Genomic DNA, 126,466 nt, shown 5'->3' on the forward strand with positions numbered 1-126,466 from the left:
TGGATGGGTATTCCAGCATGACAATGACCCAAAACACACAGCCAAGGCAACAAAGGAGTGGCTCAAGAAGAAGCACATTAAGGTCCTGGAGTGGCCTAGCCAGTCTCCAGACCTTAATCCCATAGAAAATCTGTGGAGGGAGCTGAAGTCATATTTTGCAGAGGGGTCAAATACTTATTTCCCTCATTAAAATGCAAATCAATTTCTAACATTTTTGACGTGCATTTTTCTGGATTTTTGTTGTTGTTATTCTCTCTCACTGTTCATATAAACCTACCATTAACATTATAGACTGATCATTTCTTTGTAAGTGGGCAAACGTACAAAATCAGCAGGGGATCAAATACTTTTTCCTCCCACTGTATGTATGTATGTATGTATGTATATAAGTTGAAGTCGGAAGTTTACATACACCTTAGCCAAATACATTTAAACTCAGTTTTTCACAATTCCTGACATTTAATCCCAGTAAAAATTCCCTGTCTTAGGTCAGATAGGATCACCACTTTATTTTAAGAATGTGAAATGTCAGAATAATAGTAGACAGAATGATTTATTTCAGCTTTTATTTCTTTCATCACATTCCCAGTCGGTCAGAAGTTTACATACACTCAAATAGTATTTGGTAGCATTGCCTTAAACAATTTCAACTTGGGTCAAACGTTTTGGGTAGCCTTCCACAAGCTTCCCACAATAAGTTGGGCGAATTTTGGCCCATTCCTCCTGACAGAGCTGGTTTAACTGCTCGCGCACACTTTTTCAGTTCTGCCCACAGATTTTCTATAGGGTTGAGGTCAGGGCTTTGTGATGGCCACTCCAATACCTTGACTTTGTTGTCTTAAGCCATTTTGCCACAACTTTGGAAGTATGCTTGGAGGTCATTGTCCATTTGGAAGAACAAGCTTTAACTTCCTGACTGATGTCTTGATGTTGCTTCAATATATCCACATAATTTTCCTCCCTCATTGATGCCATCTATTTTGTGACGTGCACCAGTCCCTCCTGCAGCAAAGCACCCCCACAACATGATGCTGCCACCCCCGTGCTTCACGGTTGGGATGGTGTTATTCGGCTTGCAAGCCTCCCCCTTTTTCCTCCAAACATAGCGATGGTCATTATGGCCAAACAGTTCTATTTTGTTTCATCAGACCAGAGCTTTAACTTCCAAGCTTTAACTTCCTGACTGATGTCTTGATGTTGCTTCAATATATCCACATAATTTTCCTCCCTCATGATGCCATCTATTTTGTGACGTGCACCAGTCCCTCTTGCAGCAAAGCACCCCCACAACATGATGCTGCCACCCCCGTGATTCACAGTTGGGATGGTGTTATTCGGCTTGCAAGCCTCCCCCTTTTTCCTCCAAACATAACGATGGTCATTATGGCCAAACAGTTCTATTTTGTTTCAATATGACCAGAGGACATTTCTCCAAAAAGTACAATCTTTGTCCCCATGTGCAGTTGTAAACCGTAGTCTGGCTTTTTTATGGCAGTTTTGGAGCAGTGGCTTCTTCCTTGCTGAGCGGCCTTTCAGGTTATGTCGATATAGGACTCGTTTTACTGTGGATATAGATACTTTTGTACCCGTTTCCTCCAGCATCTTCACAAGGTCCTTTGCTGCTGTTCTGGGTTTGATTTGCACTTTTCGCACCGAAGTACGTCTCCTTCCTGAGCGGTATGACGGCTGCGTGGTCCTATGGTGTTTATACTTGCATACTATTGTTTGTACAGATGAACGTGGTACCTTTAGGCGTTTGGAAATTGCTCCCAAGGATGAACCAGACTTGTGGAGGTCTACAATTTTGTTTCTGAAGTCTTGGCTGATTTCTTTAGATTTTCCCATGATGTCAAGCAAAGTTTGAAGGTAGACCTTGAAATATATCCACAGGTACACCTCCAATTGACTCAAATGATGTCAATTAGCCAATCAGAAGCTTCTAAAGCCATGACATCATTTTCGAGAATTTTCCAAGCTGTTTAAACTTAGTGTATGTACACTTATATATGTGTAATATATGTGTAATATATATATATGTGTAATATATATATATATATTATTTTTCCCAAAGTTTTTTTTATGATTATACAGATAACAGATCGAACAGGTAGAAGGCAGAACCCACATGGATCACCTACCAAATCAAACCCACCCCAACTCCCCCATACTCTAACAGAACACACACGGATCCCCTACCAAATCAAACCCACCCCAACTCCCCCATACTCTAACAGAACACACACGGATCCCCTACCAAATCAAACCCGCCCTATGATCTAACAGAGACCCACCCCAAAACCAGACTTAAAGCAGGTATGATATACAATGAGTAATATAATCAAATAGTTAAAAACAATACAACGCTATTATAAATCAAAAAGTGAAAGAGTAAAAATAATTATACAATTTCTAATTTGGTTTGGTTTATGGAGTTGTGAAATTAGCTGGGTCCATGTCTTCTACAAAGCATAGGAAAGGTTGCCAGATATTATAAAATGTAATTGCAGATCCCCTAACGGAGTGGCATATTTTCTCTAGCTTGAGCTGTTGCATAACTTCCTTTATTCAATGGTTAAAGTAGGAGGAAACCGATCCTTCTACTTAAAGAGTATAAGACGTCTAGCTAGAAGAGTAGTTAATGCCATCATTTTGCCCATAGAACTGTTTAGAGGGGCCTCCTGTCGTGCCACTCCATAGAACTGTTTAGAGGGGCCTCCTGTCGTGGCCTTCCCTGTAGCTCAGTTGGTAGAGCATGGTGTTTGCAACGCCAGGGTTGTGGGTTCGATTCCCACGGGGGGGCAGCACTGGAAAAAAAATGTATGAAATGTATGCATTCACTACTGTAAGTCGCTCTGGATAAGAGCGTCTGCTAAAATGACTAAAATGTAAATGTAAATGTCGTGCCACTCCATAGAACTGTTTAGAGGGGCCTCCTGTCGTGCCACTCCATAGAACTGTTTAGAGGGGCCTCCTGTCGTGCCACTCCATAGAACTGTTTAGAGGGGCCTCCTGTTGTGCCACTCCGAATAATAAAAAAAAAAAGGAAGAAGGTTCTATAGGTCTCTCCAGTATCTTAAAAAAGGTCTCAAAGTGATATCCAGAAATCTGTCAATTGCAGGCATGTCCAAAACATGTGTAATAAAGTAGCAGGAGCCTGCTTACATCGATCACAAGTGGGATATATTTATGGTCTAATCTTGGATAGTTTTGGCTTTGACCAATGCAGCCGATTAACTATTTTAAATTGAACTACAGCATGTCTTAGACGTATAGATGAAGAATGTATTCTCTGAAGCATACTCTGCCAAGTTTAGTCTGAAAGTTGTTCACCTAAATCCTCTTCCCATTGGTTCTTAAGAGAGTTCAGGGAATCCAGATTGTGCGAGTTGAATAATGTATAGATCAAGCTGATGCCCTTTGTTATAAGGGTTCACTTTAGGGAATTTAATATTTTTGACTGATATGAAAGACAGACAATCATATTGGCAAAGTAGTTCAAATGCTGTCAGTTCCACTTTAACTGTTCTCTACACAACTGTGCTCTTGAGTCTCACCTGCCGTGAGTACTGTTGAGGTTAAGTGTTTTAGTAGTAGTGTGTTTTACTGTGTGTGTGTGTGTGTGTGTGTGTGTTGTTACCAGGTGTGTTGTCAGTAACCCTTGGGAAGAGCTCCAGGTCATGTGGCCCGATACAGGCAGCCTCACAGAAACGCAGCTGACGGAGGAAGTCATGGTTGTACTGCAGGTTCCCTACACAGGAATAACAAATATAAAGTCCAGAGTCAGATCACACAACACTTAAATGGAGACACGCTGTCTGTGAGAAGAGGAATCGACCCATTGTCATAATGGGAACTTGAAATCCCTCTATATACTTGCCTGCCACGTCTGTATATGCCATCTGTAGTATTCACAACCGATAATCCACCCTGACATGGTCCAAACAGACTGACACAAACATACCTGGTTCTGGACTCTGGGTTGTTGTGTACTGGCAGTTGTCATCGATGCCCACGGTGCTTGGCCAAAGGGGGGCAAACACCCTCCTATCATGGATATTGTAGGACAGGTCCTCTTGACCTGATATCTGCCATACAGAGGAAACAAAACATAAAACACAAGTAACTTACAATGTGTTTTATGACAACAACAAGCCATTTTCCATAGAAGCAGTGGTGGAAAAAGTACCCAATCGTCATACTAGAGTAAAAGTAAAGATATCTTAATAGAAAATGACTCAAGTGAATGTCACCCAGTAAAATACTGCTTGAGTAAAAGTAAAAGTATTTGGTTTTAAATATACTTAAGTATCAATAGTAAATGTAATTACTAAAATATACTGAAGTATCAAAAATAAAAGTATAAATCCTTTCAAATTCCTTATATTAGGCAAACCAGACGGCACAATTTTCTTGTTTATTTATTTATTTATGGATAGCCAGGGGCACACTTCAACACTCAGCCACATTTAATGAACGAAGCATGTGTGTTTAGTGAGTCCACCAGATCAGAAGCATTAGGTATGACCAGAGGTGTTCTCTTGATAAGAATTAAAAAATGTAACTAGTACTTTTTGTTGTCAGGGAAAATGTATGTAGTAAAAAGTATATTATTTTCTTTAGGAATGTAGTGAAGTAAAAGTTTAAGTGAATTGGGGAGAGGAAGAATAAAAAACAAAGAGTGCTGAGGAAGAATAAAGAACAAAAAAAGTGCTGTAAACTGCTGTTACATGTGCTGACATGATTAAAAGTGAAGTAAACTGTACCTTTCGCGTTGTAGTTTATATTATAAACTCATAGAAAGGGTAACAAATTTGGAGGCACTGCTGAGATTTATTTTCATGTGAGCACCGGCCCATATTCCTGGAACGGACAACGAGTGAGAGACATTGGGAGAGTAGCTAGCTAGCTAACGTTAGCGGGCTAACCACCTAACGGGTTGTAGCTATCTTACCATTGCCTGCATTGTCGTTGTTGCCACATGAGTAGGACAATATGAGTCGAGAGAGGGAAACGTTGTTGGATGAAATCGAGGACAATTTATGGCACTTGTGTGTACTTTGTGGAATAGGAGGTGTAGATGACTGAAGTAAAAGGAAAGAGCCATCGAGCTTTGCGGCCGCACATTGATGGAAGATTACTGTGAGAAGGAGGATTTAATGTAATCAGAGGATGAGGGGATGTCTTGGCTGCTTCAACTGAAAGATGAAATCAAAGGAATATCGGACTCTGAGGATACTGTGAAAAGTCTGCCTACGAGTCCCAGCAAGTCGGTGCCAACGATACAAGTGGACAGCGAACCCAGCGGAGACTGGAGCTCCGGCAGAACGAAAAGAAGAGGGAGGGGCTCCTCAGCCCAGCAGAGAAGTGGTCTCAGCTCCTGAAAGGCACCCACCGCAGAGAGAGAATGGAGTGAGTGTGTCCAGTTATAAAGACTTTAAAATCCATGGACAGATAGGAGATCAGAATCAGAAAGATAAGCTCAGCTTCAGCAGCCTAGAACATCAGATTGAAAATGGACGGAGACAAGGGTACCATGAATTAGAAATGATAGAAGCAGTAATCTGAGCTGTGAGCCCAGGGCTTAAGATGAGGAGTTAACTGGAGGGAAAACAGACATGACACTCTACACACTAAGGCAAATCTTGAGGACACATTATGTAGAGAAGGATGCTACTGAACTGTATCACAAGTTGACTAAAGCAACACAAGAGCCGGGAGAGTCTGCCTTGGACTTCCTAGTCCGAGTCTTTGACCTGAGACAGAAAGTGTTATCAGCCTCAGCTCGTACCCAATCGGGACTGAAATATGGCACATAGTTAGTCAAGAGCCAATGCCTGCAGGCCATTGTTACAGGATTAACAAATGATAATGTCAGGGCAGAGATGAGTGCATCTCCAGAATATTAACACCAGTGATGAACTGTTGCTTGAGAAAATGCTAATTGCCCAGGGCAATGAAAGCAAACGCATGCAAAAGGCCAGGATATCACATAAGTTCACACCCACACGAGTGAACGCAGTACAGAGTGAGGATAACGGGGATAGAGGAGAGGAATGTGCACAGGCAGAGCCCTCACAGATCACAGTCCGAAAACAAAAGAAATACAATCCTCTCCTGAGTAAAATTGATGCGAGCAATGAAGCAATCAAAGAACTGACCTGTCAGGTAACCTCATTAGTACAGTCGCTCCAACAGAAAACCAAGTCCAACCAACAGGGAGAAAAGAAAATGCAAAAGTTGTTATGAGACTGGTAAACAGACTTGCCATCATTGCTACAAATGTGGCAGTGATAGCCATTGGGCAGTAGGATGTAGGATCAGGGGCAACGCACATCCATCTGATAACACCTGCGGGGTCACAACCATGGAATGGGGAGTGACCTCCGATACATCTAGTTCCATCCAGTGTTGCAGTGGCTGCAGTGCAAAGGTAGAGAGAACCTCAGAGTTTAAGTTGTGTTCATTGTGTCATAAAGCTGCCTATTGTTCCAAAGTGTGCCAACAGGATCATTGGAAACAGCACCAACCTACATGTAAGACTGACCACAACTCCCCTTGTCCCATGACACAGAGAGAGTGGGGGCCAACTACCCCAGGACATTGTATTATAGCACAGCTCATTGGTAAAAAATGTAAAGTGTGGTGTTATATGGAGGGTGTAAAGACCCTAGCACTATTGGACACAGGGGCTCAGGTATCCATCTAAGTGAGGAATGGAGGAAACGTAATTTGCCACGCACACAAATTAGACCACTGGCAGAAATCATGGGAAATACAGAGAAACTGGATCTGAGGGCAGCACTGAAATTCCCTTTCTGGGTTGGATGGACATGTGTTTTAGTTTGCTTGATCCCAAAGCTGAGGTCATTGCAGGAAAACAGTTGAGGGTTCCGATATTAGTCACAAATGAAAGACTGGAGAAACCAATATTTTAATGTAATTGAAGAAATAGTTCAAACAAAAAGTAACAAGCGCTCAGCGCTGATGTATACAGTAAAGATGCTTAGAAATGTACTTAAGCTAGGACAGGGAAAGGCAAAGAGTCTACTCACTCTGCTTCAGCACTCAGAGTACATGGAGGAATGCTTGCTTACAGCAGGCAGACGTGACGTTGTCATTCCAGGTGGACAAACAAAATGGATTCATCCCTGTATCCCAAGAGAGGCCCCCTTCAATGATGAAATTATGTTATTTGAACCGGACGTGAGAGTGATCTGTGGCCTGGACCTACAAAGTTGACATTGCAGTAGTGAATACTACCAAACATGACATTACCAAGACAAACAGTGATAGGGACATTACAGAGAGTAGTAGCGTGTCACCTGTTTCCTGTGCCCAGTGGAGAAAAGGTTACTGTAGCACAGGTTCAGGACAGATCCCCACAGGAGCCTGGCCCTGACAACAGTCACATGGAGTGGTGGGACCCACCTGAACAACAAGAATTAGTCAAACAGATGCTCAGAGAGGAATCAGCTGTTTTCACCAAAGATGACATGGACATAGGGTGTATTGAAAATCTCAGAATGGAGATAACTGTGACTGATAACATACCAGTGGCAAAGAGATATAACGGTGTGCCACGCCCCTTGTATGCTGAGGTGAAAAGCCACCTTCAGGGGCTCCTGAACAAAAACTTCATCAGCAAGTCAACTTCATCATACGTATCACCTCTAGTCGGTGTACGGAAAAAGGACGGGAGTTTAAGACTTTGTGTTGATTACAGGGGATTGAACAAGACTGTTCTGGACAGGCATCCCATACCCTGTAATACAGGAAATACTTGATGGTTTGGGAGGAAACTCATGGTTTACAGTTTTAGATCAAGGAAAGGCATACCACCAAGACTTTGTGGGAGAGGAGTCCAGAAAATACACTTCCTCACCCCTTGGGCCTTATATGAATGGAATAGAATTCCCTTTGGCTTATCAAACAGTCCCTCTGCCTTCCAACGAAGCATGGAGGAAAGTTTAGGGGGTATAAAAGAGAGAATCTGTCTACCATATTTGGATGATGTTCTTGTTTTTAGTCAGTCATTTGAACAACATGTGGAAGATGTCCGTCAGGTACTTAGGCAGCAAAATAAATGGGGTATTAAACTCAGGGCTGATAAGTGCGACCTATTCAAGAATGAGGTCCGTTATTTAGGAAAAATCATTTCTGCTGAGGGTTACAGAATGGATGTTAAAGAAATTGTAGCAGTGCAAGAACTGGTAAACAGGCCACCAAATGTGAGAGAGCTGAGGAAACTACTGGAGTTCTAGGGCACTATAGGGGTTATGTTCAGAACTTCTCACAACATGCTAAATGTCTCTATGACTTACTAGCAGTGAAGTCGGAGACCCCAGCATCCGGGAAGCGAAGGATCAAAGTAGCTGTGTAGTCGGGACATGCTCTGCCCCACCAGAAAGTTATATGGGAGGATGCTCACCAGAGAGCATTAGAACACTTGGTGAGTGTGTTGACTAATCCACCTGTGCTTGCTTACCCAGATTTCAAGGAGCCTTTTATCCTGCATGTTGATGCCTCTGAAGAGGGATTGGGAGGTGTGTTATACCAACGACAAAGTGTAAAACTGAGAGTCATTGGATATGGCTCCCACACCCTGACTCGAGCAGAGAGAAACTATCACCTTCACTCTGGGAAACTGGAATTCTTGGCCCTCAAATGGGCAGTGACTATGCTCCATCTGTGACAGTGTACAGTGATAATAATCCCTTGATATATGTACTAACTACAGCAAGACTGAATGCCACCGGTCATCGCTGGGTGGCGGAGCTGTCTGACTTTAATCTCACACTGAAGTATCGTCCTGGAAAGGTAAACACTGACGCAGACTTTCTGTAACGCTCTTCTTTGCATGCTGAATATTACATGGAAGAATGCACAGAGAAACACTCACTTGAGATGGTTAAAGCAACACTCAATAATGTTCAGACACAACAGAAGGACTGTGTAACTTGGATATCCGCGGTCACACTAAGGCCATCAGTGCAAGATGAGCTGTCGTGGGGGGGGGGGGGGGCAGTTACAGACCGACTGTCTCCACACAATCTCATGCAGGCTCAGTTAAAGGATGCAGCTGTATCGAGAATCTTGGAACTGAAAAGTCAAAGGACTAAGCCTAAACCAACAGAATGTCAACAAGAGTCATACAAAGTCAAACAGTTACTGCAAGAGTGGAACAGGCTCCATGTCTCACCAGATGGATTATTACAACGGAAAACAGCAAAAAGGACACAAGTTGTGGTACCAAGTCAGTATAGAACACTGATTTACAGTACTTACACACTGAAATGTCCCATCTAGGAACAGGAAGAGTGTTGAACTTAGCACAAGAATGATTTTATTGGCCGCGCATGCAACATGACATTGAACACTATCACTAAAGTGTGTAAGTGTATCAAACAAAAGAAACCCAGTGTAATAACTAGGGCCCCAATGCAACATGTATAAGCTACAGCTCCTATCCAGAGGATTTCAATTGACCATGTGCATTTGGAGAAAAGCAGAGGTGGCTACGAGTACATTTTTGTTATTTTAGATAACTTTACAAAATTTGCACAAGCCTACCCCACCAGAAATAAGTCAGGGAAAACTGCAACAAAAAAGCTTTTCGATTATTTTTTCCTAAAGTTTGGCTTTGTGTCAAAAATCCATCATGATCAGGGAAGAGAGTTTGAAAATCAGTTATTCAGAGCCTTGCAGAACTGTACAGGAATAGCCAATTCCAGAACCTCTCCATATCATCCACAGGAGAATCCGGTGGTGTCACGTCCTGACCAGTAAAGGGGTTATTTGTTATTATAGTTTGGTCAGGACGTGGCAGGGGGTATTTGTTTTATATGGTTCGGGGTGTGTGTGTATGTAGAGGGGTGTTTGATTTATGTATTCCGGGGTTTTGGTCATTGTTCTATGTTTGTATATTTCTATGTCTGTTCTAGGGTGTTTAGATCTGTGTTTAGGTAATTGGGATTGGGGCCTTCATTTGGAGGCAGCTGTCTATCATTGCCTCTGATTGAAGGTCCTATAATTAGGAATGTGTTTGTCATGGGAATTGTGGGAGGTTGTTCTTTGCATAGCTGTGTGTTGCCTGCAAGACTGTTTGTCATCCGTTCATTGTTTTCGTGTTTTATTTTGTAAAATAAACATGAGCATTCACGTACCCGCTGCGCCTTGGTCCATTCACTACGACGGCCGTTACAGAACCTCCCGCCAACCACGGACCAAGCAGCGGGCCCAGGAGGAGGAAGGATCCTGGGCCAGGGAGAAAAGGGAGTGGAGGACATCTTGGACATGGGAGGAGATAATGGCAGGGGACAAGACGCTGCCATGGAGACAGGTGGAGACAGCAAGAGGGGAACGGCGAAGATGGAACGAACACCGGGACTGTTACAAGGGTACACGGTTGGCATTTAAGCCTGAGAGGCAACCCCAATAATGTTTTTTGGGGGGGCACACGGGTAGTTTGGCTGGGCCAGGATTAAGCCACAAGCCAGCTCCCCGTGCTTATTGGAGGCAGCATGTTACTGGTCAGGTCCCGTGCTTTGGAGTGATGCGCACTGCGTCGAGGCCAAGTATTCACAGGCTGGTGTGCGCGGTGCCAGCGCCCCGCATTTGCCAGGGGGAAGCGGGCATCCAGCCAGTAAGGGTGGAGCCAGTACTGCGCTCGAGACCGCCAGTGCGCCTTCACGGTCCAGTGTATCCTGTTCCCGCTCCTCGCACTAGCCGTGAGGTGCGTCTCCAGTCTGATACCTCCCATACCAGCCCCACGCACTAGGCCTCCAGTGCGTCAGCCCAATCCAGTAAGTCCTGTTCCTGCTCCTCGCACTAGCCTTGGGGTGCGTGTCTCCAGTCTGATACCTCCAGTACCAGCCCCACGCACCAGGCTTCCAGTGCGTCAGCCCAGTCCAACTCGTCCTGTTCCTGCTCCCCGCACTAGCCCTGAGGTGCATGTCTCCAGTCTGGTACCTCCACTACCAGCCCCACGCATCAGGCTTCCAGTGCGTCAGCCCAGTCCCGAGCTTCCGGCGACAGTACCTCGTCCAGAGCTTCCGGCGACAGTGCCCCGTCCAGAGCTTCCGGCGACAGTGCCCCGTCCAGAGCTTCCGGCAACAGTGCCCCGTCCAGAGCTTCCGGCAACAGTGCCCCGTCCAGAGCTTCCGGCAACAGTGCCCCGTCCAGAGCTTCCGGCAACAGTGCCCCGTCCAGAGCTTCCGGCAACAGTGCCCCGTCCAGAGCTTCCGGCAACAGTGCCCCGTCCAGAGCTTCCGGCAACAGTGCCCCGTCCAGAGCTTCCGGCAACAGTGCCCCGTCCAGAGCTTCCGGCAACAGTGCCCCGTCCAGAGTGTCCGGCAACAGTGCCCCGTCTAGAGATGGCCTACAGTCTGGAACCGAGTGAGACGGCCTACAGTCCGGAACCGAGTGAGAGGGCCTACAGTCCGGAACCGAGTGAGACGGCCTACAGTCAGGAACCGAGTGAGACGGCCTACAGTCCGGAACCGAGTGAGACGGCCTACAGTCCGGAACCGAGTGAGACGGCCTACAGTCCGGAACCGAGTGAGACGGCCTACAGTCCGGAACCGAGTGAATCGGCCTACAGTCCGGAGCTCCCAGAGTCGGCCTACAGTCCGGAGCTCCCAGAGTCGCCCTACAGTTCGGAGCTCCCAGAGTACAGTCCAGGGTCTACAGTGACACGCTTCAGGCCGAGGTATTCAGTAGGGGTGGACTGGTCAGGTAGGGGACTAAGGCCTGAGCCTAAGCCATCTCCACTGTAGGAGGTTTGGGGAGGGGGGGTGTAGCACGGGAGCCTCCCTTCCCTCCCTTTAGTTGAAGGGGTTTATTTTTGTAGATATTTTTTGTTGTCAGGTGCATCCGGGGTCTGCACCTTTTGGGGGGGGTACTGTCACGTCCTGACCAGTAAAGGGGTTATTTGTTATTATAGTTTGGTCAGGACGTGGCAGGGGGTATTTGTTTTATATGGTTCGGGGTGTGTGTGTATGTAGAGGGGTGTTTGATTTATGTATTGGTCATTGTTCTATGTTTGTATATTTCTATGTCTGTTCTAGGGTGTTTAGATCTGTGTTTAGGTAATTGGGATCGGGGCCTTCAATTGGAGGCAGCTGTCTATCGTTGCCTCTGATTGAAGGTCCTATAATTAGGAATGTGTTTGTCATGGGAATTGTGGGAGGTTGTTCTTTGCATAGCTGTGTGTTGCCTGCAAGACTGTTTGTCATCCGTTCATTGTTTTCGTGTTTTATTTTGTAAAATAAACATGAGCATTCACGTACCCGCTGCGCCTTGGTCCATTCACTATGACGGCCATTACTGGTGGAGAGATTTAACCGTACACTGTTGTCAATGTTGCGCACACTAGATGAAGAGAAAAAGGCCAACTGGGGTGATTATCTGAACAAGGTCATTCATGCATATAATTGTACCACCAGTGATGCTACTGGGTTCTCACTGTATTTCCTGCTATTTGGAAGGGCTCAACTGCTACCTGTTGACCTTGTCTTTGGGTCACAGATAAATTAACAGGATAAATCATACCAGGATTATGCTAAGAAGTGGCAGTAACAGATTGTGGAAGCCTATGACATCGCCATTAGAAACATGGAGAAATCAACAGCAAAGGGAAAAGCCTACTACGATCAGAAAAAAATGGTTCTGGTCTCAGGGGATCGTGTACTGGTGAGGAACATGTCAGAACGTGGGGGGCCGGAAAAGCTAAGGTCACACTGGGAGGACCAAATACACATGGTGGTAACCAGGAAAGGTGATGCTAGCCCTGTCTGAGGTCAAACCCAAGAGGGGTACAGGGTGGGCCCGGGTTCTGCATCGCAATATGCTCATGTCATGTAATTCTCTACCATTTGAGGAACCTGTTGAAACACCCAGTAGAGGTCTGTGGAGAAGGGAACCACCCCAGCAAAAGCAGCAAAATGGGGAGAGCGCTGAGTCTGAGAGCTCAGACTTCCCTGTGGCTCAGTTGGTAGAGCATGGTGTTTGCAACGCCAGCATGGTGTGTGCAACGCCAGGGTTGTGGGTTCGATTCCCACGGGGGGCCAGTACAAAAAAAATGCATGAAATGAAATGTGTGCATTCACTACTGTAAGTCGCTCTGGATAAGAGCGTCTGCTAAATGACTCAAATGTAAAATGATTCTTATCCAGTATTCATCAACAGGCCACGTAGGGATGAAGAGAGCAGACAGAGTAGCACACAGCTAGTATCAGATAATAGTGAGGAACAGGGTCAGACTGATAGAAACTTCACTGTGAAGGAGTGCCAGCCAGTCCTCAGAGAGATCCCGGAGAGGACGGGGGTAAATATTAAAACAGCTGAGGGCTCAGAGACTCAATCATCTCATGATGAAGTGTACACTGATTCATTGGGGTCACCCATGACCTTGCCCCGCCGTTTAGCCCAGCAGAGGAGGCCCAGAGACATTCTAACCTATAACACTTTAGGGCTGCCAGGCTCTTATCAGGATACCAACTAGAGATGTTCTGATGTGTATATATTTTCTAGTTTAACTTTACTAATCACAGTGTGATAATGTTTAGTGGGGGTTGCGTCTTCGCCCATAAAGGTAGACTGGACATGTCTAGATAGTTATATGGCTGTTAGGCCAGTTCTCTCAGTTGTTTTCATGACCAGTACTTACATGTTCTGTTTTGAGGCCAGTGAAATGTTTGGGAAAACATATAGTTTTTGCATGGGGGTGTTGTAAGGGGCATAATACAGTTGTATTACAGCCACTAGGGGGTACTCTGGTGAAGCCCATGGGAAATAAAGAAATATAGTTCAAGTGAATTGGGGAGAGGAAGAATAAACAAAAAAGTGCTGTAAATTGTTGTTACATGTGCTGACATGATTAAAAGTGAAGTAAACTGTACCTTTCGCGTTGTAGTTTATATAATATGCTCATAGAAAGGGTAATACATGGCCAGGTGGGCCAGTTTCACGTCACCCCTCCTGGGGTTGAACAGCAGGTGGGTGGTGTCCACACAGAGGGGCGGGCTTTTGGCAGTGACTTTTGACCTCTATGTGATGATTGGCTGGAGCATTAAGACAATGCCCATGTTTCCTCGGTCCAGCAGCTCTCACTCTGGCCTGTAGAACCCCAGCAGGCTCTCTGACACCTGGGTGGAAGTGGTCGCGACGGAAACAAACCACACAGATGTCCGTCTTGGTGCTGGTGCCCCGATTGTGAGTACAGGTGTAGTTTTGAAGGTTTGAACCACAAAATTACAAATACGGATATACAAACAGCTATTACATGTATTTTACCAACTGTAGCCTATGATTCTTGTATCATTTTGCAATGGCCTTAAGTGTACCATAAACGGATGCTGAGGGGGGCCTTGGGCCTACCCATGTCACAAACGGTGGAGATGGAATTGCTCTGTAAAGTGGTTCTCCTGGACCTCCTGCACACATGATCTACACATGGTGAAAAACATACAGCTCAATTCACAACAACAAGAGACTCAGACATCATTTACAAACAAAGCATTTGTGTTTAGTGAGTCCACCAAATCAGAGGCAGTATGTCCAGGGATGTTCTCTTGATAAGTGAGTGAATTGGACAGTTTTCCTGTCCTGCTAAGCATTAGAAATGTAACGGGTACTTTTGGGTGTCAGGGAAAATGTATGGAGTAAAAAGTACATTATTTTCTTTAGGAATGTAGTGGAGTAAAAGTTGTCAAAAATATAAACAGTAAAGTACAGATACCCATAAAAACTAGTTAAGTTGTACTTCAAAGTATTTTTACTTAAGTACTTTACACCACTGGCTAAATATACAGGCTATAATGACAATGTCTCAAATGGTGCTCTACAAATTCAAAATTCCACTGAAATGCTTGTTTGCATGTGGTTTACCTAAAACGCAGTTTCTAAGCTGTGTTAACAAGTAAAGTCCGTAAAATGTCAGGCTCCCGAACATGCTCTGCTCTAAAGACTGCTCCAATGTTGCCAACTATTTTCCAGAGAGTTCCGCTATTGGCTGCTTGATTTGTCGGTATATGACGTTTTGCCGTTGCCGCGAAGACGTCACAGCATCAATTTCCCTTGTTGCGGCACACATGCAGTCCCCTTTCCTAGCGTTTTGCCCCCTCCCGCTGCACATTCCTTCCCTTTTACGCCTGTGTGTGGGCTGTTGCTGTAACTTCTGTTTTTGGCAGAATAGAGTGGGAAAAGTTGCTAAATGATATCAAAATCATATAAACGCCAAAGGCAGTCTAAAAAGTAGATGAATTTGTCGCTAGAATCATTTACCAATAAAAACTCGCTGGAGGGGTCTGAAAACTCGATAAATATTAGATAAATAAACTCGATAAATATTAAATTAGCTGGTCTGCTAGCTATGATTGTCTTTAAATTCACTCATAATGCAACAATAATCATACCCCAATGCAATGTCCTTGCTACATGGAATTCTTGCAATGTCCCAAATTGACATTTTTGAAATGGTTAGGTAAGGGTTATGGTTTAGGATAAAAACATCCCAAGGATTCCAGGTAGAACTAACCGTGACTTCCAGGTAGAACTAACCGTGACTTCCAGGTAGAACTAACCGTGACTTCCAGGTAGAACTAACCGTGACTTCCAGGTAGAACTAACCGTGACTTCCAGGTAGAACTAACCGTGACTTCCAGGTAGAACTAACCACCTCAGTGCCAGATTATCATTTTACTGTAGATTTCAAGATGATAGTGATAACAAATAAAACAAGTTTAACAACAAGAAAGCTGCTCATGTTGGAATATTTGTAGAAAATTGTCATGGTCTGGAACTGGGAATGCAGCATTTTGTTTGTGTGTTGCAGGTAGAAATCTACTAAAAATGATAATACTCAATAGGCCTTCTCTTAGCCTTTCCCTGTGAGTGGTGAATTTTTTATGACACACCATAGTCTCTAGGATTGAATTTCAGTTTGGGACAACTCAGGTGGGTATTTGATTTCACTGTTGCAACAACAGTTACTCAGCCCTCAGATACCAGTGCATAATGTGGGAAGAGCCAAAGTCATAACGGGAAGTAAAATACAAATTCAACAAACATGTTTTAGACCTGGAGTATGTGACTGTTAGGACAGAGGAGATGTCTGTCCTATCTCTCGAGTCCCTCTGCCTAGCAGATAATGACAGTCCATCCTCTGCAGAAGACCTAGACCTGGAGGATAAGTGGGATACAGACCTGGAGGTTGATGGTGAGTAGGCCATTATATTGACATTTTATGGATAATAACACATCAGCTCACTGTTGTTATTACAATGTATCATTGTTTGTATTGTAAATGGATTTGTTTGATGCATATCTCACACTGATGGTTGTCGGATAGTGACACCACTTCTTGTCATTGTTAGAGGTGAAAAAGACCAGTAAAGACACATCGACTGCTGAGATATACCTGCAGGCCTGCAAGCTGGTCGGGGTGGTTCCTGTCTCCTACTTCCTCCGGAACCTGGGCACCTCCACCATGAACCTCAACCACCACGGCCTGGGACCTCCGGGGGGCAAGGCACTAGCCATCGCCCTGGTGGTAAGTCTATTAACATAATATCAACTTCAAGGAATGCTCTTTATGTTCAAGGAACGCTCTTTATGTTCCAATGTTTCTTCTCAGACTGACATGCACATCACCAACCTGGAGTTGGCAGACAACTACCTGCTGGCTGAGGGAGCCAGATACCTTCTAGAGATGTTAAAGGCAAATTTCACCATTCAGCATCTGGTAAGTTTGTATGAGATGGTCTTTAGGCAGCTCTTTGTAAGAAGGTAAAGTAATTGTATCTGGTATCTCGATAACATGTTTATTCAGAAGTGGAATAAGTATGACGTGATATGTCCCACAATCTTTGATTTGATTTGAATCTGCCACAAGAGGGCATAAGAGTCTTGTGGGTCATGCTTTCATGATGGAATTATAGCTCTGTGTTAACATGCCCACTGTTTGTCTCGTAGGATTTGTCCAACAATCACCTACAGTCTGAAGGGGCTGAGTGCATAGCAAAAATGTTGCTCGATAACATTTCCATCAAATCCATCAAACTTTCAGGTAGTACACACAGATTTGAAAATGGAAACAAAAAGAATGGTCTGTTAGATACTATATTTCTCTACTCTATTTCTGAATCTTTTTATATAAACAATTTCTTCACAGGGAATGGATTCATAGAGGACGATGCTAAAAGTTTTGCAGATGCCCTGGCAGTAAGTGAAAAGAAATGACATTCAAACATGCAGGCATATTGATGATATTACTGCCATTGGAGTCTATAGCTAGCTACTTGCAATATATCTCCCTTTAGAACAACTATAGAGTAAAGGAGCTGGACTTGAGCCACAATCAGTTCTGTGGGAGAGGTGGAGAGCATCTGGGCCAGATGTTAGGTAGAGACCATTTCATTTTATGTCTGCATCTCACATCATTACGGCTGAGCAGTCTCATGGAGTATACAGGCAAATGGAGTCATTAGGGTTAGAATCATGTTTTGAGTGTTTTGCATCTGCTGTCACTAATGTAATCCTACAGCAAACAATGAAGCGCTGGAGGTACTAGACTTAAGCTGGAACCATCTGAGAATGAAAGGAGCTGTGGCTTTCTGTGCCGGCCTCAAGGTTTGGATAAACATACTCAACCCAATTCCCACATTTAAGGTGTAAGTTCGTAAAAAAAAGAGAAAAAAAAGAGTAAAACAGTGTGTGATCAAAATACCTACCATTCACATAGGTGAACGTGACCCTGAAACACCTGGACCTGTCCTGGAATGGCTTTGGGAATGAGGGGGCCTTGGCTTTAGGAGAGGCACTGAAATTCAACAACACTCTAGTGTACCTGGACCTCAACAACAACCGCATCACCAACGAGGGGGTGGGCATGCTGTGCAAGGGGCTGGAGGCCAACGACACTCTCAGATCACTGATGGTAGGTGCTTGATGGACAGGGCACACACCCATTGACCTGTGTGGTATGAAACTAGGGTGACTTTCTATGTTTTGTGTCCATGCAGCTGGCTTATAACTCTCTGACAGTGGAGGGGGCGCTGGCTCTTGTTACTGTGGTCAAGAACACCCCCAAAGCTGCTCTGGAAGAGATCAACATATCTGTGAGCGTTGTTGTTCTCTTCTTAATGTACAGAAGTGTTTTAGTCCCTGCATTTGAACTTAATATTTTGTGTTTGTGTGTAGAATGTGTTGGTGAATGAGAACTTTGTGCAGCTGTTGGATCTGACATGCCAGGAGCATCCATCTCTAGAGGTGCAGTATGGAGGGGTCGGGGGCTTTATCGCTAAGAAACCACCCAAACGCCTTGACCCAATGAAAGTCATCCAGGTACTGTGGTAGGCTACTATTACTCATAAAACAATTTTAGTCATGTAGAAATGTAGTAATCACAAGTGATATCATTGCATACCAGTGTAGTGTATTTTTTGGGTTTACGGCTAATAATACAACTAGGACCTATTTTATGGCTGTTATTAAAGACAGTGCAAGATTTGAAATAGGGAGGAATTTTTTAAGACAAAAAACCCCCGTCCCAACTGCTCTATTCTTTTCTTTGAAGGATTATCTGGATGAACGGAAGCTGCGTCTTTGGGACTTCTTTCGGAAAATTGATAAAGATGGGACAATGCGAGTGCCTGTGGCAGACTTCAGGAAGGCTGTGCAGGTCTCAAACTAATTGCTCATTCCATAGTCCCTGACATTTGCAAGGTCTGTTGAGCTAATGCATTTCCAATGCTCCAAGATGTACTTTATATTGAAGTTAGTGGCCAGCTAGCTTATAGTCTTTATTTGTTTACCCTTATGTCTTATGGAACCATTACAGCAATCCAACATCCCCTTGGATCGATACCAGATTGAGGAGTTGATTCAGAGACTGGATCGTGAAAGGACAGGGATGGTAGACTACAGGTGGGCTTTTATCATAAGAACAAACTGCCAGAGTGGGGAGACCATTATGGGTGTGTAAAGAAAACACCTAACATCAGCAATAACCTGAGAACTGAACAGAAACTTGTCATAAGCTGTCTACACCTGTTTACCCTACAAACAAAACATGAGCAGACCTTTATGGTCAGAGTGTTGAAGTAGGTGCTGTCTTATCTATGTGTAATTGCTTGTAGTGCCATGCCAATGTTTTACCCATTCAAAAGCTGAGAAAGTCCAGTTTACATCTGACTTGAAATTAAATGAGTTTAAGTGAATCATCACATTAAATACATTCTTTGGTGTCTCCTCAGGGGTCTGGCCGACACCAGGAAGCAGATGATGCGGGACCACCGGTGGCAGCTGCGTAAGGTGGAGTCCCGTCAGAAGAAAGAGAAGCAGAAGAGCGAGCGCATCCTGAAGACCTTCCAGAGCGCCGTGGAGGCCAACACCCCCCGCAGCTCCATGGTCATGTCCCCAGGGGGCACCAAGGAGGACTCCAGTGGCCCCCAGCACTTCTCTGCCACCCCACTCAGCTCCTGGCACCACATTGTCATGTCCAACAGCAGCCGCTACTCTGTCACAAACCTGAGCAGTGAGCACATCCACCTCCCCATGCTAGGGGGCAGCACCCACCAACGGCCCACCAGTTCCCCCACCATGCGCTCCTACTCCCAGCCCAACCTGATGGATGACTCCCCACGATACCCCCAATCCAAACCCTCCTCGGCCCAGGGGATGCTCTCTGACTCCAACCCTGATGTTGACCACACCAAGCTGAGCCCCACTGCCAACCATCTGACCAGGTCCAGTCCAGCACTGAACTCCAAGCAGCCAGACACTAAAACAAAAACCACCAAAGTGAAGAAAAAGAAGAAACGCGTGGATAAAACTCCACATGAACAGAATCAAACACGATCATCAAAGTGACTGATGCTGCTGTGTCTTACTATGCAGTAACAGCTCCACTGACCCATCATTATATATTTTTACTGGAAATATTAATAATAAGTATTAATAATAATAATTACATACAGTCCATGTATTACACATAAAACCACAAAATAAATATTATTCCAGTATACATGGCCACGTTTCATGCAAACCTTATTCTTACCCAGCTAAATTAGATGGTATGATTATCTTTAAATGTATCGGGTTAGTTGTTGAATTGATGTGGCTTAGCTCAATACTATGAACTCTTTTATTTAAGATACCATTTAGTACCAGGGTTGGCAAAGATCCTGCTCAGACCATAGCACTTTTCATTATGTCTGGGAAAGTTCCCGAGTGTAGATGTTAAGGGCACACCCATGAATTATCTGTGAAAATTCTAATACCCACAACATTATATGACATCCCTGCACTAAAAACATCCTAGCAGATAGAATCTGTTTGTCAAAGATCACTGACATCCACAGTTGTTAAAGATGTCTAGATACTCTGACGTGTGTCTTTGATGGTGACAGTGTTGGTGTGAAGGCCAATCACTCTCTGATGTACACCATAGATTCTGCAATGAGCAATGGTTCTGATAACTATATTTCCTTAATAATAGTTCAGTTTGCCTACGATATCTGACTAAGTTACTTACTGTCTATAGAATATCCTTCCCTCCAGTTTGAGACGTATGAGAATAAGCTGACAGTGTGTGCAGAGAATATAGTGACCCTGACGGTGTTGGTGGAGCTGATGTAGAAGAATCTTGATGCGTACAGCGAGGCCTAATGCAGGAGGTGAAGGTGCAGATCAAGCAGGTGGAGACTCTGGTGCAGGAGCTCCTGGGCTCCATACAGACCTCCACTACTGTCTTTAAGTCTTTATACCAGCAGGTAACTACCCAAGACTGTTCCTAACAGCTCATATGGTCATGATACAGCTATGGTCAATGACCGTTTCAACTTTTCACTTGAGATTTTTCTCTTTTGTAAGATTTAAAACTTTTGGTCTTGTGATTGCTCATCTGTGTTCTCTCTTAGATCTCCTCCATGCTGGTGGTCCTGACCAAGCCGGAGAGGTACGATGAGAACCTGCTGCTGGTGACCCGTCGTGAGTACATCAAGATACAGCTCAAACTGCAGGAGTGTGATAGGCACCACAACCAGATCTTCAACCCCTATATTGGTAAGTCAAAGACCACTTTTAAAATGATACACACCCTTGTCTTAAGACTCTTGCACGTTTGATGTCACTGACTGTACCCTCTTTTCTCGGTCCTGGGAGCACGGAGGTATAACCACAATTAGCAAGCCCATCGTCAGTCAACTGAATGCCCACTTGAATGGTGGCTACAAATTGGGGAGGGTAGGGGAATGATTCTTAGCCTCTGCATGGTTCTGAATCTCAATAATGGTACTCTGGGCAGTGTCTCAATTGTTGACATGAGATTTTACAGAAAATAGAAAAATCTTATTTTGAGAACTCCATTTAAACACCAAAGCTTGTCAAGTAGCTGGTATGGAACTGGCAACAACTTCATTGTTCGTAATAACACCCTGTATTATCAATTTAACAACCCATTTAGCCTGGCCAAACTGAATTTTACTGCTATAAAATATGAGCACAGGGTGATTGCAAAGGCTAGCACCAGATTCTTATACAGTCACTCACCCAATCAGAACCTAGTCTTTGCTGCTGATGAGAATGGGCTGTGGGTGACCTATGCCACAGAGGAATCCAAGGGTAAAATGATAATTGCTCAAGTCCATAAACCATCATTTGGTATAGAGGAGTTCTGGGAAACCAGTGTGTGCAAACCATCTGTGAGCAATGCCTTCATGGCATGTGGGGTTTTCTATGCTGTCAGAACAGTTGACATTCACTGTGATGAGATATTTTACACTTATGAATACAAGAGAGCTACATGAGCATTACATTTGAGTGGTTCAAGGACAAGTATGTCAACCTCGACTTCAACCCACTGAACAGAAACTTGACATGTACAACGATGACTATGTCAACTATCATCTCTGGTTTGACAACTAGGCCACTGTAAACACAACACAACTCTTGGTCTGATAAAAGGCCTATTGCGGCATCTCATTGAAACTCATTATACTCAAATCAGATTTAATCTCTTTTGTAGTTGCTCTGATTATGTAGAACACCCTGTTCTATGCTCATTGATTTAAAATACATATCTGACTAAGCATTAGTGTTCAAGTGTTTACTTTTGACATCTGAAATAGTACTGTCTTCAATGTATTTAAGTATTATGATTCCTTCAGTCTTTAGGCTGAATCAGCTGCTATGTAATGTGGTGTATTAGTACTTATATAATGATGTGTATCAGTCAAATTAAGGTCAGTTGTGGCTAATAAGCATGACTATATCTTATATAAAATACTTTAACTGTGTTTTCTCCATGCTGATAACAGTCCCTTATGCTGATAGCAAATTCAGTTCCAAACTTAAAGTTAGAGGAAATGTAGTTTTGGGCTGTAGACTTTGTTAATCTTCATGTACTGTAGGTATCAAACAGTGTCACCAACATTAAAGTGGGGTATTGTGATACTGTATTAGGGGATAATCTCTCTCAATATGCAGCACATTGTTAAGAATGAATTAACAATAACCCCCTTCATTCCTGAGTATACTTAGTCTGCTCATTATTGATATCTAACCACATAGAAAATAAAACGTGTTCAATTTCATTTGAAAGTTTACATGGGTGGACTACAGCAAAGTCTTGAAAAAACACATTTTCTTTGTTCCCTTTCATTATCTAAAAAAGACTACGATAAAACTATGTTGAACATAGACCTAATCCGCTTTGGCCATCATTTCCTGTAAATTAAAGAATAATTTACAAAGGCCATTTATTATATTAGCAATTTATTATTATTCAAACATGCATAACAGTATTGATCGGACTATGGAACTCTGCTTGAGTGAATTAACTACTAAAATGTGGTTCATGGAAAAACTAGGGCAGAATCAAACATATAAACTAGTACTATACTTCTTACCAACGTACAATCAATCTAAAGTCCCATGAGGAGAAATAAAGTAATATTTGTGTGCTGGAACTTGCTAGGCTATATAATTGGAATAAGGATGAAAATTCTTTATTATACTATCATATGCTTATGTCAACATACGATATCCTGCCACATTGCTGATGACTGATAGTAAGGTTATGCCGTTGATAATATCAGGTACCATCTATAACATGACGTCATCATATGTCCATATGGCCTGTTTCTCATGAACTCTATGTCCACATCATCATTGTGATCAATAAAAGCATAAGAGACAGGTTTCAGAAAATTGTATTTGAGTATTTTATCACAAGCAAACAAGGATGTCTGCATATATTGTGTCAAGAATTGAAGGGAGTCTATTACGCAACAGCAGTAACTTTGGGAAGAAGCAAGATGTTTCTGATGAGTTGATAGGAGGGTCTTTAAAAATACAAAGCGAACAGACAGGAGACTCACCAGAACAACACTGGAGACAAGATGGCTCCATTTCTACTGCTCCTGACTTTCCTTTGCCCTGCGGTGGCTTGGCTGGTAAGGGACTTTCATTTTCTCCTTCCACTAAAACTTAACAACTAGAGATACTTCCAAATAGAGTTCCAGTTTACTACTATTGTGAAGTATCACTGTGAAGTTTACTCTGAACTTGTATTTTCCTCCAGCCAATGGAGGACTGGGACTCTGGCAATGTGACTGCATCTGTAGGGGAGTCGGGGAACTGCCTTTGTCATGTGTTTCTACCTGACACCACCTTCCCTGCCGACCGTGTGGAACACATGCAGCAAGTTACCAAGGATCTGATGCTGGAAGTGGGAATCCAGATAAATAAGGTACTGTACTGAACACCATGAGGTGTGAGCCCCCTGAACAGGATTACATTCATATTGCATTTACACACCAGGTTTTAGAGTGATGTTAAACGTTGCCTACTCCAGTCAATGGAACGTCTTGTAAACCTCAGAGGAGATGCATGTGTATATTTAACTGAGACCTCATTCACAGTATGGCCTACTAGATATCTTACACCGGGACAACTACCTGTGTCTCTCTTGTAGCTGGACAGTTACAAGGGCAAGCTTGTGATCTTTTTGGCTGAGCTGAGGAACCTGACTATGAGAGTTGAGATTGTGGAGAGCGGCCCTGACAAATACATCCGACTGGACTTCGAGCTTCTCAGGATCGAGCTGAGAGAGTTTGAATTGTTGGTGACACAGCTGAAGGATTCCCTCAACTCCTCCTCGCCTATGTTCGACAGCCTGTACACAGAGGTAAATGTGTGATAGATAGACAATATATCGGAATGACTATTAATGACTGGCAGTGGCATAATAAATAAGTGACAGGCAATATGATGCAGGAGCAAGAGGAATGTTGCTGTGTGGAACAAATTACTTATTTGTCCTTTGTACACATGCATCCATAGATTCGCAACATGAGCCTGATTGTGAACCAGTTGGAGAGCTATGACAAGAGTAACCTGGAGGTGATCCGTATTGAGTTTGGAAAACTGCAGAAGAAGCTGGAGGAGTGACAGAAGAACCAAGAGGAGGGCATAAACCCAGATATTGGTAAGGAGCCTCTGTTATGGTAGCATTGTTGACATATTGTATCATTACATCAAAGCAGTAGTTTGTGGATTTGTTTGTCATACATATTATTAATAGCTATTTATATTTCCCCCCAGGCTCCTGCAACCACAAAGGCATCGCCAGTGTAGGGAAGCCAGTGGTCAGCCAGCTGAATGCCAACTTGAATGCAGGCTACAGATTTGGGGGGTGGGGGAAAGACTCAAAACCCAATCGTGGCTTTGAATCAATGTATTGGTATGGTGCAGTGCCTCAGTGAATACATTTTATCTTTACTCCAACTATCAAAATCTGGTTTTAAGGAATTCATTTAAACAACATACCTTACCAAATGGATGGCAGAGTACTGGCAACAATTACATTGTTCATGATAACACCCTGTATTACCAGAAAAACAGCCCATTCAGCATGGCTAAACTGAATTTGACCACAACCAAATATGACTACAGAGTAATTGAAAAGGCCAGTGCAACGTTCTCATACAGTTTCTCAGCCAATCAGAACATGGATTTCTCAGCCGATGAGAATGGACTGTGGGTAACATATGCCACATATGAATCCAAAGGTAAAATGGTCATTGCCAAAGTAAACAAGGTTGAATTTGGTGTAGAGGATGTATGGAGCACCGGTGTGTACAAATCATTGGTAGGTAATGCCTTCATGGTGTGTGGTGTTCTCTATGCTACTAGACCAGTCGATGTTCACACAGAGGAGATATTCTACTCCTATGACACCAAAACAGAGCAGGAGAACTACCTAAGCATTCCATTTGAGAAGTTCCAGGATGAATATTTAAACCTGCACTACAACCCTATTGATCAGAAAATCTACATGTACAACAAGGGCTACTATGTGTCCTATAGTGTCAAGTTTAACAAAGGCTAGATTCCCCCTCTGGTCTATCGTATCTTGATTGATGCGACTGATAGGACTTTCTGACAGCATGGGGCTTCGCTGAATAGATAGATATTCATTACTTTGTCTGATGCATTGACATGCAGTTTAAAATCATGTCTCTTGATTTCCTGAAATAAAACCAAACTGAAGCATTGAAATAACTGTATGTGTTCTATTTTGGTTCATTTGAAATTGGATTGAAAAATAAAATGTGCATTTTTATCATTACTAAAAATACCCAGCCACTGCGTCAGATTCCCTCCCATTACCTAGGCAGTCCAATGTTAAGAGTATAGGGGTGCAGTATCCCACCCCTTAATTTTCAGTCGAATTTGAGTCAATCTGTATAAGTAGCACCTCAATATGACTCATCCCCAGTATGATATCAGACCCCTCCCACCCTAGCTTAGGGCTGATGGGCTGGGCCTCTCCTTTCCTCCCCTCCTTTGGCTCAGGCTGGAGCTTCCACCCGGCTCCTCTGTAAGCAAGCCCTCCCCTGGGTTTGTTCTTTGTGCTCCAGTGAGAAGCTGGCTCCATCTGGTACTGAGGACCAAGTCAGAGCTGATTAGACTAACCAGGCAGGGTGAGCCCACATAGCAGCCACCCACTGCATATACAACAATGAACCATGCACATTATTTTATTTTTACGGTTTCAGGTAATTGTTGTACAAATCCATTGACTCATTCACATTTTCATACAAAACTACACGATAGCATACTGTAACATATTGCAAAATCTATCTGAAATTGAAAAAAAGGTCTGGAGACAGAGCAAGACAAAAATAGCACTGTCTTTTTAAATCTTGCATCTGTCAGGATGAGAGGGGGGAAGTGAAGGCCTTGTGGCTAATGGTACCCTTAGTGACATCATCGCAAGCCAATAGGCAACCTCGCTGAGCTCTCTCCTCCTTTTCCTGAGATCCGTGAAGGGAGGGAGGCTGCTGAGGACGCAGGCTGCTACTGGAGCGGTGGGTCCAGGGCATGCTCTGATCACATCAGGTAGGTAGAATATATGTAGTGGTGTTTGTGTGTGTGTAGCAGCACTGATTTCTAGATCTATTCTAGCCTGCCTCCCCCTCTAAGGAGGGCCAGATCAGAGATGCTTAAATAGCAGTGTGAGGGAGGATCAAGAGAGACTGCAGATGGCTGAGTTTCATGACAGTGGCTTATTATATGCTATAGCATCCCTGTCTGTTGTGTGGCGACCATGATGTGTGTATGATGCAAGCAATTATCCATTCGGGACAAACAAATGTGATTAATCCATTGTGAATCTTGTCTCTATTATCACATGATATGTTTGTCATTGGTATCAAGGATGTCGGTGCATGTATCATGGGAATACTGCAGGAGGCTGACTGCATGTTATTGCTGTGTGGATTCTCAACGACAGACACACTAGGGTGCTGCAGTGCTACTTGGCTTGACTTTCCCTCCTCAGACTGTATGAGGGATGATAATGAGTGTATGTGTGTGGGTGTGTATACAACGCTAACCCCATGTCACAATGGTAGTGTAGTACGGCATCAGCACATTTTCATAGTGCACATTTGTGGTATTCTAAGAGCTTCTCTGATTGCAATACATTAGCATTTATAAGTCCCCTGACAGCAGGGTTCTGCCCACAGCTTTCCTATATGTATTTAGTCTGACATGAGTGAGTGGACATCAGGCAGTTAAGCACTCTGAGTCATCGTTCGATCCTCGGCCACCCCGACAGCACTGACAGCGTCTGTTCATTCATCACCAATAATACAGGAGCAGCACACTCATAATCACTTCCTGTGTTCTGCTGAAGTTGAACCAAACTCTCTGATTACCCAGGTTCGTATCGTCATGCTCGTCAACAAAGACTTTAACCTTCAAGTGGAGGAGGATAACCCCCCAGTGAGCCGACTGACTGCTGCCAGTGATGAGTCCCACTGCTGATTGGACCAGGGAGCACATGTGAGACAACTTACTCCACAAGTTTATGATCTGATGCTAGCATGGAGAAGGGGAGAGAAACAGAAACAGTCTGTTATTGATCACATTACTCTCTGTTGCGTGCTTTGCTGTCATGTTTTTCTCAGACAAGTGACTAGATAAGGGATTTACTGCAGCCCTGGGGAAATATTGACTCTTGGTTTTCGGCAGTTACCACCTCTGGAGATTTGATCAATCATTCACCGCCAGCATAGGGATTATTCTTAGCAACTTCCTTTAAAGAGAGTAAAGTCTTAGCGGTGGCTAGTCGTGTTATGACTCCTCCTAGAACCTACAGATCAGTGTGATTACATACAGTACACTCCTTTAACCGGGTCTGTTGTGCGGCTGCTAGGCCCGTCTGGACCTCCACAGGGTCGAGCCAGGACAGCCATGGCCAAGAGAGACTACCTGGTGGAGGCAGCCAAGCAGATCCGCATGGCTCTGGACAGGGAGGTCAGTGAAGACTATGAGGCTGCCTTCAGCTACTACAAGAACGGGGTTGACCTGCTGCTCAATGGAGTTCAAGGTACAGCGGTAAATCTACTGTACTGTATTCTGTCAATATGCAGGGTTCTGGTTAAGGTGATATTGAGTAGATCAGCTAGTCAACACAGTGAGAACAAGTCACGCGGTATGAAACAGGAACATGTGGATTTGTCGGTCCATGATTCATCCATTGAAAAGCAGAATTAAATAATTGCTATGAAAAACAGGAATTCAGAAAGCCAAAGTCAGAGGAGAGATTTCAATACTGGTAAAGCATGCTGAATTTTCTTATGCTCTCTTTCCTCTGCTGTTTTAGTGAGGTAGGTAAAACAGAAGCTTTTGAATTATATGACTCAGGGATTGACATTAAAGTCTGAAAGGCACTTGCCCATACGACAAGTCAGGAGTATTTTTTGGTTGCCCGAAGATTATGATCACTTGTAGGACTGGAATTCTTTGAATTCGATAGTTCTGTAAAAAAGAAAAATGAAGAGCAGGCTCAGTTTCTCTGACTGGCATAAATGCCATAAATTCACTTAGGATAAACAATGTAGAGGAATGAGAAAGATCAGTTTTAGGCTACTGGAATTCTTTACAGTTTGGTTGTTTTACTTGTTCTTTTTTAACACCTGGCCAATAGGGCAACCTCAGAGCAGGCTCAAGTTGCGCAACTGCTCAGTTCACTTGCCCCGGGCAATAGGGCAACCCTTAATGTCAATCCCAGTGAGTTGATTTCAGTTTAGTGAAGTGAGGTTTCAGACCCTCTCTGTGTGAGGGGGAGAGAAATCTGAGGTTGGGCTGTCTTCCAGTGGACCCTAACAAGGAGCGCCGGGAGGCAGTGAAGAGGAAGACTACTCAGTATCTAAAGAGGGCAGAGGACATCTTTATCTCCCACCTGCAGGACAACCTGGGGAAGGGGAACTCTCACTTAGGGGTAAGAAGATGACTTTTTACAGTAAACCCTCTTTCAACACGATTAACATGCCATACTACTGTGCACATCTTATGAATGGTAATCAACCTGGTCTGACCATCTGTGTTACTCAATGATACTGGGCACTCATTTTCCATCTTTTCAGTCCTGTATTGATTTATATGTCTAGTCTGTTTATTGAAGAGTTGGTTGACATGCTATTTATATGTCCACCTCTCTGAATCATTTCCTTCTGGGAAAGTCTGAGTCACATCTTTAGGGCAACCAGTCTGTGCTACTAACAGTCTCTGGAGGTTGGCTACAGAGCAGCACAACATCCTCTCTGTTACACGATCTGCCAGGGTGGCTCGCACTAGGCCGCTGGGCGCTCTCTCTCCCCCTCTCTCTTATGTAACATTCTAATATCTGTCCTAAGATTGTAACTAATCCCAGAGTAGAAGCACTTTCAGATGTGAATTCAACACAAACACGTGTCCACATTTCTGACATCTGTGCAGTAATCTCTTTTTATCACCAGGGTTACAGTAGTCTGAGATTCCGGCCAATCAGACACCTGAGCTCCCCAGTGGAGGATCTGGAGATGTGTAAAGTGGTGGGGATCATCGATAAGGTAGGGAGGTTTTTACACTCACTGCTCTCAACCAGTATACTTGAACGGTTTGTTCCAGCTGATGATAATCTCTTGAACAGACATCCTGGCTGTAGTTAACCCTTTATTAACCATGTCTTATAGACATGTAGCCTTAACCATGTCTCCAGTGAACCATGATGCTTACCTTTCCAAATATGAACTTGTCCCAAAACTGTCATAACCATCTAATAACATACTACTCAATTTATTCTCAGCTCTATTTACCTTACATAAAATGTATGTCTTCTCCCCAAGGTCCTGATTGTCCAAAGCCTGATTACCAAGGAGAAATTTGTTGTTAAAGTAAGTACTTATGCCTCAGCACTGCCAATACAGTATGTCAGGGGGGAGGGTGGCAGGGCAGAATGACAGAGTACACATGTAGTGCAGCTATCTAGCAGTGCAGATAGCCTAGTGGTTGAGAGTGTTGGGCCAGTAACTGAAAGGTTGTTGGTTTGAATCCCCAAGCCGACTAGGTGAAAAATCTGTCTTTGTGCCCTTGAGCAAGACACTAAACCCTAATTGTTCCTACAAGTTGCTCTGGATAAGAGTGTCTGCTAAATGTAAAATGTCTATCTGTGTAGATGCATGTTCAGTGCACAGATGGCTGTTGTACTGTCTGGATCCCTGCCAGCCAGCCAGGGCAGCCCAGTTGATAGGAATATTATCAGCCTTGTCTCCATGAGTATCCTTCTCCATTGATCTGGCTAAAAGCCCTCTACTTTGACCCTCTTAGTGCAAATGCACCTCCCATCTCTGTAACCAGAGAGTTGTTATTGGAACATACTGTTGCAGGGTTGGCTAAGGTGTAGGTCTCAGAGAAAAATCTATCTAGGCACTGGTAGAGCCCTCTCTTGTAGAGAGATGCGTTTTTTGATCAATTAACCATAGACTTAGTTAAGACTAGCCTGAAAATAATGTGTAGTACAGTAGTGATAAGTTGTATTTTGACAAAGGTAATAACAGCATAGTAATATGTGTGTTGTTCTGTTGCGCTGTGTCGTCACAGAGCCTGCCCAAGTCGAGCTGGGAGAGCCGGGACCAGCCCACTATCATCCCCCAGGGGGTCCCCTTCATGGTGAAGCTGCTGAGGTACTATGTCAGTGAGGACGCTGTGTACCTGCATCTGGAGCATGTTCAAGGTGAGCTGAACACAGGCTCTGCCTGCCAGCCCTGCAGTATGGGAGATTTAGCTGATGCTCTTACCTAGCCTATAGCCACTTTTCATTTTTTGCTGATGTCTGCACTTTTCAGCCATTTTGGGTCAAGGATGCCATAGAGAGTAGAAAAGATAGCTGAATTCAAATGAAGAAAAACAACTATTGTCTGATGTGTTGACGTTTCTATGATCTGTAGGTGGGAAGCTTTTCTCCAAACTGCACAAGGTCAGGAATGACCGAGCAAAAGAGCACCCAGAATGCTCCAGTCCCAGCCAGCACAGGATCAAACTGAAGAACAGCTACACCTCCCCTACCATCAGCTCAGACTACCAGCAGAATGACAGAGGGGGCACAGAGAAGACCTCTCTCCTGGAGACGGAGAACGAGGAGAGCCCAGACACAGACTCCCCGGCATTCTGGCTCGAGGCTCAGCATCGTCTAGAAAGCTGTAGGACCCACTCCTACTGCGAGGAGACAGGCTGCCTGCAGAACAACTCCAGGTCTGCAGCGCTACACACTCCGGCGACACAGCTCTCCTTATCTAGGTCAGACACCAGTCCCCATATCCATCCAGCAGGCCTCAGTCAGTGTTTGCACTCTAAAACTCAGGACAAACCTGCTCTCTGTGGTCATCCGTGTATCGATCAGGCCTCTGATGTCACCTCTGAGCCCTCTAGGAAGGCCACTGGAACAGAAAAAATTGAATCCAGTTTGGATTTCAACATTGTGTGGAAGGCTGATCTGACTCGTAACTGTGAAAGTTCAGCCCCCTATGCAGAGACTCGAACTGACTCAGATATAGCTGCAGGTAAATCTGTACCTCAAACAACTCAGACCTCTTCTGGTGGTACAGGGTCAACAGTGAACTTCAAGAATCATTCTATCAGTTTATATTCACAGAAAAGTTACATTCCCACTACATTGCAATTACCCCTCCATAATCAAAGCCAGGTTAGTGAGAGAGCAACTTTGACCTCCAATGGCTCTCACCAAGACAGTGTTTCAGGTAGAGACCTTGAGAACACTGTGAGCATGGTGACAGACACACACCAGGGTAGAGGGAAGGAGAAGGTAAACCATCGCATTACTGAGGAGAGCATGGTGAATTCAGTAACCAGGGACACAGAGACTTCCCAGCCTGGCAGAGCTGTGTGTCCCTCTACAGTAGACAAGCTGAAGCTCATGAGGACATCATCAGGGAACTCTCACCCCCCTTCAGTCCCTCATTGTCACAGTACTGGGACACAGCTGGGGACCCAGCCAGGCACTTCTCTGGCCCTCACAGGGGTGAAGTATCAGGTGGGGCCTCCTGGCAGAGAGCCAGGGGAGGAGGTGGAAGAGGGCTGGGAGCTGCTGAGCCCTGTGAGTAAGAACCTCCCCCGAGGGAAAGGATCACTATGTTACCCCAACACCCCTGACCCCACAGGGGCCTCCCCACAGTGCCGGAAGGGGGACATGGATGCTTTCCTAAAGTCAGAGGAATCGGATGGACAGGATGAGGATCAAATCATTGAGGTGGATGGGTGGTGCCACCTACCCAAGTTCCCAGCCAAGGCCTCCAGAGGGAGAGACAGGGCCAGGCAAAATAGCTGGGGGCTGCCTGAGGCAGAGGTCCGTCTGTTGGGGGCTCAGATTCTCCTGGCCCTGGAAAGTCTTCACCAGCAAGGTGTGGTGTGCCGAGACCTCAACCCAAAGAATATCCTGCTCACGAGCAATGGTTAGTCACCTAAATCACTTTAACTTGGTAAGGGGTGTTATTGTTGGTCTGTTTTTGGCATGAGTCTTGAAAACTCAACTAACTTTGATTGTGACATAATTTCATGTTTCTCACTAGGAAAGGTCTGCCTGACATTCTTTGGCCAGTGGAGTGAAATTCAGTCAGAAATCAACTCTAAAGCTATGGAACAGATGTACTGTGCCCCAGGTGAAAACACTGTTTATTCAATAAACTTCAGTCACATGTTACAGCCATTACACATAGGGTTCCTACCCTAGATATAAAGTGCCATCTAGTGGTAAGAAGACATTTAGCTTGATCCAACAATAAATCTGTGAATAAAAGTTCTGCTGTTGGCCAACAGAGATTGGAGGTGTGTCCAAAATCACAGAGGCTTGTGATTGGTGGAGTCTGGGGGCATTGCTGATTGAACTTCTTACTGGAATGGTAAATAACACTCTATTGAATAATCTGTTTTCCATGATCTCTATCTGTTTCTTTCCCTGTGCTGTAGTAAATCCAAACCTGTATATATTGACACTGCTGCCCACTGGGCCTGTTGATAATGTATATCTGTTGTTGGTACCAGGGGCACAATTTTCACTGGGGACATGTCCCCCTCCCAACATTCTGAAATTGCATGTTTGTCCCCCCCCCCAGTTTTTATAATTGGAAAGTTATACAAAACTAGGCAACGGTGTGCTTTAGGACCATGCGGACGCTTCCGAGCGGTCGGGTAGGCTGTTTGTAGTGTTTATAAGACGGGGGGAATATACATTTTATATATGTCCCCCCCAGTTATAAAACCAAAGTTGCTCCCCTGGTTGGTACCATTATCAAGGCATGGTTGTTTAATGAAACTGTATGCCTGTGCCTCCAGCCCCTGTGGCAGTTCCACCCAGCCGGGGTGCATTCTCACACCCAGCTCCTGATCCCAGACCACCTGAGTACTGCAGCCGCCTCCCTGCTCACTGAGGTAAGAACTGCGTCCCCCTTACACACCCATGTGGCCTGTACTTTAGGTACCGTAAACATATAAACGCTAGCCTGCTACCACAGATACACAGAGCCACAAACATTGTACAAACTCATATATTTCTGAATGAGTGACAATTTTCTGTTCCACAGCTGCTGCAGTTTGATGCTGGTTATCGTTTGGGCTCTGGAGGTGGTGGTGTGAGTGACATCAAGTGTCACCCCTTCTTCAATGGTGTCTCCTGGAAGGCACTGTCAACTTAACATGCCAACAGAGTACCTGTGTGTCTCCGGGCAGAACTGCCACCTTGTGGCTAAAATAGTTGAAGCCCCAGCTGTGATGCTACTTCCTGAGCATCTTACTTCCCAAAGAAAGATGATAGATTGATTAGAAGTGTAATTCAGAGCAGCAGACACACAGCTAACATGTCAACCCTGCAACAACCAACCTCCATGTTTGAATGATAGAGGCTAGTGTAAACCTCACCTGTCCTTTTGACATATGGTAGGGCAAGATGTTTTAAAAATTCAAGTGTAGTCTTTATCAACTGACTTTTGGGGTACTTCTGTTATACAAATGACAAGCAATACTTCTGTTAATATACTGGACAAAAATATAAACGCAACAAAGTGTTGGTCCCATGTTTCATGAGCTGAAATAAAAGACCCCAGAAATGTTCCATACACAAACGGATCTCTCATATTTTGTATATTTCCAAAAAATAATAATTACATTCCTGTTAGTGAGCATTTCTCCTTTGCCAAGATAATCCATCCACCTGACAGGTGTGGTATATCAAGAAGCTGATTAAACAGCATGATCATTACACATGTGCACCTTGTGCTGGGGACAATAAAAGGCTACTCTAAAATGTGTTGTCACACAACACAATGCCACAAGTTTTGAGGGAACGTGCAATTGCCATGCTGACTGCAGGAATGTCCACGGGAGCTGTTGCCAAAGTATGTAATATTAATTTCTCTTCTGTAAGCCGCCTCCAGCGTCATTTTAGAGAACTTTGCAGTTCAACCTGCCAGCCTCACAACCACATGTAACCACACCAGTTCAGGACCTACACATTCTTCTTCATCTGCAGGATCGTCTGAGAGTAGCCACCCGGACAGCTGAGGAAACTGTGGGTTTGCACAATCGAGAGCTCTATGCGAAGGAGATGTGTTGTGCTGCATGAGGCAAATGGTGGACACACCAGATACTGACTGGTTTTCTGATCCATGCTGAATTTATTTCCTTATATCAAATTTGATTTGTCACATGCGCCGAATACAACAGGTGTAGGTAGACCTTACCGTGAAATGCTTACTTACAAGCCCTTAACCAACAATGCAGTTAAAAAAATTTACTAAATAAACTAAAAGTAAGAAATGTAATAAAAAGTAACAACAATGAGGCTATATACAGGGGGTACCGAGTTAACGTGCGGGGATACAGGTTAGTCGAGGTAATTTGTACATGTAGGTAGGGGTAAAGTGAACTATAACTCTGTAAATTCTTGCATGTTGCGTTTATATTTTTGTTCAGTGAACCCATGAATATCATCCTTATCACCAAGCATGAAAAAAAATGTTCATTGTCAAACACTGACTACACAAATACTTTTTGGAGGTTAATAAAAAAGAAGCAATGCCTCGTATTTTTGCTTGGTCATCTGTACATAGCCTTCATAACTAGACATTTACCACAGCTCAGACAATCTATCCACTTCCTGACTTGTGCATGTGAAATTAAAACATACTTGTGATGTGGCTTGCCACTGGCTTGTTTCTTTCAAACTTCTCCATTTCTTTTAGCTTCCAAGCCCTGGCAATAGCTATTTTAAACCACACCAACCACCTGGTTTCTGAATTATTGTCATCGTCAGTCATTTTGAGAGCATTTTGTAAAAAAGGCAAGTGTCTTTGTAAAAAGTAGACAACAAAAAGGATAGTTTAAAATCTTTTTTTCTTTAAATATATTATATCTTTTTTTACACAACATAAAGATACTTTTCTTAGGGTGTGTGAATCAGATTATTATTTTTTTTTAAAAATGCTTTAAGGACCCACTGTGATTTCAGTGTAACAACGCATAAAAACCTGTCCCATGTATCAATTATTAGGCTATAGTGTTTACTGTTTGCAGTCCATCTTATGATAAGTTACAATTGTTCTTTTCTCAGCAAAAATAAATGAACAATACATAAGATATTTTTTTTTGCCATTTATATGACAATTATTTGACAAATATTTATTGTAGGTAGAAAATGGCAAATGGTGCTTTGCATTGTACAACACCCTCTCCATCTCCAGAGACCCGTTTTAGTGAAACCCCTGCCCCAGACATATAGAACATTTAGCATAAATTCTTTCATCATTTCAGCCCGTGCAATAAGTCCAATGCACCTTTCGCTCTTTTCAAGTATCACTTTGTCTAATTATTCAACAATAAACGTCATCAGGTGGTTTGTTGTGACTGCCGAGAGGCTGGCTCACATGTCCAGGAGCAGCACTCTGGGGTCTTCTACCACAGCCTTGATCTTACGTAGGAAGGTGACTGCCTCTCTGCCATCGATGAGCCGATGGTCATATGTCAGAGCCACGTACATCATGGGGCGGATCTCCACCTGCAGCAGAGGAGGAGCTTCAGAGACAAACAAATACTGCTTCCTGTCTCTATACCACATCTGATAAGGGGGTCTCCTGAGATGTGAGTCTATATTATATGGAGTAATTCAAAGTCTACAGAACAGAGCCAACACCCACCTTGCCCCCGATGGCCACTGGCCTGTCGAAGATGCCATGCATGCCAAGGATGGCAGATTGCGGAGGGTTGATGATAGGCGTGCCAAACATTGATCCAAATACGCCACCGTTGCTGATGGTGAAGGTGCCTCCATCCATGTCTTCCACGGCCAGCTCATTCTTACGGGCCTGCAATCAACATCAACTTAGAAAATGCACAACACTCAAAACAAAGTACAGCGAAACAGCGCATATCCTTGTCCTCCTACTTTCTCCCCCAGCTCGTTGATGGTCTTCTCGATGTCAGCGAAGTTCATTCCCTCCACCCCACGGATCACAGGCACCACCAGGCCCTGTGAGACAATGAGATATTCAGAGCTTCGGTTCATGTACACAGTTGAAGTCGGAAATGTACATACACCTTAGCCAAATACATTTAAACTCAGTTTTTCCACAATTCCTGACATTTAATCCTAGTAAAAAGTCCCTGACTTCGGTCAGTTAGGATCACCACTATTTTAAGAATGTGAAATGTCAGAATAATAGTAGAGAGAATGATTTATTTCAGCTTTAATTTCTTTCATCACATTCCCAGTGGGTCAGAAGTTTACATACACTCAATTAGCATTTGGTACACAAATGTTCTATAGGATTGAGGTCAGGGCTTTGTGATGGCCACTCCAATATCTTGACTTTGTTGTCCTTAAGCCATTTTGCCACAACTTTGGAAGTACGCTTGAGCTTTAACTTCCTGACTGATGTCTTGAGATGCTGCTTCAATATATCCACATAATTTTCCTCCCTCATGATGCCATCTATTTTGTGAAATGCACCAGTCCCTCCTGCAGCAAAGCACCCCCACAACATGATGCTGCCACCCCCGTGCTTCATGGTTGGGATGGTGTTCTTCGGCTTGCAAACATCCCCCTTTTTCCTCCAAACATAACGATGGTCATTATGACCAAACAGTTCTATTTTTGTTTCATCAGACCAGAGGACATTTCTCCAAAAAGTAAGATCTTTGTCCCCATGTGCAGTTGCAAACTGTAGTCTGTTTTTTTTAATGGCGGTTTTGGAGCAGTGGCTTCTTCCTTGCTGAGCAGCCTTTCAGGTTATGTCAATATAGGACTTGTTTTACTGTGGATATAGATACGTTTGTACCGGTTCCCTCCAGCATCTTCTCAGGGTCCTTTGCTGTTCTGGGATTGATTTGCACTTTTCGCACCAAAGTACGTTAATCTCTAGTAGACAGAATGAGTCTCCTTCCTGAGCGATAGGATGGCTGTGTGGTCCCATGGTGTTTATACTTGCGTACTATTGTTTGTACAGATGAACGTGGTACCTTCAGGCGTTTAGAAATTGTTCCCAAGGATGAACCAGACTTGTGGAGGTCTACAATAAATTTTTCTGATGTCTTGGCTGATTTCTTTTGATTTTCCCATGTCAAGCAAAGAGGCACTGAGTTTGAAGGTAGGCTTGAAATACATCCACAAGTACACCTCCAATTGACTCAAATGATGTCAATTAGCCTATCAGAAGCTTCTAAAGCCAACACATCATTTTGTGGAATTCTCCAAGCTGTTTAACAGGCACAGTCAACTTTAGTGTATGTAAACTTCTGACCCACTGGAATTGTGATACAGTGAGTTATAAGTGAAATAATGTGTCTGTAAACAATTGTTGGAAAAATTACTTGCGTCATGCACAAAGTAGATGTCCTAACTGACTTGCCAAAACTATAGTTTGTTAACAAGAAATTTGTGGAGTGGTTGAAAAAACGAGTTTTAATGACTACAACCTAAGGGTATGTAAACTTCCGACTTCAACTGAATTAGCCCTGTTGTAAATGTGTTAACAGTGAGTAGTCAACCATAGGTATTACCTTTGGTGTTGCTACAGCCACACTGATGTCCACGTAGTCCCTGTACACAACCTCTTTGGTGGTGTCATCAATTACTGAAAAGAGAAAAGTTATGAAAATAGGTTTTCAAAGTTTAAATACTGTATTAACCTCTTAAATGTAAAATCCATTTATAGTCCCTATAAAATGCAGCCCTCCGATGAATTTCAAAAGCCCGATGTGGCCCTCAAGCCAAAAAGTTTTCCCACCCCTGGTCTAGAACCTTTTATCCATAATGCGAACTATTGCTACCTATCTCAGAGACGAGACGCACCGAGCACGCTACATTACATTGTAAACAGATTTCATCGCTTTAATTTCATCGCTTTAGCATAAAATATGTGTTCTCAGGGGGGGGGGGGGAACTAAGAATATCAAGCAGGAAGCTAAAAAGGCAGCAGCTCTGAATACGTATACCGACATAGAAGCTTTGAATAAAATACTGGTCGGATTCAGATCAGGGGAGCGATTTGGACAACGAGTATTTTGACACGGCCGACGAAGATTGCTTTCTAGAAGGATTGGATCCACTTTTAGATCTGTAAGTCAATTATTTTCATGACTTTATAATAGCTAATTTACTATATGTATTATGTTTTTATAAGTAGTCTGCTTTTTGTGCATTGGATTTAGTTTACATAGGCCTATGTAACAAGTAATTTCATGTTATATAATTCCAAAGTAGTTATTGTCTATGTTTCATATTCATTCACTGTTCTAAGTTTCATCCTTTTAACTTTGGAGAGGCCACTAAACTCTCATAGCCATTGTTGCTTTGTGGTTCTCACCTCTGCCTTTGTCTCCAAAATGTTACTGTTTGCATTGTATGTGTGCTTCACACCTATGTGAGTCACTGTACAGATAAAGTTTAGGCTTTGTTTTTACTTTACAGTAATGTGGTTTTGTAAATTTTGTCAACTGCAATTATTTGTGCCTTACAACAATATATCTTTTTATTTGGATGATGACATTTGGGAGCCACCTTTCCCCAGCAAGCGCCCCTGCCAGTCAAGGTCTTCACCCCCCACTGCTGTGTCAATCACCCCGTCTGATGGTTCTACATCCACTTTTCATAGACCTCTTGTAAAAGAAAACAGGACGAATGGTGCCACAAGCCCCTAACTGAATCGGTTTCCCCAACACCAAGGTAAACGACATGACAAAGACAGTGGAGAGGGGGACCATACATTGAAACAAGCTGCTTTTTGTGAAATGGAAGGACACTAGGGAAGTAACCATGCTCATCACACAGCATAAGGCATTCAATAACAGCCATGTCTCAAGGAGGGTGAAAAAGGAAGAATGTCCCTATTCCTGTGAAGGACTAAAATGCCAGGATTGGGGGTGTCGACCTATCTGATGCTCTGATAGGCTACTACCAGGCTACTACCAGGCCCTCCACAAGACCAAAAGGTGGTATAATACTTTTTTAAACACTTTGTGGACATTGCTACAGTAAATGTTTTCATTCTCCACAAGCAGATGGTCAAAGCAAAAGGTCAAACCCGTCTCTCCCAGTTGGCCTTCCGAGAGCAGCTGGTGTTGGAAACCTCACAACCATCACAAGACCCCCCACTCAAAGTGAGCGCCACTATCCAACACACATGCCAAAAGAAAAAAGGAAGAACTGCAAGCATTGCACAAAACACTGGGGGGGGTGAAATGCCAGATCTTCTGTCTGAAATGCCAGTTCGCTTTTTGTTTCCTGGCAGAGAGGGACTGCTTCAAAGACTATCACGACATGCACGAGCTATGGTAAAAGTGAAATCTAATCATCTACACCTGGGATATAAAACAAACACCATTTGTAAATAGTTCAGCTTTTTTCTATTTTTCTACCTTTTTTAGTGAAGGACGCGTGTGTAAGCAAGTTTGTGTTTGATAAGACATTTTAATATTTTTTGTATGTATATCTGTTGCTTTTATATTGTTTTTGTAAACAGTTAATTTGTATGTGGGACCAATACATTGGATATGCCTAGGCTAAACATTCAGGCACTTTGGAAAGGTTGAAAAAAACACTTGGATATCCCTCGTATGTCCCCCGACACCACCACAATGTTCGAGAGGTTGATGTTGTAGAAATGTCGTTTTTATAGTGAACACTAACTTTTAGGCACATCCAGGGTGCAAAAACAGTGCAATTACCATATTCGGACACTTTGGAGAGGTTGAAAGGACACTTGAATGTACCCTGGATACCCCATAACAACACCACAATGTTTGAGTGAGGTTGATATGGTAGAAATTGTGTTTTTATACTGAACAAATAGCATTTAGGGATCGCAAATATGTAATAGCACTGGAATTATCTCATTTACAGATATATGCCACTTTGGAGAGGTTTGGTATTTGGTATTTTATTAGGATTTCCTGCTGCAAAAGCAGCAGCTACTCTTCCTGGGGTCCACACATAATACAGAAAGAACATTAATAGACAAGAACAGAACTACATCAATGTTTTTAAAAAGGCACATGTAGCCTACATATCAATACATAAACACAAACTATCTAGGTCAAATAGGGCAGAGGTGTTGTGAGGTGTTGCTTTATCTGTTTCTTGAAACCAGGTTTGCTGTTTATTTGAGCAATATGAGATGGAACGGAGTTCCACGCAATAATGACTATATAATAGTATATGCTTTCTTGAATTTGTTCTGGATTGGGGGACTGTGAAAAGACCCCTAGTGGCATGTCTGGTGGGGTCAGGGACACTTGGAAACGTCCCATGACCACACCTGACACCACTTACTAAAACATCTGCCCATTTCTAGTTGTTAGGTCTATCAATCCCATTTTTCCCCCTGATATTGTTCACATGTTGTGGAAGCCATCTGATGTGTTTCCAGCTCTGGGAATCAATAATGCACGTATAGCTTGTCAATGAAATATGACTTTCAACGTTTAAAAAAATATATATATTATTTTGTGTGTGCTTGATCTTGTGTATTCTGAACTATGTAACTCCTATCTTCTGATCATTTCCTCACAATCTCACAGATGTCTTCTTTCCAAATATACCAGGTTTTGGCATGTCAGAATCATGTAATTACACATGAATAGCAGTTACTTTTGGGTATGTCTATTTAGGCGAAAATCGAGCATTTTGCCATTACATTTAAGAGGTTAACTAATGAACTTCAAATATCGATTTAGCTTCTATGATTCACTTCCTTGAAGCATATAGTGTTTTTTCTGTCTGTGGGTGGGGAAACCCACAGACAATTTTAGACACTAATGGGTTAGCAGTGAAGATCAAACCTACTTGGCTATGGTTAGTTTAAATAGGCCAGAGAGGCCTTGGTGGAGCACGTAGGTACACTGTGGTTCTGAAGGTTGCCTATGCAAGAGGCAAAACTTAGGTTTTTTTGTTGCCATATTCACATGGATGTGACTTTGGTTAAAGGAGAGCTTACCTCCGTTGACGGAAGGCTGTTCCATCAGAGCGTATGCTGAAGCCTTGACAAATGCAGACATGAAACCCAGCTTGATGTTGTGTTTCTTAAGGAAAGCGTCTTTGTAGGCCTTCCTCATCTCACTGATGTTGCTGTGGACAGAAACTAGACCAAGTCAGAATGCTGCTGTCCTAACCAACACCCAGGATATGTACTTATTTTCAGGAAATTGTTACGCAATTGACAATACTAAAATACATTTTTCATAGACATCTCGGATATTGATTGACAGCACAAACATGCATTACTCTCTCAATCTTTTCAACCAAGCTTAAAAACCAATACATATTTTTCTGTCAAAGTTCTGCTCCTCCAGGTCATGGTGATTGAGTGCCATTGACACTGGGCTGCTAATGTTACACCATTGCTCATTTCTCTTCTGTATGATGAAAAAGGACTCTTATATCTCACTTTTTAATTGTTTGTTTTCCTGTCTCTAACCCGGTTTAAACTCTAGGGTTTCTCCGCTAACGTCATTAGCCCCTCCCAAGACACGCACTCTCCGAGAAAGGAGAGAAGAAGCGATAAAAATCTTCACTTTCCAAACCCTCTAAATCTTATTGGCCTGTCATAAAAGCCCATATCGGTTGAGGCAGCTCGTCCACTCAGAGCGCAGGTCTCTGTGGGCCCCAGTAGATGCTCTGGCCTCCTGCTCTAGCTGCTCCTTCGGCTCCAGATGAGCCCAGGCCTGGAAGTCTTCCTCCAGACCATCAATGCCAATTCAATTAAGAGGCACAGAAACCCCTGAATAGCTGAAAGCTGACACCCCACATTTACACAGAAAAGAAATCCTCAAAGTTTCATCTTCAGCACAGGGGGGCAAACATGAGCACTAACATTTCCTTGTAAATTAATAAAGCCCCCGTTTTAACAAATCTTATCTTTGTTTTCACCAACATTAGGACCAAATATTTACATTCCATCGTTTAAGAGGGGATCAGTTTTCAAAAAGGTTTTCCTGTTGAGCAGATCCAATCTATAACCATTGTCTGTATGGCCTCAGCTTGAATAACATAGAGAAGTATAGCATTTCTTTACTTTTGACCTTACTTTATCCAGACATTTATTTTAGATACAGGATTTAAATTTCCAGATAACATATAATCCCTAATATAAAATGTATACATTGATATAAGTGAATCTGTTTCACTGAAAGTGTACTGCTAACGTTAAATATGTGGTGGATGAGTAATCATCTCCCTTAAGAAGGACTTCCTATCTAATAATGTTAATAGAGATATAGGGCAACCTATTCTGTTATTTCCTACCTCATGTCGACCTCATTAAATGTTGTCAACATAGCGCAGGTGTTCTGGGCTTCTTTCAGTCTCTGGGCGATTCTCAGACGCATGCGGTTCATCTTCACCTGAGATAGAAAAAAATACATTTAAAACTATTTTAAGAATTTAGCAAAATATTTTCTCTGAAGAATTTTTTTTAAAACACTGCCACAACAGCTATGCATATTAGCAGATACAGTTGATTATTATGTTTTGCTTACTCTACCGACTCCACCTACGGTCTGAGCTATTGTGAATAATATGGGTGCTTTACTGCAGTATTTCGTGATTATGATCCCTCACCCTGTGCTCTGTCCTGGCTGGCATCCCCCTTCCATCTGCAACAGCGGCTGGGGCAACAGTGGGTTTGATGGCTGAAACTGTGTCAGACAGACAGGGGAACAGGAGCTGTTAGTACCCCGCCACCTCCATTTAGCCATTAGCAATACGCACTGTCAACAGGCAAGGGCTAAGTGATTGATTCAATTTCCATAATCAACAGTGCAGACAGGTCAGGCTAAATACCTCTCATGACATTCATTGAGTCCACTGAGTGGCCGGCTGACAGGCTAAGCCCCAAAATTGCCTACCCTGTAGGCCTGTGTTTCAGACATAAGGAAATGGATGGTGGGAATTGTTTTACTTTTAAAAACCTTGCCAATATAGAGATGCTTGTTCTAGGTCCCAGGAAACAAAGAGATCTACTGTTTGATCTAAACAATGAATCTTGATGGTTGTACAGTCATCTCAAATAAAACAGTGAAGGACCACAACGTTACTCTGGACCCTGATCTATCGTTTGATCAACATTTCAATAATTTTTCAAAGGCTGCTTTTTTTCTATCTTCGCAACATTGCAAAAAAATCGGAAACTTTTTGTGCAAATAAAAGCTATTCCATGCTTTTGTCACTTCTAGGTTAAACTACTGCAATGCTCTAATCTCAGGCTACCAGGATAAAGCACTAAATACATTTCAGTTAGTGCTAAATACAGCTGATAGAATCTTGACTAGAACCAAAAAATGTGATCATATTACTCCAGTGCTAGCCTCTCTACACTGGCTTCCTGTTAAGGCAAGGGCTGATTTCAAGGTTTTACAGAAAACCTAAAAAGCATTATATGGACTTGCTCCTACCAATCTCTCTGATTTGGTCCTGCCGTACATAACTACAAGGTACGCTACGGCGGTCACAAGACACAGGCCTCCTTATTGTCCCTGGAATTTCTAAGCAAACAGCTGGAGGCAGGGCTTTCTCCTATAGAGCTCCATTTTTATGAAATGATCTGCCTATCTGAGATGCAGACTCAGTCTCAACCTTTAAGTCTTTACTGAAGAATCAGCTCTTCAGTAGGTCCTATAACCTGATTTTCCTGTCATGTTTTGGGCCCCTTAGGCTCGTGCGGTGGGAAGCTTTTGTTGGTTATACTCAGCCTCGTCTCAGGGTAGTAATTTGGTGGTCTGCTGATAGCCAACTAGTGGTGTGGGGGCTGTGCTTTGGCAAAGTGGGTGAGGTTAAACCCTGCCTGGTTGGCCCTGTCCGGGTGTATCGTCAAACGGGGCCACAATGTCTACAATGTCTACCCCGCTGTCTCAGTCTCCTGTATCTATGCTGCAATAGTCTGTGCGGAGGGGCTAGGGTCTGCGCTATCTGCTGTAATTATCCTGTCTTATCTGGTGTCCTGTGTGAACGCAAGTATGCTCCCTCAAATTCTCCTCTTGTTCTCTTTTCTCTCCTCTTAACAATGTTTGAACATCTTGAAGAATGATCTGGCCTTAACGGCCATGTACTCTTATAATATCCACCCGGCAAAGCCAGAAGAGGACTGGCCACCCCTCAGAGCCTGGTTCCTCTCTAGGTTTCTGCCTTTCTAGGGAGTTTTTCCTAGAAAACGTGCTTCTACATCTGTATTGCTTGCTCTTTGTGGTTTTAGGCTGGATTTCTGTATAAGCACTTTGTGACATCTGCTGATGTAAAAAGGGCTTTATAAATGAATGTGATTGATTGATTAACCTGGTGTGGCAGAGATGGCAGCTCCTGGCACGGGTGGCACGGGGGGCATAGTGGTGGGGATGGGGCCCGCTAAAGAGGGAGCAAAGGATGGAGGTGTGGCAGCAGCAGGTGGTGGAGGGGCTGCTATTGCTGCTGGGGCCTCTGCAGCTTGGGCAGCAACAGCTGAAGAGAGAAAGTTATAAGAATGTGCATCAGGCAAGATTAACGCTAGACAATAGCAAATGTGTTTGCAGTGTAGATAAATGTTATCTAATACCTCTGTAAACAACATCTACCATGTGTCTTGAATTGATGGAATTTAGAAGATATTTTTTATTGGGTCCTCCAACATTAACATGCCACAATCAGGTCAGAACAGTGGAGGATGTGCCGACCATACACCTGGTAAACTCAGTGGTACTGACCTCCTTTCCGGAGTTTGAAGAGAGCCTGTCCTCCCTCGACCTTCTCCCCATCAGGGACCAGCAGCTCCTCAATCACCCCAGCAGCAGGAGACGGCACCTGAACAGATGTCTGTGGAGCGAGACAAACCATTGCAGACCATGCATGATACAACAAACTATCCATGGATCTGTTATTAACAAAAAACAGTCAACCGTATTAGTCTAATATATAAGGAGGTTGTAAAAATGGCATTTCAATAAACTATAGACTTCCAGAGCTGTCATACCTTGTCCGTCTCAATTTCACAAACCACCTCATCCTCTTTGACGGAGTCACCAACCGCTGCAAGGAGAGAGTTACATTTAGCGTGGCTAACAGAGAAATATCTACTCGGCTGCAACCGACATCTAAAGGAGCACAAAGAACAGACACAAATAAAATAAGCCTAAGTTACTTTACCTTTCTCCCACCTCACATCCCCCTCTGTGACTGACTCTGCAAACGCAGGTGTCTTTACTGTGATAACTTCATTCCCTAGAAGACCACACAATATTGACTTCATACAACTCCTGTAGGATTATACACATTACTGCTTAGATCACAAGGTTCAAAAAAAGGGAGAAGAGTCGAAGCCGATACATACTGCAAGCTGAAGATGTCTTGAAGTATCTGATTTGGAAGACGCTGGACCTGGCTTTGCATTTCCTACAGATTAAAAAAAATGAAAAAAAGTGTCAATATAGAAAGTCCAACTGCACAGTACGAGGCTAAAACACAGATGAAGCCATGCTCTAACGAGAAGACGAAGGTCAATGGTGCATTGATAATACTTACGCTGGGTTGACTGTGACACTACGGCTAGCTGACAGTCCTGGAGCAGATGACAACAGTAAATCACTCCCTTCTCATGCAGAATCTAAAACGACTTCATACAGGCAAGCGCTGGGTTGAACTACCGTGATTTACAGTGCCTTCGGAAAGTATTTAGACCCCTTGACTTTTTCCTCATTTTGTTACGTTACAGCCTTGTTCTAAAATGGGTTAAATATTTTTTTTTTCTCAGCAATCTACACACAATACCCCATAATGACAACGCAAAAAAAGGTTTGTAGATTATTTTGCATAACGTATTAAAAATAAAAAACATATACCGTATTTACATAAGTATTCAGACCCTTTGCTATGAGCTCAGGTGCATCCTGTTTCCATTGATCATCCTTGTGATGTTTCTACAACTTGATTAGAGTCCACCTGTGGTAAATTCAATTGATTGGACATGATTTGGAAAGGCACACACCTGACTATATAAAATGGTCCCACAGTTGACAGTGCATGCCAGAGCAAAAATCAAGCCATGAGCTTGAAGGAATTGTCCGTAGAGCTTCGAGACAGGATTGTGTCGAGGGAAATATCTGGGGAAGGGTACCAAAAAATGTCTAGAGCATTGAAGGTCCCCAAGAACACAGTGGCCTCCATCATTCTTAAAATGGAAGAAGTTAGGAACCACCCATACTCTTCCTAGAGCTGGCTGCCCAGCCAAACTTAGCAATTGGGGGAGAAGGGCCTTGGTCAGTGGAGAAGGGCCTTGGTCAGGGAGGTGACCAAGAACCTGATGGTCACTCTGACAGAGCTCTAGAAGGACAACCATCTCTGCAGCACTCCACCAATCAGGCCTTTATTGTAAAGTGGTCAGACAGAAGCCACTCCTCAGTAAAGAACACATGACAGCCTGCTTGGAGTTTGCCAAAAGGCACCTAAGGACTCTCAGACCATGAGAAACAAGATTCTCTTGTCTGATGAAACCAAGTTAGAACTCTTTGGCCTGAATGCCAAGCATCAGGTCTGGAGGAAACCTGGTACCATCCCTACGGTGAAGCATGGTGGTGGCAGCATCATGCTGTGGGGATGTTTTTCAGCGGCAAGGACTGGGAGACTAGTCAGGATCAAGGGAAAGATGAACAGAGCAAAGTACAGCGAGATCCTTGATGAAAACCTGCTCAGGACCTCAGACTGGGGCGAAGGTTCACCTTCCAACAGGACAACGACCCTAAACACACAGCCAAGACAACGCAGGAGTGGCTTCGTGACAAGTCTCTGAATGTCCTTGAGTGGCCTAGCCAGAGCCCGGACTTGAACACGATCGAACATCTCTGGAGAGACCTGAAATTAGCTGTGCAGCAACGCTCCCCATCCAACCTGACAGAGCTTGAGAGGATCTGCAGAGAGGAATGGGAGAAACTCCCCAAATACAGGTGTGCCAAGCTTGTAGCATCATACCCAAGAAGACTCGAGGCTGTAATCGCTGCCAAAGGTGTTTCAACAAAGTACTGAGTAAAGGGTCTGAATACTTATGTAAATGTCACATTTCAGCTTTTTATTTTGTATACATTTGCAAACATTTAAAAAAATCTGTTTTTGCTTTGTCATTATGGGTTATTGTGGGTAGATTGAGGGGGGAAAACGATTTCATAAATTTTTTAATAAGGCTGTAATGTAACAAAATGTGGAAAAAGTCAAGGGGTCTGAAAACTTCTGAATGCACTGTACATGCGGTTTCAAAACACACTCACCTGACACAGCCTGCCGTGCCAATACATTGTTTCCCTGTCATAGAGAACAGCAACCTGTTAGCTATCAATATAAAGTGTTTATTAAACAATTCTAAATAATATCCTGATGTGATGTTGTTCAGGTGGTTTACAGTAGAATTCACAGACATAGTTTTAAAAAGTTGGCAGTACTCAGATTGCTCATATCATATGCCACTGACTGTATTCCCCTCTTCCAAAACAAGGGGGTGAATATGCATAAAATCAACAGGTATTTGTTACCAAGGATCATGTTTTTACAATGTCCAACTTTCACTGGGGACATGCTGCCCCCAGTTTTATCATTGGAATGTGAAACAAAACGAGTCAACAGTTTGCTTTAGGACCATGCAGACGCCTCCAAGCAGACGGGTAGGCTGTTTGGAGTGTTTATCCGACTGGATAAAAAAAATATATAATTTATGTCTCTCCCCAACTTCTAACGTCAAAGTTGCACCCCTGTCCACATTAACAGTCTGAAAGACAAATTGGTACATACTGTTCTGTACCTCCCAAATCAAAGGTCAGTGTAGTCGTGGTAGGGGGAGGTCAACATGTGTGTGTTGGACCAATCAGTGAATTCAACACTTGGAAACAATGTAGACAGAGTCAACTACATTATCATACTACTATAATTTAAGTGAAAATAGACTGAATAGATGGTGAAAATTCAACTTCAAACCGGTCTGTTTATCTTATGATAAGATTGGACAGTCAATAGAGGGGTGATGGAACTTTGAAGAGGGAATTCGAACATCATGTGCAATGTAACGTTGATCTCAATAAAAAAAAAATGACATGGTTATATACATATCTTGAACTAACTTGCTAGGCCACGTACAATAGTCTTTATCATTAACGTTACACAAATAGTTACCGGTATGTGTGCTAGCCAAAACTCTCAAATGACCTCAGATTGTTTCCAAGAGGCAAGCTAGCTAAATTAGCTAACTAAATAAACCACTGGTTGACTAACGAACAAGCTAGCTAAATTAGCTAGCTAAATAAACCACTGCTTGACAAAACCAAAATGACAGCTAACAAATCAGGTTAACGTTAGCTACATGGGAGAGACTACTTTAGAATTCAAAATAGGTTTGAACCAAACAGGGTGTCAGGCTGTCCTTGATTTGACAATGCGAAGAAGGCCTACCACGGCCTACTGCTCGCACCGGCGGCGCCACTCTCTAGCTAGCGAGCTAACGTTAGCATTGGCAGCAGCATGGATGAATCTACGCATGCGATCACAGAAAACACTCAAGCTTGCCGATGGTGTAATGCTTACCTGACTAATGACAGCGATAAAACGGCTAACATTCCGGGTGACACACCGGGAGTGGGATAACATGGTGGCTGAAGTGACAGAAACCTGTCCACGGAAGGGAATCTCCTTCAGCAGGCCAAGTTGGGTCGTCACTAGTTACCACAGCCACAAAGTCATGAACCCCGCCTATTTCTAAAATGTATCTTGTGATTTCTTCAGAAACACCAGGATACATACAATAAGCATACAAACAGACAATGATAACATACAACAAATTACAGGTTATACAAATACCTTAAAATATACACACGTACTGATTGTTTTATCAGCTTTCTTATTCTTAAAATTATCTGCCGAAATTGTTGCAACCCCTATTACTAGCCTGTTCAACCTGTCTTTCGTGTCGTCTGAGATTCCCAAAGACTGGAAAGCAGCTGCGGTCATCCCCCTCTTCAAAGGGGGGGGGGCACTCTTGACCCAAACTGTTACAGACCTATATCTATCCTACCCCGCCTTTCTAAGGTCTTTGAAAGCCAAGTCAACAAACAGATTACCGACCATTTCGAATCCCACTGCACCTTCTCCGCTATGCAATCTGGTTTCAGAGCTGGTCATGGGTGCACCTCAGCCACGCTCAAGGTCCGAAACGATGTCTTAACCACCATCGATAAGAAACAATACTGTGCAGCCGTATTCATTGACCTGGCCAAAGCTTTCGACTCTGTCAATCACCACATCCTCATCGGCAGACTCAATTGTCTTGGTTTCTCAAATGATTGCCTCGCCTGGTTCACCAACCTCTTCTCTGATAGAGTTCAGTGTGTCAAGTCGGAGGGCCTGTTGTCCGGACCTCTGGCAGTCTCTATGGGGGTGCCACAGGGTTCAATTCTTGGGCCGACTCTCTTCTCTGTATACATCAATGATGGCGCTCTTGCTGCTGGTGAGTCTCTGATCCACCTCTACGCAGACGACACCATTCTGTATACTTCTGGCCCTTCTTTGGACACTGTGTTAACAACCCTCCAGACGAGTTTCAATGCCATACAACTCTCCTTCTGTGGCCTCCAACTGCTCTTAAATACAAGTAAAACTAAATGCATGCTCTTCAACCGATCGCTGCCTACACCTGCCCGCCCGTCCAGCATCACTACTCTGGACGGTTCTGACTTAGAATATGTGGACAACTACAAATACCTAGGTGTCTGGTTAGACTGTAAACTCTCCTTCCAGACTCACATCAAACATCTCCAATCCAAAGTTAAATCTAGAATTGGCTTCCTATTTCGCAACAAAGCATCCTTCACTCATGCTGCCAAACATACCCTTGTAAAACTGACCATCCTCGACTTCGGCGATGTCATTTACAAAATAGCCTCCAATACCCTACTCAATAAATTGGATGCAGTCTATCACAGTGACATCCGTTTTGTCACCAAAGCCCCATATACTACCCACCACTGCAACCTGTACACTCTCGTTGGCTGGCCCTCGCTTCACTCTCGTCGCCAAACCCACTGGCTCCAGGTCATCTACAAGACCCTGCTAGGTAAAGTCCCCCCTTATCTCAGCTCGCTGGTCACCATAGCAGCACCCACCTGTAGCACGCGCTCTAGCAGGTATATCTCACTGGTCACCCCCAAAGCCAATTCCTCCTTCGGCCGCCTCTCCTTCCAGTTCTATGCTGCCAATGACTGGAACGAACTACAAAAATCTCTGAAACTGGAAACACTTATCTCCCTCACTAGCTTTAAGCACCAGCTGTCAGAGCAGCTCACAGATTACTGCACCTGTACATAGCCCATCTATAATTTAGCCCCAACAACTACCTCTTCCCCTACTGTATTTATTTATTTATTTTGCTCCTTTGCACCCCATTATTTATATTTCTACTTTGCACTTTCTTCCACTGCAAATCTACAGTGTTTTACTTGCTATATTGTATGTACTTCGCCACCATGGCCTTTTTTTGCCTTTACCTCCCTTATCTCACCTCATTTGCTCACATTGTATATAGACTTATTTTTCTACTGTATTATTGAATGTATGTTTGTTTTACTCCATGTGTAACTCTGTGTTGTTGTATGTGTCAAACTGCTTTGCTTTATCTTGGCCAGGTCGCAATTGTAAATGAGAACTTGTTCTCAACTTGCCTACCTGGTTAAATAAAGGTGAAATTATTGTTTTATTTTTTTAAATTGTAGAATGGTCTTAAAGTACTGCTCGAATTCCTTATAGAAAACATGGAAGAGTGTTTTTTTTTTATTAGTGAATTTACATTTATGAATATGACATTTTCCATTAGCAGAATTAGATTTATGAGGTAAAATTGTTTTTCTTTATCTTTATATTAACAATTATAAAACTATAAATATCTTGCCACAATTTCTTTACATGTAGGCAATGCCAAAATAAATGCAAAACTGTTCTGGATGCTCAACACAAAAAACACAGTTAATGTTCATGTGTTTTTTGAGTTTCTTCAAGTAATGTTTCGCAGGGTAATTATCTTATGATTTTATTAAACCTAACGCTAACCTTAACCAGACCGCTAATAGTTTTTTGCGGCTGTGGTATCTAGTGGAAACCCCAAATTGCTAGATCCAGCGGAAGCAGTGTGGGAATGGGAGGAACCAGCTAAAGTGGGGAGTGAGCAAAGGCTATCCCAAAGAGGATTCACTGTGGAAAAGCTAGTGGCATGAGTGGGAATGAATGAGCTACAATAAAACAGCTTAATGTATGTTTTATATTTACTCATCTAGGATTGGCTAAATATAATTGCATAATACGATTATACATGTGTATTTTTATGACAGTTTATTAATGTGTAATATAACTTTTTAAAAAATGGTAACATGACATATGCCATTTAGCAGACGCTTTTATCCAAAGCGATTTACAGTAATGCGTATATACATTTTATGTATGGTAGGCCAATCGAATCATTGACAATGTGATTTATTCTAGTCTACACTCAATAAAGTTAGTGCCTAAACAAACTATGAGTTCACAACAAATTGTAGCCTAGATTTTTTTTCAAATTCCATAATCAGTTTTCTTTCAAATTGTACTAACTCACCGCTCTGAAATATTGGCCTATTATGCCAATACATAGATTTGTTGTAAATTAGGTTTAATTTTTTTTTCTATAAAGCAAATAATATGAGCTCAACTAATTTGTATTGAGGAGTTATTTTGAATGACAATCCTTTATATGCTTGTCTCTTCACTTTCCCAGTTGTTTGAGTCAACTCCGAGGCCACGCCTCTGTTTCTGTTTGATACAATGACAGTCGCTCCCGCACTCATCTCATCTCATCACTCGGCGTATAACCCGACACGACTCTACTCAACGTAACAGGTAAGGTTCACATGCTCTGTGTTGTTTTACTTTGGGACATGCTCATGATGACAACCAAGTCTAAATAATTCAGATTCATCCGTAGTTTCAAAACGAATGGCTATGATCGTTGGTTGACCTTAGTTGATGTCAATAATGGACAGCATTGTCCACGTCCAAATAACTTGGCTGCTTATGATTTCAATGTTGAAATCTGTACGTTTTTTTTTGTTTCTATCAATAATTCAGTGAATAAAGGCACGTTTATTTGGTATTTTAAGGTGATGTTAGACTAACTTATCAAACATTTGATGGACAAGAACTCTCAACTTATCTCATCATCAATGAGCACATATATACTACTTTTCATTACAGATACAAGCTGCACTGTAACAGTTTGAATTGCTTGTCTTGTGAAAATATATTCATATTGATTATATTGATTACAGTTTTATGGATTGTTTCGTCATTTCTATGCAGATTGATGTATAGACTGTTTGGTATTATGGTAGAATATCTTGCCTCGTTTAGGATGATCAAAAGAAAAGTACTTCATAATGTACCTTTCATCATGAGTTGACTAAAAATACAATATATTAGATAGCCTTACCGTACTATATATTAAATAGGCTAGCCTTACTAAAAGTTGCAAGGAGGGTTTCCATCAAATAAAGAAGATGAAATAATGATGAAATAATCCTTATTTAAACTGTAAATCAAGTGTAGAGACTATCTGCTCTTCAGTCATATACCAGGATACAATATGGAATGTGCTGTAAATTATGACACCTGGGATAGGTGCTGTATGTGGAATTTGAATGATTTCACTGTATTTATTGAGGATGCCTCTTTTTACAACTTTTTGTTGTTGTTTTATCCTCTCATAAATTGTTATTGTAAAAAATGGTTCATGTTATTGGCTCTAGGCTTATGGTTATTTTGGACTTATATAAAAGTAGAGGTTTATGGTGTGAGGACTAGGTGAAATAGAAATATATAAAATGTGGATCTCTCACAAATTAGTTGTTTTGTTTTTATAGGCTGAAATTCTGTAATTTGTAATTTGTAGTTAAAGGTGAATTCGATCCATGCATGTTTTCACCTGGATACATTTTTACGAGCCAACTTAACCTATTGTTTTTACAGAGATTTTAAAACAGTGCATACATGGTCTTCACATCGGAATAAAATCCACTTATTAAGAAACTAGAATTTAACGCAACTGAGAGATGAAAATATGAATCCCTTTATTTTCCTCTTAATAATATACAGGTAACAAAATAATGTAAACACCAACATAAAGTGTCTTAATAGGGCATTGGGACACCATGAGCCAGAACAGCTTCAATGCACCTTGGCATAGATTCTACAAGTGTCTGGAACTATATTGGAGGGAGGCGAACCATAGCATATGGTTTACATCATCTTCATGCTCATCAAACCTTCCAGTGACCACTCGTGCCCTGTGGATGGAAACATTGTCATCATATGGGGGTAGCCATGGTAGCCAAAATAATGGCCAAAATAAGGGCCTGACCAGTATTTTTATACATGAACCTACGGGATGTTAATTTCTTAATTAACTCAGGAACCACACCTGTGTGGAAGAACCTGCTATTAATATACTTTGTATCCCTCATTTACTCAAGTGTTTCCATTATTTTGGCAGTTACCTGTACATTGAACCTTTGTGTGGTTTTATCGGAATCTTTTCTTGCCTTTCATATACTGATTAAAGAAGACCTTTCATGAGTATAAAACTGCTATTCTTTTTATCATTCATGTTGACTATCTCCAACCCAAGATGAAAGGGAGATACTAGTGTGCACTCCCCTGTGCCTTGAGATCTTAGAGATTTCACTTATAAATTTGAGGGTCTTCATATAATGAGCGACGGGTCATTTGATATTCCATGCTATAAATATGTAATAACAACTTTGTTAGCTGAGGTAGTCGTTATAAGATCCCAGATTAAATGTCATGTTCTAAAAATGTGAGGCTATTGCATCATATTTTATATTATTTAAATAAATAAAAATGTGTGGTGGTGGACATCACTACTTTAAAGCTCCTAACTCAGGTGTCATAAGCATAATGGAAGGAGGAGATGATTGTTTCCCACCATGATTACATAAATGATATTCAACAGAGTTGATTGAATCTAAGTGGCATGTAGTAGAGAAATGAGGGAGAGCTGTCTACTAACATTTAGTAGCCGAAGTGTTCTGGTGCAAGTCCTCTGCTCTATGTTTTGTATGTTTAACTTGCACTTATGCTTTCTACTTTCCCCAAAACATAACCATATGAATCAAAAATACTGTTAAGTGTGCTATACTGTTCACATATATACTGTACTATAGATAGTGTACAGAATGAGATATTTACGGTATATTCCTTTTTTCCCCTTACTTTTTCTAGAGCAGTCTGAGGTCCAGTCATCTCATACTGACTCACTCCAAGGTGTCCTGACACAGCTAGTAAAAAGGTTGCACAGTGAGCATGAACCTGAGCCTCCCTGACCAGAACATGCACAACCCCAGTGACGGTGGTCTGGAGGATACCAAAGCTGGGCTCATGATCCCCTGCTTCCGTAGAAACATGTACGATGAGCCTCTAATTTCATACTCCAATGGATCCATCATCTCTCACCTCCTGCGCAAAACCATCCACAACAAGAAGGCTCTGGACGAAAGCCATTTCTACCTACCCACATCGACTGTGTCCAGCTCCACAATGGCTGACTCCAGTCAGGAGGACCAGAGCAGTATCTCGTCCAAGGACAGCGCGGCAGAGTATGCATCCCCAGGCAGGCACCTCTCGACCAGGGTCAGCCCTGAGGAGGACAGGCCCCTGAGTGATCACCTCCAGGCCAAGCGTGCCCGTGTGGAGAACATCATCCGAGGCATGGCGGGGTCTCCCAACAGCAGGCTCCATGGGGACAGTGAAAGGGCTGAGTCAGACACCAGGGAGGCTAGAGAGGCCTACAGGGAGAACAAACGTAAACAGATGCTCCCCCAGCATCAGGAGCACAGTCTCAATGCGGCAGCTCCAGCTAACAGAGGCAGCAGTAGCAGCAGCAGCAGTAAGGATGAAGAGTGCCACAAGCTGAAGGTGCAGCTCCAGAGCATGCAGAGAATCCTGAGACAGCTCCAGGATAAGTTCTTACAGGTTTATAACCAGGAAGACGCTGTGCACGAAGACAGGGATGGCACAGGCACAGCCAGCCCTGCTGAAAATGATGACACCACACCAAGCAAAGAGTCTGGGTTCATGTTCCGTATAAACATGGATGAGGAGTTGGAGAGGAAGCATGACAGTGGTAAAGGGGGCTGTAAGGACAGAGTGAAGACAGACAGAAGTTATCTGACGCATCAAAAGGAAGGCAAGAACCTACAGGAGACTCTGAAGCATGAGCTCTCCAAAGCGATGAGTGAGAGTGTTGATAGGGTGTTCAAGAAACTCTCCTCCACGGGGCTCAACCAGTCATCTCATCAGCGCATGTGTCACACCCCGGAGCACGTCATTATGGGAGCTGAGAGGAAGAGCCAGGTACCCTGTAACCAGGAGCAATCACACACTGAGGAGCCAGTCAAACCCCAGGCTCTAGAGCACTATGAGAGAAGTGAGGCTCGCAGTCCTGAGGATCAGACCGAAGCTCTGTCTCTAGTGGTCCGTAAACCGCCCCTGAGCCAGCTTAGCTCAGTTACCCCGACGGTGAAGAGGCCCTATCCCTTACACCAGTCTCCATTCCAGTTCAACTACAGCACACCTCTCCATGACAGTCAAATGCTCGAACACCTCCTTAAGTACGGGCCCCACACTAACTTCGGAGGACTCCCATGCTTGCCCCCATCCATGGACAGAACCTCACCAAACTCGGTGGACCTACCCTGGGATTCCATCGTCATGAGGTCCAAAGTGACATCCAGCCACCTGGCCCACCACCGTCACCCATCAGGCCTGGGTCCTGTGATTGTGGACAGTCTGTGTCTCCCTCATGTCAAGATAGAGTGTGGGGACCTGCAGAGCATAGCAGAGAGAAACTCCTACATGTCTCTCAATATATCCTTTTACTGGCCTGAAAAATCTCTTACTCTCATAGTGTCCCAGTTAACCTCTATAATTGCATAGGATTTGATATAATTAACGGCTGTATGAATAAAATGGTATTATATTTTTTCCCACTAAGATAGCCTATAGAGCATTACATACACACTGAATCCTAAATGTTTAGTAATATTTTGTTATCTGATATATACCTTAGTATCCAGTATCTCAGTATTCAAACTCCGTGTTTTGCCTTCCCAGTTGAACAAAGACTTGTGGAGGTTCATTGCAGCACGAGCAATTCCAGTAAAACAGACTTCAAGGAAATTTTTATTTTCTTTGATCTCGCTAACCACAAAGAAAATTATAGCATCTTCTTTAATCTGAGCAGAGTAATGACTTTAAGTCTAGAAAAAGACAAATAAAAAGGAATACAAGGCTTTGATAAGAATTGTCAGGAACAAAAGCCAATTTTCAAAGGCAGAGAAAGCATCAGTTTCTGTCCAGGAAACAGAGTTTTTTCAGACTTGAAAAGGTACAGAATATATTTCTCTATCATCAGTGTGATAGGGGTGTATCTGAAAGGTCAGAGCTGAGTGCCTGTGGAAAGCAGAAGTGCCTCCCTAGCAGAACACTTGTCTTCTTGAGCATACATACACAGCCATAAAAAAATATATAGATTTATAAAGTACATGAATGAGTACATTATATAAATCATGTTTTTGCAAAAGAGACAAGCAATCCAAGAAATATAATCCAGTGAGAATATTTTCAACCACACCACTCTGCATTTTATTACAAGGAATTTTATGATGACAACTATAATGATAATTCTTAAAATAAAAACATTATCATAAGCAGCGTAATAATAATTATGTCCATAATCACTATTATAGAAAACAAATTTGGATCATTTTTCAATTTTTTGGGGATCATTTTTCAAAAATCGACCATGTTATAGAGACATCACAGGTAACCTGTTGTAAGGCAGCTCCTGTGTGATATTTATTTAAGCTACTGAACAACTCAAAGTTATGTGAAGATCCTTAACATGCTCCGAACTGGTCATTGTCCTTGGTTGTAAGTATCTGGAGAAGAATATTATCAGCTCTTTCTCAGGATATGTTTTATTTTTACCGTGTAAAGAGCTATGGTTCTCTTTGAACAATTTCTCATCAATCTTTCATTCCAACTTTCAAGGTAGGATTCCCTAATAAATGTATGGTGTGCTGTGACATGCTGAAAAGTATTACCTAAGGCGTGGCTGTGGGCTACAGAGAGAAAGGCCTCTAAAGATCTAGTTGCATAGAAAAGTTGCGCTGAGATATGAGATATTTTATTTCTTACATGATGTATTTAATTTAATAAGACTAAATTGTTCCTCCCAAACTACTCATCTTTTAAAGTTCAGAGGGATGATGTAAAATATAATTTATGAAAATACCAATGCAGTGACAAAAATGTATTTTTAAATGTTAAACATTTGATTAGTTTAATACAATGAAATAGCTGCAACAGAGCCGCAGACACTAATTAAAATCCCTAATCTAATGAATATTGTTGTAGAGTCATTATTGACTTCCTGGTTACCGCAGAGCTGTTATTTAGTGTCATCCATTTTAACTGGAGACAGAAGCAACTTAATATTCTAGTCCATTAACACTTTGAACATTGTATTTGAACTGTATTGTGATTGACTGAAAGTACTTAACATATTGACACATCCAGCAAGGCCTAACCCCCAACCATCTGAAGAAAGCTAAACTGATGTTCTTCTACACTCGTTACCCCAGCTCCAATGTGCTGAAAACCTTCTTTCCAGATGTCAAGGTAAGCAATCACAATATTATTTAACATGATAGTATTTACTGTTAGAATTAATAGTTTCTTCTACGTTCACCATATTTGCCTATAGAATACTTGTGGATGTATTTTTGGGACAGAATGAGAAGTGGGTTGGAGGAAGGAAACAAAAGAATACACGGTTTAGAAAAACAAAGCTGTTAAGCCAGTAGCATGTCCTGGGGCATAGGCCAGGGAGATAGAGAGGCATTATTTATTTTAAAAGCCACTCCAGTCAGCAAATGGAGTGACAAAAGCCTCTGTAATAAAGCCACTGTCATTTGGCGTCAACACAGGGCAGATTTTTAAAATGCAGGCAGGCAGGCTGTGAGGTGAGCTCTGGGCCTAACCACGGTATACCGTATGTCTGTGTGCCCTGTGTGTCTCCTCTCCTATCTCCTCTCCTTCCACCATGGCCGGGACATGTCCTACTGGAGCCTGTCCATGTCTGGCCCAGGCCTCCTCACTACTCTGTCTGACCCCTAAGGTCATGGGGGAGACCTGCAGCCAGCAGCCCACTGCGTCTCCTCCTTGCCCACGACCCTGTGGTGGGAAGTGGCACTGAACAAAAGGCAGTTCTAATCCTGGTGTCTGATTCCATCCTATCAGGCAGAGTCACTGAGAGGGAAGCTTCCTTCTGTCCTTACGCTGCTCTGCGGCTTTCTCACCGTCCGAAAACACCAGAGAAAAGAAACGTCTTTGATGCCTGCCCAGCCCTTGGGTGTTTTTCTTTCTTTTTTTCTGGATGAAAAGATAGAATAAGAAGGCTAATGTCAAGACTGAGTTTAGAAACACACGGCTTTGACAGATGTTTTTTTCATTCAGTAAGTTGGTGGGAAAAGATCAGAGTAAATAACATTGAACAAAATGACAGACCAAGGCAAAACACATCCATATACAATCCATACATACATTGTTATCTTGTGGAATGTTTTACAAGTCAATAATGAAAAAGAAATATGACAGTTTTTTCCAAACATCTTGATATCAAGTTGATCATGATTTGGTTGATAATGACAAAATCAGGGCATCTTCTCAAACTTGTTGTTGACCTTGTGTCCCCAGTTCAATCGCTGCATCACCTCTCAGCTCATCAAATGGTTCAGTAACTTCCGGGAGTTTTACTACATCCAGATGGAGAAGTTTGCCCGCCAGGCCATAGTGGACGGCGTCACGGATGTGAAAGACATGTCCATCAGCAGAGACTCTGAGCTGTTCAGAGCCCTCAACATGCACTACAACAAAGCCAATGACTTCCAGGTAAGTCAAAATACTTGTATCTTACCATATGGTCAGCTCCTCCCCTGGTATCCAATGTAACTATATACTGTACATAAGCTTGTCAATGTTTTTCCATGACTTTTAAATCATTAGATATTACATTAACACCCTCCCTTTCCAAAGTAAATTGAGTGAATTATGTGTATGTGTGGGAACAGTGTGTGCATTCTGCTTTCACCAGCACTCCTCAGTTTATACAGCCAATTCTGTGTTTTTTGTCCTGAGAGAAACAATTGGAAACTACAATTTGTATTAAAGTGAGCTAAACAATACAGTTGTTTTGGCATGAATGTGATATATTGTGTGTGTGATGTAATATAAATGTAATACACCTTCATTAGCAAATCAGAGAACTCCTCACAGAAACCTGGGTGTTAAATGTTCCTGGTCTGGTCAGCTACCTCCTACCTCTGTGATTCTGGTCTGGTCAGCTATCTCCTACCTCTGTGGTTCTGGTCTGGTCAGCTATCCCCTACCTCTGTGGTTCTTGACTGGTCAGCTATCTCCTACCTCTGTGATTCTGGTCTGGTCAGCTATCCCCTACCTCTGTGATTCTGGTCTGGTCAGCTAACTACTACCTCTGTGGTTCTGGTCTGGTCAGCTATCCCCTACCTCTGTGGTTCTTGACTGGTCAGCTATCTCCTACCTCTATGGTTCTGGTCTGGTCAGCTATCTCCTACCTCTGTGGTTCTGGTCTGGTCAGCTATCTCCTACCTCTGTGGTTCTGGTGTGGTTCTGGTCTGGTCAGCTATCTCCTACCTCTGTGGTTCTGGTCTGGTCAGCTATCCCCTACCTCTGTGGTTCTTGACTGGTCAGCTATCTCCTACCTCTGTGGTTCTTGACTGGTCAGCTATCTCCTACCTCTGTGGTTCTGGTCTGGTCAGCTATCCCCTACCTCTGTGGTTCTTGACTGGTGAGCTATCCCCTACCTCTGTGGTTCTTGACTGGTCAGCTATCTCCTACCTCTGTGGTTCTTGACTGGTCAGCTATCTCCTACCTCTGTGATTCTGGTCTGGTCAGCTAACTCCTACCTCTGTGGTTGCGGCCACGTATGACAGTGTCCTTGCCCTGACCCATGTGTCACTCTGCACCTGTGGCTTCACAGCCATTATCTAAACTCTAGAGCGATGCGTTATCAAACTGTGGGAAGAGGAAGCCGCATGAATCCCACTAAAACAACTCGGGATTAGAGGACCAGTATGCCTGAGCGAGGCTCAGATTGCTACTGATGCGGAATGCTGAGAAAGACGCTGTAAATTCCGAGGGAGAAAGCTGTTTGGTGGGAAAGAGCAGAGACCATTTTCTTTACCTTGGGACCAAGACATTCCTTTCCCAGGGATGCTTTGTGTTGGGAGATGAGGGCAAAGAAAAATAAGTTATGCCAACAACTTGACTGTTAGCTGGTCTATGGGAAATAATTGCACCGGATAGATCCTTGTCCCAACATCCAAGCCTCGATCTGATGATCTTTGTTGAGAGCAGAGTGAAATTCCTGGGAAGGCTTGGTGCTTTCTCTCTTTCCGAACAGTGAAGTTTAAGGCTACAAAGTCATAGCAGAATCCCACCACAGACGACTAATGATTCGGAACGGACAGAGAGGACAGAGAACAAGGAGCTGTCCGTTTTTGAAAAACATGCTCGTAGGTCTGGGTTCCACAGTGTTGGTTCAGAGTGTAATGAAGACGATGGGAGACAGAGCGCTGGTTTTAAGCGCAGGGTGCAGCAGGTGTTTATTAGCTAAGGACCACAGGAAGAGCCAGATAGCTTTGTCCAGGGACAGGCAGAAGGTCCCAAACAGGGACTCCAAAACAGTAACAGTACAGGCAGGGAAAAGGGTAATAATGTAGTCCGGGAGATCAGGCAAGAGGTTGACGACAGGAAATCTGATATGCAGAAGTACAGGCAGGGAATAGGCAAAAAGGCGTCGTTAGCGAGGATGGACAAAAACTACGATACACAGGAGGACTAATACGGAAATAAACAGAGCTCCGAATAGAATGTGTATCAAAACAAACAATACCTCTCAGTGATGGGGTGCAAAGAAGTGAACTAAATAGTGTGTGATAATGACATACAGGTGTGTGAACAGGTGATTATAATTCAGGTGATTGGGATCTGGAGAGTGAGCTGCGTTCAGGGGATCTACGTGTTTGAGAGTGTGAGTTGGAAGCAGATGCTACACAGAGCACCAGTAATGTAAATCAATGAGACAACACACTTAACATCTACTGAAGTGGTTTGCCACTCACAACATCTAAGCTGTTGGCTTAGATTTCTGTTGCTACCAGTGCAGGTGATTATGATGATACTTGACTTTAAGCACAACATTGTGTTTGATCCCTCTACCAACAGGTTCCTGAGAGATTCCTTGAGGTTTCTGAAATTACTCTTCAGGAATTTTTCAACGCCATTTCAACTGCTAAAGATTCTGACCCCTCTTGGAAGAAGGCAATCTACAAGGTCATCTGTAAGCTGGACAGTGATGTCCCAGATGAGTTCAAATCATCCACCTGCCTATAGACAGAGCAAGCAAAAGCCATGCTCAAGGAAGGAAGGACATTTTGAAATCATGCATTGACAATAAATTCCGATTTTAACCCATTGCCAATGAATTGGATTTTAGTGAGGAAATTCTGGAAAAAAACATGATGTTGTAAATGACGTATTATACACTGCAGGAACCTACTTATGGCACACACTTTGTACCGTCTCAGTAAACACATTATAACACTGCTTCAGCTCTCTCCTATGAGTTTTTGGTAACACATACTTGACACCAAGGTTATAACCATGTCATAATATCTCATAACAGCTGATTATGACAACTACATAAGAGGGTCACAACCCACATTTATTCAAAATCTTTTTTTTCCCTGCCAAGAAGTTTCCTTTAATTTGAAAGTTTGTTTGTTCAATATTTTGATGTTGTTATGAATTCTTTAGTCATGGTTTTTTCATCATATTTTAAATAACTTGTAGAAAATACACTTTATGATACTGTCATGAAGCATTATGAGCATCCTGTGTCACTTTACTTGGACTAAGAAAATACACGTTATGACACTGTCAAGAAGCATTATGACCATCATAATCATATAAGCCAGATAGGCCTATCACGTACATGCCCTTATATCAGTCATCAGTCATCTGCTCCTGAAATCTGCTCCTGCATTCATCCCAGTCATCATCAACAGAGTAGGTAGGTGTAGGTAGGTGCATGTCTGACATCAATGTTTGTGCAATTACAATGATAATTCAATATGCTCAATTAAAACATTTAAAAATAATTAAATATATAAAACATAAACATACTGTTGACACATAGGCTATGGTGTAACGGAATGTTTTGCCTTTTGTGGTAGGTTTTGTGGGTTTTGACACTATTATGTAGGTGTCATAACCAGCCATAAAATAACGCAATATGTGTCACAACAGGTGTAAATATATGTGTCATGACAGTGTTATGACCATATTATAACAGGTTATGACAAGTTATGTCAGCTGTTATGACATATAATGACATGGTTATGACCGTGGGTGCCAAGTAAAGTGTTACTGAGTTTTTTTTAAAGAATTAGCTGAGAGCAGATAGTATTACTGTGTCGTTGTGTTTTCATGTGGATTCAATTAATACAAGATGTAGTTGCATGTTTGTAGATTTACTGATATTTAAAGGCAGTGTTTCAGTACTATAGTGTACTTGCTAGGTCTGGTAGACTTACAAGTGTTAAGACATTTGTACTTTTTATACATATTTTACTTATGCTTCCTCAATGGACATTGGATTTAATTGTCTCTATAAGTGAGAGAAAGATTCATTCGTATCAAGTGTTTTATGTAAATGTAAATACGCTACAATTACATTTGGATACTCTAAAGTGTTTAAGACCAAATAAATAACCTAATAACATGTAAATATTGCAAATGACCAGAAACTTACATGTACAAAAAAAGCTGTTTAGATGTTTGTGTGCCTATTGCTATAGTCTATGGCCTACTGTCATCTTACTTCCATAGACACCATATTTTGAGTGGTTATTTGATAGTCCAGCTGATAGATTAAAGCTGCACTTAACTTCATCTTGTGACGTCTTGTTTTGTTATAACTGATTGTAAGTTGCTCTGGGTGAGAGTGTCTACTAAAATTACTTAAATGTAAACAAGCACAATTTTATTTATTGAATTATTTCACAATTAGTTTCAGGCATTACCAAACATTTAGTAAATATCATTTACATTTTAAGTACTAATGTTTGTAACAACCCATATAAAGTATTCTGCCTCAATTCTGAGCCACTAAGGTGCCTCTAATCCATGTTATAAAAGACAGCTGTTTGAAGTCCTACAAACTATGTTGCTCACATTGTTCACTGAAGCCAATACAAGTCAACTTTCTAAGGCCTGCATTCATTCTGCGGGCAGCGCGGCTGCGAACAACTGCCATGTCTTAAAAACAGACACAATGCATTCCCTCCTAATGAGTAATGCCCAATGTGACCTCATATCAGAGTTGTGCCACCAAAGCAAAATTCCACAAACCCGTTGACTTTTTCTTCCAGGCACCGGCCTGCTCAAAGCGTGTTAGTCACTTTACAAACACACACGCTCACACACACTGTGACACCACAACTATGAATGGTGTGGTTCCTCTCCCTGTTATCTGATAGAGAGCCGCCTGCTGTTAGCTCAATGCAAGCCTTTCAACTTCAAACCTGCCATGATATTCAGCCATGATGATTGATTATAAATCTATCAAAAGACTATCAATACAATACCCTTAAATGTACGAATAAACATGCTGTAGCTACAGCTTTGACTTCTTATAAACATAAATTAATAGGAATAAAAAAAATCCAAAAGGAGTTTGCATAGATTGAGAATTGAAGCTTTTTATTAAAGTAAACTGTTTAATGTGCTCAATTATTTTGACAATTCACAAAACAAACATTTAATTGAAAAACCTGCTAGGCACCCAAGCACCAATTGCATCTGAATTGACAACATTAAAGAAATTAAAACATTTGTTTTATTAGCTTCATGAGGAGGAGTGGGGAATACAAACTGAGGTAATCATTTAATAGATCATCTTCCTCCATAAATTGACTTCAAATGTCAACTAAATTAAAAAGCCACCGGTTGAACCAAAGTGCTTTGTTCAAGTCAATTTGTTTTCAAATTTTCAGTACAAGACTTGGTAATGTCTGATATGATCAAATAAAACAAAGAGAATTGTCTCAAATGTCCAACTGCCCCCAGGGTTTACAATGCTAAAGCTCCCATTGTGACAACATAGAAATAGGAAGGTAAATAGGTCAATCGAACTCGACCAAAACAATGGAATTGCCATGGAAACGCGTGGGGGAAAGGGCTGTGGGGAAAAGATCCTGAATCATCTCATTGCCCCAGAGCAAAATTAGACTGCAGTGGCTTGCGAAAGTATTAACCCCCTTCGCATTTTTCCTATTTTGTTGCCTTACAACCTGGAATTAAAATAGATTTTTGGGGGATTTGTATCATTTGATTTACACAACATGCTTACCACTTTGAAGATGCTAAATATTTTTTATTGTGAAACAAACAAGAAATAAGAAGAAAAAAAAAAACTTGAGCGTGCATAACTATTCACCCCCCCAAAGTCAATACTTTGTAGAGCCACCTTTTGCAGCAATTACAGCTGCAACTCTCTTGGGGTATGTCTCTATAAGCTTGGCACATCTAGCCACTGGGATTTTTGCCCATTGTTCAAGGTAAAACTTCTCCAGCTCCTTCAAATTGGATGGGTACAGCAATCTTTAAGTCATACCGCAGATTCTCAATTGGATTGAGGTCTGGGCTTTGACTAGTCCATTCCAATACATTTAAATGTTTCCCCTTAAACCACTCGAGTGTTGCTTTAGCAGTATGCTTCGGGTCATTGTCCTGCTGGAAGGTGAACCTCCGTCCCAGTCTGAAATCTCTTGAAGACTGAAACAGGTTTCCCTCAAGAATTTCCCTGTATTTAGCGCCATCCATCATTCCTCCAATTCTGACCAGTTTCCCAGTACCCTGCCGATGGGCTTGCGCCAGACATAGCGTTGGGCTTGCGCCAGACATAGCGTTTCTCCTTGATGGCCAAAAAGCTCAATTCTAGTCTTATCTATCCAGAGTACCTTCTCCATATGTTTGGGGAGTCTCCCACATGCATTTTGGCGAACACCAAACGTGTTTGCTTATTTTTTGCATTAAGCAATGGCTTTTTTTCTGGCCACTCTTCCATAAAGCCCAGCTCTGTGGAGTTTACGGGTTAAAGTGGTCCTATGGACAGATACTCCAATCTCTGCTGTGGAGCTTTGCAGCTCCTACAGGGTTATCTTTGATCTCTTTGTTGCCTCTCTGATTAATGCCCTCCTTGCCTGGTCCATACGTTTTGGTGGGCGGCCCTCTCTTGGCAGGTTTGTTGTGGTGACATGTTCTTTCCATTTTTTTTATAATGGATTTAATGGTGCTCCGTGAGATGTTCAAAGTTTCGTATATTTTTTAGAACCCAACCCTGATCTGTACTTCTCCACAACTTTGTCCCTGACATGTTTGGAGAGCTCCTTGGTCTTCATGGTGCCACTTGCTTGGTGGTGCCCCTTGCTGTGTGGTGTTGCAGACTCTGGGGCCTTTCAGAACAGGTGTATATATACTAAGATCATGTGACAGATCATGTGACACTTAGATTGGACACAGGTGGACTTTATTTAACTAATTATGTGACTTCTGAAGGTAATTGGTTGCACCAGAATCCAAGATGGCGTAGCAGTCGGACGTCTGTTTTTGTCTTGTCCCTTCCCGTCTCGTGTATATATCATTTTCTTCGTTTTCTTTGTATATATTTCACATATATTTTCAATCTCAATTTCCATCTACGGACTGAACATACTCTCCTGCAACCCACCTCACCCAATGTGGTACGGATCTGATATTTTTATACATTAGAACTGGAACCCCCACCAGAAGCTAGCCAGCTAACTAGCTACTAGCTAGTAGTCATTTAGCCACTGCTAGCGATCATCACCGTTAACTCGGACATCAGCCCGCCTCAGCTTGGTCAATTCCTGCCAGTCTGCACAGCGCGATATCAACTCAGAGCATATCGTACTGCTTTTTCTCTACCACATCTCCGGATTCCTACCGCGAGCTCTGACCCTTTACACCGGATCATCACAGCTAGCTAGCTGCTATCCGAGTGGCTACTCCTGGCTAATGTCTCTGTCCTGAAGCAAGCACCAGATAGCCTGGACCTAGCCTCGAGCTAGGCCCATCTCCCAGCTAGCCGAAGAGGTCCATCAGCCAATTCTTGGGCTACAATACCTCGTTTGCCAATTGGTCTGGACCATTTACTGTCGATCCATCACGACTGGTCTGCCGACGTAACTGTCCAAGGTGATTTCAACAGGCTCTTCCGTTGCGACGTCCCCGGATGCCCATCTGCTAGCGCCGGCCCGCTAGCTGTCTGAATCGCCCTGTCTCCAGCTCGCCTAGCGTAGTAGCACCACTGAATTAGCTCCCTGACTCATATATTGCTACTCACTGGACCCTATGATCACTCGGCTACACATGCCTCTCCCTAATGTCAATATGCCTTGTCTATTGCTGTTTTGGTTAGTGATTATTGTCTTATTTCACTGTAGAGCCTCCAGCCCTGCCCAATATGCCTTAACTAGCCCTTCTGTTCCACCCCCCACACATGCGGTTACCTCACCTGGCTTAACTGGTGCCTCTAGAGACAAAACCTCTCTCATCGTCACTCAATGCCTAGGTTTACCTCCACTGTACTCACATACTACCATACCCCTATCTGTACATTATGCCTTGAATCTATTCTTCCGCGCCCAGAAATCTGTTCCTTTTACTCTCTGTTCCGAACGCACTAAACGACCGGTTCTTATAGCCTTTAGCCTTTATCCATACCCTTATCCTACTCCTCCTCTGTTCCTCTGGTGATGTAGGGGTTAACCCAGGCTCTGCAGCCCCCTGCACCACTCCTATTCCCCAGGCGCTCTCATTTGTTGACTTCTGTAACCGTAAAAGCCTTGATTTCATGCATGTTAACATTAGAAGCCTCCTCCCAAAGTTTGTTTTATTCACTGCTTTAGCACACTCTGCCAACCCGGATATCCTAGCCGTGTCTGAATCCTGGCTTAGGAAGGCCACAAAAATCCTGAAATTTCCATCCCTAACTATAACATTTTCCGACAAGATAGAACTGTCAAAGGGGGCGGAGTTGCAATCTACTGCAGAGATAGGCTTCAGAGTTTTGTCGTACTATCCAGGTCTGTGCCCAAACAATTCGTGCTTCTACTTTTAAAAATCCACCTTTCCAGAAACAAGTCTCTCACTATTGCCACTTGTTATAGACCCCCTTCAGCCCCCAGCTGTGCCTTGGACACCATATGTGAATCTTCAGAGTTCAAACTGTTAGGTGACCTAAGCTAGGACAGGCTTAACACCCCGGCCATCCTACAATCTAAGCTAGATGCCCTCAATCTCACACAAATTATCAAGGAACCTACCAGGTACAACCCCAAATCCGTAACCATGGGCACCCTCTTAGATATCATCCTGACCAACTTGCCCTCTAAATACACCTCTGCTGTCTTCAACCAGGATCTCAGCGATCACTGCCTCATTGCCTGCATGCGTAATGGGTCCGCGGTCAAACGATCACCCCTCATCACTGTCAAACGCTCCCTAAAACACTTCAGCGAGCAGGCCTTTTTAATCAACCTGGCTCGGGTATCCTGGAAGGACATTGACCTCATCCCGTCAGTAGAGGATTCCTGGTTGCTCTTTAAAAGTGCTTTCCTCACCTTCTTAAATAAGCATGCCCCATTAAAAAAAATGTAGAACTAAGAACAGATATAGCCCTTGGCTCACCCCAGACTTGACTGCCCTTGACCAGCACAAAAACATCCTGTGGTGTTCCGCATTAGCATCGAATAGCCCCCGCGATATGCAACTTTTCAGGGAAGTCAGGAACCAATATACTCAGTCAGTTAGGAAAGCTAAGGCTAGCTTTTTCAAACAGAAATTTGCATCCTGTAGCACTAATTCCAAAAAGTTTTGGGACACTGTAAAGTCCATGGAGAAAGTCCTCCTCCCACTGCCCACTGCACTGAGGCTAGGAAACCCTGTCACCACTGATAAATCTACAATAATCAAAAATTTCAATAAGCATTTTTCTACGGCAAGCCATGCCTTCCACCTGGCTACCCCTACCCCGGCCAACAGCTCAGCACCCCCTGCATCTCCTCCAGACAGCTGATGTTTTGAAAGAGCTGCAAAATCTGAATCCCTACAAATCAGCAGGGTTAGACAATCTGGACCCTCTCTTTCTAAAATTGTCAGCCGAAATTGTTGCAACCCCTATTACTAGCCTGTTCAACCTCTCTTTCGTATCGTCTGAGATCCCCAAAGATTGGAAAGCTGCCGCGGTCATCCCCCTCTTCAAAGGGGAGACACTCTAGACCCAAACTGTTACAGACCTATATCCATCCAGCCCTTCGAAAGCCAAGTTAACAAACACACAACCGTACCTTCTCCACTATGCAATCTGGTTTCCGAACTGGTCATGGGTGCACCTCAGCCACGCTCAAGGTCCTAAACGATATCATAACTGCTATTGATAAAAGACGGTGCTGTACAGCCATCTTCATTGACCTGGCCAAGACTTTCGACTCTGTCAATCATCGCATTCTTATCGGCAGACTCAATATCCTTGGCTTCTCAAATGACTGCCTCGCCTGGTTCACCAACTACTTCTCAGATAGAGTTCGGTGTGTCAAATCGGAGGGCCTGTTGTCTGGACCTCTGGCAGTCTCTATGGGGTGCCACAGGGTTCAATTCTCGGAACGACTCTTTTCTTTGTATATATCAAGACGTCGACCTTGCTGCTGGTGATTCTCTGATCCACCTCTACGCAGACGACACCATTCTGTATACATCTGGCCCTTCTTTGGCCACTGTGCTGACAAACCTCCAAACGAGCTTCAATGCCATACAACACTCCTTCCGTGGCCTCCAACTGCTTTTAAATGCTAGTAAAACTAAATGCATGCTCTTCAACCGATTGCTGCCCGCACCTGCCCGCCCGATTAGCATCACTACTCTGGACGGCTCTGACTTAGAATATGTGGACAACTACAAATACCTAGGTGTCTGGTCAGACTGTAAACTCTCCTTCCAGACTCACATTAAGCATCTCCAATTCAAAGTTAAATCTAGAATCGACTTCCTATTTCACAACAAAGCCTCCTTCACTCATGCTGCCAAACATACCCTCGTAAAACTGACTATCCTACCGATCCTTGACTTCGGCGATGTCATTTACAAAATAGCCTCCAACACTCTACTCCACAAACTGGATGTAGTCTATCACCGTGCCATACATTTTGTCACCAAAGCACCATATACTACCCACCACTGCGACCTGTATGATCTCGTTGGCTGGCCCTCACTACATATTCGTCAACAAACCCACTGGCTCCAGGTCATCTATAAGTCTTTGCTTGGTAAAGCCCCGCCTTATCTCAGCTCACTGGTCACCATAGCAACACCCACCCGTAGCACACGCTCCAGCAGGTATATTTCACTGGTCATCCCCAAAGCCAAAACTTCCTTTGGCCATCTGTCCTTACAGTTCTCTGCTGCCAATGACTGGAACGAACTACAAAAATCTCTGAAACTGGAAACACTTATCTCCCTCACTAGCTTTAAGCACCAGCTGTCAGAGCAGCTCACAGATTACTGCACCTGTACATAGCCCATCTATAATTTAGCCCATACAACTACCCCTTCCCGTACTGTATTTATTTATTTATTTATTTATTTAGCTCCTTTGCACCCCATTATTTCTACTTTGCACTTTCTTCCACTACAAATCTACCATTCCAGTGTTTTACTTGCTATATTGTATTTACTTTGCCACCATGGCCTTTTTTCCCTTTACTTCCCTTATCTCACCTCATTTGCTCACATTGAATATAGACTTATATTTCTACTGTATTATTGACTGTATGTTTGTTTTACTCCATGTGTAACTCTGTGTTGTTGTATGTGTCGAACTGCTTTGCTTTATCTTGGCCAGGTCGCAATTGTAAATGAGAACTTGTTCTCAACTAGCCTACCTGGTTAAATAAAGGTGAAATAAAACATAAATAAATAAATAAATAAATAAATAAATAAAAGGTGTTCAAATACAGCAAAGCGATACAGCCCCAAAACAACAATAACTACTAAGACATGACATATGGGGGTGTAGTAGAATACTCAATGGGCTGGATGTTTTTCTTCTCATCACTCATCTTGAAAAAACACATACTAAAAACTTGGAAATCAATCAATCCACCATCATTGACACAATGGAAAAATCAAATTATTTATTCCATTTGCTTTTCTCGGTCGCCCATGCTATTTCAATATTTCAATAATAAATCATTCGATTTTTCCATTGTGTCAACGATGGCGGATTGATTGACTTCCAATTTTTTTGTATGTGTTTTTTTCCGGTCTTAAGTTACATTTTTGCATATTTTGTACACCAGCTTCAAACAGCTAAAAATACAATATATTTGGTTGTAGAAAATATATTTCACAGGGGTTTAGATGGTACAATAATTCTCTACACTATACTTGCTTGTTTTGTCACATAAAGTGATATTAAGCAAACTATTTGAATTTTAGCAACCAGGAAATGGCAGAGCAATTTCTGCATAGGGCATCTTTAACTATATGTTCAAGTAAAAGCCTTGGGTAGGGAGTTGATACAATTCCAAGTCTGGAAGGTTAAAACCACCCCCAGACTTGGGAAGATGTATAACTTTATTTTTTATTCTATGAATTTTATTTGCCCATATAAAGTCTGTTATCACCTATTATACTTTTGTAAAGAATGTCTTCCGTGGGGTAATTGCTATTACTGAAATAAATACAACATTCTAAAGAGGTTTATTCCATCTGTAAGATTTATGGGAAGATTATTCCATTTAATTAGATCTGCTTTCATATTGTTGAGTAATGGAATAAAGTTATCTTTATATATTTGTATTTTGTTGTCACTTATTAAGCATCCTAAGTATTTCATATTTTTTGTCGTCCACTTAAAGGATTGCTGTACATCGTGAGTTATTATTTTTATTTTTCCTATTGCCATTATTTTCAGATTTTTCAAAATAAATACAACGTTCTACTTTAATTTTATAACCTGAGATCATTTTAGTATTCTGAAAATATTTTAGCAAAGGGTGTCACGTCCTGACCATAGAAAGCTGTTATTTTCTATGGTAGAGTAGGTCAGGGCGTGACAGGGGGGTTTTCTAGTTTAGTTTTTCTATGTTGTTATGTTCTAGTATTGTCTTTCTATGTTGGGTTTTGTTTGGGATGATCTCCAATTAGAGGCAGCTGGTCCTCATTGTCTCTAATTGGAGATCATACTTAAGTAGGGGGTTTTCCCACCTGGGTTTGTGGGAGATTGTCTTTGAGTTAGTGTGTGTTTCACCTCTGCTTCACGGTTTGTTGTTTTGTTATTCAGTTTATTTATATGTGTTGCATAGTTTCACAGTGTAAATAAAATGTGGAACGACACACACGCTGCACTTTGGTCCGCTCCTTCCTACGACAACCGTGACAGAATCTCCCACCACCAAAGGACCAAGCAGCGTGGAATGAACCAGTGGACTTGGGAAGAGATATTGGATGGGAAAGGACCCTGGAGGCAGGCTGGGGAGTATCGCCGTCCTAAAGAGGAGATTGAGGCAGCGAAAGCGGAGCGGCGATATTATGAGGCACTATACCAACCACAAAGCAAGTGTGAGAGGCAGCCCCCAAAAATTGTTTTGGGGGGGCACACGGGGAGATTGGCAGAGTCAGGTTGAAGACCTGAGCCAACTCCCCGTGCTTACTGTGGGGAGCAAGTGACGAAGCAAGCACAGTGTTATGCGGTGGTTATGCTGTGAATGCGCACTGGCGACACAGTGCGCATTCACAGCCCGGTGCGATCTGAACCCGCGCCCCGCATTTGTTGAGCTAGGTTGAGCATCCAGCCAGGACGGTTTGGCCAGCTCTACGCTCGAGACCTCCAGTGCACCTCCACGGCCCAGTATATCCTGTGCCTGCCCCACGTACCCGGCCTCCAGTGAGTCTATCCAGCCTGGTATGCCCTGTGCCTGCTCCTCGCACTTGCCCTGAGGTGCGTGCTACCAGTCTGGCGCCACCTGTGCCAGCCCCACGCATCAGGCCTCCAGTGCGCCTGCCCAGTCCGGTGTGTCCTGTTCCTGCTCCCCGCACTTGCCCTGAGGTGCATGTCACCAGTCTGGCCCCACCTGTGCCAGCCCCATGCATCAGGCCTTCAGCGCGCCTGCCCAGTCTGGGGTGTCCTGTTCCTGCTCCCCGCACTCGCCCTGAGGTGCGTGTTACTAGTCTGGCGCCACCTGTGCCAGCCCCACGCATCAGGCCTCCAGTGCGCATTCCCAGTCCAGAGCTTCCGGTGACAGTTCCTAGTCCAGAGCTTCCGGCGACAGTTCCCAGTCCGGGGCTTCCGGCGACAGTTCCCAGTCCGGAGCTTTCCGGCGACGTTTTGCAGTCCGGACCCTCCAGCGGCGGCCCGCAGTCCGGAGTCTTCAGCGACGGCCCGCAGCCCAGAACCTCCAGCGGCGGTCTGCAGTACAGAGCCTCCGGCGATGATCTATGGTCCGGTTCCTCCTCCGACGATCCACGGTCCGGTGGCACAAAAGCAGAGGGAACAGTGGGCGGCCTGACCATAGAAAGCTGTTATTTTCTATGGTAGTGTAGGTCAGGGCGTGACAGGGGGGTTTTCTAGTTTAGTTTTTCTATGTTCTACACATGCTGCACTTTGGTCCGCTCCTTCCTACGACAACCGTGACAACGGGGACATTGAGTTTTCAATGTTGGTCAGGTATATCAGGCGATCAGAGTACGTGGGGCAGGCACCTGCAAATAAGTTTATATTCATGTTTACCAATACTGATACCTGTTACGTTTGGGTCCTGTCTAATTCTTTCTGCAAGCGGTTCAATTGCCAGTGCAAACAGAAGGGGGGAGTGGGGATATCCCTGTATTGTGCCCCTTTTTTAAAAGCAAATTCATCAGATAATGTATTATTTTTGTATATTAGCTTTACAACATTTACACAATATTTTTAGAAAATGTATTATTGCAGCTGGAAAGTTGAAAGCTTCCAAAGTTTTGAATAGAAAGGGCCATTCAAGAATGTCGAAAGCCTTTTCTGCATCAAAATACATTTTTGATAAATCTATATCTTGTTTTTTGGGGGTATTGTATTAAACTGAAACATTGTTCTTGTATTTGTTTGTCCATTTTTATAAACCCTGCTGGACTGTATCAAGACTGGTAAGACCTTTGCCATTTTGTTACTTATAAGCTTTGTTTTCTATTTTTCTGTCACAATTTTTTAAGGGTCTTTAATCAGCAGGGGACTCTCCAGATTTTCCTGGTTTTAATATAACAGAAAAATCAGTTTGATACATGGAACTAGGAGTTCTGAATTGAGTGACATGTCTTGCCATTTGCGTAAATAGGGGGGCTACTTTGTCCCAAATATTAAATAGAATTCTATGGGAAAGCCATCCATTCCTGGTGCTTTTCTCCTGCTAATGTTTTAACAGTATCTAATATTTATTCTTGGGTGATCTCTGTTTTTAGTAATTATTTTTTGTCTGCTGATAGTTGCTTCAGAGTTGTTGAGCCTAAGAAGGCTATAGGATCCATTCAACCATTGTTTAATTCCAATTAATATACATTTTCATAGAAGCTTTTAAAATGATCATTAATTGCATTGTTTCTAATTACTGCTTTTGTATCTTTATCTTAAACATAACTGGTTTAGCATGTATTTGTTTTGTGAGAGCTGTGAGATATTTATCAGGTTTATTTGCCATTAAGTAGTATGCTTTATTTGAGTTTAACCTGTAGTCATTGCCTCTCTTCAGAAGTAAAAGTTTGTATTCCTGCTTAAGTTCAGAAATGTATGGACTTTTTCTAAGATCCTTTATCCTTCATTTTAATTTCTAAATCAGATTTAACTTTTGCCGTATGAGATTATCATTCCCCTAATGTACGCCTTCAAGGCATCCCAAATGATATCGGGTCGGCTTTTCTTCTGTCTACAATTGTAATGGTGAAGGTTTGAATTTTTTCCTTTATGTATTTAATACATGTATTTAATACATCACGGATATGACGAGTGTGTCCCAATATGGCGTCTGTCTTCTATCCCCCCAGGGCCTGCGTTCCAATGACTCCTTTACCGCATCTATATGGAAAATCAAAAGACATTCTAAATAAGCATTTTGGTATAGTTGTGTTGTTTGTGTAATGTCAACAGGCTTACCAAGCATTTCCCGCAATAACATCTGCTAAATATGTGTATGTGACCAATACAATTTGATTTGATTTGATATTTAAATACTGTTTTGTTTCCCCAAATACTAAAAAGAGTTTGCATTGATTTTTGAGACGGGGGACAACAGGGGGATAGCTATTCTTGTTTGTTAATTATGAGAACACCCTCTAGTCAAGAAGCAAATATGAGAAACAATTGAATGAAAACATGCCCTTACAATTTACATGTTGGAACTGTCACGGACTGTGTTATTGTGTTATTGCGATGACCTGGTACAGTAGCCTACATCTTTATTGAGACTTCTATAGAGTATATATATATAAACAGAGAAAGTGAATAGAAAGGGGAATGTTTCAAAATGTTATACTATGTTGAAGATCAAGCATGAAAATCAGATGAAAGCATAATTATCATCACTAAGCCTCACAAAAGGACATAATAAAGACTCAGTAGAGAAACAGTGCCATCTAGTGGACTTTTGAAGTTACATGCTGTAGAAGAGGCGGTGGTGGGACTATTGCGCAAGATCCAGCTTTAAGCCGTTTGACATTTCAGTAGATTATACATATGATAGTTTACAGCATGCATACAGCATTATTCTCCCAACATGTTATCATATTTAAACAATCTGATATTAAATATAGTTACACAGTCATGTTGTTTATGAAAGTCTCCACACAGGGGTGCCATAGTCCCTATAGTCACAATATTGAACCTGAGCCTGTCCTCAAAACTTTTAAATGTTCCCCTGTTATAAGAAATGAACTGTGATGTAAACAATCAATCATGTGAAGCTGCATGTATTTCATCACCTTGAAAACCATAATCTCCGGTTCAATTGTAGCAGCCATTCTTGCCTCAAACTATTCCATGGCTGCAATTTTGGGCAGGGGAAAAACAGGGATATTTGCACATATTTTTGATGAAATGTCTACAGAATTGCTTTGATTTATGTACAGTATGTGCTGTGCAACATCCCTTTGATATTACTGTAATGAAACAGCGTAAGCACATCATGCCTCATGCTGGGTCTGGTAGACAAAGCCGGGAGCAAACGCAAAGGAGCTGAAGACAATAGGAGCAAAGTGGTGGCACTGGGACCGTTATTATGCTTCATCTCCAATTTCTTCCTCCAAGATATGGGCTCTTTGGAACACTCACGTTGGGAGGGCGTAGGGAGCACAGGGAGGGAAACTTGAGAATAGAGAAGGCTGACTTTCGGCTGCCCTTCAGACAGCCACTCCTTGGCATAGTTTTGTGTGATCACCGGTAAATCTTTATTAATTTTAATTGGAGCCCCCATTTAAAAGAGCAATTAAAGCAGATTAATCGAGCCCATCCCGTATAATGTCTTCTGTTAATTAGTTTGTCAGCACTGTTTTAATATCGCCTAATGACTTCATATTTCAGAGATGACATTCAGAGATGCTGAAGGAAAAGAAATGGCCTTATCAGAATGCAAAGCTTTAATGGGTGATGTACCCCACTGCCAGGCAAGGTCAGGGCTCTGTGGCCACTGGGGAGGCAGGGCATCCTGCAGGGTGACACCAGGGACAATGCACTGCCTAACTCACTCTCTCCCTCACACACTCATTCAGCCCTGAGAGAGCTCAACTCCACTGTGACTGTCATTACAGCTGGATCAGTCAGTGAGGAAAATGTACCAACGAATAACAAACTGCTCTCTGGTTTTGGGTTCTACAATGTTGACAATTGTTGTAGTAACTGCTATATGGTATAAAATGATCCTCTAAATGGCCCCACCTCTCATCGTATGAGAAAGCCAAGCAGACAATAGGGGTTGGAGGTCATGCCCTCTACCCTACCTGTTTTGGAGTAAACAAACCCAGGTTCAGAATCAGGGAGGGAGGTAGATACTGTAGCCCTCTCTCTCCTCATCTGTTTATCCATCTGAGAAACAACCCTATGTCAGTGTTCTCTACAGCCCAGAGCCACTGTTTGTAACTAATGCCTTTACAGCCAATACAATGGACTCATTATGGATGGAATAGGTATTGTGATCTACTCTGTCTGTCACTATGGCCAGGATGATCACCAGAGACGTCAATGTAAGATAACAAAACCCTACAATGCGATATGGTAATGGGGGAGGTTTTAAATGGTTCTGACAATCCACCTCAAGAAGGAATTATTTCAATAAATCGTATATACTTTCTATTTGAAGTCCTCTTAAAGCTATTTGATGTTAGCTAACACATTAAACTTGGTCACACCAGCCTGCGGTTTTCACAGTATAGAGACAGAGAGATGGACAGGCGGAGTAAAGTTGATATAAAACAACACTTCAAAAAGCTCATCCAGCTTATTGCGACTGGTGTGCATCCCTGCTAATTTGAGTGTGCCCTCGCACCTCCACTCTCCTCTGCAGATTCATAAATCTCATTCCCATTATCCCACTAATTAGCCGGGATTGCAGGAGCATGTAATGCCCCTGCTTCCCAATAGATTGATTGGAGGACAGTCTCTTTGTTTTGAAATCACTTCCTGATTGATGTACAGAGCCCTAGTTTGCAATTGTAATGGCCCAGATGTTAACAATCAAATGTGTTTCCGCTCCAGGAAGTAACAGTCTGTCATGGAAGAGGAGCCAGCCAAGCGTGTAACGACACATCACAGGAGTGTGGGGAAGGAGGGACCGGGATGGAGGGACCGGGAGGGAGGGAGGGGAGGAGAGGAGAGGAAGGCCGGTGGGGAGGGGGATAGATACTGAAGTATTGGCTTGCGTTGCGGATATATGCAGATATATGCCCCTAACACATGCCCCTGCCCATCATGGAGCGCTCTGTTCTTCCCACCATAAGTACCACACAGGGCCTTGTGTTGATTGTGATAAGTGAGTTGAAGTCCTCAGTCAAGCAACGCTCTCTGAAGCTCTATAGTATTGTGAGAAACACAGAGAGACTGTTTTTGATTATGCTTTAGTATAACCATTCCCATCTCTTTCTCAGATCTGTCTGTAGGCTATATCCAAGATGATGGTTGTTCGGTGAGAGGGAATGAGTCCCTTCTGAGAAGTTACTCTTTTGGGTTGGTTGTAGAACATTATGGATTATAGAACATTGTGGAGTGAGAAACAGTTGGTATTCGTACAGAGATTAGAGGTTTAAGTTAACTTTCACAGACATAAATTAAGATCTTATTAATTCTAAGTACTTTGTACTGTATCTCCATGTAAGAAGTGATGGTAACATTACTAACCAGTAGAGGGCAATATTGTCTTTCTGAAGCCACTCTTTCTCTCCCTCTTCTCCATCTCTTCTTTCTTCCCCTTCACCAATAAATCACTTCCCAGTATAGTTAATGGATATAGAAGCAGATCATGAGTGAGCTATCTACGGGCCGATAATTCAAGTGAAGATCCCAACACTGATTGTAGAGAAAGGTTATTTATTTCTACAATAATGCAGGACACAAAGGGGGAATCGGGGCAAGATTACTGGCAGGGGTATACTGGAGGTCTAATCTCAAATGGAGCACTGTGTAAATTGGGTTCACTTTCCCCCAATGGAAATATGGACTGGAGTTTATTTCTACTTTATGCACATGGAAGCCTTTTGCCATCGTCTCGGGGGTGTGTGAGGTGAGAGAGAGGTGGCTGTGTGTGTGTACAGAGAGAGAGTGGGCTTAGTTCTTGAAAAATGCTCCATTTGTGCCCTGGTTTCTCCCATTTCATGGCTCCCACTCTACTCTAATTAAAAGGTATGACAACCATAAGGATAGGGTTGAAAGCCACTGTGTGGTATTATTGAAAGACATTGCATTGTATCAGGGGAACAGTGGCTGGCTCGGAACCGGTACTTCAGCTCTCTCACCATGCAGAAAAATGCATGATTAGGACCCAACTGACATATCTGAACAGGGGAGTCGGAGAGTGTAGGAAATATCTCCATATGCCTCCTCATGTGGCCACAGCATACCTTAAATATGACACTGTTGACTGGCTTTGCATTACTTACAGTAGACTTTAACACAAGGGTTTAACAATATTGGCATTATGGAAAATGTATGAATGAAAATACCTGAACACATATGGGACATGAAATGTATACTTATACATCTAGACATGTTGTGTAGCATGTTTCAGACTTTCAGCAGGCCTGTCAACTTGAGCCTCAAATACAGAAGATAAGTAACGAACATGAATCCACTCCTGCATGAGATATGTTCAATGGGTATCCTAGGGTATGAGAGCACATACCTCTTTTGTTGATGCAAACTTGTAGTGTATTTGAGCTTTAAAAAGACTTCTAAAGTTTATACTGTCCACTTTGACATTTCAGACTTGATTTTTCCTAATGAAAAATGTGTCAACCCCTACAAAAATGTCCATTCATTATAATCCACATAATAATTCACATTTGCTGTTGCTGCAGGACTTTTTTCCTGCTGTAGCGTACTGGCTCAAATGAAGATCCTACATCTGTATGTGGCATGTGTGACAGAGAGACATTATACATGTATCTATGCTAAAGCCATGCTAAAGTACGATGCTGATTCTACAAGGGGTGGGAGGTGTATTCCCTGCAGAGTGCCCATGAAACCACCACCTCACCCAGGGGGACCAGAGTATGAACCCAGGTACCATTGGAGTTACACCTTTCTTTGTGGAGATGCCATGAGGAGGTGTAAGCTTGATGAGCACAGTTGAACATTCTTCCTGAGGAACCTTATCCAGGGACTACTGGGACTCCTCTCCAGGGGGGTCACCAACCCTAGATGGGCCTGCTGATCAGCCCCCTTCCCTTGGGTGGGAGTCCATATTGGCCCTTCTCTCCAGATGGGTGGAACACAGGTCAGTCCGGCCCAGAAGCATCACAGGGGACGTCTTGGTTGCTGGTCCCAGGGGACAGGGGACCTGCCTGGGACTGACAGCTGCATCTTTCCCCCAGCTCCCTGGCCCACACACCCCAGGGTGTACCTGCTGCTCGGCTTGTGTGCCCCAGTGGCATGTGACAAATGGTGACATGTTTCTGTTCTCCTGCTTGGTTTGATCGGAGGTCCTGATGGATATTGAAACAGCAGGCGACTTTCAGATCCTTGTTTCTCAGATAGAAAAGAAGAAAGGGGGACAGAGAGAGGGGGAATGGAGAGAGAGAAAGAGAGAGAGATGGAGGGGGGTGGAGACGGGGAGTGGAGAAAAGAGGGGGAAAAGTGCTGCCTAGAGCGGTGGTAAAGATTGCTTTATTTATAGTAAAAAAGTTGTTATAATACCAGTTTAAAAAAAAAATTGTATAGACTTTCCTAAATTGTGAGAAGGGAGGCAACAATGATCAGCCTCTCCTTTGAATTTTCAACCAGCGGTTATTAAAAGTGTGGTCGTGATTGATAACCTGTCAGTCATGGAAATAATCAGGACCAATCCCGTCCCACACAGCCATCTCTGCCTCCCGCCCTAATCCTTTATACCCCTATCACCCCCAACACATCCACTTGCCATTGAAAACCTGTAATTGAATGAGTTTTTGTCATTATTTTGATTAATCATATTAATTTGTACTAATTAAGAGATGGTTTGAAGTGATGACAATTAGATTAATGAAATTAGTTTTAACTTTCTTTCCCCCCACCTTAATAACAGAAAAAAAAGGATTCCGACCAGGACTGTTATGAAACAGTTGGCAATCTGGATTTTGGGACTAATTGAATGTCGAATTTTATTAATGATGAAATTCATTAAAAGTCCTTGGGGGGGAGGGGGGGGTAACGTAGATTCAGCTGCTAAGAGTGGAAAATTAATTAAAATTCCTGAAGATATTTCTCATGTTAAAGGCATAGGCACTGTTAACCCTGGGCTTGGGAGTAGCTGTACTGTACCACCAGGCTCCCTGCATGTTCTGCTGTAGGGAGAAATATGGGGTTTTAAGTGGTGACAGATAAAGGCTGTTGAGGATCCCTAGATTAATGGTGCTATCTCAAAGGGTTGAATAATTGTGATGATTGGCTGACCACTACACCAATCAGCAATGAGCAAATTAATCCTATTCTCTAAACTCATCCATAGGCAACAGCTGTTCCAGACACTAGGAGGACTGCTGTCCCAATTCACCATATCCATCTAGATCTGTCCAGAGGACTCCACACCTCAAAGGTTGCCAGGTAAAAATACCATTGTCTGTTTAGATCCGCTTTTTACAGAAAAAGGAAATTGAAGCCAGGTGATTTAAACGGTACCCAGAGTGTAGTTTTTGCGGTGTCCAGTTCAAGCTGTCCCTGGTGGCTGGGTCAGGTCCGGTGATTGACACACAGGGCAGCCCTGCCACTCCGGGTGCAGTGGGGGTCTGTGGGTTCTGCCCAATCCTTCAGCTCTACATATTCACCAGCCTGTCTCCCTCGCCACAGGCCAATTCATAATTAACAGCTGTTGGCTTGTCAAGAGTGGCCCTGGCCATGGCACACGCACATACATTTATATTCACTGAGAAGACCCCGTGCCATGGATGGATTTCAGAGGCCATGAACCCATCCTTTCTCACTGAATGATGGACACTCACCTGAAAGCTCAAACACAGACACTCTCAGTCTAGTCAAACTCCCTCCCTCCCTCTCCCTCTGCCTCTCACCGGTCAGCTCCTTCTGCCACTGGCCCTGGAAATGTATGCATCTCTACATTATGTCTGGCCTGCTGAGGGGGTATGAAAATGAATCCTTGCTGATGCAGGCCTCTGCTATGTGTGTTTGCATGCTTGTTGAGCTGAAGTTGAAATGTAAATATAGACTGCGGGAGATCAATGCTGCGATATGCTGCTTGAAATTCAAATAAACAAGGAGCTGTCCACTTGTAATAAATGATACCCATAAAAATAATGATTTCTTTAACTGATAAAGATGAAAAGTAATTGTTTGTGCTCACACAAAATTAATCATATCAAAACGGGCAATCATTTTAAAGAGACACCGGACACATATATTTGTTTTTAAATGTGATGAAGTATTGGCTATCCCGCATGAAGTCGGAGGTTAGCATTACAATATGGAGGGCTCTTATTCAAGAGGCTAGAGATAGTATTTTTGCATATATTCAAAGAGGAGGAAATGTTTATGGAATGTATGTGTACAAGAGGAGGAAATGTTTATGGTATGTATGTATACAAGAGGAGGACATGTTTATGGTATGTATGTATACAAGAGGAGTAAATGTTTATGGTATGTATGTATACAAGAGGAGGAAATGTTTATGGTATGTATGTATACAAGAGGAGGACATGTTTATGGTATGTATGTATACAAGAGGAGGACATGTTTATGGTATGTATGTATACAAGAGGAGGAAATGTTTATGGTATGTATGTATACAAGAGGAGGAAATGTTTATGGTATGTATGTATACAAGAGGAGGAAATGTTTATGGTATGTATGTATACAAGAGGAGTAAATGTTTATGGTATGTATGTATACAAGAGGAGGAAATGTTTATGGTATGTATGTATACAAGAGGAGGACATGTTTATGGTATGTATGTATACAAGAGGAGTAAATGTTTATGGTATGTATGTATACAAGAGGAGGAAATGTTTATGGTATGTATGTATACAAGAGGAGGACATTTTTATGGTATGTATGTGTACAGGAGGATGAAATGTTTATGGTATGTATGTATACAAGAGGAGGAAATGTTTATGGAATGTATGTATACAAGAGGAGGAAATGTTTATGTTATGTATGTATACAAGAGGAGGAAATGTTTATGGTATGTATGTATACAAGAGGAGGCCGTCAAAAGTGCCCCAAAGCTACAAGGTCATGAACAATGCAGTCTCACTTTACGGAGAGAGGAATATCAGGGAGGATTCAATATGTTCAATAGTTAGAACTTCACCAAACTTTATCTCAAAACATTGAACATTACCCAGCTGTCCATCTAAAAAAAAAGATTTGCAAGCCCAAAAACATATGAATAAGATTGCTCCACAATGACTCTTTTTTAAGTCTGAATAAAAGCACTATCATTTGAAGAGGTCTTAATTGTTTATTTTTCTGGACCGTCAGTAGCCCACACATTCATGTTGCCAGGGGTGCTCTCTGCTCTCAGATGCCATAGTGATCAACACAGCAGAGTGTATACCATCCAGGATCAGGCTCCAAATATGATAGAACACCTGGACAGACTGGATGCACAGCAAACACGTTTATTTTCACAGCTTTCAAATGCTAAACCAACACACTTCAGGCAATCTAAACAGGCCAGGGTCACTAACACTCACACACTGGCCTGTCTGGCCGTGGTCCCAGCCAGCCTGTTTACCAGAGCATATGACAGACAACCTGATATGGACAAACAAGGCATGGAGCTCACTGGCCAGTGACATGCCTTGGAGGCCATCCATACTCCAGTAATGTTTCACAGTCTTATTTTAGAGATTTGTGAAATTCTCATGTACTTGCAATATAGTGGAGAGTGGTGCTGAATGGACAGCTCCTTTCCTCCAGCTCCAGCCTGGGAGAACAGAGGCTGATGAGTTGAAGATGGGCAGAAATCTCTCCTGTGGCTATTCCTCACTGTTATCTCTTTGGCTTGGCTCCCTCAATTCACTCATACCTATTGACATCATATTAATAGAAGTGATCATTTTATGCTGGATGATATGTATATTTGTTCTATTTTTCTTTTTGGAATGAATCACTCTGAAATAGGGTTTGAAATGAGAGTCAGAACAACTGACCTGAACTCTAAAAGTGTTATGTGAAACGATCAACATGTCAGTTCCATTTAGCAGCTGTCCTAATTGACTGGACGATGGGCTGGGCCTTCTCTGGAGAGGACTGTGTGCTTTGGCAAGTGTCTCGTCTGGTTAAACGGAAAAGATTGCATTTGAAAGGGAGGGAAAGCCACCAGCCAAAGGCACCACATCTGTGAAACTCTCAAGGAAGACCAAATTCCCTGCTCTCTTTATTTCTGTCTGCCAGGTTGTAATGGAGTTAATTGAACAATAAAAGATATTCTCTAAATAATTTCCTCTCTGTCCATACAAGATTGATCACGCAACCAATCCTTTCTACTGCTGTAATTTTCATATTTAATGAGCGTGACTCAAAACTATTACACTAATTAGTCAAATCTCACATATCGTTAATGATGCTCGCAGTAATTAATATTATATTTAATTAAAAAATGACCCATTTCAGTGGCTTGCACGCAGGCGTCGCTGGCTGCTTTGCCTGGGGGGTCGGAGGGAACGTTTGAGAGTGGGTTACACGGAGAGAGGGTGGGGGTTGGGCAGATGGACAACAAGGTAGAGATGGATAGAGAGGGGGAGGATGTGATGTGGAGAGAGGGTTGGTGTGTGTGTGTGTGTTTGCGTGTGTGAGACAGGTGTAGGTGCTGTGAATGGCCCTGTGCCTGTGCAGATTCTGCTTTGCTGCAGCATATGTCTGTGTGGTTAGCGTGTGCTCAGAACCCCCTCTCAGGAGGCAGCACACGGCAGAGCGGCAGAGCTGGCTGATTTATGGAGGAGGCCCTGTTCCACAGTGCGTACACTGGAAAATCTCCAGTTTACACAAGAATTGCTTGAAAAATGAGATCTGTGACTACATTCTTTTCATTAGTGGCTTACGCTAGCGTGGAGGCCGGGAGGGAGGCTCTGAGCTCCTAATGATGCGAGCAGAGCGGAGCGCAGGCCCACAGCTTCGGCAGGCAGCTGCTCTCCTCTCAAACTTGCTCATTACATCAATATTCATGTCACAAACACTCTTTTTTAATTTCGACAACAATTAAGGTGGGAAAAAAAGTTGGTAAACTTGTGCTGCTTGAGGCAGGCTTGGTGTTGTGAGTGAACAATAGCACAAACAGTGGTGAGGTACCAGTGGAGGCTGGTGGGAGGAGCTATAGGAGGATGGGCTCATTGTAATGGCTGGAATGGATTCAATGGAACAGAGTCAAATGTGGTTTTCATATGTTTGATGTATTTGATACGTTCCATTAATTCCATTCCAGCCATTACAATAAGCCCGTCCTCCTATAGCTCCTCCCACCAGCCTACTCTGTGAGGTGCACCACTCACTCACAGACATGCACACACACAGGCACAAATAAAATTCTTGAAATAAAATTTGATTAGCAGGTGACTCCTGTCATTTGGTATATATATTTAAATCTACACAAATTTATGTGCACAATGATAGATATGTTTTTCATGTGATCTGAATATCTCCCAGCTCACACATTTACATGTTATTCCATCAGTTGCAGTATATAAAGCATACAAACACCAGTCACTGCCCCCAAACCCCCCCTTCCATCTGGAACAAACAATGATGCATGAGTCCCGGCTGGGCAGCAGTTCAGCTCCCTTATCTAAATAAGATTTAGACTTCATTTAAACCGGGCTTCCATCAGTTTGGAGAGATGGCAGAAGAATAGTCAGCAGGATGGGAGACCTAGGGCACCTCATTTTATCTTTAAATGTATATGTTTCCCTTTTCTCTTCCTAGCAGCAGGACTAGTGTGCACGTGCTGCTGCCGAAACGCACTCAACAATGTAATTGGGGTGATGAAAAATTATCGTGATTGGGGGCATTGCTTCTCCCCCCCCTCCACCCCCAGTCACACTCCTCCCACCCCCCCAGACCAGTAATAATATCTCCAGGCCCATCTGTCACCATCTAATGTGACAAAGTTTTTATCGCATGTATTAGCGCTGCCAGATTAAAAAGTAAATACGGCAATCTCACCAGGCCCCCGCGCTGGCATGTTATGGTGCATTTCACGGTGGCCTGAGCACCTCATCAGTGTTCCGCCGCCTGTGCCCCTGGCAGGGAAACAAACAGGCCCCTCGGGAGCAGCACTTGGGGGGGTGGAGTGGGTTGGGGGGGGCAGCGGCTGGAGAGGGGGGTAGGGCTAGGGGCTAGGGGGATTGGGGTTAAGGAGATGTTAAAGGATACCATTAATGTTGTATGTCTTCTTCACCCAGAGGTAGACGGCAGCACAAACTGCTTCTCTCCCTCCCTATCACCCCTTTTGCTCGCTCCCCTTCCCACCTCTTTTTCTCCCCCTGGTTGGTGAGGGTGGGATAGAGCTGGGAGATTGTAGTGGTAGTAGGAGAGGAGAGCATGAGAGGGGCCAGGACGTTTACTGGTGTATCTCTGTGGTGGATGTGTTAGCACCACATGCTTACACTACCAAGCATGGGGGTCCAAGTCATCCACAGCCAAGTGAAAACAATAAATACTCAATTACTTACCCAGTCAGTATGTTGAAGTTAATGTTGAGTTGAGAGAATCTGTTCAACGCTTTCACCTGGTCTTTCTTCTTGCATCATCTCACTGCCTCTCCACAGTCCTCTTCCCTCTCCATTCCAACTACCTATTGCCAATAGATGAGTCTTAATGGTGTGTATTCCATCTGGCCCCTGTATGGCTGTGCTGTGTTCAGGAGAAACCTAGCAAGCGGCACCTAGAGACACGGCTGGCAGATGGAGAGCTGAATGGAGTGTGCCTCTCAGATTAGCTGTTGTAATGGCTCATTTGGGCTCCTATGAGGAGATATTATCACATGTGTTCCATACGTCTGTGCTCAGGTCTATTACACTACCAGGAGTATCCTTCATTTACTCCACACACACCTGCAGAGTCTTCCTAACCAGAGGAGGAAGTCAGTGAAACGGAGTGAGGTTGTAACCAGAATTTGCACTGAGGTAAAAAACGACTGGATAGATAGACACCATCAAATCAAATTGTATTTGTCACATAAGCCGAATACAACAGGTGAAGAACTTACAGCGAAATGCTTACTTACAAGCCCTTAACCAACAATGCAGTTTTAAATAACAATAGCGGGGCTATAAACAGGGGGTACCGGTACAGAGTCAATGTGTGGGGGCACCGGTGCCGAGGTAATTGAGGTAATATGTACAGAGTTATTTAAAGTGACTATGCATAGATCATAACAGAGAGTAGCAGCAGCATAGAAGGCGGGGGGGGGGGGCAATGCAAATAGTCTGGGTAGCCATTTGATTAGCTCTTCAGGAGTCTTATGGCTTGGTGGTAGAAGCTGTTTAGAAGCCTCTTGGACCTAGACTTGGTGCTCCGGTAGCGCTTTCTTTACAATAGCAGAGAGAACAGTCTATGACTAGGGTGGCTGGAGTCTTTGACCATTTTTAGGGCCTTCTTCTGACACCGCCTGGTATAGAGGTCCTGGATGGCAGGAAGCTTGGCCCCGGTGGGCCGTACGCACTACCCTCTGTAGTGCCTTGCGGTCGGAGGCTGAGCAGTTGCCATACCAGGCAGTGATGCAACCCGTCAGGATGCTCTCGGTGGTGCAGCTGTAAAACCTTTTGAGGATCTGAAGACACATGCCAAATCTTTTCAGTCTCATGAAGGGGGATTAGGTTTTGTCCTGCCCATTTCACAACTGTCTTGGTGTGCTTGAACCATGTTAGTTTGTTGGTGATGTGGATGCCGAGGAACTTGAAGCTCTCAACCTGCTCCACTACAACCCCATCAATGAGAATGGGGGCGTGCTCGGTCCTCCTTTTCCTGTAGTCCACCATCATCTCCTTTGTCTTGATCACGTTCTGTAATAGTTTGCAAGTCTGTAATAGTTTGCAAGCCCTGCCACGTCAGACGAACGTCAGAGCCAGTGTAGTACAATTCGATCTTAGTCCTGTATTGTCGCTTTGCCTGTTTGATGGTTCATCCGAGGGCATAGCGGGATTTCTTATAAGCTTCTGGGTTAGAGTCCCGCTCCTTGAAAGCGGCAGCTCTACCCTTTAGCTCAGTGCGAATGTTGCCTGTAATCCATAGCTTCTGGTTGGGGTGTGTACGTACGTACAGTCACTGTGGGGACGATCTCCTCGATGCACTTATTGATAAAGCCAGTGGCTGATGTGGTGTACTCCACAATGCCATCAGAAGAATCCCGGAACATATTCCAGTCTGTGATAGCAAAACAGTCCTGTAGTTTAGCATCTGCTTCATCTGACCACTTTTTTTTATAGACCGACAACAGTGTCAAGGCATGTGTTTTTATTCTATGATTATTATTTTTAATCTATAACCCACAAGGTTCCATGGTTCCTTGAGATGTGCATAGGCTGCAGTGGCAGTCGCTGCCATTTCAGATGAGGAAGGAAAACAATTTTATTCATGAGCATGGCCTTATTTCTATTACAGCATATTGGATGACTGTCATTCATATTTTATTCACCCAGTTCAATGTAAAAGTGATAACTTTAGGCTTCTACATGATCCTCAAATTTTGTCCTATAAACATCATGAGGCTGCTACAACCTAGCATGTGAATAAACGTTAACAACGTAGGGGCACACAGATTGAGAGAAAAAATTGAGGTGACAGACAGTGACACATGGACAGACAGTGACACATTCAATACCGCCTTGCATCTAGCTGATCTAGGGTGTAATCATTAGTCCAACAGTTGCAAACAAAAGTTTCTATTGGACAAATTCAGGTATGTTTATCCCCGTTTCGTTCCGTTTGCTTCATTTTAAGAAATGTTTTTTCACAGAATCGGCAGTTCACTTTTATAGCAGCCACATTGTATTCCTTCTCGCATCTATGCGCTCTCCTCTTCTCACCTTTTCCCATTGCTTGTGCACTTTAATGCACTACAATCATGCAGTAACGTTACAGTGTATAGTCAGTAAACAGTTTATTACTTACACCGGCGAGCCCTGCGACAATAAATTAGTCAAACCAAAAGCTTAACTTGACTTGGAAGAGTTCCAGTGATGTGTTGGATAGTCATAGCCAGCTAGCTAACATAGCATCCCTCTGTTTGAGCAGGGTGTTTGAGTAGGCTAAACTAGCTAGCTGCATTTGCTAGCTAAGAAAGTGAAACTGAAAGTGAAAAGAATGGCGAAATCCCTCTATCTCTCTTGCTTCTCCTTCATTTTCGAGAAATTAATTTGTACAAAACTGTTAAACTATTATCTTTTTCTCTCTTTGAGTCAGCTACTCATCACATTTTATGCACTGCAGTGCTAGCTAGCTGTAGCTAGTTTATGCTTTCGGTACTAGATTAATTCTCTGATCCTTTGATTGGGTGGACAACATGTCAATTCATGCTGCAAGAGCTCTGATGGGTTACTGTGTAAGTCTATGGAAGGGGGTTAGGTTTTGTATTGAAGACAATGTACCCAGAGGAGGACGGAAGCTAGCTGTCCTCCGGCTACACCATGGTGCTATCCTACAGAGTGCTGTTGAGGCTACTGTAGACCTTCATTGTAAAACAGTGTGTTTTAATCAATTATTTGATGACGTGAATATATTTACTATAGGTTTTATCTAAAAATGATAACTTTTTAAATGATTTAAAATGTTTATTTTTATGAAATTCACTGAGGAGGATGGCCCTCCCCTTCCTCCTCTGAGGAGCCTCCGCTGATCAGCTGTGGGCTCTGCCCCAGTCACTCCCTAGACACACCCATGGTCACTTCCTGGTTTGAATGAAATAGGTAGTGGGTGTGTCAAAGTGCAGAAGTCATCTTTATGTCATGGTCAGAAGTGTTTGGTAACTACAGTAGAAAACTGTTTTAAAAGCCTAGGTTTTCCATTATGAGAACTTTTCCAAGGGATAGCTTTCTCAATGGGATATTGTATTGATCACCAGCAGAAGTTTCCTTTGTGTGGACTATTGACTTCCAAGAACCAAAGTGTGAAAGGCTATTTCTAAGATCTATAATACATTTTGGGGTTTTCTCTGTGGACTATTTTCCTTTGGATTATTATAGAGACTAACAACTGAACTGGTAAAATCACTATTTATTTAATATCCTCTGGCTGGATTATTTGCATTTTGGGGGATTTCTTGCTGGATTTTCTGAATCTAAACATGTCCAATATGTCTCTTTGGTGTGTTGATAATGAACTGGCCACGGTGAGGCATTAGAATAAAGTGTTAATGAATCCTTACAGCAGGCTCGGCAGAGCAGGAGACAGAGCAGTGCAGGGTGGAGGGAGGGAGGGATTGTCACCGGTGCACCTGTGATAGGGCCCACGTGCTGGGCCTGGGCTGTTTTGCTGTCTGACAGTCTGTCTGCTGACAGGTTTGTGACAGGGCCCACTATCTGTAGCGTCCTCCAGAGGGAGAGAGGAGAACATGTGTAGTTGTCTCTCTGCCTGTCATTAGGGGCTGCTTACTGAGAGGGGCCTGGGCAGCGCAGTCCAATTCACAATTAACTGTGCAGGATGCTGGGTGTGACAGACATTTGAGAGTGCGGGGTGGTGTCGGCCAATGGTGAGGACAGGGCGACCGCTGAGCTGCTCCCGGCTGCAGCAGATGCCAGTTCAGATGCCCAGGACCCGGGTGGCACTGACCAACCCTCTCTTTCGCCATGCTCCAGAAATGTGAAGATTTTACATAGAAAAAAGTAACTGCCATTTAATTACACAGAGTCAATCATTTTAAATATCACACTGACAAATCATCACAGGAATATACAGTATTTGTACAGACTCAGGTTTATAAGCATGGTATAAGATCTTAAAAATGTTATATTAAAAAACAGTTTCATGCAGTGAATAGTCTGCATGGCTGCTGCATTTCATGGCTGTGAGTAGCCTCTCTACAGTAAGCTAGATGGACTGTACTGTGCTGTGAGTAGCCTCTCTACAGTAAGCTAGATGGACTGTACTGTGCTGTGAGTAGTCTCTCTACAGTAAGCTAGATGGACTGTATTGTGTTGTGAGTAGCCTCTCTACAGTAAGCTAGATGGACTGTACTGTGCTGTGAGTAGCCTCTCTACAGTAAGCTAGATGGACTGTACTGTTTTGTGAGTAGCCTCTCTACAGTAAGCTAGATGGACTGTACTGTGCTGTGAGTAGCCTCTCTACAGTAAGCTAGATGGACCGTACTGTGTTGTGAGTAGCCTCTCTACAGTAAGCTAGATGGACTGTACTGTGTTGTGAGTAGCCTCTCTACAGTAAGCTAGATGGACTGTACTGTGCTGTGAGTAGCCTCTCTACAGTAAGCTAGATGGACTGTACTGTGCTGTGAGTAGCCTCTCTACAGTAAGCTAGATGGACTGTACTGTGCTGTGAGTAGCCTCTCTACAGTAAGCTAGATGGACTGTACTGTGCTGTGAGTAGCCTCTCTACAGTAAGCTAGATGGACTGTACTGTGTTGTGAGTAGCCTCTCTACAGTAAGCTAGATGGACTGTACTGTGCTGTGAGTAGTCTCTCTACAGTAAGCTAGATGGACTGTACTGTGTTGTGAGTAGCCTCTCTACAGTAAGCTAGATGGACTGTACTGTGTTGTGAGTAGTCTCTCTACAGTAAGTTTGATGGACTGTACTGTGTTGTGAGTAGCCTCTCTACAGTAAGCTAGATGGACTGTACTGTGCTGTGTGGATCTCTAGCTAAGCAGTGCTGTGTATATGTGAGATGTGCTGACAGGCTGCTGATGTCTGCCAGGTAGGCCACACTGCAGATGGAGGACACCAATGGTGCTGAAAAGGCCAGGGCCAAACATTTAAGAGTCGATTCACCAGGAAGGAGCCACAAAGAAAGGTCAAGTGGACACATTACGGCATTCAGGGAGGAAGACATCGGCATTATAGGCCGGAGTAAATCAATGAATAAACTCCTAACAGAATGTTTTTCTTTTTATGTGTACTGGTGTGTGTATGGTGTGTTGGTGCAACCTGACTCAGGGGTAGACGTAACATAGTAAATGTAAATCCGGGACACTCCAATTAGTATGGCATATTCGTTTTTATGGTTTGCATTCATTTGTGATTGTCCATCATCCATTTCATATTAAATGTTACGAATTACAATTCATACAATATGTTACAAATTTGCAAATTGTATGATATGTTACTATATGTTACTATGTACCCCTGCACATCAACTCGGTACCAAGTTATAGCTAGGTGTCTAATGCTAACGCTAGCTCGGCTTGGGGTTAGGGGTTAAGGTTAGGGTTAGGGTTAGGGTTAATGTTAGGGTTAGGGGAAGGGTTAGCTAACAAAAGATGGATAATACCAGGTGGCGTGGCGAGAATCTGTCTCCGCACCATGCGCTCTCACCACTGGTGTCCCCCAGGGCTCTGTTCTAGGCCCTCTCCTATTCTCGCTATACACCAAGTCACTTGGCTCTGTCATATCCTCACATGGTCTCTCCTATCATTGCTATGCAGACGACACACAATTAATCTTCTCCTTTCCCCCTTCTGATAACCAGGCGGCGAATCGCATCTCTGCATGTCTGTCAGACATATCAGTGTGGATGACGGATCACCAGCTCAAGCTGAACCTCGGCAAGACGGAGCTGCTCTTCCTCCCGGGGAAGGACTGCCCGTTCCATGATCTCGCCATCACGGTTGACAACTCCCTTGTGTCCTCCTCCCAGAGTGCTAAGAACCTTGGCGTGATCCTGGACAACACCCTGTCGTTCTCCACTAACATCAAGGCGGTGACCCGATCCTGTAGGTTCATGCTCTACAACATTCGCAGAGTACGACCCTGCCTCACACAGGAAGGGGCGCAGGTCCTAATCCAGGCACTTGTCATCTCCCGTCTGGATTACTGCAACTCGCTGTTGGCTGGGCTCCCTGCCTGTGCCATTAAACCCCTACAACTCATCCAGAACGCCGCAGCCCGTCTGGTGTTCAACCTTCCCAAGTTCTCTCACGTCACCCCGCTCCTCCGCTCTCTCCACTGGCTTCCAGTTGAAGCTCGCATCCGCTACAAGACCATGGTGATTGCCTACGGAGCTGTGAAGGGAACGGCACCTCCATACCTTCAGGCTCTGATCAGGCCCTACACCCAAACAAGGGCACTGCGTTCATCCACCACTGGCCTGCTGGCCCCCCTACCTCTGAGGAAGCACAGTTCCCGCTCAGCCCAGTCAAAACTGTTCGCTGCTCTGGCACCCCAATGGTGGAACAAGCTCCCTCACGACGCCAGGACAGCGGAGTCAATCACCACCTTCCGGAGACACCTGAAACCCCACCTCTTTAAGGAATACCTAGGATAGGATAAAGTAATCCTTCTAACCCCCCCCCCTTAAAAGATTTAGATGCACTATTGTAAAGTGGTTGTTCCACTGGATATCATAAGGTGAATGCACCATTTTGTAAGTCGCTCTGGATAAGAGCGTCTGCTAAATGACTTAAATGTAAATGTAAATGTAAAAGTAGTATGTAGTTACAAAGTTGCTAATTATCTAAAATTCAAAAGTTGTCCATGATGGAATCATGCAACCTTTGGCTTGCTAGACGCTCGTGTCACATCCACCTGTACCATGTCAGATATAGAGTTAAAATGTATTACATTTTGAGTTTGCATCCCAATATTACACTTTATATACATCACAGAAGACTGAAATATAACAAACCGTTTAACATACTGTATAAACACCGGATTTTCGTCAGTTTAAAAAAATATATGTTTATATGACATTCTGAAAAATATTTATAACACTCCACCCATGAGACCACTAGGTCATTTGACTGCAGAAAAGGGCCGAGTAACCTTCTGTCTTATGTAACCATACCAAACGTATCATATAATACTAACCTGAGTGTCCTGGATTTACATGTATTATGTTACGTCTAGTCTATGAGACCAGGCTGTGTGTGTGTGTACGATGTCTGTTGTAGGTGTGTCCACAGTATGTGTATAATGAAAATATTACAGATTGACCAATCACGTGTTTATAGAATCTACTTTACATACAGAGGCACACTATCTCAGTCATTGGGTTCACATTACCTCTCCAATTCAGAAGGCGATATAGTCACATAAAATGTAACTTCCTGCACCACTGAAAATATACTATTACACAGTAAGCAGACGATATCAATCCATTTTTTGGGGTATTTCTGCCAATTGGCCGTCCATCATCGATTGATCTAACCACTGTGACCAGATATGTGAATGACCTCTCATTAAGTCAAATGCAGATGATGAATCAAAACCAAGGGGTTTCTTCAGGAGCAGAGTGGGACAGGTAGAGACATAATGACTTAAGATGAAGAGGAGAGGGATGGAATTAATTCTCTTCCTGAGGCAATGAAGAAACAGAATGTCTACAGTATGATATCAAATGAGGACACAACCCTATTGACATGGGGAGAAAACCACATCAGTTATTACCCTGTCCTATTTGTGTGAAAATCTCTCTGAACGAGGACTGACTCATCCAATCATCCACTATTTTCCTCTTCCGGTTCCCTGTATTCTGCATCCTGTCTATCCTGTGTGTATTCTGCATCCTATCATCTCCTGTCTGGACTACTGCAACTTGCTGCTTGCTGGGCTCCCTGCTTGTGCCATCAAACCCATGCAACTCATCCAGAACGCTGCAACCTGCCTGGTGTTCAACCTTCCCAAGTTCTTCTTGTGCCATCAAACCCATGCTACTCATCCAGAACGCTGCAACCCGCCTGGTGTTCAACCATCCCAAGTTCTTCTTGTGCCATCAAACCCATGCAACTCATCCAGAACGCTGCAACCCGCCTGGTGTTCAACCTTCCCAAGTTCTTCTTGTGCCATCAAACCCATGCATCTCATCCAGAACGCTGCAACCCGCCTGGTGTTCAACCTTCCCAAGTTCTTCCACTAAATGCCCAATGACATGAATGTAAAATATAAATGTAGAAACCCTTCTATCTGATAGATGGCTGGTTCATATTTTAGTGGTGAACTACATGTAGTTCGACCAGTAATTCAACTACATTTTGAAATAACAAAACTAAATTAAACTAAATTTAAATCTTAGTAGTTGTCAGTAGTTAATTCCTTTTCTACCATGTAGAGGTGTAGCTATCTACTTGAACTACACACTACTGTTTATGCAAAAATTAAACATGGTGGAAGTAGGCAAGAATTTCCTGTCTTTTCTGCATCAGACCTGCATAGTTCTCACTTGAAACATTGTTTTTGTGTTTAATAGGATAAATTACACATTCTGTTAACATCTGACTACAGTGATCTGTTCTTGCAATTTGTATTCTATTTCATTTCATTATAATTTTTCATGAAGTAGTGGATGTAGTGAACTACCTTTTCAAAATAGCTTTAGTTAAAGAGATACTTCAGTACTTTTGTATGCGTTTCAGCCAGTACCTCTGAAAGTAGTGCTCACAAGCCAGAAGTAGTCCCCGAACACTGTGTACTACGTCACATACTGTATGTGCAGAAATGTGCACCAGGTCATTGTGCTCTATCTCTCTCTCTCTCTGCTGTGTGTGCATCTTGCTAGCTGTTTCTCAAATGGCGTGGGACTTAAGCTCATATGCTGGAACACGAATTTCTAGGGGGCTGGCCCATATGGGGAAAAATGTAGGGCAAATGGCGCAGCACAGCTTCCAGAAAAACAATATCTTTCAAACTAGGGATTTCCTGGCTAATTGAGTCAAGTCATTCTGTTCATAGATTATGCATGTATGAACAACACATTGACACATCCAGCCCAAAGCGGGAAGTTTAAAAAATACTTACAGTAGTAGTCGCCAAAGTTCCGGAGCATGTCTTTATTAAGTAAACTATATTTTTCTAAGGGTAGCTTTAGTGTACCTTAACTTCTTCCAGTGTGAAGTAATTAGTAGCTTGGTAAACTATATTTTCAGAGAAGTAGAGACAAGGTCAAGAGCCGCTGGGCCTCCTGCCTCTCACGCCTCTCCTGCATGGCAATTAACGCTGAAGCAGTGGGAGGGAGAGAGCTGATTTCAGTAGCCAGTCAAAGTGCCAATCAGCTGTGATTGGTTTGAGTCCCCCTGGTGTGGATGTTAGGGGGGCAGGTAGGTGAAGGGTAGCTGGTCTGTACACTGTGATGGGGTTAAAGGGAGAGGAGGGGAGGAGAACCGGGTGGTTTGCATGGTTGTTATGTATACAGAACTCCCTGCAGTTGTGTTGTTAGCATCTTGGTTTAGAAAAATTGTATTCCTGATTTAATTAACACTTCAATTAGCCATAATTGCATAAACACTCTACTAATAAGTTGAGAAAGCCAGTTGTAAGCAGCCAATGAGAGCAATCTTGTTACACAAATGATAATTAGGCATCATTAGCAGCACACACAAACTGGGTTAATTAGAGTGTAGACACACAAACATTTTAGATGGACTGATCAAAGTTCAGGTCTACCGTCATGAAGGGTAACCCAACCTAACACAAGCACACTGCTGTAATCAGTTCTATCAGCTACCTAACTGTAACCAAAACAACATCTATTTACTATTATGAATACACAGCGAATCATCCATTATTGAATGCATTTTTATCATACTTTCAGGTTTCTGCTTGTTGTCTCAGATATTTTCCCATCTCTTTATTCATGAAATATTCCTGTGGTAATCTGTAGCTGCTCAGAGTATCCCTGGCTTTTCCAGCAAGGCGGCAGACTCACACCTGAACTTTGATACTCTTTAGAATAATTGCATATCAGCACACAGCATCACAGCAGTACGCACCAAACAAGCTCTTATGCATGGCAAAAACCCCACTGTTTGCATAAACCCATTTATTATGAGCGATAACGCTGCCTTCCCTGACATTTCGTAAACTGGAAGCGCCTAATCTTGTTTGGGCTTGATACTTATTAAAATACGAGAATAGTGAGGGAGCAGACACCCAAAGCAGCACTGCCCATGTCCTGTTAGGCGTTGCGTTTTTGGTTTAAAATAAATACATTTGTCTTGTGGCTTGCCGCGTCACCATCCGCCTGCCGCTGTGTCTGAGGTGAGAGGGGCTCAGTGGCTGCATGCCTGCCTCAGTCACATGATGTATGATCCCAGCTGTACTGACTTTAGCTCTGAGACGAGGGTCTGAGATGTGGCTCTGAGATGTGGCTCTGAGACGAGTGTCTGTGATCTGGCTCTGAGATGTGGCTCTGAGACGAGGGTCTGAGATGTGGCAACGAGATGTGGCTCTGAGACGAGGGTCTGAGATGTGGCTCTGAGATGTGGCTCTGAGACGAGGGTCTGTGATCTGGCTCTGAGATGTGGCTCTGAGACGAGGGTCTGAGATGTGGCTCTGAGATGTGGCTCTGAGACGAGGGTCTGTGATCTGGCTCTGAGATGTGGCTCTGAGACGAGGGTCTGTGATCTGGCTCTGAGATGTGGCTCTGAGACGAGGGTCTGAGATGTGGCTCTGAGATGTGGCTCTGAGACGAGGGTCTGTGATCTGGCTCTGAGATGTGGCTCTGAGACGAGGGTCTGAGATGTGGCTCTGAGATGTGGCTCTGAGACGTGGCTGACTATGAAAGAGTTAACGAGGCAGGGCAGAGTGCTAGGCAGAGAGCAGAGAGAAGACCTCCATCCACACATCCAAAGCAGACTGGCTGTAGGTGAGATGCTGTCAATATCACATGAGGACGATCACATGTGTGGAGTGGAGGATAAAGATAGGTAGATAGGTAGAGGGGTGTAGGGGCTGCAGGAGACAGGTGGAGCGGTGTAGGGGGCTGCAGGAGACGGGTGGAGGGGTGGAGGGGCTGCAGAAGACAAGTGGAGGAGTGGAGGGGGCTGCAGGAGACAGGTGGAGGGGTGGACGGGCTGCAGGAGACAGGTACAGAGGTGTAGGGGGTTGCAGGAGACAGGTGGAGGGGTGGAGGGGGCTGCAGGAGACAGGTGGAGGGGTGTAGGGGCTGCAGGAGACAGGTACAGAGGTGTAGGGGGTTGCAGGAGACAGATATAGGGGTGTAGGGGGCTGCAGGAGACAGGTAGAGAGGTGTAGGGGGCTGCAGGAGACAGGTGGAGGCGTGGAGGGGCAGCAGGAGACAGATGGAGGGGTGTAGGTGGCTGCAGGAGAAACGTGGAGGGGTGGAGGGGCTGCAGGAGACAGATGGAGGGGTGTAGGTGGCTGCAGGAGAAACGTGGAGGGGTGGAGGGGCTGCAGGAGACAGGTAGAGGGGTGGTGGGGGCTGCAGGATACAGGTGGAGGGGTGGAGGGGCTGCAAGAGACAGATGGAGGAGTGTAGGTGGCTGCAGGAGAAACGTGGAGGGGTGGAGGGGCTGCAGGAGACAGGTGGAGGGGTGGTGGGGGCTGCAGGATACAGGTGGAGGGGTGGAGGGGCTGCAGGAGACAGATGGAGGGGTGTAGGGGGCTGCAGGAGACAGGTAGAGGGGTGTAGGGGGCTGCAGCAGACAGGGGGAGGGGTGTTGGGGCTGCAGGAGACAGGTAGAGGGGTGTAGGGGCTGCAGGAGACAGGTGGAAGAGTGGAGGTGGCTGCAGGAGACAGGTGGAGGGGTGAAGGGGCTGCAGGAGACAGGTACAGAGGTGTAGGGGCTGCAGGAGACAGGTAGAGGGGTGTAGGGGGCTGCAGGAGACAGGTGGAAGAGTGGAGGTGGCTGCAGGAGACAGATGGAGGAGTGTAGGTGGCTGCAGGAGAAACGTGGAGGGGTGGAGGGGCTGCAGGAGACAGATGGAGGTGTGTAGGTGGCTGCAGGAGAAACGTGGAGGGGTGGAGGGGCTGCAGGAGACAGGTGGAGGGGTGGAGGTGGCTGCAGGAGACAGGTAGAGGGGTGGAGGGGGCTGCAGGAGACAGGTGGAGGAGTGGAGGGGGCTGCAGGAGACAGGTGGAGGGGTGGAGGGGCTGCAGGAGACAGGTAGAGGGGTGGAGGGGCTGCAGGACACAGATGGAGGGGTGGAGGGGGCTGCAGGAGACAGGTGGAGGGGTGGAGGGGGCTGCAGGAGACAGATGGAGGGTTGTAGGGGGCTGCAGGAGACAGATAAGGGGTGTAGGGGCTGCAGGAGACAGATGGAGAGGTGTAGGGGGCTGCAGGAGACGGGTGGAGGGGTGGAGGGGCTGCAGGAGACAGATGGAGGAGTGTAGGGGGCTGCAGGAGAGAGATGGAGGGGTGGAGGGGCTGCAGGAGACAGGTAGAGGGGTGGAGGGGCTGCAGGAGACAGATGGAGGGGTGGAGGGGGCTGCAGGAGACAGGTGGAGGGGTGGAGGGGGCTGCAGGAGACAGATGGAGGGGTGTAGGGGCTGCAGGAGACAGATGGAGAGGTGTAGGGGCTGCAGGAGACAGGTGGAGGGGTGGAGGTGGCTGCAGGAGACAGGTAGAGGGGTGGAGGGGGCTGCAGGAGACAGGTGGAGGAGTGGAGGGGGCTGCAGGAGACAGGTGGAGGGGTGGAGGGGGCTGCAGGAGACAGGTAGAGGGGTGGAGGGGCTGCAGGAGACAGATGGAGGGGTGGAGGGGGCTGCAGGAGACAGGTGGAGGGGTGGAGGGGGCTGCAGGAGACAGATGGAGGGTTGTAGGGGGCTGCAGGAGACAGATGGAGGGGTGTAGGGGCTGCAGGAGACAGATGGAGAGGTGTAGGGGGCTGCAGGAGACGGGTGGAGGGGTGGAGGGGCTGCAGGAGACAGATGGAGGAGTGTAGGGGGCTGCAGGAGAGAGATGGAGGAGTGTAGGGGGCTGCAGGAGACGGGTGGAGGGTGGAGAGGCTGCAGGAGAAAAGTGGAGAGTTGGAAGGGCTGCAGGAGACAGGTAGAGGGGTGTTGGGGGCTGCAGCAGACAGGGTGAGGGGTGTTGGGGCTGCCGGAGACAGGTAGAGAGGTGTAGGGGCTGCAGGAGACAGGTAGAGGGGTGTAGGGGGCTGCAGGAGACAGGTGGAAGAGTGGAGGTGGCTGCAGGAGACAGATGGAGGAGTGTAGGTGGCTGCAGGAGAAACGTGGAGGGGTGGAGGGGCTGCAGGAGACAGATGGAGGTGTGTAGGTGGCTGCAGGAGAAACGTGGAGGGGTGGAGGGGCTGCAGGAGACAGGTAGAGGGGTGGTGGGGCTGCAGGAGACAGATGGTGGGGTGGAGGGGGCTGCAGGAGACAGATGGAGGGGTGTAGGTGGCTGCAGGAGAAACGTGGAGGGGTGGAGGGGCTGCAGGAGACAGGTAGAGGGGTGGTGGGGGCTGCAAGATACAGGTGGAGGGGTGGAGGGGCTGCAGGAGACAGATGGATGGGTGTAGGGGGCTGCAGGAGACAGGTAGAGGGGTGTAGGGGGCTGCAGCAGACAGGGGGAGGAGTGGAGGGGGCTGCAGGAGACAGATGGAGGAGTGTAGGGGGCTGCAGGAGACAGATGGAGGAGTGGAGGCGGCTGCAGGAGACAGATGGAGGAGTGGAGGTGGCTGCAGGAGACAGGTGGAGGGGTGAAGGGGCTGCAGGAGACAGGTACAGAGGTGTAGGGGGTTGCAGGAGACAGGTGGAGGGGTGTAGGGCTGCAGGAGACAGATGGAGGTGTGTAGGGGGCTGCAGGAGACAGATGCAGGGGTGTAGGGGCTGCAGGAGACAGATGGAGTGGTGTAGGGGGCTTCAGGAGACAGATGGAGGGGTGGAGGGGCTGCAGGAGACAGGTAGAGGGGTGTAGGGGGCTGCAGGAGACAGATGGAGGGGTGTAGGGGCTGCAGTAGACAGATGGAGGGGTGTAGGGGGCTGCAGGAGACGGGTGGAGGGGTGGAGGGGCTGCAGAAGACAGGTGGAGGGTGGAGGGGCTGCAGTAGACAGATGGAGGAGTGGAGGGGGCTGCAGGAGACAGGTGGAGGGGTGTAGGGGCTGCAGGAGACAGGTACAGAGGTGTAGGGGGCTGCAGGAGACAGGTACAGAGGTGTAGGGGGCTGCAGGAGACAGGTGGAGGGGTGGAGGGGCTGCAGGAGACAGATGGAGGAGTGGAGGGGGCTGCAGGAGACAGGTGGAGGGGTGTAGGGGCTGCAGGAGACAGGTACAGAGGTGTAGGGGGCTGCAGGAGACAGGTACAGAGGTGTAGGGGGCTGCAGGAGACAGGTGGAGGGATGGAGGGGCTGCAGGAGACAGGTGGAGGGGTTGAGGGGCTGCAGAAGACAGGTGGAGGGTGGAGGGGCTGCAGTAGACAGATGGAGGAGTGTAGGGGGCTGCAGGAGACAGATGGAGGGGTGTAGGGGCTGCAGGAGACAGATTGAGGAGTGTAGGGGGCTGCAGGAGATGGGTGGAGGGGTGGAGGGGCTGCAGAAGACAGGTGGAGGGTGGAGGGGCTGCAGGAGAAACGTGGAGAGGTGGAAGGGCTGCAGGAGACAGGTAGAGGGGTGTAGGGGGCTACAGGAGACAGGTGGAGGGGTGTAGGGGGCTGCAGGAGACAGGTGGAGGGGTGGATGGGGCTGCAGGAAACAGGTGGAGGAGTGGAGGGGCTGCAGGAGACAGGTGGAGGACTGGAGGGGGCTGCAGGAGACAGGTGGAGGAATGGAGGGGCTGCAGGAGACAGGTAGAGGGGTGGTGGGGGCTGCAGGAGACAGATGGAGGGGTGTAGGGGCTGCAGGAGACAGGTGGAGGTGTGGAGGGGCTGCAGGAGACAGATGGAGGGGTGGAGGGGCTGCAGGAGACAGGTAGAGGGGTGTAGGGGGCTGCAGGAGACAGGTGGAGGTGTGGAGGGGCTGCAGGAGACAGATGGAGGAGTGTAGGGGGCTGCAGGAGATGGGTGGAGGGGTGGAGGGGCTGCAGAAGACAGGTGGAGGGTGGAGGGGCTGCAGGAGAAACGTGGAGAGGTGGAAGGGCTGCAGGAGACAGGTAGAGGGGTGTAGGGGGCTACAGGAGACAGGTGGAGGGGGTGTAGGGGGCTGCAGGAGACAGGTGGAGGGGTGGATGGGGCTGCAGGAAACAGGTGGAGGAGTGGAGGGGCTGCAGGAGACAGGTGGAGGACTGGAGGGGGCTGCAGGAGACAGGTGGAGGAATGGAGGGGCTGCAGGAGACAGGTATAGGGGTGGTGGGGGCTGCAGGAGACAGATGGAGGGGTGTAGGGGGCTGCAGGAGACAGGTGGAGGTGTGGAGGGGCTGCAGGAGACAGATGGAGGGGTGGAGGGGGCTGCAGGAGACAGGTAGAGGGGTGTAGGGGGCTGCAGGAGACAGGTGGAGGTGTGGAGGGGCTGCAGGAGACAGATGGAGGGGTGGAGGGGGCTGCAGGAGACAGGTAGAGGGGTGTAGGGGGCTGCAGGAGACAGGTGGAGGAATGGAGGGGCAGCAGGAGACAGGTAGAGGGGTGGTGGGGGCTGCAGGAGACAGATGGAGGGGTGTAGGGGGCTGCAGGAGACAGGTGGAGGAGTGGAGGGGCTGCAGGAGACAGGTAGAGGGGTGGTGGGGGCTGCAGGAAACAGATGGAGGGGTGTAGGGGGCTGCAGGAGACAGATGGAGGGGTGTAGGGGGCTGCAGGAGACAGGTGGAGGAGTGGAGGGGGCTGCAGGAGACAGGTGGAGGAGTGGAGGGGCTACAGGAGACAGATGGAGCGGTGTAGGGGGCTGCAGGAGACAGATGGAGGGGTGTAGGGCTGCAGGAGACAGATGGAGGGGTGTAGGGGACTGCAGGGGACAGGTAGAGGGGTGGAGGGGGCTGCAGGAGACAGGGGAGGGGTGTTGGGGCTGCAGGAGACATGTAGAGGGGTGTAGGGGCTGCAGGAGACAGGTGGAGGGGTGGAGGTGGCTGTAGGAGACAGGTAGAGGGGTGGAGGGGGCTGCAGGAGACAGGTGGAGGAGTGGAGGGGGCTGCAGGAGACAGGTGGAGGGGTGGAGGGGGCTGCAGGAGACAGGTAGAGGGGTGGAGGTGCTGCAGGAGACAGATGGAGGGGTGGAGGGGGCTGCAGGAGACAGGTGGGTGTAGTGTTAGCGAAATAATTGAATTCTACAATGGCTAGCAGATATCTGAATGTGACTTTGTGAGCTCCAATCCTTTATCCCTTCACGGTCCGAGTATTGACAGCTAAAAACAACAGCCATTATCTGTTAATTACATTAACATTTTATCAGCGCCTGGTTGCTGAAGTGCGTGTCCCGCAGCTGGAAGATAGCTGTCAGTCAGCAGTGGTGGGGTGGGAGAGGGGGAGAGGGGCCGGAGGAGCAGGCCCTGGAGACCCAGCCCTACTGGACCAAGGGCCCCCTCAGTGAGCCGCCCTGCCCCGCGGGCCTGGCCCTCCTCCCCTCCTCCGCTCCTTCTCTGTCCCCTCAGGGGCTAACAGGGACAGGGGACAGTCCTGACAGGAGGGTGCATGCCATGGCTTCAGCTGTCCTGTTCAAAGAGTAAAGGCTATGATAAGTAATGACACCTGCCAAGCTTTAGCACTCAGGGGCCAAGAAGCACACTGAATCACAAAGCCACGTCTGGACAATGGACTTGAGACACATCTGGACACAAACTGGACTGACTGTATGGTTAGTATCTCAGTGTAGCTCTCAATGACAACTAAAGGTGGAGCCAGTGGATCTGGAGAACCTGCGGCATTTTGGCCCTACAGTGGACCCTGAACCTGTCTGTGGCTGTGCCTGCAGCTCTCTGGCTGTGTTGGCCCAGCAGCTCTGTCCTCATTACAGCTCTCATATGTTTTATTTATGCTGTCTGTAGAGTGTCCAGCTCTGCCAGAAATAGGCTGGGCCTGGGCACGGCTGGCAGTGCCAGAGAGAGGACAATAGGAGCAGGTGCCAGACTTCTACAGATAATTGCCCATGGACAGAGTGTGATAGCTCCAGTCAGTGAAGGGGGGCTCTGCCTGCAGGTCTTTTGGGGTGATCCACAGTCCTCAATCGCATTAACTCGGACCACTGTAGCTGCTGCTGTGGGACCTGGCTTTGCCCCTCGCGGTCTCAGCCCTGTTTATTGATTGGAAGCTGCCTTATAACTTAATATTTCACCTGCTTATTTCCCCTGCCGAGGCTGCTTCCTGTCAGAGGGCCGACGGGGGGATCAATGGGAACCTTGTCTGAGCAGGGGAAGGTCCTGGCAGGGGTCGTCCAGTGACTGACAGGACCCCAGCCTCCAGCTGGCAGCAGGACAGGACAGCCCACGGTCAATGAGAGAAGCCATGTTGCTTACTTCTCATGTTGGGCCACAACACAATTAACAAAATGACTGCTTTTAAAAATGACATGGTGGGGAAAGAGAATAAAACACAGGGCAGCTTCCAGGCAGAGAAGTATTAAGAACCAGCCCTGAGCTGAGCACAGAGCTACTGAAACACATTGCTTCAATACACAACAATTGCCAAGGACCACTGCTGACAAAGAAAGAGTAAGAAAGAAAGAGATATCAAGTGTGGTAATCGAAATGAAAAATGGGTCTCCGGCTACTTTAAACAAGAGCTAATTTATCACCAGAAAGTACGGATAAGTAGCCGAGTTGTTTCCGTTCAGTAAGTACCCGTTCTGCACCAAATTATTCCACCCCTGCCTGCGTGCAACCATAAATCATACACTTCCAGACATCTTTTCCTATTAGCAGCTGTGCTAGGCATGGGAGCATGCTCAGCTACCAAATACAGACTAATATGCTACAACTTTTAATTTTGAGAATACCCCCCCTTCCCCAACTGTACCCTCCTAATCCTTCATATCACATCAGAGGATTACGCGATCATGTTAATCAACAACCAGCATCCATACAGCTCTGTGAAGAAGTGGTATTCCTACCCTGTTATTCTCTGCTGTGGTGTGGCTGGGAGGCTACTGGGAGTCTACACTGTACAGAGGGGATCTCACCCTCTATACTGATAGTGCAGATCTCTTGCCTCTGGACACTGAGGGATCAGTCAGCTATCACAGTGCTCCCCCAAATGGACTGTCCACAAGTCAATTCAAATCATGGGATGCACTGTGTGACTTTTATTTGTACAGTTCTTACTAAGGCTAAAAATGAAATGAAATACAATTATGTTGTCATAGAAAAGTGTAATGTAATAAAACAATAGATTATTGATGTCAGAATCTGGAATTTAAACAACAACTATTTTTCTGTTTGGGAACTCCTGGGTGAATAAGGAATAGATTGACCAATGCTAGTCTGAATATGAGATAGGCAAAGCATAATTTATCTGAATTAGAGAAACTGATCTCAGTACTGGAGGAGTCCAGTAAGATTGATGAGATCAGCTTAAACCATCACAACTAAACCTATCTAGTTGTGTTGTGTTCAGACCACAGCCAGCTGTACACATACAGTACATTACACCCTTCACTCCTCTCCCCCTGCCTGCCTTCAACTTCAATGGAATACCAATAACAGAACAACAATGGCCACAAAAATAAATGCATCAAAGAGGCTCTGGAGCTACTCTGGGAAGTCCCAGGAAAGACAGACAGACAACATGGAGAGGAGTGGAGAGGGGAGCCCTGGCAGTCAGATGCTGAGGGGACATGCAGTGTGATGGATGGAGTCTTTGACTTCCAGTAGAAATGGCATGATGGCCTGGTATCTCTCTGAAGTGCTCTGCTCGCATTGTGATCAAATCCTGTTATGTCCCTGTTTCGTTGTGGTGACAGCATGAGGAATGCTTGGTTTTGTTCTCCCCACTGTTGCTATCCATCATCAGAGGAGAGCACAGCCGTGCTCTCTTCCCTCGGCCTCCCCTCTCCCTCCTATTCCTCCCTCTCTCTCTCTCTCTCTCTCTCTCTCTCTCTCTCTCTCTCTCTCTCTCTCTCTCAGCACCACTCTGTTGAGACATCTTTTGTTTGCCACTGTAGGTCCTCCTCCTCATCTGCAGCACATGTGCTGTTAAATTAGCTACCCTGTTTTTCACATACTCCACACTCCATTCTAGGGGATCTGTCTTCATGGGGCATGTGAGAGGACAGAGGGGAGCAATGTGTGGTGCTGTATTCAGAAACACTTAGGTTGTAAAGACAGGCTTTTCTTTCAGATCAATGTTGTACTTACTGTAGAAGCGGATGTAATTTGATCCCAGTCAATGTGCTCAACGTTGAAAGCATCCTGTCTGGGTTTTCCTAACCTAGAAGGAAAAAAAGAATATGTCCAGCCATCACATTCATTCCCAAGTCTCACTTGATCACATTCTGGGCGGTCAATGAGTGGGGAATTAATAGTTTAATTATCACCCATAAAGTGGTCAAAGCTTATATTTAATTAGAAAATAAACAAAAAAACAGAGGCCCTTGTATCCAATCATGATCAATGAAGCAGAAAGAGGGGCCACAGCATTATGAGGGGGGAAACTCCCAGCATATAATATTGCCACGTAAAATAATCATAATTAGTCAAACGTAATTAGCGGAACATTACAGAATCACTGAGCTGCTCTGGAATGTATTTCATGCTTCTATAAGGAGAAAGCAAGGAGAGACACAATTCATCAGTCTCACATACAGTACAGTGTAACAGACACATTCATTCTAAAGTGCTTAAGGTGTGATGTTTAAAATAGTAGATGCATACACATTTGCTAGACAATAATTGTACAGATCACAATTATTTAGTTTCAGACTTTTTTTTATATGAATATGAACAGAATGATAAAATGTACTGTATCTTGAAAACGGCATTGGTATGATTACATTATTTTTCGTAAGTTGCTATTCCATTACTCCTCTTTAGCGGAGGTCTGATATAGACTCTGCCTCTCTATTACCCACTAAGCATCGCAGCACCTTGTGAGCTGCTGCTGGGGTTGTGAGTGTGTCGCTAAGTATGACGTAAGCTCAAGTTTCAAGATCTTATCTCATAAAGAGGCTTATAAATGTACAACTATCTCATGTCACGTAAAGGAGCGGGCTGATTTATTCCTATTGATCAGCTGCTGGAGGCCGTGACAGCCTTGTAAAGGAAATCAACACCCAGCCTCTCACAGTCACACAGGAGATGGAGCCTGAATGCATTGAGACCTATGCACAGGTGGCATCTGGAGAATTATAATGATTAAATAGAACATGATGTATGATGTATGTTGCTTCACTTGTAAGTAGCTCAGTGTTGAATGCGAGTGCTATTGACTGCTATAGGAGTTCAGAAAACAGACCTAACTAAAGGAAGTAGATATCTTTGTCTGAAAACACCCAACATCCATTACTTTGTTCAGTCTTCACAACAAGAAGTCGAATAATTTGAAAGTTCATTCAATGTTTTTTCAATGACATCATAGATGTCCAGCTCTGGACAGTCAGTGACCCTCAACCTGTCTCAGTATGGTGCCCCAGAGGTGTCATAAAACCTGGGCAGGGAGCTTTGCCTGGGATGACAGAGTGCCAGGCGTTCTCCCACCAGGGCCTAATTTCCCCATGTGAAAATGGATAGCACGTTCATGGCGTAGCTTAGTTTAAAATGCAAAATGTGGACGTTATCTGGCACGGAGATTCAGTGGCATCCATCACGCTATGCTAATGCAGCCCAGTGGTTAAGATATTCTAATGTAAGCCACCCAGGAGATGTAGAGGAATTAACACAAACAGAACAGGGCGGTGGGAACACAGAGGGGTCAGTAGATAGGAGGGGACAAGGGAGCCACTCAGGAGACAGCACACACACACGGATACACACACGTTTGCATGAATACATACACCCTCCCACAGGACTAATAGAACTTAAATCCCTAAAGAACGTATGCCTTGAAAGAACTCAAAACTCCAAAGCCTCACCTACAGTATGTATTTTCCTAGCCGTACAGCACACAGAGGACATAGTGGGATCACCTAAAACTCTAAAATACATGAATTCATGCATTCTTGAGTTTTATTATTTCAATTCAATATTTCAGCCATTCAGCCATCTATCCATTAATTCAGCACTAACATACGGGCACTAAAACACAGGTAAACCAATATTTCGCCAATATATCTTTTCAAAGAGTAAAAACGGGCCCCATTTACAGTACAGCTTTAAGCGGGGTTTGTTTGGCCTCCTACCCATAGTGGGAGCTGTTTTGGGACCAACAGCCTGGGCAGGATGGGTCCCCTCTCCTCTGTTTAGCAGGGTAGCAGCCCCAGTGGAAGCCCAGTCCCTAATCCCCAGGCCCCCTGCTCACCAGGGCTGCAAGGGAAGGCATTATTATCATTATATTAATGTGACATTAATTGCTTTTACTTTTTCACTCCATTAAGTGTTCTCTATCTCTTTGGGAGCCTGGACAGATGGTTTATCACTCCCGTGATGTTGGTAGCACCATTAATGGGCTAAGACACTGGGCTGTAAAATAATTGCGCCGCAGTGTTGGAAATGTTCATCGTGCTAATTGAAAAGTAATTGCGGAGGTATAGTGCAACTGTCACGCCATAAAAGGCCTGTCATTGGAGAGGAGGAGGACTCTAGTGTTAGACTGTATTGTTTGCAGGCTAACACCGCTGGAAGAATCTGGTTAGAGAAAGGGAGAATCCGCCCTACACCAACATGTAAACAGAACCAATGAGCCGTTTAAAAGATCATTGTGTTTTCCTACTGTCTCTTTCTTTGTGTTCTGAATATAGGATGATACTCCTCTATGAAATACTGGACACAATCATTCATGCACCCATTATTATGAATATTGCAATAAAATCCTAGCTACCCCTATTTAGTAACAGCAGAGACAATGCAGTTTCTGTCCCCTAACACTAGAGGAAGCATGTACCACTGGTAACTGTATGGTATGATACCAGAAATGTTTGGTAGAGAGGGCAGTAGTAGCTGCATGGTTTCAGCATCCACTGTGGGTCTCTTGTGGCCGTATTGAAATACATTGAGATGTGATTTGTTGGTTGTGGGGACAGGGGACTGAGCAGACCAGACACAAAACAAACAGCAGACTGAATCAATGCTTGTGAAAACCAAAACATATATTCTGATTTACGTTTACACAGTGCCGTCTCTAGTGTACTGTATTGTGTGTGTGTTTGTGTTTGTGTTTGTGTGTGTGTGTGTGTGTGTGTGTGTGTGTGTGTGTGTGTGTGCGTGTGCATGTGTGTGTGTGCACACATGACTGTGTGTCCAAAATAAAGTCAAAGCACCACTATTTTTTCCAAACTTAGTGTCTTATTGAGAAGTAGATCATAATTACAACAAATTTAATGACTGCTGCACCATCAGCAGTGAGATTTGATTAATTTCTAATGAACTTTGGATATTGCAGTGCAGAACCAAGAGTATTAAATCGTTAAAGTGTTAATGTAACATTATAAAATATCATTAACCTAGCAATTAATCAGCTCGAAAAATAAAATGAACTATTTTATAGCCCCAAATTCTATAGATTTCTGCCCTCTTCCTTCCATTGAGTGTTTCAGGATAAATCCCTGTAGACTATGCTTCAGTATTACTCCCACTTGGGATTTAAACTCAGCACCATTTTCAACAGAATCCCACAAACATTCCTCTGAGAGGATGCCTCATGTGCCGTAACTATCATAAACTACAGAATAAGAAAATAACCTGCAAGCTATGCAGTATCTTATACATCACTTTCAATGTAGAATTGAAAAACGCAGTCTTCCACCAATACAGTGTGAGTGCTCTGTGGACATGCAGAATGTCTGATCTAACACAGGGATCAAGGTTTGTGTCCAGCAGCCCTGTATTGATGTTGCTTTGTGTTTGAGGTTTTGCTGCAGGTTAAAGGAAGGGGCAGGGGCATTCTTTTAATCCGTCATTACTAAAACAAAGCAGCCTCTCGCTTATCAGCCCCTCATCGACTCTCCTGTCGCTGAGACAATCCACAGTATTGACACCCATTGACTGGGGCTTGAGAGAGAACAGGATGGTGAACTTGTCTAACATGGAGATGGGTCAGGGCGAGGGACAGGGGCTAGGGGGAGTGGTGTTTGAGAGACACCCACATTCTGGGCCATGGATCCGATAGTGCTGTGTGTGACTATGGCACGCTCCAATCAATAGCCAAGGGCTGGAGATGAGGACTGAAATTGGAATGATTGATTCCAGCAGTTATGATGCCATGTTCATTTGATTTCCTTTTGAGTTGTGTGACTTTCCTTTTGATTTCTCCTCTGACTTCCTGTTTGTGAGCAACACGCATGTGTGTAGGCTCAGGCTGGGCGCATGCAGGCAGGTTGTACTGTATGAGGGCGTGGCATCTCTGTAGGTCAACTAACCCGTGCATATTCTCTACCTAGAGAGCCACCTCTACCCCGGCCCTCACCCAACCCCCTCTCCGATACTTGCCCCTTTCCAAGGTCAATATCCTCAAGGATTAGTCTGAGGAGGAGGAGGGGAATTTTAAGCATGGTCGCACCCTCTCCAAATGCCCCCTCAAGGGCTTCGAGGGGCAGTGACGGTATGTCAGAGCAAAGTGAAAAGTGTACCCATTCCCTCTTTATGTCTCCATTTTCCACCTTCATTAGGACCATTCAGGAACACTTAGAGGCTGCTCTCTCCTTAAAGCACCTTTCCCAATCAAATAACTACCATTAAAAACCATGCAGGAGACAGAAAGATGGAGAGAGGGGCAGGGAGAGAGAGGCAGGGAGAGAGAGGGGGAGGGCAGAGAGGGAGAGAGAGTCAAATACATATAGCAAGATTTTACTAATGTAATATTGATCACTCCCAGACAGTCACCATAGCACCAGGACAATAGCTCAGGTCCCTGGCCACTGGTCAGTCCTCTCTTCTTCTGTCTTCTGGCAGCCTGCAGGCAGGCACTCTGCTCTCCACGTGGCCCCCTCCCTCCCTCCACTGGCCTGTCTCTAAAGGATCCACACGGCCGCAGACAAAAACAACAACACATGGTTATGAATGAGCCTGACTGCTCTATCTTTAAAAGTAGCCACGTTCTCTTCTCTATGTGTATCTCTGAGAGAGCAGTGCACTGTGAGTCAAAGTCAGGGGACAAAATCTAATTCATAAACCCCTGCCCAAAGTGTCAGATCCACGCTGGTAAATCTCCTGCTCATCCTCTCCCCCCCTTGTCTCTGGCTGCTGGCTCATCTGGCCTCAGAGGGGGGAAAAAGAAAAACAAGAATGGAGAGAGCAACAGAGGTGAAGTGAGTACAAGTGTTGATCTCAGAGAAGCCAGTCCCCTGTGTGTTACAGTCCAGAGCAGTGCAGTGCAGTAGAACCACAAGGAAAACTCAAGACAAGGGGTTGAAAAACAGTGTCAGTTCATGATTTTGTTTCAGCTCTCACCATAATGCTCCAGCTTAACAGTAGTCTACGTAGACCAGAAGAGGCTGGTGGGAGGAGCTATAGGAGGACGGGCTCATTGTAATGGCTGGAGTGGAATAAATGGAACGGAGTCAAACATGTGGATTCCATATCTTTGACGTGTTTGATACTGTTCCATTTTTTTCCATTCTAGCCATTACAATGAGCCCGTCCTCCTATAACTCCTCCCACCAGCCACCTTTGATGTATACATAAAGCGTCTCTCCTGTCCTGAGCCTAGAGTGGCCAACACAAAGAGCGTATAGTCACAGTGGAGAGGCGATGTCCTGAATTCCTTATGGCTGAGGCAGGCACCAGTTCCTCCAGTCATTTGTAGCCGACGACAGCTGTTCCCTCTTCCCTCTATCTCCCTGTGAGGGCCTTAGCTGCCTCTAATTCAGGGGGTTAAGAGGAAATCGACAAAGTTAAAGCAAAGACTTACATTGACAAATGAGGTGGAGAAATGTGTTGGCTACAATTAACTTCACCAGAGCAGTAATATGTTGGAACAGGAACTCACAGTATAACTCCAATGGTTTAATAGCCAGCTCTCTGCTGAGCTGAGCTATACATACACCAGCCCTGAAGCACTGCATCTGGGATAGGTAAAACACAACAAATAGTTATATTGTTTGTATGAAGAGCAACCCTGTTCACCGAATTGAGACTAGGCTACATTGAATAATTTCCTTCCTCAACAAAAGGGATACCAGAAGACCACCACTTTTGTAAAGATAGGGAGAGGAGTGAGTGATTTGCATAGAGAAGTTCATAAGCTTGGGACATAAGGATATGGTCATAAAAAAGACCAATAAAATGTTTAACTATGACAGAATATTAAAAGAGGCAGTAAATTTAAGGCACGCTGCAAGAATGACCCCTTTAGAGTGCCATGCTGTGCGGTTCAGACTGCTAATCTCACCGTGTGAGGGGGTGTGCTCACTGTACACAGAGTATAAAGCATCTTCTCCTCACCCTGACAGATATGGCTGTCTCTCCCACCATCCAGCAGGATAGTTCAGATGTAAGATAATGAATGACACAACGAGTTTCACGATGGTGCAACCCCCCCCCCCCAGGGCTGCTGCCTGTCAGACACTGGCAGTGAAATAGTTGAATGTCTCGCGCACACTCGTTTTCCGATGTCATGAAGAAATTGTTGATAACATCAGCTCCTCACACTTGTCTCAACTCATTTATTTCAGCCAAGGTCTACGAATATACTGTAAATAAAAGGAAATGTTACTTGAGGCCCAGCCATGAGGCCCAGCCATGAGGCCCAGACTTGAGCCCCAGCCATGAGGCCCAGCCTTGAGGCCCAGCCTTGAGACCCAGCCATGAGGCCCAGCCATGAGGCCCAGCCTTGAGGCCCAGCCATGAGGCCCAGCCTTGAGGCCCAGCCTTGAGGCCCAGCCATGAGTCCCACCCTTGAGGACAGTGATGTAACCACATATCATCATAAGTGCTGAATCTACCTGTGTCATCGGGCATGACATGCAATTCCTTCAAATATTCACATTTGTTCTGATTCACACAAATATATAATCATAAAGGCTACTGTCTGACCTCCAACATTTTTCAAGCTGACTGTCATTTATACTCAGAGAAACCGGACAATAGAAAATAGTGCCATTTACAAGCATTTCCTTTTAGAGATTCTTGAATTGAATTCCAAGCTTCAGAATCAGTCCATGATCGAGATGAAACTGACAAATCCAGCTGTCAAGCTGCTCTCTATAATAAATGCAGTTCAACAGGTGGTCCATAGATGGAGCTCTTCTCATTAGAATACATTACATTACGCTAAAAGCCTGTCTTCATGTTACTGTGTCCGTTCATCTCCCATGGAGCATCGGTCAGAGCAGAAAGGCGAAAGCTACCTTTATCTGACCTTGAGCAGCACAAAGTGGTTAAAAACATATGATCCACACCTGACTGGGAGGCCTAAAATGATTTCTTCATTAAATTGATATTGTGGCCATTTTAACAGTTGTATTCCTTTTCCTTACTTAACAGACTGGACCCCTTGTGAGTGTCAAACCATAAACCACTGTGTTCCCTGGAGCAGTATGACTTAATTGAGCTATCCTGGGAAATATAATTACAATAATGCATGGAGAGGATTGGGTAATATTCTCTCTGTTTTACCTCGACACACACACGCACACATGCACGCACACACACACACACACACACACACACACACACACACACACACACACACACACACACACACACACACACACACACACACACACACACACACACACACACACACACACACACGCACGCACACACACAAATGAAACAGTAACAACAATAAAGAAATTCATTGGATGGGTTTTGATCATTATTCCTGAGCCAGTAAAGTCAATCAGTCTCCATGTCTGGGGCCAAGTGTCGCCAAAACCATCACCTCCATCTTAGATCATGGAACTGAAGAAGTAATAAGAGACATATTTGTGGGTTTTTTAAAATTGGAAATGTAAAAAAGATGGGAAACAACACAAATAAAATGGATTTTAAATGAGATAAACATCTTATACACTGGGGCGATCCTCATTCACTAGCTCTCCAGTATGATGATGCATGTACTGTATCATGAAGTGCAGCTGTCCCATCATTCTGCTACAGAGTCAATCAGGACAATCCAAACATGCCCATGAACAGAACATGTTGAAGCTGCAGACAGAGACTAAGGGCAATTAAGCTGCATATACCTATTGAAGTGCTTACAATCTATTCTACAATAATCTATTCTCTGACCATTCTCATTAGCTGTGTAGTGACAGTGTTAATTCCAGTGAAAAGTGTCCCAAAATACCTGCCGATATGTGAGCTTTAACTACACAAAGACAATAGTCCAGCCCTGCAGCTATAGCTTGATGGTATTGATGGATGTCAGGACTTGACAGAGGTACCTTTTGTGTCTCACATCGTACAGCTCTAGACTGACAATGCAAAAGACACTTTCTACAGTATTTCTATGGTTAAAAAACGTATCTGAGGAGCACTGTCACATTTTTTTATGAATGAATGAATTTGGAAGTCATGCTATTTTTGTTGTTGTTATTATATTTTACATTGAACCTTTTCTTTAGAGTGCATCTACACTTTGTTTGTGGATTTGTGTGTGTAGGCTATGTCGGCATGTGATTGAGAGATGGTTTGTTTACACCAAGTCTTTAACAAGGCTTGAAAGGCTTCCTAAATGGCATTATGTCCAGAACATCGCAATGGTAGCATCTGCACGTGTGTGACGCGTGTGTGTTTGTGTGTGCATGTGTGTGTATGTGTGTGTGTGTGTGTTTATTACGTCTCTCTGTGATTGAGAGCAAGGTCAAAGGGACATATGAGAGACCGGAAAGAGGGAGAGATGGAGAGATGGTGTGAGTGGTGAGGTAAGAAGGGGGTTGCTACTGTACCGTGCCCAAGGCCATAACCACACAGACAGACACCATATTGAAATGAGCAAATGGACTGAAGAGTGTCGCTTGCTGCCCCATTTGCTGTCCAGTCCTCTCTGTGTGATATACAGATGTGCACTGTGAAGGGACAACCACTTCAGGGGACATTGGGGGGCTAACCTCCCCCGTTCTAAAATGAAATGGATCGACTCTTATTTATTTACAGCATGTTTTGCACTCCCATAACACTGTAAATGACCTGCATGGTCAAGGCTCCTTTCTCAGGCGAGGAGAGAGGGGAGGAAAGGACATCAAACATGTCATCTATATGATATTTAATTTAGGAATCACATATGATCTGTCAATTTCCATATATCATGGTTTATGAGTCATATTTTAAATACAAAATCCCATTTTTGAATATAAATGTTTGAATTGAGAGCGGTCATATGTGTTATATGATGTGCAATATGTATATGGGCTCCAGACAAAGTGCCACGCCAATATTTACTAGATTTCTATGTCTCATAAGAGGATAAGGAACGAGCAATTTATTTTAGGCAGTTGATCACCTATTTCCTTCCATCAAATTAATTCTTATCATCTCCTTACACGTTTGACAATTAAACCTCTTCAAATATAAAATGGTAGGAAATGTAAGTAAATATATTCTAAATTACAAAATACTTACGAATTCCTGTTAATAAAAAAAAAACATTTACACCTTTTTTGCCTTTGACCAGCTATATTTTCACCCTCCTTTTTGAGCAGCAACAAAGTATTTTTATTCTCAAAAGGCTTTGTTTGATATCAGAAACCAAAAGGCTGCGGAGAGGGGAGGGGGAGAGAGCGATAGAATGAGACTGAGAGGCAGAAGGAAAGGTGAAGGGAGGATAGACAGTATGTATGTGTATTTGCAGAAATAATTCCTCAGCAGCCAGGGCTATTCTCCTGGGATTGGAACTGGTCTCTCCCTGTTTGCAAGAATAAGCAGGGGCCTCCTCCATTATGGCATACAAGTGCCTTTCCTTTAAGGCCAGTGGAGATTTCTAACCTTTGGTTGACATGCAGAAAAGGTCACGTCCATCCCTGGCTTCCCCCTGTGAGTTACTCCTGACCATTTTATTATCTGGCTGGGGCTCTGAAAGAGCCTGAACTCTGAATGCAAGTGAAGAAACACAAATTCCCATGCTGCCACCACCCTGTCACTGTCACTACTGCCACTGCTACTATCACTGAGAAAGTCACATGGTCACGACAAACACAAATGCATGAACACGTGATATTCTGTATATCTCTAAAGAAATATACGAGTACAATGCAAAGATCTTGCTGAGTAAGGATTGGTTATAATTTACTAAATCAAATGTGTTTCTATAAGGTCTATACACAAAGCATTTCCTTGAGTAGGACATTTCATTTTTGCTTAAATTCAAACAAACCGTTTGCAGATTTGATCATTTGAAAAAATATGAATACATCTTAAATTTGGGTTTTGAGCAATGGTGAAAATATTTGAATTAATTCACATCTGAAAACACTATGTATGAGACATCCACATTTGAGATAAAAATACTGTATTACAAGGAAAAGACTAGAGGAAATACTAGGCAATAGTTTAGCAATAGTATACTAAAATCAGCACGTGCTATGCTCAAGTGTTCGTGCACACATTAATCAAATGAATGTCTTTATCTAGCTGTAAGTGTACACATTACAGTACTGGTCTTTAATGCCATGGTGATTGTGTTCAATTCCTGTGAAGTGAGCACACTCTCTGAGTTTTTCTCCATTTGATGGACGTATTCATGCTTATCCGAGCTCCTTATCTACCTTCATTATTTCCAAACCAGTGGCTAAATTGGAAAATCCCATAAGAACGTGTGAATACATGGCAGAGGCAATAAAATAAAACAGAGGCAGAAGAAGTCCCACCACACCAGGGCTTTGCTTCGGCAATAGAAGATAGACTCCACAGATAGCAGCGATATTTCTGCTCCCCACAGCACCATATAGAGCCGTATAGATAAAGATACAGCCAGCCATATAAATCTCAAATGAAGGAACAAAACTTCAGGTTGGATTATGTAGTGTGTGTGTGTGTGTTTGCATTGTTATAGTCTCAGAAATACTTCTTATACTAAAAAAATAAGGAAAGTGTGCACTGTTTTGCAGTACGTTTTAGTATTAGTGGAGTCCTGTTATGTAGACGTGCATGCTTGCCTGCTTCTCTCTTCTGAGGACTGCTGTCGTTTTCCCCTCTGTCTGCTCCCTCAGGACCATTGCTCAGGGGATTTTTTGGATCACTTCATTTCTATGGTGTTGATCAGCTGAAATGCAGGGCCATTCAGGCAGCTCTCTCCAATTGGTGTGAATGACCTCAGTGAGTGCTCTGTCCAGGAACCATATCAGCTCACAGGATGCACTCGACTGGTATGTCACTTTAGAAATACAGGCTCCAGAACGGGCTATGTTTTCAACTGAGTGTCGGCTGACTCTTCCCCAGCCTCTGTACGTGTGTGTGTGTGTGTGTGTGTGTGTGTGTGTGTGTGTGTGTGTGTGTGTGTGTGTGTGTGTGTGTGTGTGTGTGTGTGTGTGTGTGTGTGCGTGTGTGCGTGTGTGTGCGTGCGTGCGTGCGTGCGTGTGTGTGTGTGCGTGTGCGTGCATGTGTGTGTGTGCATGCGTGCGTGCGTGCGTGTGTGTGTGCGTGTGTGAGGCCTGTGTGGATATCAGGACCAAAACACTCCTGCATGCTGATTCAGTGAGGGCCGTGTATGCACAACAGCTTGACCTCCCTGCTTCCAGTGCATTAAATGGGGAGGACAGTAGGCGTGTAACCTGATAAATGCACTTAAAACAGTGAAGCTGGACAGGGAAAGGAGGAAATCTCAGATGGGCTGTAGCCCAGTCTGCCTGCTAGGCAGTTAGAGGCTATTGATTAGCCACACAGAGTCCAAAGGAGGGTCAGAGGTGTTGGCTTCATGGATCATCTTATGCTTGAGTAACAGGTACAGCGGGAGAGTGATTCACAAAAATCATGACATTGAAAAAATGGTTGGTTAGATATATTTTATATAGTATACTGCAGTAGAATAAGATCAATCCGGTACAAGGTACAACTAAGTGAAGTTGTACGGAACAAAATATTGGGCAAGAGATGGGGATGGAGCCAGTGTTTATTTAGGCACAGTGAATGGAGCGATGCCAGGCTAAAAGGGCAATAGGATTTATTGGTTCAAAGTAACACCTACCACTGGCCCCTGGCCCCTGGCCCCTGGCCACAACCTCATTCAGCTGAGCACTTACATTACACATTACATTAGTCAACCTGAGTACTGAACACTACAGGATACATGGTCCTGTCCTGGGAAATCTTAGTCAGCATTTCCCCTGTTAAGAGGACACAAAATATAACACAATACTACAGTATTTGACCCTACTTTTGGAAGTAAATGACGTAAAAGTTCTCTGTACATTGTGCTGCCTTAGACACTGATACCCTTAGGTTGTGAAAAATGCCCAGCTCCTGTTATTGAATAATAATAGACTTGTCTGGCAATGCCTCAAATTTCACAAATGGAGCAATAAATAAGCACAATAAAGTCAGTCTCACTATAAGTTCAACCGTATCGTACAGAGCAGCTGAGGATTTAAAAAGAGAAAGGAGGGAGAGAGAGGAGAAAGGGATAAAGAAAATTAGACAGGGTGAGGGGAGAGAGAGCAAGAGAGCGAGAGAGCAAGAGAGAGAGAGAGAGCGCGAGAGAGAGAGACAGGGAGAGAGATGGTGGCCCATGCTTTATATCTGTGCCACATGTTCTCCTGGGTATTTGCGTGCTCCGTTTTCAACCTAAGTGTAATTTGAGCCTTTGGTTGATGCAAAGTCTGTGCAGCAGCTCTGTTCAAACCCAATCACTCACACTGACGTGTAATCCTTTCCCTCCCCATCATCAGTGCTGCTCAGAGAATAATGAAACACACTTAAGCAATACACAGCCGTCATACACCTGCAATCGAGATTGCATTCTGATGAGATGCGTTGTAACCTTAATGAAAGGTGTTTTTACTTGTCAATAGCTGGCTGGCTGTTTCCAGTTGAGAGGGTGCTGTACAGCTTGGGATATCTGGAAAGGCTGGAAGATCCTCATTTAGCATGAAAATAACAACTCTAAATGTACCCATTACATCTCAGATATGTACACAGTATGTGTAGGAGCTACCAGACCCCACAGCGACAGAGAGAGAATACACCCGTCTTTCCTTTCCTTTCTTCCTTCAGTCAACTTAAAGCCACCATCACCCTGGCGCTGTCTCGTGTCGTTTAATACTGCCATTTTTACATGGAGGATTATTACAATTAATTGGTTAGCTAGACATTATTTCAAAAAAGGAAATTGCCTCTTATAATTATATAGAGCAGGGAATACGCAAGTCCCAGGAATCTCAGCTTCCTGAAATGATGGAACCATCTTCCCTCCACCACACCTCCCCCATCCCATCCCATCCCAGTCCTCCCCCTCCCCGGGTAGTGTTAGCGTGCCTGCCTGTTTTCTGTGATGAATGCATTTTCTATGGTTCACTTCCATAGCTCCTGGCCTGGCTCAGTGGAGGCCGAGGTTGTTAGCTCGTCTGCTCTCCGCCGGTGGCCTGCCTGCTACTTTACCGCCCTGGCTGCTCTCCTCGGGTCTGCTGGGACTATTGCTCTCTGCTCTGCTCTCACCGCTCCTGAACTCACAGCGTTAAGTCAAGCACAATCTGAGTGTCTGTCAACCCTGTGGACGAGCAACATGCTAGTGTCCCTGCAGATTGGGTAAATACACTGAGGGGAGGATGGGATTGGAGTTACTCTGAAAGCTCAATGAGTAAGTGGCCTAGACATGAGAGAGTGAAACATGCAGTGGTGACCCGTCACATTTTGAGGCCAACATATATACATATATGGGGGCTTGCCTGTTTTGCATGTTATTTGGGCATTAATACGTGTCACATATCAGTTAGCAAACAATGTCAAATATACAGTTGAAGTCGGAAGTTTACATACACAGGTTGGAGTCATTAAAACTTGTTTTTCAACCACTCCACAAATTTCTTGTTAACAAACTATAGTTTTGGCAAGTCGGTTAGGACATCTACTTTGTGCATGACACAAGTCATTTTTCCAACAATTGTTTACAGACAGATTATTTCACTTAAAATTCACTGGATCACAATTCCAGTGGGTCAGAAGTTTACATACACTAAGTTGACTGTGCCTTTAAACAGCTTAGAAATTTCCAGAAAATGATGTCATGGCTTTAGAAGCTTCTGATAGGCTAATTGACATCATTTGAGTCAATTGGAGGTGTACCTGTGGATGTATTTCAAGGCCTACCTTCAAACTCAGTGCCTATTTGCTTGAAATCATGGGAAAATCAAAAGAAATCACCCAAGATCTCAGAAAAAATTATTGTAGAACTCCACATGTCTGGTTCATCCTTGGGAACAATTTCCAAATGCCTGAAGGTACCACATTCATCTATACAAACAATAGTACGCAAGTATAAACACCATGGGACCACACAGCCATTATATCGCTCAGGAAGGAGACGCGTTCTGTCTCCTAGAGATGAATGTACTTTGGTGCGAAAAGTGCAAATCAATCTCATAACAACAGCAAAGGACCTTGTGAAGATGCTGGAGGAAACCGGTACAAAGTATCTATATCCACAGTAAAACGAGTCCTATATCGACATAACCTGAAAGGCCGCTCAACAAGGAAGAAGCCACTGCTCCAAAACAGCCATAAAAAGCCAGACTACGGCTTGCAACTACACATGGGGACAAAGATCGTACTGTTTGGAAAAATGTCCTCTGGTCTGATGAAACAAAAATAGAACTGTTTGGCCATAATGGCCATCGTTATGTTTGGAGGAAAAAGGGGGAGGCCTGCAAGCCGAAGAACACCATCCCAACCGTGAATGTTGTGGGGGTGCTTTGCTGCAGGAGGGACTGCAGGAGGGACTGGTGCATTTCACAAAATAGATGGCGTCATGAGGATGGAAAAATATGTGGATATATTGAAGCAACATCTCAAGACATCGGTCACGAAGTTAAAGCTTGGTCGCAAATGGGTCTTCCAAATGGACAATGACCCCAAGCATACTTCCAAAGTTGTGGCAAAATGGCTTAAGGACAACAAAGTCCGGGTATTGGAGTGGCCATCACAAAGCCCTGACCTCAATCACATAGAACATTTGTGGGCAGAATTGAAAAGGCGTGTGCGAGCAAGGAGGCCTACAAACCTGACTCAGTTACACCAGCTCTGTCAGGATGAATGGGACATAATTCACCCAACTTATTGTGGGAAGCTTGCGGAAGGCTACCCAAAACATTTCACCCAAGTTAACCAATTTAAGGCAATGCTACCAAATACTAATTGAGTGTATGTAAACTTCTGACCGACTGGGAATGTGATGAAAGAAATAAAAGCTGAAATAAATCATTCTCTCTACTATTATTCTGACATTTCACATTCTTAAAATAAAGTGGTGATCCTAACTGACCTAAGACAGGGAATTTTTACTAGGATTAAATGTCAGGAATTGTGAAAAACTGAGTTTAAATGTATTTGTCTAAGGTGTATGGAAACTTCAGACTTCAACTGTATATACACTGCTCAAAAAAATAAAGGGAACACTTAAACAACACAATGTAACTCCAAGTCAATCACACTTCTGTGAAATCAAACTGTCTACTTAGGAAGCAACACTGATTGACAATACATTTCACATGCTGTTGTGCAAATGGAATAGACAACAGGTGGAAATTATAGGCAATTAGCAAGACACCCCCAATAAAGGAGTGGTTCTGCAGGTGGGGACCACAGACCACTTCTCAGTTCCTATGCTTCCTGGGTGATGTTTTGGTCACTTTTGAATGCTGGCGGTACTTTCACTCTAGTGGTAGCATGAGACGGAGTCTACAACCCACACAAGTGGCTCAGGTAGTGCAGCTCATCCAGGATGGCACATCAATGCGAGCTGTGGCAAGAAGGTTTGCTGTGTCTGTCAGCGTAGTGTCCAGAGCATGGAGGCGCTACCAGGAGACAGGCCAGTACATCAGGAGACGTGGAGGAGGCCGTAGGAGGGCAACAACCCAGCAGCAGGACCGCTACCTCCGTCTTTGTGCAAGGAAGAGCAGGAGAAGCACTGCCAAAGCCCTGCAAAATGACCTCCAGCAGGCTACAAATGTGCATGTGTCTGCTCAAATGGTCAGAAACAGACTCCATGAGGGTGGTATGAGGGCCCGACGTCCACAGGTGGGGGTTGTGCTTACAGCCCAACACCGTGCAGGACGTTTGGCATTTGCCAGAGAACACCAAGATTGGCAAATTCGCCACTGGCGCCCTGTGCTCTTCACAGATGAAAGCAGGTTCACACTGAGCACATGTGACAGACGTAACAGAGTCTGGAGACACCGTGGAGAACGTTCTGCTGCCTGCAACATCCTCCAGCATGGCCGGTTTGGCGGTGGGTCAGTCATGGTCTGGGGTGGCATTTCTTTGGGGGGCTCGCCAGAGGTAGCCTGACTGCCGTTACGTACCGAGATGAGATCCTCAGACCCCTTGTGAGACCATATGCTGGTGCGGTTGGCCCTGGGTTCCTCCTAATGCAAGACAATGCTAGACCTCATGTGGCTGGAGTGTATCAACAGTTCCTGCAAGAGGAAGGCATTGATGCTATGGACTGGCCCGCCCGTTCCCCAGACCTGAATCCAATTGAGCACATCTGGGACATCATGTCTCGCTCCATCCACCAATGCCATGTTGCACCACAGACTGTCCAGGAGTTGGCGGATGCTTTAGTCCAGGTCTAGGAGGAGATCCCTCAGGAGACCATCCGCCACCTCATCAGGAGCATGCCCAGGCGTTGTAGGGAGGTCATACAGGCACGTGGAGGCCACACACACTACTGAGCCTCATTTTGACTTGTTTTAAGGACATTACATCAAAGTTGGATCAGCCTGTAGTGTGGTTTTCCACTTTAATTTTGAGTGTGACTCCAAATCCAGACCTCCATGGGTTGATAAATTGGATTTCCATTGATTATTTTAGTGTGATTTTGTTGTCAGCACATTCAACTATGTAAAGAAAAAAGTATTTAATAAGATTATTTCTTTCATTCAGATCTAGGATGTGTTGTTTAAGTGTTCCCTTTATTTTTTTGAGCAGTATATATCATTGAGTTAATAAACCCGCGTACAAACATGGTCTCTTTCTTGTTTTCTTGAGTAAGGCAGGTGTTTCAGCCTAGCTCAGTGCTTTCTGTGGTGGTGGGGCAAGCCAGCAGAAAATAAGGAGCGTTGCGCCGTGATTGGCTTAGTGTTCTGTCACTCATGGGGACACTACGTCACCGCCAAGTCTAAGGATAGAGCTAGAAAATTCAAGCCCCTTGGGTGCTGCCATAGAGTTACATTAGAAGTGCCCATCCAAGAAGGCTCAAGGTCATTGGCCACAGATAAAATTACGTCAAATCACGTTATATCTACAGTAGCTGTGATTGGACTGATCATGTCAACATCATACTTTCAAAATCTTATCTAGCAGTCATCATCATGAATCAAATCGACAATCTACTGGAAAATCATTTTTAATCCTTGTCATATGAAGAGAAATAAAGAAGATAAATTATAGGTAAAACCTATTGGTGCTCATCGGCCATTGGACAAACATTACACAACAACTTGAAAATCGCAAATTCAACAATGAGTGGTTTGGAAGGAATCAGTGGCTAACTGCAAGCATTGCAAAGCAATCATTAGACTGCTATTCAGTGGAGTTGCTGTGTCGTCCCAAGCCTAAGATTAAGGATCTCTTTTCCTAGTTTAAAATTATAAACATGCAACATTGGCCATGCTATCAATGAAGCATGATTTGTGCCGTGCTCAAAACAACTGTTAACTCGGAACAGCAAAATCTGACTTTACTGAGTTCAGGACAACTGAGAACTCGGGAAAAACGAGTTGCGACTTGTAAAATACATTTTTAACTTTCATCCAACTCAGAATTGTAAATCCAGAACTTGGGCCTCCTTCCAGAGCTACGACCTGAAGATCACTGACATCATCATGATTCAACCTTTTTTTCTTCGAGTTCCCAGTTGTCTTGAAAGCACCATAAATCCAGAGAATGTCAGATTTTGATGATAAAGTTTGATAACAAAATATGACCACGAAGGACCGCCGCACCACCTTCCTGTTCAAGTGAGCACAGCACAACAAGGTGACTCCAAAAATGTCTTGTATGCTGCTGCATAAATTATGTAATATGCCTGTGGGGCGGCAGGTAGCCTAGTGGTTAGAGCATTGGACGAGTAACCGGAAGGGTGCAATATCAAATCCCCGAGCTGACAAGGTAAAAAGCTGTCATTTTACCCCTGAACAAGGCAGTTAACCCACTGTTCCTAGGCCGTCATTGAAAATAAGAATTTGTTCTTAACTGACTTGCCTAGTTAAATAAAAGTAAAATAAATATAAAAAATACTGTAGTTAAGAAAGTAATACTAAGTGTATGTTGTGTAGTAAGCTGTAAGTAGGCCATGTGCCTCACCCTAATACTTTGGTCTATTATCACCTCTTAATTTGGCCTACTGTCCTGACTTGGTGGTGCAGCTGTTTTTTAGAAATTGAATCATCGAATATTGTAAGAGCTTTCATTGTCTGCTTATATGCCCCCTTTATTTATCCTACAGTTCTGACTTGGTGTACAGGGAGAACACTGTAAGAACAGCCCATGTTCTGAATTCTGTCGCTGTACACTTCAAGAGTGCTGAACAAATAGTTATATTGACTACGGACGTCCTAGCTTGCTTAATCGAAATTACGGATTACCTCTTATCTGCTTGTCGTCCCCTTATGCCATACTTTATATATCGCAATTGTCAGTAGAAACCACATTTTTTAAAGCAAGTCAGCCATGGGGCACCCGAGTGGTGCAGTGGTATAAGGCACTGCATCTCAGTGCTAGAGGCGTCACTACAGACCATGTTTTGATTCCAGGCTGTATTACAACCGGCCGTGATTGGGAGTCCCATAGGGCGGTGCACAATTGGCCCAGCGTCGTCTGGGTTAGGGTTTGGCCGGGGGAAGGTCATCGTAAATAAGAAGTTGTTCTTAACTGACTTGCCTAGTTAAATAAAGGTTAAATAAATACAAAAAATATCAGCTATGTTTTAAAAAAAAGCAGTTAATGAGGCTGAATTAACTGTTTTGCTGCCAGACAAGGCTCAGCTGATAGCCAGGTGTAGCAGTGGTAATGTGTTGGGACATTGGGATAGCTTTATGTAGGCCCTAACAGTTTGTGGGCACCGTTTGTCACTGTAATAGTGCAATTACTGTATTGTTTAGTGTTGTATTGTGTAGTGGCTTTGCTGGCATGCATCCCACATTTTTTCTTTCTTGCCCCACCAAGACTTACATGCTAAAATAGCCACTGGAAACATGGAATAATATAAACTCAGCAAAAAAGGAAACATCCTCTCACTGTCAACTGTGTTTATTTTCAGCAAACTTAACATGTGTAAATATTTGTATGAACATAACAAGATTCAACAACTGAGACATAAACTGAACACGTTCCACAGACATGTGACTAACAGAAATGGAATAATGTGTCCCTGAACAAAGGGGGGTCAAAATCAAAAGTAACTGTCAGTATCTGGTGTGGCCACCAGCTGCATTAAGTACTGCAGTGCATCTCCTCCTCGTGGACTGCGCCAGATTTGCCAGTTATTGCTGTGAGATGTTACCCCACTCTTCTACCAAGGCCCTAGCCCTCACCCTCCGATCCAACAGGTCCCAGACGTGCTCAAAGGGATTGAGATCCGGGCTCTTCATTGGCCATGGCAGAACACTGACAATCCTGTCTTGCAGGAAATCACGCACAGAACAAGCAGTATGGCTGGTGGCATTGTCATGCTGGAGGGTCATGTCAGGATGAGCCTGCAGGAAGGGTACCACATGGAGGAGGAGGATGTCTTCTCTGCAACGCACAGTGTTGAAATTGCCTGCAATGACAACAAGCTCAGTCCGATGATGCTGACACAACGCTCGTGATGTCTGGTGAGGACCTGCCTTACAACAGGCCTACAAGCCCTCAGTCCAGCCTCTCTCAGCCTATTGCGGACAGTCTGAGCACTGATGGAGGGATTGTGCATTCCTGGTGTAAATCGGGCAGTTGTTGTTACCATCCTGTACCTGTCCCGCATGTGTGATGTTTGGATGTGCCAATCCTGTGCAGGTGTTGTTACATGTGGTCTGCCACTGCGAGGACGATCATCTGTCCGTCCTGTCTCCCTGTAGCGTTGTCTTAGGCGTCTCACAGCACGGACATTGCAATATATTGCCCTGGCCACATCTGCAGTCCTCATGCCTCCTTGCAGCATGTCTAAGGCACATTCACGCAGATGAACAGGGACCCTGGGCATCTTTATTTTGGTGTTCTTCAGAGTCAGTAGAAAGGCCTCTTTAGTGTCCTAAGTTTTCATAACTGTGACCTTAAATGCCTACCATTTGTAAGCTGTTAGTGTCTTAACGACCGTTCCACAGGTGCATGTTCATTAATTGTTTATGGTTCATTGAACAAGCATGGGAAACAGCATTTAAACTCTTTACAATGAAGACCTGTATTTGGATTTTTACGAATTCTCTTTGAAAGACAGGGTCCTGAAAAAGGGACGTTTCTTTTTTTGCTGAGTTTATGTATTCTGTCTGATCCTCTTTTTGAGTCTAATGATATTATTACTAAAAATGTGCCCTCGTCATCACAAATGTGACTTTATAAATGCACTATGATTGACATATCCTTACACGAGTATGTACTGTGCTGAAAGAGGTCAGGTTTGTTTGGGATATTTTAAATGTACATTTAAATGCATCACAACATCATCAATAGTGTAGTGCAGGCTTCCCCAGCTGGCGGCCCGCGGGTGGTTTTATTTGACTCCCCAAGTTTTTTGAGCAATTTTTTAAAATAAAAATAACAACACCTTTTCATTGTTGGACAAAAAAGACTAAAGACACCAGGAAATAAGCTCCAAATGACTTTAATTTAAGAAATCTGTTCCCAGGTATTCCCACACCTAATAGAGACGTGATTGTATGCAAATGTAAGCAAGGTTTGAAATGATTCTTTTTTCGTCAAACATGATCTGTTTTGGCTTCTTGCGGTCAATTTGCAGTCTACAAATGATTTGTAATTATGTTCCGGCCCCCCGACCATCCACTCCAGAAAATATCAGTCCGTGGGTGAAACTAGTTGATGGTCCCTGGTGTAGTGGGATAATAAATGAATCACAGACTTCTGGGAGTTATTTAATTATTTCTTCCTTTACCTTTTAGGAAATCAAAACATAAAGGTGACACAGATATTGGTGATTCAACAATCAGAGATATCAATGTACACTGTTGCCAAATGATATAATTCACACCATTAATAT

At 44.2% G+C, this 126,466-nt stretch overlaps 5 protein-coding genes, 1 long non-coding RNA gene and 1 pseudogene across 8 annotated transcripts; 5 read left to right on the forward strand and 2 right to left on the reverse strand.

Moving 5' to 3' along the window:
• Positions 1-12,165: 12,165 nt before the first annotated feature.
• Positions 12,166-14,985, reverse strand: LOC123741845 (uncharacterized). The gene is made up of 3 exons (XR_006769385.1): positions 14,887-14,985; positions 13,899-14,445; positions 12,166-12,369 (listed from the first exon to the last, which is right to left on the reverse strand). It is a non-coding gene; the product is annotated as an uncharacterized lncRNA (long non-coding RNA).
• Positions 14,986-16,107: 1,122 nt separating this feature from the next.
• lrrc74a (leucine rich repeat containing 74A) lies at positions 16,108-19,869 on the forward strand. The gene is made up of 13 exons (XM_045693833.1): positions 16,108-16,216; positions 16,374-16,549; positions 16,634-16,741; positions 16,972-17,065; positions 17,171-17,220; positions 17,319-17,400; positions 17,543-17,628; positions 17,741-17,935; positions 18,021-18,116; positions 18,199-18,342; positions 18,575-18,679; positions 18,839-18,924; positions 19,254-19,869. The coding sequence occupies exons 1-13, from the start codon at positions 16,108-16,110 to the stop codon at positions 19,867-19,869; spliced, it is 1,947 nt and encodes a 648-aa protein (XP_045549789.1).
• Positions 19,870-20,666: 797 nt separating this feature from the next.
• On the forward strand, positions 20,667-21,924 carry LOC106585877 (olfactomedin-4-like; annotated as a pseudogene).
• Positions 21,925-23,256: 1,332 nt separating this feature from the next.
• On the forward strand, positions 23,257-25,560 carry LOC106599825 (olfactomedin-4-like). Its single transcript, XM_014191172.2, has 5 exons — positions 23,257-23,453; positions 23,582-23,749; positions 23,975-24,187; positions 24,343-24,487; positions 24,604-25,560. Exons 1-4 carry the CDS (start codon positions 23,400-23,402, stop codon positions 24,448-24,450), a joined length of 543 nt encoding a protein of 180 aa, XP_014046647.2. The 5' UTR covers positions 23,257-23,399; the 3' UTR covers positions 24,451-24,487; positions 24,604-25,560.
• Positions 25,561-26,278: 718 nt separating this feature from the next.
• On the forward strand, positions 26,279-35,045 carry LOC106589845 (ribosomal protein S6 kinase delta-1-like). 3 transcript variants are annotated; one of them, XM_014180272.2, is made up of 12 exons: positions 26,279-26,403; positions 27,229-27,351; positions 27,725-27,898; positions 28,668-28,792; positions 29,310-29,402; positions 29,679-29,726; positions 30,433-30,565; positions 30,780-32,300; positions 32,418-32,507; positions 32,665-32,747; positions 33,181-33,276; positions 33,429-35,045. In XM_014180272.2, exons 3-12 carry the CDS (start codon positions 27,763-27,765, stop codon positions 33,537-33,539), a joined length of 2,436 nt encoding a protein of 811 aa, XP_014035747.1. In that variant the 5' UTR covers positions 26,279-26,403; positions 27,229-27,351; positions 27,725-27,762; the 3' UTR covers positions 33,540-35,045. The 3 variants fall into 3 exon arrangements, with proteins under 3 accessions (XP_014035747.1, XP_014035886.1, XP_014035809.1); XM_014180411.2 differs by lacking the exons at positions 26,279-26,403; positions 27,229-27,351 and having other exon boundaries at positions 27,397-27,906; XM_014180334.2 differs by lacking the exons at positions 26,279-26,403; positions 27,229-27,351; positions 27,725-27,898 and adding an exon at positions 27,933-28,126.
• A 433-nt stretch (positions 35,046-35,478) lies between these two features.
• Positions 35,479-49,143, reverse strand: LOC106590001 (dihydrolipoyllysine-residue succinyltransferase component of 2-oxoglutarate dehydrogenase complex, mitochondrial). Its single transcript, XM_014180510.2, has 15 exons — positions 48,920-49,143; positions 47,617-47,650; positions 45,881-45,917; positions 45,690-45,751; positions 45,506-45,580; positions 45,333-45,388; positions 45,067-45,175; positions 44,663-44,824; positions 42,953-43,029; positions 42,638-42,735; positions 41,331-41,461; positions 37,897-37,970; positions 36,284-36,367; positions 36,036-36,203; positions 35,479-35,896 (listed from the first exon to the last, which is right to left on the reverse strand). The coding sequence occupies exons 1-15, from the start codon at positions 48,980-48,982 to the stop codon at positions 35,762-35,764; spliced, it is 1,365 nt and encodes a 454-aa protein (XP_014035985.2). The 5' UTR covers positions 48,983-49,143; the 3' UTR covers positions 35,479-35,761.
• Positions 49,144-52,133: 2,990 nt separating this feature from the next.
• LOC106590063 (prospero homeobox protein 1) lies at positions 52,134-63,484 on the forward strand. Its single transcript, XM_014180617.2, has 5 exons — positions 52,134-52,255; positions 54,653-56,296; positions 58,004-58,111; positions 59,189-59,383; positions 61,757-63,484. Exons 2-5 carry the CDS (start codon positions 54,734-54,736, stop codon positions 61,922-61,924), a joined length of 2,034 nt encoding a protein of 677 aa, XP_014036092.1. The 5' UTR covers positions 52,134-52,255; positions 54,653-54,733; the 3' UTR covers positions 61,925-63,484.
• The last annotated feature ends 62,982 nt before the right edge of the window (positions 63,485-126,466 follow it).

This window comes from Salmo salar, chromosome ssa01 (genome assembly GCF_905237065.1).
Source record: "Salmo salar chromosome ssa01, Ssal_v3.1, whole genome shotgun sequence".
In the NCBI taxonomy this organism is placed as follows: Eukaryota; Metazoa; Chordata; class Actinopteri; order Salmoniformes; family Salmonidae; genus Salmo; species Salmo salar.

What these genes read in the sequence shown, in the direction of transcription:
- LOC106590001 (XM_014180510.2), bottom strand. Translation starts at nt 48,982, where the DNA reads ATGTTATCCCACTCCCGGTGTGTCACCCGGAATGTTAGCCGTTTTATC. An exon ending in GTGAAATTGAGACGGACAAG is followed by an intron (nt 45,176 to 45,332) that starts GTATGACAGCTC and finishes CTCGCTCCACAG; the next exon opens with ACATCTGTTCAGGTGCCGTC. An exon ending in CTTCAAACTCCGGAAAGGAG is followed by an intron (nt 44,825 to 45,066) that starts GTCAGTACCACT and finishes TTCTCTCTTCAG; the next exon opens with CTGTTGCTGCCCAAGCTGCA.
- LOC106589845 (XM_014180272.2), top strand. Translation starts at nt 27,763, where the DNA reads ATGGCCAAGAGAGACTACCTGGTGGAGGCAGCCAAGCAGATCCGCATG. An exon ending in TGGTGGGGATCATCGATAAG is followed by an intron (nt 29,403 to 29,678) that starts GTAGGGAGGTTT and finishes CTTCTCCCCAAG; the next exon opens with GTCCTGATTGTCCAAAGCCT. An exon ending in TATCCTGCTCACGAGCAATG is followed by an intron (nt 32,301 to 32,417) that starts GTTAGTCACCTA and finishes GTTTCTCACTAG; the next exon opens with GAAAGGTCTGCCTGACATTC.
- LOC106590063 (XM_014180617.2), top strand. Translation starts at nt 54,734, where the DNA reads ATGAACCTGAGCCTCCCTGACCAGAACATGCACAACCCCAGTGACGGT. An exon ending in ACTCCTACATGTCTCTCAAT is followed by an intron (nt 56,297 to 58,003) that starts ATATCCTTTTAC and finishes ACATATTGACAC; the next exon opens with ATCCAGCAAGGCCTAACCCC. An exon ending in ACAAAGCCAATGACTTCCAG is followed by an intron (nt 59,384 to 61,756) that starts GTAAGTCAAAAT and finishes CTCTACCAACAG; the next exon opens with GTTCCTGAGAGATTCCTTGA.
- lrrc74a (XM_045693833.1), top strand. Translation starts at nt 16,108, where the DNA reads ATGTCTGTCCTATCTCTCGAGTCCCTCTGCCTAGCAGATAATGACAGT. An exon ending in ACACTCTCAGATCACTGATG is followed by an intron (nt 17,936 to 18,020) that starts GTAGGTGCTTGA and finishes GTGTCCATGCAG; the next exon opens with CTGGCTTATAACTCTCTGAC. An exon ending in ACTTCAGGAAGGCTGTGCAG is followed by an intron (nt 18,680 to 18,838) that starts GTCTCAAACTAA and finishes GAACCATTACAG; the next exon opens with CAATCCAACATCCCCTTGGA.
- LOC106599825 (XM_014191172.2), top strand. Translation starts at nt 23,400, where the DNA reads ATGGCTCCATTTCTACTGCTCCTGACTTTCCTTTGCCCTGCGGTGGCT. An exon ending in TGGGAATCCAGATAAATAAG is followed by an intron (nt 23,750 to 23,974) that starts GTACTGTACTGA and finishes TCTCTCTTGTAG; the next exon opens with CTGGACAGTTACAAGGGCAA. An exon ending in TCGACAGCCTGTACACAGAG is followed by an intron (nt 24,188 to 24,342) that starts GTAAATGTGTGA and finishes ATGCATCCATAG; the next exon opens with ATTCGCAACATGAGCCTGAT.